The 121,896-nt window shown below is 40.2% G+C and overlaps 1 protein-coding gene across 1 annotated transcript; it reads right to left on the reverse strand.

Annotated features, from left to right (window-relative positions):
• Positions 1-45,353: 45,353 nt before the first annotated feature.
• ATXN10 (ataxin 10) lies at positions 45,354-120,427 on the reverse strand. The gene is made up of 11 exons (XM_059472395.1): positions 120,338-120,427; positions 116,086-116,277; positions 114,580-114,662; positions 98,295-98,391; positions 97,237-97,401; positions 87,080-87,160; positions 82,632-82,797; positions 78,849-78,957; positions 77,730-77,899; positions 62,501-62,564; positions 45,354-45,732 (listed from the first exon to the last, which is right to left on the reverse strand). Exons 1-11 carry the CDS (start codon positions 120,424-120,426, stop codon positions 45,545-45,547), a joined length of 1,404 nt encoding a protein of 467 aa, XP_059328378.1. The 5' UTR covers position 120,427; the 3' UTR covers positions 45,354-45,544.
• Between the last annotated feature and the right edge of the window lie 1,469 nt (positions 120,428-121,896).

Below are 121,896 nucleotides of genomic sequence, written 5' to 3' on the forward strand. Positions count from 1 at the left end.
CATTTTTAATCCAATCATCTTATTATTGTTAGACTCATGAGTCCTGAACACTAAAGGTTCCACAAAGGATTCACAAAGCTCCTTGACTGTTGAATTTCTTCCCCACCTTCCACCCACTTCATTGCTATGGAGTAACCAGAAAACTCACTTTTGTGCTGCCATGTATCACACACTACATTGTATGAGCCACAGATAGAGTCAGATTTTCCTTTTTCTTTAACTTTAGCAAATGCAACACACTTAAGAAGCACAGGGCCTTAAAAGTGCTGTACCATTAGTTTCACCAATGGATACTCTGAAGCCAACTAGCTCCCAACCATTTACTCCAAAACTTATCAAACCTTTAGATAATTTAAAATGCTGAAGATTTCTGTAAGATTCAGAAGTTCAACAACATAGGGAATATAAGCAAGAGGAATTGTCTCCATCAAAGGCAAACAGATGTTGCTATAACCTTTTAAAAAAACCCTTGCTCTTGGAAGTGCTATAGTAAATATGTAAATATACTTTGAAATTGAATATCCTTCCTGAAATGGAAGGCCTGGAGTACAAGAGCTCTTTGAGAGTATGTTTTGGTTTCATGGGGTCATATGTATGCAATAGTGAGCTGTGCCTGGCAAGGCCTGGAGTCATTGCTACCATATCCTCTGGCAAGAAGGTTGCAGGGAGGAGAGCTGTCCCAGGGAAAGAACAGGTAATAAATGTGTGTGCATTAAATAATAATATATAACAATTTATGCACTGTGATGGCATCCACATGCCTCTCATCAGGCACCCAAAATATATACATACCCCCAAAATTCTGCCTTGATATTTAGCAGTCTGAAGCATCTTCTAATCTCCTTCATGTGGAGTTCGTGTTCACCTCACGCAGCTTTTCACTTCTCTGTTTACAGATATAAAACAGAAATTTCATTGCCATAAATTACATCTGCACTATTAGAAAGTCGTTGCACTTTCTTTGTTTACTTTCTTTTAACACTGAATCACAGGCTGGGTGAGGTTGGAAGGGATCTCATCTGGTCCCACCTCCCTGCTCCAGCAGGGCCATCCCAGAGCACAGGACTGTGTCCAGAGGGGTCTGGAATATCTGCAGTGAGGAGACTCCACACCCTCTCTGGACAATCCGTTCAGTGCCTGGGCCCTGCCCAGGACAGAAGTTCTGCCTCATGTCCAGGTGGAACCTCCTGGGCTCGGTCCCTGCCCGTGGCTCTGGTGCCATTGCTGGGCCCTGGAGCAGAGCCTGGGCCCTGCTCTGAGCCTCCTGCACACAGGGACATCCAGGGCTGAGGGCCCCTCTCAGCTGGGGCTCCTCTCCAGCCTGCACAGCCCCAGCTCCCTCAGCCTTTCCCTGGCAGGGAGATGCTCCAGGTATAGTATCTGGGCCTATCCAGGTATAGTATCTAGACCCTTCTGGGCCTAGTATCTCCAGGGAGATACCAGGCCCAGAAGGACTAGCCAACCTGCAACTAATAGCAACCAAAGCTGCCACCACCCTCCACTCCGGCCTAATCAAAGCTTACTTAGGATCATTCGCTTTATCCATTCTCATCATCCTCATATCAACATACAGAAATCATCTCTCTGCAGCCTCTGCTGGCCCCACTTCAGGAGCTCCATGTCCCTCCTGTGCTGCTGATCCCAGAGTGGACACAGCTGTCCAGATGTGCCTCACAGGGCTGGGCAGAGGGGCAGGATCACTCCTGACCTGCTGGCACTGCTCTTCATGATGCACCCCAGGGTTCCACTGCCCCTCTTGTCCCCCAGGGCTGGCTCAGCTTATCCAGCAGAGGCCTCAGGTCCTTCTCAAACATTTTCCCATCTCAGACATTTTCCCTCAAAGGTCTCTGGCTCCAGCCCACCCATATGCTGAAGAAGATTGAGAAGCAGAAGCAGCCTTTGGTCTTGGTCCCCAGGAGACTGTTCCCAATTGTGGAATATGGGTTAGTGCTGCTATGCTGAGTTATGTCCCAGGTGAGGTGCAGGAAAGGACATTTCTGGGCCAGGAGAAAAACAGAGCAAACACAGATGTTTCACCATTTTGGGGTATTCAGGAAGAGCAGAAACACAGACACCACGTGGAAGAGACCACATGGTGCTGGGACCAGAGAAAGCTCTCCAAGGACATGGCACAGGATGAGGATAAATTGTTTTCTGTCAGTCCAGTGCACTGAACTTAAAAACTCTTCAAGGGCAATATCTTCCCCTTGCAAGCAGCCAATCTGAACAGTGGGTAGCTCATGATCAGCTTGAATGACTGAAACCAAATCAGGTTACAAAGCATTTCATCTTCTGCTCAGTACCTCTCATAAATTTGAGGCAGGGGATTCATAAGCTACCCATTGCTTGTGAAGTATCTTCCACAAATATTCCCTTGGATCACCTCCCAGGGAAGAGCACTCTCTTTTTCAGCTCTGTAGCTCCTTCAGAAACCTACAAACAGCATCTGGAGGAACTCAAGTGCAGCAAGATCTAAGAACCCTCTGCTTTAGGGGTGTAACCCCAACATTTCAAAGGAATTCTCAGAGGGGCTGCCAAAACTTTCCCTGTTCCCAGACAGGGATCAGGCATTAGCACAGCAGTGCCCACAGCTGTGACACCAGGGTGAGGGCTGGGCTGAGATGTCACCCTTGACCAGCGTGGGGAGGCTCCTGGCACGACTCCAGGGCTCCTTCTCTGGTCTGCACCACATCAGGGCTGGGCTGCAGCTCTGGCAGGCAGCCCTGAGGAGGAGCCAGGGGAAGGAGCTGAAGAAAAAAGCTCAAGGAAGAAAAAGTGACTGTTTGGTTTTGCTTTTGCACAAGCAAGATAGGAAACAACTGATTTACCTAATCATGTTTCTAATTATCACAATGGGAAGACAGGGCACATTGACAGTGCTGAATAATCAATCCCAGACCAAAATCACCCAAACTGCAGCTTCGTTTTTTATTTTTGCCTTTTCTGCACTTATAGAAGGGCTGGAAGTTGATAATGGGGGAGGGTCCTCATCTGCACTGTACTGACTTGCAAAGGCAGTCATCCAAAACTAATATTCTGGGTTGAGTTCCTGGAGAGGGATGTTGGGGTTTTGTGGTGGGGAAAGGTTGGCAACCTCGACTCTGATCAGTAAAATTCCTCCTTTAGCCCTTATACATTTATTAGCTTGTTTTCACACCTTGCCCTCTTTGAAGGATTATATGCAGTCTGCAGCCTCAGCTTTCAAAGGTACATTAAGCTTGAAGCAAACCCTGGCACCCCAGAAAATTCCCCCACACTGAAGGTCATGTCTGCATTGACTGGCTTCCTAAACTTTCCCTGCCTCTCTGGTTTTTTTTTAAGCACTGTGCAACTTATGTGTGTTCTAACACATCCTTTTTAACTCAAAAAAATGCCATATCTAAAGCTTGAACTGCCATATGTCCCATATAGGCATATGAAGCATATTTCTTTTTAATTCATATTTTATTGGAAGCCTTACAAAGCACACAGAAGAGATGCCAGTACATCAAATTCATCATGCCTAGCCTTGATTACACAGACCCAGAAGCCCCAGCCCTGCCATACAATCCTTCCTTTCAGGAAATAAAACCCAAAGACCAGTTTTCCCGCAGGACCACTTGTGGGTAGAAGCTGAAGCCCTTATTACTGGAGGTTCCTTGGATACAATTTAAAGTTTGAAAATTCCTCATATAGCTGTTCACTCATCACAACGTGCCTCTCAAAGCCCAGGCATGCTGCTCCAAGGAGGAACGCCTGTCCAAAACCAGGGAAGCACTCGGCCAAATCTCTACCCCAAGCTTAGCAGCAGCTTTCTTTTTTTCTCTGAGCAGGAGTGCAGCAGATAAAGAGGGATATGAGAGTGATAACCACCACCAGGAGCTGCTGCTGTGTGTGAGGAAATGCCATGTCAGTCACAACAAAACAGGGTTGTCACCTGAACCAAGTCTACTTTGCAAAGAGGAGATTTAAAAGTCCCCTGAGGGTGTGACGTGTTATGCCATGACCAAATACCAATTAAAAATAAATTAACTGAGCAGATTCTCACTGGCCTGGAATTTCCTCCAATAGTTTGTGGTGTAAAACAAAGCATGATATGCTGCAAAATTTTAGATGTATTTACCTATGTTTGGGCTGCCCATGTTTACTCACTCAGGGTTTCCACTCCACCACTTGTTAATGTATTTGGCACGGTCTCATGTAAATACATCTAGGATTTCAAAGGAAGGTCACTCTGTATTCCCCCCTCCATAGAGAGGGAACATGCCAGAACTGTGCTGAGGGTATGGAATGAGATCACTCAAGATCAGAGTCACTCTGGGTGGGTAACCATGAGCTTACTCCTATGGCACATGTCAAAGTATTGCAAACCATCATTACAGTTATGATATGTTCACAGGAACACTACAGCCCCATCTTTGAAAGTGTTCCTTGATTTCAACTCTACTTGCTGCTTTATGGAAGTCCCTCCTGCAGTAATTTTCTGTTGGTATAATGCTAAATGGCAGCAAATAGGGAAAAAAAGGCAGCAGGCGTTGTGAATGGAGGAATATTCACAACAGAGGAGTGCAGTAAAGGGAATGCAAGGAAAGGATGGTGGAGGAGAGTGGGAGAAAACCAGGACACCAGCATGCATTTGAGGGTGCAACTTCAGAACAGTTCCAAGCCCCAGTTTGTAAATTCCTACAAGGAGTCAGCTGTGTGTGTGATCCCAATACCCAGGGGAGCCTCCCTGCACTCAGATTCACTGCTCTAAGAATCAGACCCTGCCCAGTCCTGCACTTCTCTTTCATTATTTAGAGCTTTTCAGTCAAAGCAAAGCTCCTTGAAACTCAGCCAAGCAATAAAGTTGCAAAAATTTCCATGGTTTTTGGTCAAAAGGTTTCAGTGCTATATAAGAAAGATGTCACTATCAAATATAAAAAACCCCTGCAGCAATTTCTTTCCAGGCAATTGCCCTGGTCCTTGCCCAGGCAATGCCCCTGCAATGCACAAACATCAATTCTTATCCCATGTGACACAGATTTTGTTCATATTTATTCTAAGCTGTTGTGGAAATAAAGTCTATGTTGTTTTTCAGCTTTATTTTTTAGACTTTATGGTAAAGAGTTTTGAATTTATTTTTCTTAGAATAGAATTTTATTTCTTTAAAATACATCTGGCTAGTTGGCATAAAATGAAACTATAGCTGGCTCAGTCCCTAGAGTTTAAAGGAATATTTCTGCTCACAGGGGACTTAGCTCAAAATTTATTTCAGGATTATGCACTTGAGGATTAAGGCAAAATACAGCCCATGCAAACTTACTATTTTATATTTAAAATTTAGAACTGCTTTGAAAAGCCCAGCCAGAATTTTTTTTAACTTGTAAAAGATTACTGTTAATCTTTCAAATTTTAAAGCTGAAGTTATCTTTTTAGGAACTGTGCATATCTGTGAAACACCTCTTTGCATAAAATGACAGGATTTGTTGAAGTCATACTTCAAATGGGTTTCTTTGTATTTTATTTTTTTTCAATAATGCATCACATTGACACCCCTAACTCTTCTTCTGTACTTAGGATGGGATTTCTGAAAGCACTTTTTTTTGCATCTAACTTCAGTCCAGCTCAATCCCAATAGTGGCTTAAATGGGAGCAGGATTATGTAATTTCAGAAGACATTTGAAAGTCCAAAATTGATGTCCATTTTTACTTAATTTAGACCACAACAACTCATTTTTTTGCAGGGTACTGAACTAACCCTCTTAAGACTGCAGCTTTCCATTACTCAAGAGGAACCTAAGATGGAACTTTGACATCTGGATTTATGAAAGCCCAGAAACATTGGGGCTTTCACCCAGGTCTGTGTGTGAGAGACCAGCTGCAGGACAGATGCCTGGTGCTTTGGAGCTCACAAGGCAGGTTTTGAGCAGGTGTAAAAAACACAGCTCCTCTGAGACATAAATTTCAGTGAAGCTATGGCAGCTGAGCTCCTTGTGTCAGGCTTAGAAGAACCTCTATTATTTACAGATTTATCTCTATCATTTACTAAGTGGTTTATGTCACTCAGGGGCAGTTGGTACCCTTAGGTGGGACCTCACCTGCAGAGCTGCCTCCAGCCCTGGGCCCCAGCACAGGAAGGACAGGGAGCTGCTGGAACCAGTCCAGAGGAGGCACCAAGATGACCAGAGGGATGGAGCAGCTCTGCTGTGAGGAAAGGCTGAGAGAATTTGGTGTTTGCAACCTGCAGAAAAGAAGCTGAGGGGTGACCTCATTTTGGCCTTCCAGTACCTGAAGGGAACCTGGTACAAAGATGGAAAGAAACTATTGACAAGGGCCTGGAATGGCAGGACAAGGAGGGATAGCTTCAAACCGAAAGAAAATAGGCTTAGATTAGATATTAGGAGGCAATTCTTCCCTGTGAGGGTGGTGAGGCCCTGGCTCAGGTTGCCTGGAGAAGCTGTGGCTGCCCCACCCCTGAAGTGCCCAAGGCCAGGGTGGACAGGGCTGGGAGCAACCCTGGACAGGGAGTGCCCCTATCCACGGCAGAGGGTGGGATGAGAAGAGTTTAATGTCTCTTCCAAGCCAAACCATTCTGTGATTCCATGATTTTGATATCCTGATGGTTCCCAGAAGGAACTCCTAGAGAGGAGAGCATGAGGCCTGTCACTGACTCCAGTGATTCACAGAAAGCAGGATTTCCACACCATGACAAACCTCCCTGCTGCCCTGTCACATCCTCTCCATCCTTGTGTCTCCCACGTGTGTGTCCAGCTCCAGAGCCAACCCTAAAACTCCTGGCCACACAGTCCCCAACAGCAGCATCACCACCTGTGTGCATTTCAATCAGCTAACATTGCAACAGAAAGAGGGGACAGAACATCAAAACATCTCTCACCAAGCTACATACCAGCTGCTCAATATAACAGAGCAGATAAAATATTTCAGAGAACTGAAAAATTTAGGGCTGATCCTAGTATAGGAGTGTGCATTATAAATTGTCTTCAGGTGGCTTCCAGGTTTATGATTCTGTAATTACTTGTCTGATGCAACAAAATTCTCAAGTGTATTAATCATCATGTGAAAATATACTGAAAAAAATCCCTATATCTTAAAGATCACAGATAGATAGATAGATACAGGTTGATCTGATAGCAGATCAATACAGGTTTATGAGCTGACTTGTAAAAAGCAAAAGCAGAAATGTAAAAATGAACTTGTTTCCTGCCTTCCAGTGTTACACGACTTTCCCTACATCCCATTCAAATATTATCTTGCCCTTTCAGCCAGCTCCTACTCGAGCTGACCACAGCAGAACTAACAGCTCTTTTTTGCCATTTGTCAATTCAGCTGAATTAAATTTTTGTATGAAACTATGCAGCTCGGATGAGGGGCACTTTTAATAGTTCTTGGGAAGGCAAAAAGCTCTGCTAAAAAGGACACAGCACTTCCAGAAACTAGCAAAAATAGGAGAAACTCAGAGAAGCTCATCACACCAATGAGCAGTGTGAGACTTGACAAACCCATTTAAATGGAGAAACCATGGTAGCACATTCAGCTCATTGCTTGCCTTCAGAACAGACATTCTATAAATTTTTTTTTTCTTATCTTTAACTAAAGTTTGATTGAAACTCATCATAACCAAGCCCATTCACTCACCCACGGCTTCACAGCACAGTAGTTGTGTTTGAGAAGCACAAGTGGTTTTGTGCAGGGTTTGTGGATATATCCCTCATGGGAGGAGGAACTATTTTTGGACACGTCCTGATGCATCATTGTGTTTATGTAGAAAATTTAAAAACAGTTGGTTAGAGAAAATTTGACTTCTCTGTTAGCACATGAGTGAGAGCTGACTCACATTTTTATTATCTGAGTGGGTCTCATCTACTGGAACCACTGTTTCCAGTAGTTGTATCTAGCACTTCTCACATCATCAGTTCTTCCTCTGCCTGTCTCTCCCACACATATTTAAACTTCTGAGTATCAAGAATAAGGGAAGTGAAAACACCCTATTCATTTCAGGATACAAAATAAACCACTCTTTTGGGGTTAAAATCAGAACAGCAATTTCAGGATATAGTTACTGGTCAATTAGCATCTCCCAAGTGCTTTGTGCAAAGGTTTTCTGGAAGACCAAAATGAAGCCCCAGCAACCAAAGGCCGCCATGATTTTAACAGGGAAGTCTTTGCTAAGTTATGCCAAATAAAGTATATTATTAATGATCTTTAAAATATAGGGATTTTTCAGTATGATGTTTTCACATAAAGACAACAGTAACAGCAGCACATTTTATAGCTGTTAAAAGTATTTGCTGAAGGACCTAGACTCTACAGCTAATAGAATATTTTAAGATTAAATCCTATTTTATTGTTTGTGACTAGAAAGAAAAGGAGGAACTTGGTATTTATTGGGATGGTGGGTATATCCTCTTATACAGGACAATGTAGTTCTTGATGGGTTGATATTTGTTATGCATGATTTATATCAAAATGAAATCCGCATTCACAAAGATGGACTGAAACTTGGATGTTACTGGTTTTCCAGGATGCCATGATTTGAGAATTGGTGAACCTTCAAAGTATAATTATTTTATTAGGGAAATGTGAATGATTTTTTTCCATGCTGTGTTACAGTAACCATAACTAACTGGTGGTTACTTTTAATTATCTTGAAATAATGTTCCTAAAGACAAATAATTGCAGAATCACAAACCTGGAAGCCACCTGAAGACAATTTATAATGCACACTCCTGTCCTAGGAGCAGCCCTAAATTTTTCAGTTCTCCAAAACCTTTATCTAGCCCCTCATACTGAGTGATAGAAATGACACCCATTTCCTAGACAGTCTGGTCCCAGAGATTCAGATTCTTACCATTTATTTCTTTTTCTAATGTCTATTTAAATCCAGTCCTTCTTCCAGACCCCTCTGGCATAACCACCAGTTTTGCTTCTCCCATTGAGACTTCCTACTATGGTAAAACAAAATTTCAAGTAAGAGGAAACATTTCCAGACTGTTTTCCAGAAAACAAACCCAGTGTTTGAGATTGCAAAACACGAGGCCTTCTGAATGTTTATTTCTTTGTTTTAATGTTTGCATGCATGTCTTCTCACTGGTTTTAGTCAAAATTGTTATGAAAAAAAATAAAAAAAGGTGGTTTTGTTGGTGTTTCAGAGATGGAGTGCCAATCTCATTATGCAATAAGTCAGAAAAGGCAAGCTACTCTCATGGGACTGAAATGCTGCTTTCTGGACCAGAATGGTTTCAGAAAAGCTAAACATTAAGATTTTTATCTGAACCAAGCTATGTGAGGCTCTCCCATCACTTGTTGGTATCCTGGTTTTGCACCTCCAGAGACTTCAGTTTAAATCCTGGTTTAGGTCACAGTGAGAATGAGAGTTTGGTGGTTTGCATCCTAGAGGACTTCTGTCAACAGTGAAAAACCACCATACAATCCTGCACCACTGGAAAGCTCTGCTGAAGAGAAAGCCTGGACTGGAATATCAGAGGTCCTTAAAAGTCAGGATAAAAGGGTAATGCCAAAACTGCATGGAGAATTGGGAACAGTACCTGACACAAAGAAGCCCAGGGACAAGCACTATAAATTCATTGCTGGCTTACACTGAGACATATTTATCATTTTTCCAAACTCAATGAGTTTGTCAAACTCATTTTGAAACAATAACTTTACCTGTTATTCAAAAAAATCTGATGAGAACCTCATACTGAGCAATGGTGACAAGGAAAGCAATCTCAGGCACTGCACTTTAAATCAAATGGCTTGGAATGTGCTTTACCATCATCCCCACAGAAAATAGCTGCTAGAGAAATGATTTGTTGAACAAAAAAGTTTCTGTATGAAATTTAAAAGTTTTATACCGTTGATCTCAAGGGAAATACAAAAAATAAGGGAGATCATAGAAAATGGTGAGTTGTAGATCAGAGTATGGATTTTACATTTACCATACTAAAAAAAAATAAGCCTAAAGTAAAATAAAAAATTGCAAATAATATCTTCCTTACCTTTTACTCAAAGTTGCCCTTTTCTCCTTCAGTCACACACACACAGAAAGACAGAAGCCCTTCTCAGCTGCTCTGCAAACACATGGACACAAAAAGAAGTAGAAGCACTCTTGTTTATAGGCAGATGCCAAGCACAGGTTTCCCAGCTCAGGTGTTCCAAAGCTGTGAAAGAGCTCTCTGTCCTGTGACCTAAAGGACTAAGAGGATTTTCCACCAGCTTTCAAAAAAGTTCTCAAGTGCTTTTGGACTAGAGATGGTGAGTTTCTTCTCCCCATAGGAGTATCTGAGGAAAAACCAAATAGAAATGAACAGTTTTTTGCTGTGAGTGTGGATGTCACTTCAGGCACTGGCAGAAGGCTGGGAATTCAATAATTCACTCACCTGTGCTGGACCTTGCAGCTTTTAATAGAAAAAACCCAGAAAAATTGTGCTTTTTTTCTTTTTTTTTTTCTACCACAGTTGCACTAGATGCTTATATCCACCATGGCAGGGGATTGAAAGTATATAATCATTCAGATCTTTAAGGTTGAACCATTTTATGATTCTGTGATTTAGAGGACACCATAAATAAGTAAAAAAAATGTTTTCTGGAGTTTGTGGTGTGCCTAAAGTGAGACTGGAGTCATGCGAAAAGTCACATGCATCTCACCAGAATATCAGCCATAAGAGGGAAGCTAGAGTGACCCACATCATCTTTCAATCAAATTTATTTGATTGAAAACATGAAAAAAATCCCTATGAGAACTATGGCACTGATTTTAGCATTCATTTACAAAAATGAATTCAAAGTATCTATTTTTCTGGTGCTATCACAGCTTTATCTATAGGTTATTTTCTGAAGAATTCAAGTTCAAAATACATTCCACCTTGACAGCAGCTTTCTCATACAGTGAAATCTACTGCATCATACAGTAACCCTAACAAACATGTTCTTACAATAGTTTTCATCTACTTTTTAAATTCTAAATTATTGACACCCACAGCCCATAGCAGATTGTCAGCTGTGGGACTGGATCAAAATTCAATTCTGCAGTCCCTTATGAAGGGGACAACAGATATTCAACCACATATCAGCTGAGGAGAGGTAAAAGAGTTTGCATTTTCAGCAATAAGACTGATGGATCTATGCAAACAGTGAAATAAAAATTAACATAAATGTAACAAGAGTTAAAAAACATACATATTTAAAATGGAAACACAAGAAAGCAGACCTTGGTAAACAAGTGGGCTGTCTTTACAATGAAAGGCTCTTGATAGCCTCTTCACAGCAAAAGTGAAGGTTCTACACAGCCCAAGTTCCATGTTTGCTGATGTCCACCTCAGAAACATCAGGGATCAGCTGGATGCATTTGAAGCCAATGGTCACAATCCCATTAATTGCTGTATCAGCTGTGTGCACAATTTCAGAGCCTGAATCTAATCAGGCCTCAAGCTTTCCAGGAGAGGATTGACCCCAGCAGTGAGCTCCTGCTTCATAACCACATTTAAAGCATTTATTTTTGAATGAAAAGTAATAGGAGCCTCGATTCTTTGAAGCATTCAGTTCCTCATGGTGCCTTTTTCTACAAGAATACAAATTACCAGATGGGATTTCTGCACCAAATTCCATTTCAGACAATAGCAGCTTGAACACTTAGGTGTAATTTTGGGTTGAAATGTTATTGCCAATGCCTTGCTGTGCTGCCATTTTCAGCTTGGAAGTAGACATTTCAGGAGCTGCAAAATGTTCTTGAGCATTCAGGACCTGCAACGTTCTGTAGCATGCAGTAATGGAATCAGCATGGTAATCTTCTGTTTGGAGCCCATTAAAGTCAAACTTACAAGGGCAGCCTGCTTCCAAATACAGTACAAATGTAGATCTAATGCAATGATCAGATAATAAGATCAAAAACACAGAGGAAATGCTTTCTTCCAAAACACATAATTAAATTGTAGACCTCACTGATACAGGAGGCTTTGGGATTGAGATAAAAAATCCCATCAGAGAAGCACAATGACAATGTATATGTCAGTAGCTATAAAAAACAGGAGTGCAGACTGAACCTCTGGCCAGGAGAAGCACCAAGAGAAGTTTTTAAAGTAAAATGCAAAATTTCAAGGGGATTCCTGTGCAGAGACATGCTGGTTTTCCTCCTGGCCTGTTCAGGAGCAAGTCAAGAATCAGAAAGGCAGCACACTGTGGTATGGAAAGAGTTGCATAAAATTGCAGCCTCTCTCCTTTCTTAATCATTATGGAAATGCTAAACTTTTTGCCTCCAGACCATAGCTGTCACCTGAGGAAGGGTCACTGCAAGTGACAAGCTTTGTCTTCAAGCCAGGAAAGGTTATGGCAGAGATTACAATTAGCCCCATCATTACTGGCTGCACACATTAGCAGAATTGTCTTTATAAAACAAAAATATATGGGCACTAATTGGTTTTTCTTCCCCTTGCCTATCAGTCCCACCTGCAGCTGGAATCAGTAGGAACAAATGGGATTGTCACTACTTGGGGCTCCCCCAGCAGCCAGCATGGGTAAGTCACACACTGTGGTCACATTTTCCTGCCTGCAGGGCAGTTGTTTATTGCAGATTATTTACAGAATTCTGCAAAGGCAAGGGAAGTCTGGCTCTGCACATGAATTCACTCAGATAAATATACCGTGCTACTTCTTCAAAACAACTTTTCTACTACATTTACCCCCTGGGCCATTCCATGGAATCACAGATTCATTCAGGTTGGAAAAGACCTCCAAGGCCATTGAGCCCAGCCTGTGACTGATCCCACCTTGTCACCCAGAGCAGAGCACTGAGTGCCATGTCCAGCTCTTCCTTGGACACCACCAGGGACAGGGACTCCACCACCTCCCTGCATAGTCCCTGCCAATGCCTGGCCACCCTTTCAGTGAAGAAATTCCTTCTGATGCCCAACCTGCACCTCCCCTGGCACAGTTTGGGGCCATTTCCTTTTGTCTTGTCCCTTCTTCCCTGAGAGCAGAGCCTGACACCCCTGGTGCACCCTCCTGTCAGGGAGCTGTGGAGAGCCAGAAGGTTCCCTGAGACTCCTTTTCTTCACCCTGAGCCCCCCCAGCTCCCTGACTTGCTCCATATAGTACTAATTCTGCTCCTTTACTATATTCCTACTGGGATATCACAGCTCTTTCAGAATCAGTGAGAAAAATCTTTAAAATATAACTCCATGTATTTCTGCACTATTTCAGTTCAGACTGGATGCTGAAGTGTCAGATTAGACAAACAATTAAGATTCTGTAGGCTTTACTCCCAATTATAGAAATGGCTGAATGAGCCGGATGGGGAAGAACTGGAGCGTTATGAGACTTGTGTTTGTCTTTCTGCAATTACAGGGGAGAATTTAGATGAAACCATCCCGCTGTCTGTGGCTTTAATGAAGACCACTTGCCTTGCCTAATCAAAAAAAAAAAAAGACACAAAAAGTATATAGTTGAGATCCAAAAATATCGTGGTTTAATGACGCATACAGGCAGAAGTTTATAAGTGGGCAAGCTTCCTTGCTCTACAGCCTCAGTGCACCTGTGCAGCAGCTGGGTTCAATCTGTCAGGGGCTGTATTTTAGGCTGGAAACTGAATAGTGCCCCACCCAGCCATGTTCCAGTCCACAGGCTTTTAACATTTCAGTGAGGGCAGAAAAATTGTATTCTGTGGGTTAAAGAAATCCAGGGATGATCTAGGTGGTGTTGGGTGTTTAAAGAGAAGAAAATAAAGAAAAAAAATAAAAAAGAGGGCAATTCAGCTAAGAAGAAAACAATATAATCACCTGGTCTGGTGCAGCAAACAGAACACCCAGCATTACCAATAAACATGATTGATACTTGGGCTACTTTCATTACACAACACTATGGACAAACAGGATTCTGATCAATACCAGCTAAGTTTATAATTTTCAGTTTGATTAGAAATAAAATCTGCACTTTTTTCCATATCTTTCAGCAGTTACATGTATTAATAGTCTGCACCAACAAACACACAGACATAAAGATCAAATCCTCTGTCCAAGGGCCAAGCACAAATAACTATCAGCCAAAGACAGCAGGGTAAATAAACAAGGCTCTAAAGCCTACAGGCTTTCCCAGCAGTGATTTAGGAGACCTATTTTGAACACTTTTTTCTTCCTCCCCCTCCAATCGTGGGTAAGATGTTGATACCACTGACCTAAGTGGAGCCAGGTTTTTAACCATTAGCCTTGCCATGCACACCCATCTGCTGCACAGATGGTATGAGGTCAGGCTATGATCTCATACCTTCTCAGGCACAGCATCAAACCCCAAAGCACACAGAGAAAAGGATCTGCATGTGACAAGGCCATCTCAGCACCACTGCTTCACCGTGAGGATGAGCAGAGCTCTTTCCCAAACTTGCAGAAGGCAGGTTTTGCAAAAACGACCATAAAAATGTTGGTTGGCCTGCTCTGTAAGATCTGACACTGCAGGACACTATTCCACACTTCGCTATACACTGCCCCTTCTCCCTTCTATTTTTGAAGCCACTCTTTTTTGCATTGAAGATTGCTGGACTGAAAAGTGAAACACATGATAAAATTAACCAAAGTTATTACTGAAAAAATAAACTCTCCTTAACACTGTGATTAAACTGTCAATTTATGGCCATGTGGAAAAGTTATTCCACCAACAGCCAATCCAGTCTACTGCTGCTTCCTACCAATTCAGAAGCTAATACAGCATCTCAGTGCTATCTGGCAATGGTCTGTTCTATAAATCACAAAATCATTTAGGCCGGAGAAGATCTCTAAAAACATCAAGACCATTTGTTAACCAAACACTGCCAAGGCCACCACTAAACCATGATCCCAAGTGCCATATCCATGACTTTTAAATGTGTCCAGGGATAATGACTTCACCATTCTCTAGCCAGCCTTTTCCAATCCTTGAAAACCCTTTCTATGAAGAAATTTTCCTTAATGGCCAACTGAACCTCCCCTGGCACAGCCTGAGGTCATTTCCGTCTTGGGTTGTCTAGCTGCTCAGAGTGACCCCAAGATGTGTTAGAAAGTCTCTTTTCCCAGCCTGGTGGTCAAAGGAGGAGTCAGAACTCTTCATTTCATGGTCTCAAGGTGGTTTGTTGTATCTTATCTATAAAATTCTTTCTCCTGACCTGCCGAGGTCTGTTCAGCAGGACAGACAGAGACACTCTGCCTGCCCCTGGGTGGTGTTATCTTTTTGTACTAAAACCTACGTGTACATTATCTACAATAACTTCCCAATACCTATCACCTATGTTAGACAGTGAGCTTCTTCTCTAAACCAATCTAAAAGTGCCAACATGACCCAGAAGATGGAGGCCAGGAGGAAGAAGGAGAAAGGCTGGACATGCACAGATCCCTCCATCTTGCCCCCTGAACCCCCATTCTAAAAACCCCAAAAATCTATTTTTCACCCCGTGATAAATTCACTATCACTCTACTTAAACTTTCGCAGCTTGTAATTCTTCATATAAGGTTGGTAATTGTTTTTTCCAAGGGCTAAATCAAAGGCACAGGGGTCTTGGGCTCTGTGCCAAGGTCTCTCCAGGGCAGCCAGAGGAATTTCTTGGGTTTCCACATTTCCCCATGTCCTGTCTCCTGTTATTTGGGATAACAGACCAATCCCAACCTGGCTACTCCCTCCTGTCAGGGAGTTGTGCAGAGCCAGAAGGGTCCCCTGAGCCTCCTTTTCTGCAGGCTGAGCCCCTTTCCCAGCTCCCTCAGCCGCTCCTGGTGTTCCAGCCCCTTCCCCAGCTCCATTCCCTTCTCTGGACACTCCCCAGCCCCTCAGTGCCTTTCCTGCAGTGGGGAGCCCAGAGCTGCCCACGGGATTTGCAGGGTCCCAGCAGTGCCAGCACAGGGACACTTTCCCTTTCCATCGGCTACAGATCAACATCCTCTCATCTCTCCATCTCAAACAAAATGAAGCTCTTCCTCTCATGAAGGAACTCATGAAAACTTTTTCCTCAAGCCATGACATTCCATTGGTTGGACATCCACCAGGGGCTGGGACCCTGGATTTTGTTCCTTGTTTTGGGGGCCTGGTTATGTGTGACCTCAAGGTCCATTGTAACCACAGAAATTCAGGATCCTCCTGAGTCCAGTGGCCAGGACCAAGCTCTGGGAGAAGCTCTGCCCTAAAGCTCTGCTTTAGATCAAAAAGGTTGAATGAAGTGAGAGCACTTGCTTTTCATTTTAATGAGTGAGAGGGAGGGCAACTAGCTGCAGTTGACCTGAAGCAAATGTTTTTTCTATAAGTTTTGCTGAACTGGAAAATCAACTTTTCACAAAGCCCCTAATCAACACAGGGTTTCATGTTGAATACAGATGGATAAACTCCCCCACTGTATATTGCATTTTTTTCCTTAGAAATACTATTATTTTCTTCCTCAGTTTCAATTTTTCTCAGGATTAGCGTCATTTACACTAACTTGAAAGTTTGAGCTTAGAGGCTTAGAGGTGCAAGATGAGATTCCTAATCCCCTAGTGCAATCACTCCATGGAAATTAGAAAACCTCCTCCTTTTAAAGATTTATCTGTGAGTTTCAGTTAATCAAGCACAATAGAAGGATCTCAGCCTGCGTAGAGTTTAACATTAGAAGGAAATGCAATTTACCACATATGTATTAAAAAACAAAAAATAAGCAAAACCCCAACCCTTTGCCCAAATAAACCAGCAGATTTCTGAGTTGCTGAGGCTGTGGGGTGAGGAGACAATGCTGAATTCCGTGGTGTTATTTAGAAGATGAAAGTTTTACCACAACAGAATGTGAGAGGGTCTTTCTGTAAATGACAAGCCCTTTCACATGTTTTTACCCTGAAAAGAAAGGAATGCCAGCACAGTCAGTCACTTGTGTATCTTCTGTCACCATAATTTTCTTTCCCATGCTCATCTTGGGCAGCTGTGACATTGTCCCAGCTCATGTCTATTTGAACAGCTTGATGTTCAAATGGTATTCTGGATGGATTTCTGGAGCACCAAGGCAGCCCTGCCAGGCAATTCCCATCCTCATCCACAGACCACCAAGCTCTTGCTGGTCTTGGCCATATTTCACCACATAAATTCACGGGGATAGACAGAAAGCTGCCTGACAGACTTACAGACAGATGGCTGGTGGATGGTGGAGCTCTGAAAGTAAACCCAGACTCTAAACTTCATTTTTTCATGGTTTAGTTCTTCTCAAGGCCTTCAAAGCAAAAATTATCACATTTTCTCACAAGATTTCCTTAACAACAAGCTCTGCAGAAATTCCTTTTGCACAAATCTCCAAGATGCAGTTTCAACACAGCTTTATGCAAATCTCATTTTTAAATGGCAGCTCTCATTCTTCTACTCACCTTTGCTTGGAGCAACTAGAGATTTTGACAATTGACATTGGGGTGCTCACCATATGTCAGCTGTGACTCTATATTACCATGCCATTTTTTTTCTCTCAAATATTTATCTTAACAATACCCCTGAATAGTTAAGAGGCATTTTGAATTTCCCATCTGTAAAATAGGAATTAGGAAACCTTCCTCAACAAACCCACAATAAAAGGCAAAGTCTGAACATCAGCATCCAATGTCCTCAAAGTGAAATGTGGACTCTAAATTTGAGCACATCTTTCTCAAACACATTTTCTAGACAAAATGTTTTTCAGTAAAAAAACAATAAATAATATAGGTAATAATTAAGTAAGTATGAGTAATAATTATTAAGTAATAATTAAGTTTTCCCACTACACTTGCACAAGAGTGAAAACTTTCTGAAACCACAGGAAAAATAGGTTTTATTCTTGTCTCATGGAAAAACCTGTTTGGGAGCTACATACTAGGAGGAGTCTTAAGGTCTAAAATCCTTGAAGGAATCTGAGCATACCAAAAACATGCTTCCTATACTGAGTTCAATCCCAAACCAAACTTAGTTTGTTTTCAGCATCTAAAGAAAATGTATTCAAATTTGTTCAGTTTTATCTGAACAGGAGACATTGGACCTACATGGGCTGAATAATTTTGATGGGGCAAGAATTACATTGAGCTGAAGAAAAAAAAAACCTGCAAGGAATCTGAGCATACCAAAAACGTCCTTGCTATATTGAGTTCAATCCCAAAACCCACCAACTTTGTCTTCAGTATCTAAAGAAAATTTGTTCAAATAAATATACAAATATTTATTCAATGATTATTATTATTCAAAATATTGCTCAAATAATATTCAAATTTGTTCAGTTTTATCTGAACGGGAGACATTGGAATTAATGGGTTGAATAACTGTGATGGGGCAAGAACTGCATTGAGCTGAAGAAAAAAAAATCTGCAAGCCTCAGCACACAAGGCTGCATTGCCCAGGAGATACAGGCACTGTAGGGATGGAGCCATAAGTGACAGATGAAAGATTCTCTGGCCACAGACAGGTGTAATAGCACATGTTACTGACCCAAAGCTCCCTCCATCAGGATGCTCCTTCCCAACACAGGAGCCAGAACTCCTGCAGAAAATTCCCCCCAGATTATTTGCATCTACTCAGGCAATTGCATTCGGTACACAAAAATCTCGATTGGCATTAAGAAGAGCAGATCACTTTGGCCAAGACCTCCCTTGCCAGAAGTGAGAAATCTGTGTCACTCAGTTCCAAGCCTTGCTCTCAGCTCTCTCTGTGTCTCTCAGCTCTCCATCCCCGTGTCGTGCCGTGGGCTCAGCTGTGACAGAGGTGAGTTGTGCTCTCAACCACCAGCCCATATCTCTGTAATTCCTGTGCAGCTGCTCAGAGCTCCAGGCCTCTCCACAGCACCGAGCCTTCAATCAAAACAAATTGTTTGTTTCTTTCTGACCACAAGAAGAAGTCTGGTTTCATCGTTTTCTTTGGCTACGTGGCCTGGCTACAAGCATGCTATAATGCTAGGAGCTCCATGCAGCCCTCTCTGGAGCTAAAGTCACGCAGTTGCACTTTGCAGTTCTGACTGACAAAGCAAAATAACTCAGAACTCCTTTTGAGACCATGGCACTCACCAAGCAAGCCCTCTTTGCAGCCCTCACTTACACAGGGAACTCCCTCAAGAGCATGAAGATGATCAATAAAGGGTTTTAAAGGATGGCATGAGGAGGAATTTCCAGGGACCTGTAGTGCAGAATACAGGAATACCTGAGCTAGCATGGGAATGGAATACCACCCAGATGTGTCTCCTCAGGCATCTCTTCAGCCTGTCCACAGCACCAAAACCTCCTTGGCTCACCCCAGGGTGAAGTGATCTGCTTCACTACTCCAACAGCAGCTTGGGAACAGAAAGAGAAATGAAAATGTTTGGAAACTTTATTTCCCAAGTTTATGCTCTTCATGGCTGCTGGAAGAGCTACCCTGAATCCTCCTTGTTCTTCACACTTTGCTGCTGCCTTTGTCTCCACAGTCCCCAGCTCCCTGGCACATCTCCTGCAGTAAAACAGAGCCCACCAGCAGAAACTTGTGATAAGTCTCAGTGTGGGTCCAATCCTGCAGTTAAAAACAGACAAAAACTATACTGAGCTGGGACAAATCTGTAAATTTAACTCCCCATCTTTTGTGTTATCTAACAGAATGTCAGAAGACCATAACACAGCCTGAAAGAGGGTAAGACAATGTGGTTTCCTGAGACTGGGAGGGATTGGAGCCAGTGACCCAGGAGGTCTCATCCCTTCCCATGCTCTTCTTTTCTCTCCATGCTCCCTTCTTGCTGCTACACATCTAAATTTAGGCTGTAAACTAATTTTAACTGTTAGGGGCATGGGTTGACTCTTTTGAGCGTCTGACACATTTTAAGAGCAGGGTAACTAAAACACAAATGCTTATGTAAATCCATCTTTGATTTTGTAATCAATTTAGTTCAGTAATTTGTTGCAGGGATTGGCTGAAGTAACACGCCAGAATTTTCACAGCCCCTCTGCCATAAAACTGACAAGCATAGGTTTTCTGGTTTTGTTTTTACTTCCTTTCAAGTGTAATAACTTCCCTTTTCATAAAATGCCAACATATTCTTTTAAAACTGTCCCGCTGCCATCAACCTGGTCGTGATCCAGTGCCAGGCCATAGCCAGACAAGATGAGTTACAAGGCAATCTTTTCTCTGCCAAACAATACAGAGATATTGGCACCTTTTCTCAGTGCTGCAAATCAGCTCAAAGGGCCACAGAAATCAGAAACTCAAGGAGGACTTCTTCCGCTTTTTGGGGTTTGCCTTGCAAGGAAAGTGGTGTTCTGCAAGGAATCTAATGTTTCATTAATAGCATGCTGGCTTCTTCCCTTTCTCCGAGACTTTTCCTCCACAGAAGTCCTGGATATAATTTTGATGAAATTGAGGATACCCTCCCCCTCTCCAAGTTACACACTGGATTCCTCAAGGCTGGTTTCAAGGAAACGCTGCTCCCCAGATGAAATGCAAAGCAGCTGCACAGCTTTGGCAGGGGAGAATGCAAAAATGCCACCAGAAAGTGAATCACTACCTCAGCCTAACTGGAAGTGCATCAATATTCCTGCTCAGGAAGGTCATGCAGCAGTGGAGACCATCCATAACATGTAGAAAAAATAGCACAAAAGGCCACAGAACCAGAGGACAATACCCTATTTTTCTTTTTATGTAGCTGACATAGAAATTGAGGTTTTTCAAAGCTTCTCAGCCAGTAAATTAATACTTCAGCATGGTCAGAGTTTTGAGAGAGATCTATAAAGCAGTGGTATTTGCACGTGACTTCAAGACTGCACCTACATTCTTTGCTGCTATAATCCCTCCAAAATGGCTTTTAAATGATTTGAGATGTATGTGGATGGTACCAAACTTGCACCTCCTTCCTCCATGTCTCACTTGGGTATTCAAAGGAGACCAGGTCAGCCCCTTAATTTAATATCTCTGGAAGGACATCAAGAGTTGAGATGAAAACAAGTGTCTCCATACAGGACTTGCTGGGGTAAATGCAGAATCACCAGGTTTGCACAGGCAGGGACCAGGTAGGGATTGTAAGAAGATCCAGTTAGTGTTTCTGGGAGAATATTCTTCTTTTAAAAAACATTTTTAATTGTATGACCATAAAGTATACAATCTAGAGACATTAGTGCATCAATCCTTCCTCATGCCAATCTGTTGTGCAACACAGCCCTGATGTTTTGCCAAGCTGAGAAAAGCTCACCTGGACACTGACAGGAGCCAAGCTGGTTTCCATTTTGCCTACATGGCACCACTGAGAACAGAAATTCCAGGAGTCAAACCCTGCTTTCAGCTCAATGGGGACAACTCCCTGTTTCCCACAAGGCAGAACAATGCTAAGCTAAAGGCAGGATTTGCATCCACAGTAGCAAAATAGTTTAAAATGCCAAGACATATAGAAAACTGAGACATCCACACACTCTGGCAGGCAATAAAGTACAAATATTAATTTCTTTCACAACAGCAAGCATGTAGGGATATATTATCAGGTATTTGCTGATAATGGTGTGTTGTGGAGCGATAATGGTATAGAGGAAAGGTGACATTTTTTCCAAATGACTTCTCAGAGCAGAAAGCATTGAATTAACTAATCTATTAATGGAATTTATTACTATAATTACTTGGTATTAGAACAAATATCCACATATGGTACTTGCAAAAATGCCCACACAGTTACAGTATCCATCACACACACCCTTTTTGAAAACTGGGACTATAACTGGAATTTAGTCAGATTTGGGCTCTACACAAACTATTTAGCAACACCCAATAGCCATTTATCAGAGAATTCCAGCAAGGTATTATCTTTGGGAAACCTGAAAAAGAATTTCCAGCAGGAGGTTACAGGTCCCCAGAGTGGTAAGGGCACATAACTCCAGAATTGTGAATACTGGGGTTATGTGTTTGCACCTTTTAATCCAACACAAAAAATCATTGGAAAGGTGAAATTTGCAGTCATGTTGGAAATCCCAACCCCCCATGCATGCAATATTACAGAGAAGGTAGCTGAATATCAAACACACCGAATATTGAGGTATGAGGTGTGAGACAGGCACACAGAAGATGATAGGAAATCTTTCACAACACTTCAGCTCGTTCCAGAAGCATGAAAAGAATGATTAAAGAAAATTAAAAAAAAAAAAAAAAAAAAAAAAAGAAAGGTGACACAGCTCACTGAAAGCTTGGAGTGATTTAGGAGTTTGTCTAGTTCTGCTTAGGAAGCCAAACGAACCACTCACCAGAGGAAAATGATAACCAGTGAGGAAAGGAAATCAGATGAATACACAATTTACACACCATCTAGATAAGAAATATTTACCTTCAGATAACTTTAAATTCAACTACTGAAATCAAGCATTTCCGGTCTCCAAAACTCTTGTGACTTAGACCAACATCTTTATAGCTCTAATCCATGTACTTAGAGATGAAAAAAAAGGAAAAAGGAAAAAGAAAATTAAACAGAGCTTGAGGTACCCACACTTCAACTTGATCTGTTAGTGGATACACAGCAAGATAAGGTACAGTCAACAAGGAAGTCCTCAGGCAATCTTCTGCCTATAGAATACCCCAAACAAATTAGCCCTCTTTTTCTTGCTCAGTCTATTTCATTTGGAATGTTTAACTAGAAAATGGGATTAGATCAAAAACAGATTTACAAGGAGAGCTGCACTTCAGCTGCACTCCAAAGCTCAGTGCAAAATATTGGACATGCAAGCCATGGTGATGGAGAAACAAAGTTTCCACTCTTAAACTTATATAGTATAATTAGCAACAAATCTACTCAGAAAAGTATTTTAAATATATTTTGGTGGTTAAGCAGCACTTTCCTATGTGATTACATAATGTTATTCTTTACATCAAATCCAACTTCACCCAAGAGCTGCTTTTGACTTAAAGTGGAGTCTGGTAGTATAAAAGCATATTAAAACTGATGTGAAGTTGAATTTTATATGTGCTTCAAGACATTTTGAAACTACAGAAGAATCCTCTAATATATGAACAGCAGCAGTAGAAGGGCAGCTTAATATATTCAGCATGTGGCAGTGAATAATTTTTAAGTGAAAAATAATAAAATAGGTCATGAAATGTCACCAACCTACCTTGAGCACAGGGTGATGTTTTAAAATTATCTCTATTTGTTTTGATATTTCTTAATTATCTATATTTGTTTTGATGTTTCTGTATTTACTATTTACCCACTCTTTTACATTAACATTGAACCAATCTGACTTTATTTTAGCAGGCAGCACTTTATTAACGCTCTAAAGCTTCAAGTTTCCTCAAAAATGCCTTCAACATGCAACTTGGATGACAGCCAGGTGTGAAAAGCCACCTCTAACAGAAAAGCACTAAGAAATGGAATGAACTTTGGAATGGAGAGCATGTGAAGCTCAGTTATTATGAAAACGCAGCAAACATGAAGAGCAGCTGGTGTGCCACAGGGAAAAGCCTTACACAGGCTGATTGCCTAATCCACATTTCTTTCGCGGACTCCTAATGATAACATACTGGTGAGTTACACTCACGCACCAGTTCAAACTTTAACATATTTTCCTTAAAGAAGAAACAGTCCCGTGGTAATCCCATAGTCTACCTCAATCCCCCCAGCCCAGGTACCCCAGAGGTAGCAAGGATCACTTCCAGAAATAGGAGTGGGAAAAGACTAAATACACATTGAAACATTTAGCCAGGATCTTTTAAAAATGCAGCTGCTCTCTCCACTTCAGCCCCAAGGGTGGCTGCAAACCTTCAAAACCTTATTTTGCCCTGGGTTGCTTGCTTCAAAGAGTAATAAAAACATAGAAAAACCAAAACAGGGCACAGCATTAACACTGTCCCTTTCCCTTCAGGGGCTGAGCAGGACCAAGGACTAACTTCTTCGCAGAAATCCTCTAGAGGAGAAAGAATGAAATTCTGCTCTTCACAGGGGTTTAAAACATGGCCAGATTTTAGGAATTGTACCAACAGGAGAGGGAAAGCGTTCTCACAACTGTGTGCCTTCTTTGGGCTCTTCCCCAGCATTCATGGGGCAGAAAAAACCCAAAGAAAAATAACTTCCCTGCCTCATCTGGTCATTATTAATTACAGAGTTAATCAAACTAGAGAGACCACACAACCCCATTTAATTAGAAACTTGGAGAGAAACCACTCCTTTTTTTTTTTCACTGTTGCTTTTAGGCAGGGGGAGAGTAATCAGAAAGTCCCATTTTCTGACTGCATGACAGGCAAAAGCCAGAACTGATTTATTTAACATGGGAGGAATAAAGGTGAGATTTCTGGTGGATGGCAGGAAAAAAATAAGCACCTGTCATATCAACCAGAAAGAAACCTGCTAACTATTTAAATTACAGAATTTAAATAATCTTCTTACAAATGAATTGAGAAAAAAATTTAAGGCCTAGCTAATCTAAGGAAGCAATGGCAAATATAAGCCACAGCCTTAGTGTAGCCTGCTTGCTTTCCAGTGTGTTTGGGTACCATTATCAAAAGTGGATGCATACAGCTGAATGATAGAACAGCTATAATCGAGGGGAAATTTTGGCCTGGTCTCAAAGATCAAGCAAAAATTATAGTTACATTCATATTAAGTATAAAAAACCCCCCCAACCATTAGTTTCCTAGCTTAAATCTCTTGCTGAAAACACACTTTAAAATCTGATACTAAACAGCCCAGCCATAGTCCTGATACAAAATACAGTACTACAGATGACACACTAGGAAAAATAAAACAAAATTAACATAGCAATGTTTGTGGCTGGACCACTGTACCATTACTGGCATTTTGCTTATGTAGTGATTCCATTGGTGTTTTGCATTACATGGCAAAAACATAGGTTCCCCTTCTAAGAAAAGAATTGCTTAATGTGCCAAATGGTACATCTGGAGAGAAGAACTGCCAGCCTGCAAGGATAACAACACAAACAGATTCATCCAATGCTGGCTGGCTGGGTTTCTAGATGATGATATTCCTATTAAGAATCATATATTGGCGTATTACTTAAACCTTTCAGCCTGGAAAGCATCCTTAATTCATTATCTGATGGCTTTTTATTTGTTTTTTGCAAATCCAGCAGCTGCAGGGGAGGTGACTGTGGGTTTGGTGAAATACCATGTATTATTAGTGCTTTGCTTTAGCTTTTTAATTAAATTATTCTGTGACCTTTCACTGTCAGAGACACTATCAGGCACAAAAATAGTTTGATCTTCAAATGAGTAACATAAAAGGAAGCCTTCTGCCTGATAGGGTTGATAAAGTGTCATGTGGTATTTAAGGTTCAGCACATGTATAAGGGAAAAGAGGCAGAAAGGACCTACTAGATCACACATGATCCATATATAATTATAATTATATTATAATTATATTATACATTATGTTATAACTTTGTTATAATTATACATTATATTATAATTATATAATACAGTATAATATGTATTTCCAAGGCCTATTACACTCCTACCACATAAAGTCTAGCAGGCCCTTACCAACGAGCAGTGACTTTGCTACATCTTTGGGAGGTTCCTGCTTCTCTGCAATGGGATTTCTGCAGGAGAGGCCTCAGTGCTCCTTGTCTAACTTGTTGCAGGGCTCTGTGTGGCTGAAATGGCTGTGCAACTCAACATGAAAAACTGCAGTGCAGCACACCTCAGCTGCAGCCTTAAATTTAAATTATGCCTCCTTTTTAACAGTGTTTTCTTCCTGACAATTTCACTGAAAGAAAGAAAAGACATCCCCAAGGATTTTAGATTTCAAAGACTCAAGTTGACACTGAATGATACAAAGCACAGCCAGATGTGCTGATTTAACCACAATAACACAAAAAAAAAAATGTTGCTCAAAAAATTGTTCTGGAGATGTTCACAACCAATCTGAAATAGTCTGTGGATCATTTTAAATACTAAGTGGTTTAAAAGAAAAAAAAAAAAGGTGTTTTGAGATAGCAGAAGCAGGATGCTTAACAGGGCAGTAGAAATGTTTCAGGGATGGCGCATGTGGCAATGTAGATACAACACAGGTGAAACATTTGAAATTCTGTAAAAACCTCTGGGTTATTATTACACTCTGCTGAGGGCTGGAGGGGTGAGAAAAGATGTGGCTTTCAGGGTTCCATCCCTCAGGAGCTGCTGTTATGCTGTAAAACCTCTCATCAGCTACAACAAAGACACTGCAGGGTGGGACTGGGGTAGAAGAGCACATGGATGGCCCAAATTGGCCAAATCCCTCCCTGTCTGGGTGCATGGGACAGTGCTGCAGGTGTCTGCTGGGGAGTTACACTAGCCAGACTTCAGCTAGGCAATTACCACCTTGCATAGTGTCAATGAATACTGAAAAACACAACTAATCCCAAAATTAATTTCTCAAAAATTGCCCTTCGTCCTCTCCCCCACATGGACAAATTGCCAATTGTCACAGGAAGCTTCCGTGTTCCATTAAATTAAAAATGTAAATAGTTTTGACATTTACCAGTGCTTCCTAAAACTGAAAGCATCTCCTCATAAACTGACCATGCACTTTCAAAGACAGACTTGAAGGTTGTTTGGCAAAAAAACTCACCTGTCCTCCAAAGGTATTGACATTTTTCCTCTCACACACCAGTTCCTTTATTTTCCCAAAGATCAGAATTTTTCCATTCCAGCAGATATTTTTCAGGACTGCTCTTTAGTTCCTTCCTGAAGAAACATGTTTGAGAATTGATCTTATCTAAGTTATTTCCTTGTCTGACACAGAATATTAGTGGAAGTTTGAGCAACAAATTCAGAGCAGCATGCCTGTCACCAAGGGGATGAGGAGTGCCTACAGTGAGACCCAGGCTATGGAACTTTCCAAACAGCTTTGGAAGGCTGATCTCTACCAATTCCTATATTATTTGTTTACTTTCAATGCCCAGACTTGTGCTTCATTTTATTGAACAATCAGCCCTGAAGTCTTCCTAGTGGCATTTAACAAGCATCTCTTATTTTAGTGTCAGACATAAAATCTACAATCTAGCTTGCACAACGTGCATCATGAATTTCTGCCTAATTTACTTTCATGCAGTGAAAACATTTTTTTTCCTGAAAAATGTAATGTAAAGAAAATGTAATAGCAAAAGAACAAAGTTCACAGTGAAAATGGTGTGGCATGGCTTTATCCTATGATAACACAAGAGTTCTTTAATATTTAACTTTGACAATAACAGCTGAATTAGATCCATGCTTCCAGAGACACAAACTGTTCCAAGCCTGGCTGGTTCACAGAGCGTGGATGCAGAGATGAAGGGACTGCCTGAAAGTAACACTGGAGCTCTGTGGCAAAGCCAAAAACTGATCCAAGAGCTCCCAGCTCCTCTCCATTGTGTGCACCACAGGGTTATTATTGTGCCTTTTGACTAGTGCTGTTATTTTGTACCTGTAAAAGTGCTTGTCCTCACTGGCACTGTGGCTCAGGAGCCCCTTTCACATCCACTCTGGGATGCCCATGCTCACCTGGTGCCCTGCAGCTCCAGCTGTAGGAATGAGCTGCTGCTGCTCTTGGAGGGACTTTTGCAAGTATATTTTTGCAGAGCTTCATTTCCAGAGAAGATAACCCCAAAGCCTTCACCTTTTATTTGGGATAACTGAGAACATGGAAACTGAAAGGCTGTATGGGAGGGATTCAGAAAAATTGAACCAGCTGTTAACCACTCATGTTACTGCATGTCAGTGGGAAATAAATACCAGAAATGTGCCCTCCAAAACTCCTCAGGTGTGATTTGTCCAGAGCTGCAATACAACCAGAAATACAGTCTAGGAATTGCACACCATTGTGTCTTGGCACTGATCACCACAGAAGAGCCATTGCACCTCATGTTCACACAGGACTGCCTCACTTAGGGCCCTCCTAAGTGAAGATAAATCATGGTGTTCTAGAAGCCATCAAATCTAACTCCCATAAATCTGCTAAAAATGCTGAAGGAAAAATGTTTGGAAGGAGCAGTAAATGAATATGGAAGTCTACAGTACATCAAAAATCTAAAATTAATCACTATTTTAAAAGCAGTGATTATTTCCCTTTTTACACCTCCTTAGTTTTCACAACCACACATACCTGGTTTTATTGTTGCATAAACCAGCTCATTCAGCTTTGTTCCTCTTGTCCAGATTCTATAACTTACAGCAGATGAAAAACAAAAAGCTGGATTCTGTCCTGTGATTAAAAAATGTTTTCAGGGGTGAAGTTTCCCGAGTGACCACGGAAAAGCCACATATTGATCATTTGTGCTCTGAGTTCTCCCTTTCCCAAGGGAAAGGACATAAAAACATGCATCTGTTTATATCAGCTTGAGAGGAAGTGGTAGAAAGGATGACTGTAACAGTGCCCTGTCCAACATGATTTCCTGGAGCTCATCTGCTGATGCTTGAAGTGCATCTGCACAAAGTGGACCTTTGCTGAACTTCTCAAAATATACGAACCCTCAAGTATTTCAGAACAACAAAGTCAAAATTAGGTGATAATAGATATGCAAAACCAAAGCCACCTTCTCCCTCTCTCCCAGTCCACCTGCAGGAGTCAGCAAAGCATATCCAAATTTGGGGTTGAACCCATCAGCAGCAGTGCAAATATATTTTTAAGAAATCTCAGAACAACAGCATTTATTTCATTAATTTCTAGCCCCTGTCTCCAGCTGGAATAATTCCCACAGCAAGCTCTGGAAGCTTTGAAATGGCAATGACAGCAGAGAAGGGAAAGAGGATTACCATCACAGGGACTTACCCTACAGTGATCACTTGCCAATATTAGCATATGCATAATACTTTTAACATATCCATGGAAATGACAAGGAAATATGAAATATTATTTTCAAAATATTAAGTTATCCCCAGGGTGATGGCTTTGAAAAAGTGAAATACCTTATACTATTCACTAATTTAATTGCACAACATGGAAAACAGCACAGTGCTTTTCCCAACAGGCATCAAGTGGAGGGGCTCTTGTGGAGACTCACACTGTTCATTTGATTGGTAATCCCTGGAAGACACTTTGTCATTGCCATACATTCCTGTTCACTGATTATTTCTTTCTCTGAATACCTGCTTTCACATCAGGGTGTGCTGAGCAGCCTCCAGCACATAACAAGCTCCAGAAGATGCTCCTGAACTCCCAGTGCCTTGTAGGCTTTGGCAATGATCAAAATGAGAAGGGACAAGATGCTGAGCATTTTCTGTGATGGTTCTGCATCTTAGCAATTAAAAAACTGGATCTGTAATCCCACTCATTTACCTCACCAATAAGACAAGATATTTTTTTATTTTAGGTTTATTTTCATTGAATGATTGAGAATAGCAGGATGTCAGTGAGGGAAACTGAAGGCACCTGCTTGGCATTCAGTGCCTGATAGTTTCTAATGCCATGGGTTGGAAAAGTTTAATCTAGAATTTACTTTAAAAGAAAGAGGGGAAAAAACAGTTAATAAATCAAAAGAGGGCAAAACCAGTTAATAAATCAAAGAGATATGTGGCTGTGGTGCAGGGATCCTTGTGATCTGGCATTTGGAGAACCAGCAGTGGATTTGGCACCCAAGGAGAAGTAGCATTATTCTTGCCTCCTCACCAGCTCTCACCAAATCCTCCCTGCCACATCCAGCACAACCTTCACAGTAGCAAGCTGTCCTTGGTATGACCCACAGGACTTTTCCAGCTAGTGAAGTCCTCCTCTCTTCCGCCTATTCCCTCAGAAGGCATCAGTTTTCTATTTTAAAAATATCAAGTCACCCTATCTCAGCTGCATTATAAACAAAGACAAACAAAACAACCCAAAACAGTTTCGTGTGTGTGGAACAAGAAAGAAAAAACACTTCAAGCCCGAAGAAGTTTCCAATAAGTCACTCATTGAAATTCAGGAAGAAAAAACCCCAAAGGGTAAAAATACCCCCACGTATCCAAGTTCTCTGAGGCCATTTCTCTCCCTCATCTGTGTTCCATCATCGTCTTCCTTATCCAAAAAAGTTGTGGTGTCCGTGGGAGTATGAACAAACATTGGTGTGACCACGGAAAGGAACTCTGTGTCTGGCAGCAGGAAGCCGTGCGTTATCCCGTCTCCAGGAACCCGGCCTTCCTTCGATGGTCATAAATATTCTCTGATGACAAAGCAGAGGGTAGTCATTCAACCAGACTGAATAATTCTGCACAACCCTGAAAAGCACACTGGGATCTGCGCTCTGTCCCCAGCCACAACAAAGATCCACGGGAAACAACCCGACTGGCCTCGTGTGTAGGACACCCTGTGCTGGCACATCCACCTCAGGGCGATTCAGGCAGGAGAGCTGGGCTTCCCTTTTGGAAAGAGGGAATCCTGGTAGCCATAAAATTTATCTGAGGACAGTGTCATGCAGAGCAGCCCTTAGGGAAGGACTGGGGGGTGGTAATGGGTGAGAGCTGGATGTGCCCCAGCTGTGAGTGCTGGGACCCCAAACTCCCCTTGTGCTGGGCTGAGCGTGATCAGCCTCAACCACACATCACTGAATGACACACTAAAGGCTGGAGAAAGCACCAAAGCACAGGCTAGCTCCTTAATGATAGCTATTAATGAGTACAAAGGCAGCTATGACACCTTTTTAGTTACACTTTGTCCTTGTATTTTCAGTTTTACAAAATATTTAGACACAAGTTTTTTGAAGGGAAGGGAATAAAAAGACTCCTTACACCACTATCTTTACACTACACTGTGTAATCAAAGACATCCTAATTTTCAGGAGAGCGTTACTTGACATCTTGTTGCATAAATATTGCAAGCAGATCTGGGAGTTATCGGTAATGTATGCCATAGTCTTGCCAAAGTTATTGATGAGGAAATGATCTTCATGACCAACCTTCCCCTAGCCAGAAGAAAAAAAATCAGACTTAAATGCAAGTCACTTTCTTCTGCTGGCCTCCCTTTTCACTCCCCAAACCCCAAATTAATAAATTTAGAGCGAATAAACAAACAATCACTTCATGCTTACCCTTATGCCTTCTCCTTTTATGGTAGCCTTATAAATTAAATTTAATCTTGCCCTTCAAGGTAGAAACAAGTAATAAAACTAACCTGTTTATTAGCCAGTGTAGTTTGAGAATTATACTGGCATTTCTGCCTTTGAGAACGTGAGGGATTGTTGACACAATGGAGGCCAAGCATGCATTTATGGTGCATGATATCACCGTGGGGCTCACACAGGCAGTTTGCTTATTCCACAGATGACTGCCACAAGAGAATGTAATTGCTCAATAATGTGTCAATGTACCCATGGGAAGCATTTAAGTCATCTGAGACCTGTATTGGGAACTTGCCAGGGACCCCAGCACTACCTCCAGCTTGCACGAAATGGAGGAATTGAGGCCATCTTCTGCAGCAAGGATAAACAGAACAAGGGAGAAAGTCAGGACAAGTCAAAAAAGCACCCCTTTCTCAGAAAAATGAACACAACTGGAAGGGGAAAAACTGTTCCACAGATTCAGAAAATAAAAGCTGTAAGGTGAACAAACTTCCAAGCAGGGGAGTCAACATCAGTGTGGTGTACTCCAGCACAATGAGATGATCTGCACTGGGGAGAAATTACCTCACCAAGAATTAAAGCCTCAGAAATAGATGTAACCCCTGACTGAAAAGCTATTTACGGACAATGAAATCCTCATGTCCACCATGGCTTTAATTTTTTGGTCATAAATCAAGTTAAGGTGAAACGTCCAAGTCATTGGATATTAGTGTGAGATAAATAACAATTAAAACTCTCTGAATGCTGCAAATCGAGAAGCATCATGTAGGATCAGCTTAATAAATCAGTCTCTTCCATACTTCTCAAGAATTAAAGGGTCATAGGATGAGATCCAGCTTTGTGGATGTCTACTTTTAAGCATGTAACTACTTCCATTGATTTTGAGAACACTACCCCAATGCTTCAGTTCAGGTACATGAAAATATTTGGGTAGGTGAAAGCCTTGGTAAGGAAGTCATCACTGGAAGCTTTGGGAAGCTTTGCAAGCCAATGGAAATTGTAACTCCCTCCAATAAGACCCACAGCAACGTAAAGAGACTCTGCAGATATAGTGGGAATGACCAGAGTCCCCGGTGGCTCAAACAAAACAGGAATTTGCAGCTTTTCCCAGCATCCTATTGGAGAATCTTTCATGAATTTTAAAATGGTTTACCTTTTCTGTTCACCTTTCCTCAAGACACAGCTCAGAAGAACCTGTCACCTTTTAGCACAAATGGGTTCAGTCCTCAACCCACAATGAGCCAAAGGATCTGACTGAAGGACATCCACTGTGCCATGCCTTGATGCTCAGCTCAGGGCCCACATGTGACCTACTGCATGTTAAAAAAAAAAAAAAAAAAAAAAAACACCAAAATTCCTGGTTTTCTTTTTCCCCCCAGCCGTCCCTCTACTTCTCCCTCCCACCCTGATCTGACTTTTCCCATTTCAAATGAGATTTAGAAGTCTGCCTGATGGCAGGTGGGTGGAGGCTCTCCAGATACTCTGTTTGTTGGTAGCCCAGCAGTTATTTGTGGTTGGCTTTTTTGTTTGCCCACAAGAATTTCCAGGGTGGTGTAAACAGACAGATGTGGGTTCCCTTCTGCCATACAGATCACACCATAGAGAGATATCAAAGGAAAAAACCAAGCCCATGAATAATGCACTAGTGAGAGCATTTGAAGCTCTGCCCTTTAAAGACTGGCCTCTGAATTTATTGGTGTAATTGTTAGGTATGGGCACCCAGGCTGCCAGATAGCTTTTGAAATCAAAACATCATGGAAAGATTTCCCGGATATTTAGAAGTTTATTCAAAGTGTAAGTGGGCTCCAGCACTGGCAAACCCCAGGCTGGTCCCACCCTGAGCACTGCCCTAATCTTACATGCTAAAATTGTTCTTTCCTTCCTTCCCTCAGTGGCACAGTGGTTTGATTCTTGCTTCAGTGAGGCATCTCAACAACCATCCCATGGCTCACTGCTGCTGTAGCACTGGCATGCTGAAGGGGAGGGTTTCAAAGGTGTGGATTAGTAAAGCTCCACTGATTTCAGGCTAATTCATACCAGCCAGGAAATTCTGCCCCTTGTTCTTTTTTTTTTCTTTTGCTTCTACTGTTACCATATTATGCAAACTTTTGCCATGTAATTTCTATGTGCCTTGTTCTCACCTCATACATCATGGCATTTTTAGCCTTGAGACGAACAATTAGCCCATGATTAAAATCACATTAAGTCAACAATGCAACTTGCTAATCATTCTTACTCCGGAGTTTCCAACTAAAGCTTTTCTCATCATTTATTTTTCCAGGAGGATTTGTATATGTCTCTGTCAGTCTGTTTTGGAGCAAGGCAGGTTACAGAGGCACTTTGATTCATGGCTGGACATGGATTATTTTCAGTAGAAAGAAAAAGGAGACTTGGCTTTAACAGCCTTGCACTGTCATCTTGCGGTCGCAGTGCTCAGCTCCTCACCCTTATTTGGAAATGCCTTGAACAAGAATTCTGTTTGAGCAGGAAGAAATGGTGATAGCCCCACTCCTAGGGCTTTGGCTTGTTTGGAGGCCTCCTTCCTGATATTCTGAGACAAGACAGAGTAACCTTGCCAATTGTTTCCACTTCAGCTTTTTCCATGTCCTTCCTTTTGGGAAGAAAGCATCATCTCCTCCATAAAACCATCATTATTTAGAAGACTTCATCTCCTCCAGACTTACAGCACTTTCACCATGAACACGTGCTCCAAGACAAGTTTTCAGGGCAGTTTTATGCACAGTCCTCCTTCCTGCCTGAGCTTTAAAGAGGGAAAGCTCAGCCACCATCAGCTCCAGGTGAGGGAGACGTCTGTTTCTCAACTGAGGCAAATCACTCACAACAACTTCTTGGCTTTGCCCACTAATCTCAACCTGCAAAGAGCAATTATTTTTGCCTCCTTTCTGGACTGCTCAAGACACCAAGCATGGGATTATCCTCGTAGACCCTTCCTAGAGGTAATTTCCTGAGCTTGTCCAAAAGACAAGAGAAAGCCCTGAGCCAGGCTTGCCTTCATCTCCAGCAGTGCTGTTCCCAGCCAGAAAGCTGGCCTCCCACCTGCTTCCTTAAATCCTACTCTTGGATAAAAATAAGCCATATTCTGCAAAGATAGCCCAAATCCATTCCCTCCCAGTGAAGCCTGGCCAAATGATCTGTCAGTGAGTGACCAGAAATGAGGAAATCAACCTAACTGGTTACTTGGATGTGTACAGCAGGAGTTACCCCAACCTAAACTACAGATTCCAAAAGTTCCATCCCTGTCCTCCTCAACAGCCAATACTTATATCTCCTTTTATACAAAATCCTCCTTACCATTTTATCAATACCAGCTTAAATTTTTAAGCTTAATCAAAAGCTTTAAAATCTTCATTGTTTCTGTTTGTGCTATTCACTTGAGTCATCTGTCTCAATTTAGAGGTAAAAAATCCTCATAAGGTCACTCTTGTTACATTCGGTTTCAGCATCTCTATTTGGGCTGCCAATACCTTGAGGAAATGTTTATTTTTACAGAAACCACAGTTAACATAAAGAGTCAGGAGCAAAAAATAAAAAATGGGTTTCTAAGGGACTTAGTTTAGCACTTGGGGAAAACCCACTCTATTTTGATTAGAATTGTGTTACTCTCCTTCCCTTGAATGAAATGTAGAGTGTGAAAAATGAACTCCCCATTTTTGGAAAGAATCTCTCAGCATAAAACGTTGCAAACCATATTTACTTCAACTTTTCTTTAACATGTGAAAATTGTCATGATTTTGCAGACAGATTGCCACAGATAAGATTTGTTTATCAACCCAAAATCTTACTGTCAGCAGAGGGATCCTCTGTGGCCTTTGGAATCCATTAAAGCTCCATCCAGAATCTCTGTGAGGGTTATACTCTAAAACTCCCAAAATGCAAGAAATTCATGCAAGATTTTTTTCAGCTATAAGGGATTTTAAAGGGTAAGAATTATCTATTTTGTCCTCACACTTTCAAAATGACTAAATTTTAGTTTAGATTTAGAAAAAAAAGAAAACTTTAGATAAAATGTAAAACAACTCCAGTAAGAGTACTGCAAACTAATGGGGTGGTATGGAAATTTTGGGAGCTGAGAGTTACCAGAAGTGTGACTGCTGTTATTAAACAAAGGGACTGAAATCCCAGACTCATGGTTGGGAAAGGCCTCCAAGGCCATGGAGCCCAGCCTGTGACTGATCCCCACCCTGTCACCCAGAGCAGAGCACTGAATTCCATGCCCACACATTCCTTGCACACCTCCAGAGATGGGCGCTCCAGCACCTCCCTGGGCCATCCCTGCCAATGCCTGGCTGCCCTTTTGGTGAAGAAATTCCTCCTGATGCCCAACCTGCACCTCCCCTGGCACAGCTTGGGGCCATTTCTGCATGTCCTGTCCCTTGTTCCCTGGGAGCAGACCCTGACCACCCCACTCCAGTCAGGGAGCTGCGCAGAGCCACAAGGTCCCCCCTGAGCCTCCTTTTCTCCAGGCTGAGCCCCCCCAGCTCTCTCAGCTGTTCCTGGCACTCCAGGCCCTTTCCCCAGTTCCATCCCCTTCTCTGGACTCACAAATGTGAACAATCTCCTTTTTGGCACACTTAGCAGAGATGTCAAAGGGTGTGTAGGAAATCCCCACGCACGGAGATGCCCTTGAACCGAGGGACCGACAACCTGCAGGGACAAAGTAAAACCAAACCCAGCTCGGCACTCGGGAGCTGCCATCACCCCAGAGAGCAGGAACACGCGTCCCACAGGGCCAACAGCACCAAGCCCAGCTGCTGCTGCTGCTGCAGGGCTCCAGGAGCAGCAGGACCACCTCTGACAGCAGCACAGCCCTCACTAATTCCATCCCTGCCCTCGCTGCCAGCCCGGCTGATAATTGGCACCGACCGCGCCGTGGTTGCTGTGATGTGGGAGCTGCTTGCCAGGAGCTGGACTGAGACCACCAACTCACTTCAGACAGGCCACTAAACACCCATCTGAGGGTAACCACGAGGTCCCTCTCAGCCTGGGCTCGATTCAAGCTGGGCACTTGGAGGTGAAAAGGCTCCGCATTCAATTACCCATCCCCTGAGTCATCCCATCCACCCTCTATAGTTATTGCAAAGTGCTCTGGTAAGCAATATCTGAGAACATTACATGCACTCAAAATGCTAAAAATACACGTCTAAGAAGGCAGGGAAAAGCTCAGATCACCCAAGAGTACATTTTCCTTTCTCTTTAAAAAGAAAATAAAAAAATTTTTCAATTTTCCTTTTCTTTTTTTTTTTCCAAATATTTTTTTCCACACCCTGCTTTGCCATTCCAATTAATTTCTTGCAAATATCTTTAGAATACTTTAAATATCTTTAGAATACTTTAAATATCTTTAGAATCTTTAAATATCTTTAGAATACTTTAAATATCTTTAGAATTTTTAAATATCTTTAGAAAAGAGAGGCTGTTCTTGGAAAAAAACTAAATGTTCCTTTTACCTTTGTATTTTCCAAATAGCTAAATCAGTACTAGAAAGAAGGCGAAAGTACTTGGGGGGGGGAGGGGGTGTGAGAAGGGTAGCAGGGAACAAAACAAAATGTTAAAAGATGGATTAAAAAGGCCCCACACTGAAATGACAAGTCCCAGGGTTCCTCAAATGTGAGGATTTGTTTTCAGAGTGGTGCTGCCCTCTGGTCCCCCAGGATATGGTATTTTCAATGCAGCTCCAGAGGGTCACCAATCCATTTGTGTCACCTATCCTGGGATCTGACAACTCTCCCCAGGGGCTCAGTTAAACAAGGCTGCAGTTTTTAAACAAAGTGGATTTTAATTGAGAAGCACCTGTGGTGAGAGCCTACCAGCATTTATTAAAAAGCAGATTTATCACAGTGAACCACAGAGGGGGGAGGTGGGAGGGGGAGTCCACACGTACGTCATACCTGCAGCACAGAGCCAGCCCTTTCACAGAAAACCCTCAGAGAAATGTGTAGGATTTGACTGCACCCCACAAAGAGTGCTCTTCCCAACAGGCTGTTCCCAGGGTGCTGAAAAGCTATCATTCATAAAAAATTATTGAGGGGGAAGGAGGTAGCAAAAGGGAGTTCAGGAGGCCAGGGATGCCAGTGGGAGCTGCAGAATGAGACCCTGTGTGAAGCACGCACCTGTTTGTGGCCACCATAAAAGCTTCACTAGAAAGCCTAAAGCTCCAAACTGGGGGGGGAGAAAGGGGGAAAGAGGGAAAACATAATGAAAGCTTGTCTTAATATAAAAATAAACTTTAACCCATGCAGTGCAGACTCGCAACAGATGGCTGCAATTTAGAAAAAAAAAGCCCTGGCAATGAGAAATACACAGAACTGAGGAGGAAACTCTTCCAGACACATCTTGGTATCATCAAACATGGGCTTGGGGCAAAGACTGGAATTGCACCACTTTATAAAATATGTGGCTTAAAAACCTGCTTCTAAAACAAAATTTAATGTTGGCCTAGAGAGCAGTTGATTGGAGGTGCCAAGGTCTGTCTAAATGTAATAATAAACAGTTCCACTAAGGAAGAGTTTGCAAGACAAGGAGAAGAGAGTGAAGCCAACAGTTACATGACACACAAATGTTTACAGTGACAAGGGATGTGTTGTAATTTTAATTACACTATTAGTAAGATCCCTTGGTGATTTGTTGCAGTGTTATGCACTCACTTTACCCTTGGTGAGGGGCAGAAATTATGTGCTCAAGCCTGTTGGCCCATTTTAGAAGACTTAAAGTTAAGGGTGAGGCTCCTCAAAGGAGTCACTAAGGATGCTTTTTACCCTCAGAAAATAACTGGCCATTTTCATCTATTATTTCCTTATCAATGTTTTCCTATTTATTGCACACATAACACTGCCTTTTTTCCCCCTTGTGTATGTAAATCAGCCTCACTTCTAATCAAAAGTAGGCATAGCCTATGATGTTCATAAGAAAAGAAATGCATGGTGCAGAATAAAGGGGGCAAGGAACAGAAATATCAGCCACTCTACATCCCATGTCTGCGAAAATGTGGTTTTGTAAATGGTTTAATAACAATTTCAGAATTTGGTTTATTTCTCCTTTAAAATCACTGCTGAAGTAAAAACCTACTTCTCTGCCACAGTGCTTTGATCTGCAGGGGTGATTTCAACTTTTTTTGTTAAGTCACTTTCAGCTTGGACTTGCATGGAGAGAGACTATTCACAAGAACATGATGTGACAGGACAAGGGGGAATGGCTTCAAACTGAAAGAGGTTTAAATTAGATATCAGGAGGAAATTGTTCCCTGTGAGGGTGCTGAGGCCCTGGCACAGGGTGCCCAGAGCAGCTGTGGCTGCCCCAGCCCTGGCAGTGCCCAAGGCCAGGCTGGATGGGGCTGGGAGCAGCCTGGCATAGTGGAAGGTGTCCCTGCCCATGGCAAGGGGGTGGAATGAGATAAGCTCTAAGGCCCCTTCCAACACAAACCATTCTATGATTCTACAACTGCTCAGATCTCTTTTTCTAGGGATTATCTTTTTTACTCAGCCTATCTTGTATATCCTTCCACCACGCTCTTTCCTTCCTCCACTTTAATTCTTACAGTTAACATTAACAGCTCAATAGCTCTGTGGCAAATGTAGATAACCTCCTCCACAATTAACACAGAGGTAATCTGAAGCAGCAAATTGATTCTTCTCCCCCAACTCCCCCTGTCAAAAAAGCCCATGTTCCTTGAGAACAGGTCATGGAAATACACAGAACATTCAACTGCTCAGCGTTAAACTGATTCCCAGTCAAAGTTGTTTAAATACACTTAAAAGAAGCAATAGACATAGGATTTATCATGAAAGGCAAATGCTTTTATAAGCAGCCAATGAACAGCTCAGTGTGCTGGCCCTGCTGAGGCACTGTGAATTTGGGAGCCTGTTCTGGGTCCATCAGTGCAGGAAAGGCACTGAGGGGCTGGAGAGTGCCCAGAGAAGGGAATGGAGCTGGGGAAGGGGCTGGAACACCAGGAGCGGCTGAGGGAGCTGGGAAAGGGGCTCAGCCTGCAGAAAAGGAGGCTCGGGGGGACCGTTCTGGCTCTCCACAACTCCCTGACAGGAGGTGCAGCCAGGTTGGGATTGGTCTGTTCTCCTGAATAACAGGAGACAGGACATGGGGAAATGGCCTCAAGCTGTGCCTGGGAGGTTTAGGGTGGCTGTTTAGGAAAACTCCTCCTGGAAAGGGCCATCAGCCCAGGGCAGTGGGGGAATCCCCATCTGTTCTGATCTGCTTAAGGTGAGCACAGGTGAGATTTGCTCCAGTCTAAAACTGCAGACAGGAATTAGGTTCTCAGCACAGTGGAAAACAAGATTAAAACCCAAATGAGCTTAAATGTTGGAATCCAAAGCGATCGTTCAGCTCCAATTTTTTTTTTTTTTTCCCTAAAGAAGGAAAGAAAGAGATAAAACAGCAAAGTAGGAAAATGCCAAGAACAATTACAAGAAGCACAGGAAAGGGGTTACCCCCTCTATGAGCCCTGTCCTGGCTCATGGAGCACAACGTGGAAAAGCATCCCCAGTGAAGTCCCTCCAAGAGCTGCCAGCACTCAGCAGCAGGATCAGCAGGGTGGGGCACAAGGAGCCTGACAGGAGCAGCCAGGACAGCAAATAACAGCACACACAGCAAAGGCCCTGACACTCTGTAGGTTCTGCAACCCTCAGCAGGTTGGGCACTTGCTTACAGAAGTGGCAATGTTGTACCTACCTTGGAGCAACAGCATGTCTGGGGAGAACTCCATCTCTGCTCCCTTGAAGTTCATTGGCTGCCCACTGGCATCCAGGCAAAGTTCCCTTGATGCATGAAAGAGTTTATTGCTTGCTCTTCTCATTTATCAAAACTTTATTGCTTGTTTGCCTGATGTATCAACAGATGATTTTAGTGGCCTTCAAACAGGGTGCCTTATTTTCCAAAATAAAGTCATTGCTAAAATTTTTATTTTAAGGCAGTTCAAGACTAACTTTCAAAACATAATATTCAGAGAGGCATTGGACAAACACTCCTTACTTTTTGCCTGTTCACTACAGCATCACTGGACGGATTTAACAGCCATGTGGATGTGGCACTTGCAGACATGGGTTAGTGGTGGCCTCGGCAGTGATGGAATGGCTGGACCCAATGGTCTTAAGAGATCTTTTCCAATTGAAACCATTCTATGATTATAATCACTTCCAGTAAACACAATTTCAAAACCAAAACTGCCCAGCACAACAGCTGAAAATCCCCTCTCCACCCAGATTGAGGACTTGGTATGGATAATTTAATTTATCTTAATTTTTTTCCTTATTACTGTGCTATGAATACTACATAAACATGTATTTCTGAAAACAAGGTCTGCAGTAGAAGAGTGATCATCACCATTTGTTCTGCTTATGCTTTAGAGCTAATACTACCATGGCAATGTTCCTCTCAGTGACTAATGCACTACCACTTCAGAGCTTTATCAAGACTTTTTCCCTTAGGCAACACAGATTTTGTGTTTACCTTGGTCGCTTTTTCAAAACTCCAGGAGAAGAAAGTGTTTCAAGAACAACCCCACAAAAAAACCACACAACTGACTGGACTGTTTGTCTTATAACAAACACTGACTATGAATGTATGCTAAAGCATGAAGATTTTCAGAACTCTTGAACCATTACAGAAATAAAGGCATTGTGTGGACAAACGAGTTGAAATACTTCCTAAATGACAAAATGAAAAAAATCAAACACAAATCCCTTTTGTGCAATAATGTTTCTACATTAATATTTACTTGTACCCAAAAATGAAAGGAAACTTTGAAGTTTAGCATAAATGGGTTATGGAAGCCATCTTACATTTAAACAAAACCAAGTGCAACTTACAGTGTGTCTTGCTCAGGAACTTCTGTGACATCTCCATGTCATCACTGGTGTGGCATCAGCTCCACTTTTGAACTGAGATGAGAAGCCATGCAGCAAAAGCCCAGGAGGTTAATTTTAAATGCTCTGGGCTTCCCTTGGTCTTTACATCCAGCTGTGTTTTCCTTTCACATGAAAATCCATGCCAAACCGGAATTCTCTAATTTGTTTTTATATTTTTCTCTTTACCATTTAAATATTTTAATTATTTAGGCATTCTCTGAATAATATATTACTTTTAGAGTAAGCTGTAAGGCTGCAGAAAATGCTGAGCAAAACTCCAGAGAATCCTTGATAATCTTGGAGCTCTTTTCCAACCTTAATGATTTAATGACTCTATGAGACAATTTAAAACAACATAATGCCAATTCTGTCCAAGTGAGATTTGGGGTGAAAGAAGACAACTCTTTTATCTTCTTCTGGAGAAGGGGAGGCTCTTCCTAAAAAGGTATTTTTTGGACAGCAAATTTCTGCAAGTGTCCAGACAGCAGGAGGGAAGATGCAAACTAACAAGACTCTCTCATTTGACTGACAATGTGTTTTCCACCTCCCAGGAGTTCTCCCTGGGACCTGAACTCCTCCATCTCTCACCCCACAATCTACTTTTATTTGCTCCTGCCTTCTCCAGTCTGGTTCCTAATTCCATGCTAGATGGACACCACCAGGCAGGTCTGAGAGAAATGCAGGGATTCTCTCAGTTCTTGCCTTCTTTTGCCAGCACCACCCTAGGGAGGAGCAGCAGCTGTGGGAAATGTCCTTACAGACACTGGATCCACGACTGGAACATCAATTCAGTAAATTTAGTAGCTCAGCCCCCATGTCTCTACTTCCAGTGTATAAAATAAAGTTTTACCAGAGCTTACAATGTGGTGAAGTTCAGGCTGGATTATGCAAGAGGAAAAGTCACTACTCTCATTTGTCTTGGGAACAGCCAAAGCTTCCAAAAAAAGAGTTGTTTTAGGGATTCTAAAGACCTATTCAAAAATCAATGCCAGTTTCTCATCCTCATAAATTGCTGGATGTTATCAGAAATTACTGGGAAAGGAAGTTCCCTTAGAGGAACCCATTAAGCCTAAAGCAGGATGAACCCCCCCAGTGGAGTGGTTATGCCTTGGCCAAGCTGCAAGGGACTGGAACCAGCTCTGGACAAGGAGAGGTTTGTTCCAGAAGGAGCTCCAGAGAGAGGGGCAGCTCTGTCAGGACCCTGGACAGCACCGCAGGGAGCCGGCGGAGCAGCCCAAGGGGGACACGGGGATTTCAGAAGGAAATGGAAAGTCCAGGGAATCACAGAATGGTTTGTGCTGCAAGGGACCTTAAAGATCACCCAGTTCCAATTCCCCTCTGCCATGGGCAGGGACACCTTCCACTGTTATCCCAGGTGGCTCCCAGCCCCATCCAACCCAGCCTGGGACATTTCCACAGCTTCTCTGGGAAATCTGTGCGAGGGCCTCCCCAGCCCCACAGGGAACAATGTCTTACTGAAATATTTCTGCACCGCTTCATAAACTCCCCCCATCTAATACAAAGAAGTCCACACTAAGAGACAGGGATTTCCAAATCAATACAACCCAACGACACAGCTCAGGCTTGGTACAAAAACTGAGGGTTATTTTGGGCAGAGCCTCACATTTTTAGTAGTTTCTCATTTGCAATCAAGTAGACTCTTATTTTTGATTCTCACTACACAAGCACTCGCATCAACATCAAAATACAAACTGTTAAATTAAGGTTGTGACAATGGCACAAACTGCCTGTGACTTTTTCTCCTTTTTTTGGGCTGTATTTAGAAACATATTTTACAAGCACTTTAGGCAAAAATCACTTAAATTACTAGAAACATATTCAGAGCTTTGCAAACACTTTAGGTTATCTCTCACAACTTGCCAGAAAGCTCTTTCAGAATCTCTCCACTTGGGATGAAAAACCAACTCCCTATTCTCTTTTAATAACAAATGGACCTTAAAAAAAAAAAGGGGAAAAAAAATCTGATCACTATTGTTTGAAAGCACTCGAAAGCAGTAAGATGGTCACAAGACTTGATTTGCCTGTTCTGCCCCTTTACAAACTCACTAAAGCTTGCTTTTTATGACTGATTGCTGTGCTGTATTAATCCCCAAGCATATAAAACGAGTCTATTGGAGACCAGGACTCCACTGGGGGAGGACAGGGAAGCTGTTGTCTTCCGAGAATTAATCCATCCTGGAAAATCAAAAGCCAGCCACTCACAATACAGTAATCAGCATGCTCTCCACTATGAAAGCCCTACATTTCCCTTTTAGAAAACACAACTATTACTCCATTATGTACTGAAACACACAAAACTCTTTTAACCTTTTTTGTGTTTGTTATTATTTGGCTTATATTTATGGGTTCGTGTGCATTCTATTGGTGGGTATACAACCATCAAGTTAAAAAAACCCCACCCTCTCTATTCCTCACTGCTTAAAAAGAAAAGGGACTCCCACTGCTTTTTCCACAACCTAAGTTCTCTCTGGATTTGTTTTGTGAACAGGATTTTAACTCTTTATCACCCTAAATAAAAGGAAATTCTTTGCATTTTTCCCTTACACAGAAAGTCCATTTTCTGTTCAGAATAAATTTTTGCCTCACTTTGTTAAATTATCTACCATGGGTTTCCTCGGTAGTGGCACTAAAATAAAATTGTATTTTTTCTATTTACCAAATTAAGAACAACTTCACTTTATTTCAGATACTGTCATATTTGATGCTCCTTTGTTAGCAAAAGTTTAATTCCTTCATTTTAAAGTTGAATGATGCAGTCTTCCAAATAACTGCTTTTTTTCTTTCTCTGTAAGAGTAGATATTTTTTCCATTTAGGTGCTAGAAATATGAATCTTCCATTGTGTTATGGAGATAGTATGAAAACCTCCTACAAATCCAGCTGTAAATCTTATGTGACAGTAATGAAAATATTAAATTAATTCTGGCCTAAACACAATCATTAAGGCTTAAGGAAATCACTGAGACACCATGTGCTCAAGAACCACAACCACATTTCCATTCAGCCAGCAAAAGCCAAAAAACCTACCTGTATATGACAGCACTTCCAACATAATTTTAACATTCAACAAAATAGTCCTGACAAGTTATTTTTTAAAAGCAAACAAATAAATTTGCTTGTATTCACATTTAGTCCTTGCTAAAGCAAAGAAAAATTTTCTCCCCTATTTATTTTTTAAGTAAAAAGTCACGAAAAGAAATAGAGTCCTTGTTCCTATTGCCACTATCCTTTTTCAGACAACATTTATTCAACAAACAGCTGTAGACAGGAATTTTGAATCCTTGGCTTTAAAACCAACAGGTGTCCAAAATCCCACTGGGTCAATTCCAGAGTCCCACCAGGCTGGCATGGCACACACCAACATCTTTCTGTTAAACTGAAATTCCCCCAGCGGTCCAGCTCTACTCACCATCAGTTTTAAGCAGTACAAATGTGTTTCTCAAAGCACTGTGTACTTTCTTCCATTATTAAATCAAAAATTCAGCTGGAGGAGCAAAAGCTCACACACACAGATGAAGGTCTGTTTACATGTAATATGAAGTTTAGGGACATGAACTTGCCTTTGTATTTGAGAATGGGATTAAATGTCAACAAGAACATGAACATGTTAATTTTTCCGAGACCTCTGAGTTAGATATGGCTGAAGATAATCCAATGACAGTAACCAGCAATATAAAGCTGTAATTCCTGTTTTGCCTGTGCAGGGAGGATTGTGTTTTTTGGCTTCCAGGGCAAAGCTGTGGCACACACAGAGTTAACTGTGCCCTCCTCCCCCTGCCCCCCAGTTTCACCCCCCCTTCTCCCCCATCTCATTCATGCCACATTCCACAGTGGCAGGGTCCAACAACAATATAGGAGGGTACCCAAAATGAAGAGGCAGGGCCTTCTATTCTTCTGCCTCTCTTGAATTAATTAACTGGAAATGAGTTTTGTCAATGTTTTGGAAAGGCAGAGGGGTGAAAAGAAACTGCTAGAATTAATCACAGTGAGAAACTACCTCTTCAGCAGTCTGCCAAAGTTCAGAAAACCCATGAGAAGCGCAAAATAAAAGGAAAGTGGGCTGACTTACCCTCCAAAGGAACAAATAACATTCAAACAAACACCCAAGTCTCCAAAACAGAGACATGCCCCAGTGCAAAGGAATGCAGCATCTGTTGCCACAACAGCTTCAGCTTTGGTTTTAATACACTTGTCATGAAGACTGATAGGTATCAAGGTAGAAAAGACAGTTTACTAATAATTTAAATAGACAAAAGCCATGTTGTGTTTAATTTACTAAATATTTAAGTACATCCAACATTCTCTTGATGCTTATATAAATTCATTATTGAAAATTATTAACTTTGCTTGTTTAGCCCTGACTCAGCACAGATCTTTTACATGGAGAAGGCAGCCTGCAAAGGAGCTCTTTCTTTGAAGAGTTTTTAAATGACAGTTATCTCCAGGTTCAGCAAAAGGAATTATGACAAGTCGATACTGCACGTGTGACATTCTTCTAGTGATGAAAAAGGAAGTGATGAAATTCCAACCAACTGACAAGAAGGACCTGATTCACTCAGGTACATAGAAAACACACAGGTGACCTTTTATTTACAGCAAAAGGAGGCAGAAACATCATCTGGCAGCTTTTCTGAGAACAAACACAACATTTTGAACAAACTGGGACTAAAACTGAAAAAAAAACGGTTGCTGAGCAAGGGAAAATGTTTTGCAAGAGAAATACCCTCTCAGTCTATTGCTGATATTTTTGCTCAGGAGGGCTTTTTCCTGGTTGACTGCAGGATTAACTTGCCATCCCTCTGCTGTATCTCCAGGCCCATGCTCTGGAGGGCAGAGCTGTCCGCCAGCCCCTTGTGCTCCATCTGCGCGATCAGCGCCTGGTTCTGCTCGTTCTGCTCCGCCAGGTTCCGGATGGCAAACACGGCCCACTGGCTCACAACTGCGGGCCACAGTCAAGGAGCATTCATCTATTTATTCAAAGATGAAACATTGATTATTTTGATTTACTACTGCACTCACCTCCCCCAGCGCTCCCCCTTAAACTCAGTAGAAATCAAGGGTTTGAACAAGACATTTACAAAGTGCTGACACTGAATCTGCAAATACTTGCGTATGAGGCAATTTAATTCTAAAAGAGGTTTGCCCTTAAACTTCACACAAATTTACTAGAGTTTATATTAAGTAAAAAAAAAACAAACCAACAAAACCCCAAGCAAACAAAAACCCCCAACCAAATTAACTGCAGGAATTAAAAGGACATACTCTTTCAAACCAAAATTACAGTCAATTGAAATGTTCCAGTGATCTTCCTAGTGAGTTTAAATAAAAAGTAAGTCAGTTGTTTATGATCTGAACACTTCAACACTACACTTCCAGGCACAAACAAAATAAGCTGTACACCTTGCACAGAAAAGATGATTATTATTTTCACAGCAAAAGTTCAAGAGATGTAGAAAAAGACAACTTATCCAGGTTAATATCTGAAAATAGCACAAATAATATCAGAGAAACTTAAAATTCTTTGACTTCCAATATTACCTAAACTCAGTCCTTTATGCCTGGCTGCTTTCACACACTTGCCAGGAGACCAGACACTATGATCACTGGCAGGGAGCTCCTGCTGATGTTTAAATGGGCACAAGCTGCAACTCATTCACCTCCCAAGGTGGTCCCTTGAGGCCAGGACTGAGGCACATGTCAGGGATGTAGACAAAGGATTTAAATTCCCAGGATTATCAGCCAGGCATCTTGCAAGTGAACTACAGTGTTCCTTTTATGAAGTGTCAGAGATGTTGGTCCCAATTCTGCAGCTGAAAAGTTGTTATGATATAATCTTTCCCAAGTTACCCACACAGGAGCCAAGCCTTTCTGAATCCCATGAGTGGTTTGCCTGCAGGGCACCAATTATTTACTACATGTAGCTTCACATCCACTAGAAGAATATGCATAATTTACTCATCTCCTTGACGTCTTTTGGGTTGGGGAGCATCTTAAGCACAGAGATAAATGTTCTTGTGGGCATTTGCCACAGGGTGACAGGAGGGGGAAACTCAGACAGAGGAGAACTTCAGACAAAACAACAGAGGAGAGGAACTGGACTTAAACAATCTTACACAACCTCAACAGAGAGAGAAGGGTTTAGATGAAAAGCAGCTTGGACATAAACATAAGGGAACAGCCCTGCATTGGCATGTGTCAGTGAAACAGCCTTTTTGTAGCAGTTTATATTTATTTTCAAATTCAAGAAGTCCAGATTTGAAAATAAAAAATAATAAAGTGTTAACTACTATGGAGCTATTTTTCTTTTTCTGATAGACCTGAACTTTGTCAGGAAGCATGCTGCACACCTTCTTTATTCAGAAAAATTCCAGTGTGAGGTAATGACAGAGAGAAATTAAGACCAAAACAAATTATGCACCTCATCAAAGCCTTGACAGGTGAACACAACAGAGAATATCAATATATTCTCTTCTGTCAGTGCATCACTACTAGAATTAAGTAAAAAGACAAGTGCCAATCTACATTTAAGCTACATAAACTTGGTATTTGCACTGAAGATTACATTTGATTATATAAAACAACAAGATACCGAGGTAATAAAATCATATATGTGCAGACTGTCAGTCATTAGTGCCAAGGTGAGAACAGATTTCAGACCAGCAAAGCATGCAAGCTGAAAACTGCAGATAAACCAAGGCTGACACCCACCAGGTCTTTTCCAGGTCTGATTTAGGGCACGTCATGAATGCCAAAAAGTAACAACAAGTTCTCCCAGGGGACTGTGAAAATCATCTTACCACCCTCCCTGGCTCGGCTCCTGGATGAGAAGCAGACTTCCCTTGTTAGGTTCCTAAAATACAGCTTCTGCATAAAAGCATATTTTTTATAACATTAACAGCAATTTTCAGAGACTGACAGTTCTCAATCACACAAAGTGCCACACAGACAAAAAAAAAAAGTACTCCCAAAACTTTTGTGCATATTAGCCTTGAGAATGATCCTGCTACTATAGTCTTTATGTCCTTCAACACAAACCCGCTGCTAAACCCCATGGCAAATGCTCTTTTCCTATTACCAGATCCATTCATGCTTACATAATATCTAAGACATCTCCATTATCTTATGAACTCTATCACCATTGTGGCATTTATCATTACTGACTACTGTAGCTGAAGCTGCAAAATGGTTTCAATAACATTTTCACTCCTTCAGAAACCCCTTTCTGTGAGTAGGTTTTCCATTGTGACCACAGCCATGAATATTCATCATCCCCTTGTTTGCAGGCTGGGGAAGGATGAGGCCTTTGGACAGCTGGGAGCAGAGCCTGGCAGACTGGAGTGTCTGTGGAGATTAAAGCCAGCCCCCAGCTAATACTCACATTACCCTCTTGCTCCTCTCCAAAGACAGAGACACTGAGAGAAAATTAAACACATTCGAGAGTCTCTAATCCTACCTACACTTTCGGCACTTTATTGTAGGCTCAGCTTTAGAAAGGGAGCTTCTAAAGTTGCCATAGTTACTAAAAATATGAGCGTGAGCCTGTTTGTTGTGAAACTGCACCAAAGAGAAGCAACACAGCAAGCACAGCAGATCTGATTGCACAGACTTGTCTAGGTTTTTCCAACTGGGCATATTACACTCTCAAATAAATTAATACTATAGGCAAGTGAAGATTATGATATTCTGTCACAGAGAAGAGGACATACAAAAGGAAAAAAACAATTAATTTTATTTTGCAGAAGCCTCATCACCAGGCTATCTGTGCTTAGGGACTGAAAACAAACATTTCTGTGCATTTACAGCAACACTTTTCCAAAATCTTGCAGTACTGTGTGCTTTGGAATTCCTGTGCTATTGTGACTAAATCAACTTGTCCTATTTCCATACCCAAGTAACATCTTCATTCCACAATTTAAAATTTAAAATCGTCCTCTGGGTTGTAACTTTGACTGTCAGGGAGAGGGAAACACAAAGAGAAAGGAAGAAAGGTGGAGGAAACTGTTCCTTAAGGATGAAAAATATTACTATCTGGAAGCCACGAAAATCTGTGCCACTAAATTCCTGTGTAAGTTTTGTCCCTGACTGCAAAGGGAACTTTTCACAATTCTCCCAGTTCTTTTCACTTGGATTCTGCTACAAGAGGTTGCTGGAGTCAATGCAAGAGCACAGGGACTGGTTTGTAAACTTAATGGGGTGTGAAAATACAAGGATGTCCTGCCAGGAACCACTAACCAGTACTGCTGCAGAGGAGGACACACACACCATTGCTCAGGGAGAGGGTTCCACCTTCTCATTCTTAGCCCAATTAGAACTAAACATTACTGACAAGCCCACTGTAGCCACCAGGACCCAAAAGAATTGTCCATAAAGCAATTTGGATTCTATGGATGACAGAGGACAGAAAGAATTATTAATGAGGTTGGAAGCCGATGAGGTAGATAAAAAGCAATGTACAAGTAAGCTTGGAAGTATGTTGCTTGAAAAAGGCAAGTTTTAGAAGTTAATTATTATCATTAACTAATATAGGATACTGAAGGAGAATGAAATACCTACATCTGTTTTCCTAAATCCCCTTCATAGTTATTAATCCTGAAGGATCTCTAAATATAACGTTCTTAGTGGAGAGTTTGATTTATTACATAGTCTAAGGACTTTTTTTTTTTTTTAATTAGGCTGTTTCCCGCACTACAGTCAGTTTTCCATAACTAAATTATTACTTAGGAACTTTCTTCCTTACGAGTAATTAGGTCTTATGCAAAAAAAGAGGGAATCCTTTGCCCAATCCCACTAACTCATTTAAATAAAATTTTTTATTATTTCAATAGCAACTACATTCTAATCAAATACAGGAAGAGATACAAGATATTAAGAAAGCCAGCACTCACAGGTTGGAACCCTCATCAAATGGGCTGCTCATGTAATCCCTTTCTTAAAGCCACCAGTTTTTCTAAGACATTCTGGAACAAGACTGTATGACTAAAAAACAGAGGTAATGAAAATACAATATTTGTATTGTACAATAATTACATTTCTTTCTGGCCTTCAACAAGTAATCCAATCATCACTAGAACCTCTGCAAACTGGAATGAAATACTGAAGCTTCACTTAGAACCACTTCCGCTTGCAGACCTGTCTGGACCACACCGAAAAGACATAAATAATTTTTCTTTCCGGTCTTTCAGTCCTTTCAAGCACTTCTGTTCCACAGCACCTTGAAGACAACTCCTACCCCCACTAAAAAAGGTCTCTAGCCAACTACCACAGTTGTTTGTCACAGTTTGGAGCTGTGATGGACCACGCATAGATGACAGTCAGGACTTTGGCCCCTCACCATGAGCCAAACTGCTTACAAAGCTCTACAAGTTTCTTACTGTCTGGGGTTTTAGTAGTTTAATGAAGTTCTAAAAGCTGTATAAGATCAGAACAATTCCTTTTAATTCCTCTATATTTTTATGTGACTTCTACCTGTGATTAATACATTACCAAAAAACTAGTAACAGAAAATGTAATGAATTAAATGCTTTATATCTCAATTTATTTACTTATTTTCAAAAAGCTAATTTATATTTTTAGAATTAATGCTATAGACTCTATTTATACTTGACTTGAATTACCAGCACCAGAAAACATCAGGAATTTATCCTATACAAACTTATAATATTTTGCCTAGAAGGTAGGAAAGAAAAAGTCTAGACTATTTCAGTTGCCTGCATTTTCATTTATTCCACAGCTGTTCTTATCACCTGTGATTGCAGTCACCACATTCTGGGTTCAAAGGCTAGAAATGGGCAGCGCTGTCTGAGCTGGGAGTGTCCCTTCCTCCCCGCTCTCTGTGACTTTGCTCTTGCAGAGCTGATGTCCAGAAGCCTCCAAAACACAGAGGCACTGCTGGATGCTGCCAGAGGAATTTACTCCTGATCAAACACTTCAGGGATAAGATTTGCAGCACTGGGGAAGTGAAAGCAGATGTTTCTGCCACAGGCAACTCTCACCTGGCCCAAGGATCAGCCCGAGGGTTGGACCATGCAGTGCCAAACAAGGCCCCAGCTCCACCACAGCGTGGCAGCAAAGCCTCACCGGACAGCACGAGTGCCGTGAGGAGCCTGCAGCCCTTCCACTTTCACCTGCTGCCCTCCCCTGAGGAAGCTGCTCCCACAAAATATCCCAGCAAAGACAGAAAGCCCATCCCCGTCCCCATGACAGCACGAGTGCCGTGAGGAGCCTGCAGCCCTTCCACTCCTCACCTGCTGCCCTCCCCTGAGGAAGCTGCTCCCACAAAATATCCCAGCAAAGACAGAAAGCCCATCCCCGTCCCCATGACAGCACGAGTGCCGTGAGGAGCCTGCAGCCCTTCCACTCCTCACCTGCTGCCCTCCCCTGAGGAAGCTGCTCCCACAAAATATCCCAACAAAGACAGAAAGCCCATCCCCGTCCCCATGACAGCACGAGTGCCGTGAGGAGCCTGCAGCCCTTCCACTCCTCACCTGCTGCCCTCCCCTGAGGAAGCTGCTTCCACAAAATATTACAGGAAAGACAGAAAGCCCATCCCCAAAAATCTGAACTGGGGTTTGCAGCTTGAATTGCACCCTGCAGAACACGGCTTTGGCAGAGGTTTCAACCTTCACCATGTCAGAACAGACAAATGGGCAAAACCATTTGGTCTAAAGGCACTGAAACACTTCAATGCTAAGGCAATATTCTCTGTAAATCACAGCCTACAGACAACAGCACAAAATAATTGTACATGAGGTAATTTTTCCAGTTCTGTAGCCTTCACTATCCTCCCATGCCAGTAGTGGAAATTCCAGTTCCTCTTGCAAACATCTTCCTTCTGGCTACTTGCATTTATCTCACTCTCTGAGCAGTCTACCCATGGTCTGCAATGATGAATCCATTTCTTAAAGTGTGCCTGGTGGGACACAGGCTGCTTTAAAATGGGACTTACACCTTCTCTATAACCAGACACATTAAACATAACACAGACACATTAAGCCTCATGTATGACTTCCAGTGACAATTCATCCATTTAAGTATCTATGCCCAACAAATATATTTTGAAGACCAGAATGGACAACTAAACCTCTTTTGCCCAACACTTCTGCATAAACACAGAAGACCAAAGGTCATTCCTCTTGAAATCAAGCCTGTTAATTCTGTTTTGTGCAAAAGATGCTTTTGGGCCTTTTCTCGGAAATACTTTCAGTGTTGAACTGGAAGATTTCACTGTGTCCCTAAATAAACTTTCCTAGTGGGTAAATATCTCACTCACTACAGCCTGTGATTTATTTCTGGCTTAGATTTGTTTAGAATTGTTTCCAAACACAGCTTTTCAGCATAGATTAAAATAAAAATTTCCCAGATCATAACTAGTATTTGGTGATTTTGCATGAACTAAATAAAGAAAGAAACCAAGAGAACTATTCCAAGTTTTGCATAATTTTTGTGTCTCTTCCCTCAATTTACGTTTTTCAGGACAGGCATCAGATAAGTAATAAAATCTGCCAAAATTTGCTGTGTGGAAGATTACAGGAACAGAACAGTTTCCTGGCCCTTTGGTTGTGAGTAGTTCAGAACAACATCTCACAATATCCAGTTGCTGTATATCTAATAGATAATTATTAATATATATGTAGATGTAATATTTACTATGCTCCCAGAAGTAGAGTCCAAGCTCTCCAGCCTCTCACATTTTCACACCTTTCCAGCACTGTCCAGTACTGACAGCCAGGGCAGACCATGAGGCTCATTTGAGTTAAAAGGCTTCCCCATTTTTAGCTACATCCTCATGTCACTGATGTCCAGCCAAATGGCACCCTATATTCCTTAAATGAGGTTTACTACTTCACAAATTTGAAATTTACTGGGACGTTTCTTAACTAGAGCCATAAAGGAATTTTTCTCCCTAGGTCATTGGTATTTCTGGGTTAACAGTTCTGAGCAGTATTATGCACCCAGATTGATATTAGCTTTTAATGCCAGCCAACTAAACATTTAATCTATATTTTATGTGCAGCCTTTCATGTTCTGTGGGACTCAAAACCCAATGCTAGGACATCTTAGCATACTATGAACTTGAACAAAAAATTTGGGTCCAGCACATCAGAGCTACAAAAGCCATAGGACATGTTTAGCTCTGTCAGGCTATTTTTATTATAATGTCTTTTATGCCAAAACTTACAGAACTTTAAAAAAAAAATTAAGCCATAACCTCCAGCTTGTTTTCCTTTTCCCTATACTCAGACTTGTAATACTAGCTTGAAACCAAGAATATGACACATCCATTTTTTGCTGCTTAGGCTGCCAATTTTTTTTTAAATTATGACTTACATTTTTAATAGAAACCCATAATTTATGAGCAACTACAAATCATCTGGTTTTAAAACAGAAAAAATCACACTCTTGATCGATCTCAAGCTAGTACTTCACAGTTAAGAATACTCAGTTCTTTCAATCCCTTCTTTTATAATAATTCAATTTTAAGAGTTCAAAACTAAATCTATTAGCTATCTGTAAGAGGTACCACAGTTAGCAGGCTGGTATGTCAAAAAAGCTTCAACTGCTGTTACCTGACTTAAAAATGCTTTAACTTATCTTCTCTTCCCAAGTACAGAAAAAAAAATGCAACATTTCATTAAGTTGAAACTCATGCATCAAATTACTATTAAAACCTACCACAAACACTGAGATGTGGAGCAATGAAGCACAGGGGGATGGTAATTGTTCACAAACTGACCATCAGGCAGGCTGTAGTCCTGTTAAATTTCCTGGGACATGGAAAGAAAAAGGCTCCACCTTTACACAGAAATACATTCATGTGTATTTATGTGCAGAAATAAATACCTTTTCCAAAATGCTTTAAAATGGCAATTACAGGAGTCAAATAAAACTTTCAGAAAATTGGCACTGCACTTAAAAAGCCAATCTAATTCATGCCCGAGATGTGGTTAAGCTAATTATAATTCACCACTCTCAGACAGATGATGAGTTGAGCTGACACAATTTGGACTGAAGCTCTTTCTCTGTTTAGAAATGCCAGAGATTCATTCATTTATACAGAGCCAACAAGGATTTTATGCCACCTTATCTTTCAGCACAGTACATGTGTATTTTATTAATTCAAGGTCTCTGAGTAACTTATGTGGCATACCTTCCCTCCTGCTGCTCATGGCCATTTCAAATGTCACTTTATGACAAATAATCATAACACTGAAAGTAAATGAAACTCCAGTTCCATGGTCACAGACACCAAATGATGCCCAGTGTGCATCCAAAAATAACAACCATTAAATAAGTGGGTGTTTTGAAAGATGCAGCTAAATTATAACCAGCTATTTGTTTAGCAAAACAGCCATTAGCCACAATCCTGTCTACAATTTCAGGGAATGGCTGCACCTCCTTGAGGAAATCTCCACACTCCAGAAGAAAGGAACAAATCCACAAGTGGAAAGGCCTGCAAATATATCTGAGTGAGGAAGGAAAGGTTTTAAAAACCATTAGCAAATCTAAAGAACAAATTTTAACCAAAGATCTGAGGAAGTGAGAGGAAACAATTTAAGGCTCAGGAAGGAGCTACATAGGAGAACACATTCACCAGCTGAAGATAAAACTGTTCTAATTACAGTGATGAAAAATGGGGCAACAGAAAAATGCCAGAATAAAAATATTATTTGAAGCATTGGCCAGATGACATCCAAATATTCTTTGGAGGTATGCACAAGAAAAAATGCCAAGAAGACAGACTGAAATATGATAAGGTGGTTGTAGAAGGCATTCCATTCTCAACAATATTTCTGAACCACTCCTAGCTTTACTTAAAAAAACCAAAAATCTTTGGGTCTCAAATTTCTAGTGCTCCATCTCAGCCCAGAGGGGAATTTTTCAAAAGTAAGTGTACAGAAAAATCAAGGAAGCTGTTTGAGCTATAAAAGCAGTGATTTTTTTTTTTAGGTGCTCCTGATAACTAAAGACCTGGTTTTTTTCAAGAATTCAAGCCTGTCACGGATTTAAATCCACCAAGAGGATTAGAGAAGAGGACAAATATGACAATATTTGGTTTAGAGATAGACTTATTAACTTTAATTCCTTACTTTTACATGCATGAGTTGGTGCCTACAGAGATTACTCCTCACAAGGGATTAGAAATATTAGAATGTAACATTTGAAAGAGCCTTCTAACATTCTGTATAGCTCTGTCTGATTTCCTTCAGCTTTAAGAGAGACCCTGTACATCACATGTATCTTAACAGTGATAGCTGGGTAGAAAGGAGATACTGAAGAATAGATTCATATTACATCTCACATATTCACAAACACAAATTTGTGTTAGTATTTCATAAACTCTCAAGGAAATTACTAACACCACTCCCCACCCCCAAACTCCGAAGTTCAATATTTTTAAACTATTTTCAGTATTTTAATCATCCTGGAGGTGCTCTAAAAATTGTATAATTTTAGGAATTACACAATCAGCAAACTGAAATATATCTTTAGAAATTGTAACTTTGTTAAATGATAAAACACGAAGTGTGATCTGTGGTCATTTCTGGAAGACAAAAAAGGTTAAGTCCCTTAATTTCTCAGAGTATATATTTCTGTACTGCACACTGCATTCTTTCTGTGGTCTGAAGTATTTTTCATTTGAGGAGAATGTTACATTTGACAGGAGAAAAGTTTTCCTGGGCAACAGTGTGAAAGACACTGTGGAAGAATTAGTAATGTAATGCATTTCACAAGAAAATCTGGTACATTTGTTTCCATTTTAAAATAAACATTTTCTAGCAATAAATACTTGAGAATTACAGTCCTTGTGTCAGAATTTAGATCTACCAAATATGCTTAATGTGGTAGGTCTTTCCCTTGGTTCTCTACCTTTAACTGAGTTTTGCCCTGAAGAGTTTGCAGCATCCAGAAAAGATAAACCATGAGATAAGACATGGAATCTATGTTATCCCAACTCTTGGGATGTGCAGCCAATGTTTAGTGGGATTTAAAACAAGGTTTAAATCCTCCTGTGCCCCTTCCAACAGGAGCAGCACTCAGCTCCTCTCCCTGTGGAGCTTTTTAATAATCCCACTCAGGACACTTTAGGCAATATACTGAAAAATCAACTTGGAATAGAGATCTCTTTGGTCAATTAATGCTGATGTAAGAAAAGACTGGATAATCCGGTGATGTTTCTTTCAAGAGTGTAAAAAATAGCCCTGATAGAGAGTGACAGCAGCAGGCACTGGTAGGCAGGTGACCTTCCCAAGTACAACCACACATGGGGTTTGGAAATAGCTGCTTGGCTGAAGCCTCTTGGGAATCACTTCAGAAAACAGCCTGCTAAAGCCCCACCCTGAAACAACATTGAGGGATTCCCTCCTAAACCCTACAGGCCCCTGGTCTCCCTGAGCCACTGACAAAATACAGCTACAAAGAATTCACAGCAGCTTGCAGAACAGGGCAGGAGTTCATCTACTGAATAAGGTGAAAGAAATAAGCCCCTCTCAGGCTGTTCTTGCTCAATGAATAACCACACTTGTACCTGTTCCAGCTTCTGGTCTGACCAGTTCTTCCCTGTACCTTAAAATTACACTAAGACAGAGCTCAGGTTTGTGCATATGTCACCAGGCAGGAATCTTTCACTCTCTCCACTCTTTAAAAACAATTCCACTCTCTTTAAAAACAATTCTCAGCACACAGGAATGGAATTGGTCTGAACTGGGGCATGGAAATACAGCAACTTCTTGGTTTCCTAGTTCTACCTATGGTGGAATCACAGAATAGAATCACAGGGACCTTAAAGCTCATTGAGTTGCAAACCAGCTCCACTTTTAGTTCCAAACTCATCTAATTCCATGGGAAGGGACACCTTCCACTATCCCAGGCTGCTGCAAGCCTTCTACAACCTGGCCTTGGACACTTCCAGGGATGGGGCAGCCACAGCTTCTCTGGGCAACCTGTGCCAGTGAGAAGAGGTAGAGCTGGCTTCCACTCAGCTGTTATTTTATTTTGCATTTGGCTCTGTCAATGAAGGGTTCAAGCCAACCAATTTATGTTCTTAACCCATCCTGACAAGTCCCATTCTTCCACTGCTGACCTCAACACTGCTGGTTAACTCACAGTGACACATTCAGTACTGGTTGATAGAAAGTAAGATGTTTGCAGCACTCTCTCTCATCCCTGGATGACACAGAGCAACCAACAATAATGCAAAATTATTATCTCTACCAAAGAATGCACTCTCCCTTTTACTAGGTAGCCTTCAAATTGTGCAGCAAAGCAAGTGTCACTGTGAGGAGGAAAATGATAATTCCATTTCCTGGGTTGGGAGGAAGTTCTGTTCAAGTGGGCAGAACTTGAGTGGGCATGAGGAGACCATTACAGTTCTCACCAGTGGGTCCTTTACAGTGACCATATAATAACATGATTTTATGTATGCTTATAAAAATACAGAATCAAATAGGTCACATCAAACTTCTTAATAATGCACAGTCAGTGCCTGAAATGAGCTTTCCAAAGAAAGGCAACCATTGCTGAAGTGACATTGTGCTGTATTTTCTCAGCAACACACATGGGATATCACATGTGCATGAAAACACTCAGCTCTGTAATGGCTCACTCCAAAAAGTCAACTCACTCTCCTATTTTTGCTTTCTGCTGGCTCCCATTCAGTGGTGAGGCTGTTTTACAGCATGTGGTCTGTTTAAGGTTGCACTCTGCAACTTAGATAAAAATGTCTGTCAGCTCCCCCAAAAGTCCTTGCTGGCACCTTGCAAAAAACAAACTGCCATTGTTGTAGACCATAGCAACTTGATTTCCTCCAGCTTTAGCCAGCTTCATGAACCACAATTATACTTGCTGCTGCCATAAAGTCAAAAGTATTTTCAATCTCCCTCTCAGATGACTGAATATAATAGAAGCAGTTTTGGAAGGAGTATCTGGAAATTAACTTACTCTTTCTACATTTTCATCCATATCAACCTTTTCCTTCCCATATCAAGCTTTTCCTTTCAAAAATGATGAAAATTTTTACTCCTATATAACACATATATAACATACATATGTATATATATATATATATATACACACACATAGATATTAATATATATCCTCATAGCAGGATACATTTTCTTCCTGTACAACTGATTTCTTGCCTAACAGAAAACTGTGTTAATTAACAGTTTATATAAAATAGATACTTACATAAGGTCATTCTGATTAAATCCAGACATTCAAAAAATCAATTTATTGAGACACCTATAAGAACCTCAAAAGGGTAATATTGGCAAGCAGCCTGAAAAAACAAGAATATTCAATCTTCAAAACTGCAGTTCACTTCTGACTTTCAAGTTTTACCACTAACTAACAGCTATTATATTGCAGTACTCTGGATAACATTTTTCCCCCAAAATAGTAATAAATATTTCTATGGACAGACACTGAAAAGCAAAAAAAGGCACATCTGTGTGTGTTACTCATGAGCACAAATGTTAGGAAGCAGTGAAAAATGAAGCAGCTTAGTTAAGGTAAACTGCAAAGTCTTCAATAACAAACAGGTCAGTTTATTTAAAGCCTCTCATAAGCAACTTTTTTTTGAGTGATTGGGGTCAAACGTATTTTGATCAGAACAGGCTGACCCCCCTGCTCATGTTTACCTTAAGGAAATGGAACCTGTGAAAGGGCAGAAATGAAGCTGGAAGGAGCAGGAAGAGCTTAGGATGAGGTAAAAGCAAGAACAAAAGGAAGGGCTCTTGTCTGATGATAGAGCCAGTCAGAGATGAGGAAGATGATGATTCAGAGGGCAAAACAGGAGAGATTTGAATTTAGAACACCTTTTCAACACAAGTAACCTGAAAAGCAGGATTTGGAGTAAATTTTTTACTGGTATTACCCAGATAGGCATCTCCAACCCACTCTGCTATCCTTTAGCAGGTTGAATTTATTTGTTTTTAAGCACAGGTTACAAAGGTAAAGCACGATGTTCCCACTTTTCAGAAGCAGAACAAGAAACTGAATTTTCAAAAATAAAGATTAGCTCATACAGGAATCTCTCCTTAATCTAAAGGCAAATAATTCTGCTTGCATTTTGAAACACCCAGTTTTCCTTTGAAACAGAAGCAGAGTTATGACTAGGACACAGCCAACCCACGGAAGATTTACCAGGTATAGAAAAAGTGGTATTAAACCTTCTTTGAAGTTTTAACTCTTAATGAACTGCTTCTCCCTAGACTCACTCTGTTCACCCTTTGTCCTGTGCTGAAAATCTAAGAGCCACAGAAAACCTGGCATCCTTCAGCATCTCTCTGTTGCATTTACATGCACAGTTGTAGTAGCTGGAAAATTAAAACACCAATTCAAATAATTACAGAGCTACAGTAAATTTGTTTTTAACTGTCCATAATAATCTTCTTGTCTGGAACCACGAGAGTGGTGGTTTGTTTGTTTTTACTCATGAAATATCCTGAAGGAAAAACGTGTTTGCTAGTGTAAGTGTAGAAGTCACAGGTCTTGAGATATAATCAGATAATATAACAGTTCTCCCAAACTCAGACTGAAAGATGAATTTAAACAATTAATTACAGCAATGCAAACATGTCAGTTGAACTTTGTAAGCTACAAACTCCCTGGTATTTCTGTGCACATTAAAGAACTGTTCAGGATCTCAAAGAAAGCAATTTTAAGGTAATGACAGGTTTACAAAGGAATTTAATTTAGGATAAGAGAAGACCCATTTCCTCTTTCAGTATACTTCCATACGCTACAAATAAAAAGATTTATCAAAGAATTTTTCCTCTCAAATGTAATAAAGAGCTCCTTTAACATCTACCATGGCAGTCCAACATCCCCTGATAAATTGCACACTTTAGGGAAATTATTTTTTTCCATCCAGAAAAATATCTTACTGCTTTTAGCACAAGTTATATTTTTTGGTGAGAAATCTTGTATGCGTAATTTGAAGGCAGAACTTTTCTAGTAAAATGGAGAAAACATAACATCTTTACTGTAGAGCTTGGGTGACTCCAAAGCAAATTCAACAAAAATGTGCATCTACCAAGACTTAGTAAGAAACTGAAGAAATTATTATATCAAAGGATTCAGGTGAGACTCTTTCCAGTCAGCTTTATCCAAGGAGAAATCCAAGTAACACAGCCTGCAACCACAAAAACAGGCACTAGGAATAAGAATGCAAAATGAACTTTCGGGACATGACTTCCTGAAGGAGCCATGTGTGAAGAGCTATGCTGAGCTCTTTCCTGCAGCTTTCCACCCCTCCTTGGGAAACTGCAGATGAGCCACTGTGGCTCCTTCCAGCCTCACCCATTCAGCGATTCTGGGATTTGTGCCAGGCAGGACTGGAGCACACAGAGAGTGCAAAGAAACTGTCTAAATCTCTTCAGAGAAACATTATGCAATGAATTCAGGCATCAGGCGTCCAGAAGCAGCAGAACATACTGCAAAGCAGATGAAAGTAGAGACAGATCTGAACTGCAAACTTGTCCTCTGTTTCCTGTGTGTGACCTGCTGGGAAGGCAGCAGATGAGGAATGCTAGAGGCAGGGGAGAAGCAGGGGAGCATTAACTTCATGCAGGACAAGAGCACCTGGAAGAGCAAGAGGTCAAAACAATAAACAGAGCCATAGTCAGTGATGTCTAAAGAGGCTGACCTGGAACAGAAGCTAGATAGAGTTAAAGGAATAAAGCAGATATTTATTAGAAGACCTTCAAAGGCCTTCACCTTGGCTGGAACAAGAGCCTGGTTGTGGCTCTGCCCAAGATGGACCCAAGATGGATGAGCAGTCACGAGTTCTCACACTTTTCTAAGTTTTGATCCATTTACATATTGGGGTCAATTGTCCAACTGCAGCTTCAGGTAATGAAGTCCCATCCACCCAGACTGTTCTCCTCAATTTGCCATTCTTTACACTTCTTGACTCTAAAGCTGTAATTGTTTTCCTTGGTTCTCAGGCTGCAAAAGGATTGTTTTGTCTGACTACCCTGTGAAGAGAACTTGCTAACACTATATAAAGTTCAGAGTCACACACTAAGGCAGTACAAATCTAAAAAATATGAAAGCTAAAACTTACGGCATCACCAGGAGCTGCAATCCAGAAAATACAGAAGTTGATGCACAAGCTCTGTCACAGCAGGCCAGTCCTCCCTGTGCCCATGTGCTACTCACTTTTCCATATCCCCCAATGCTGTATGTTATGGATCACTGGTGAAAGCTCACATTAAGAGGTGTTATTATGTTTTTAAAAAGCAAGTAAACAAAGTTTTATCTTCTAGTAAGTTTATGGCTATACCATAAAATGTCAGCCTGTATCAAAAGGTGCAAGAAGTTCCACTTTGCTGAAAACACAGTAAAGACTCTCTTGGTATTTTATTTTCCTTTCATTAGAGACCATAAACTACAAGTCTACCCTTTGAGAGTCTCAAACTTTATCCTCTTCTAGTACAGCTAAAATGAAGGATTAATCCTAGAAGTGGTTGCACAGCTGTGCTTTCCAGCAAAGAAGAGTCACCTGGGACAAAAACTCCTTACCAGGTTTAATCAGGGCTGCTTTTCCACTTAGGGAAAGGTAAATTTCCCTGCCCATCCCACCACATCCAGCAGTGCCCATTACCAGATTTGGACCATGGAAATAAAATTCTGCCACTCAGTGCACTGTCAGGTCTCAAACTGCAGGAATGCTGAAGATATAAAACTTGTGGATATAAAGCATCAAATTGAATAACTCAGAGGATACTTACCACCCCATTGTTCCTCCACCCAGTTTGTTAACATTGTGCTATCATCAACATTGTTTCATCATTTTAGGATTTATTTATATGTACACGTTGTTCTGCAGGAGACAACTGGGAGAATATGAAACATTTTCACTACTCGTTTTGTTAAAGAGAATGTGCTTTTTCTTACATAATCATTTGAAAACCTATTTCATGTGTTCAGTATAAAAAAGCTGACATGACTATGTACAGGAAAGACATTTGATTTCCAGATGCAATTATCAGAAACTTGCAAAGAGCTAATGATTAGATAACACAAAATCACAGCTCAGTCACTGAACACACTTGAATTACTTGAAGAGATGGTTAACTCTGCTTAAGAACTACTTATCTTCAATATAAGATTACTTCCCTGTAATAGCAATCTATATTTGAAAGTTTCAGCTATTAAATTCCTGGAAAAAAATCTGTAATATGAAGCACAATGGCATTTACATTAAAATCTCCCCAACATTTCAGTAATTTGCATAATTTATTTTCTCAACTATACAGATTTTCGTAACAGCTTCCTAGCCTTGTCTTTGTGCTTAGAATAAGCTCCCCAATCTGATTTAACATGTGTAGAGAATTGATGAGGTACTTATTTCAGTTTCCTGAACAGATTTCAGTGGAAGCAAAAGCTCTAAAATCTGATACAATGACCAGAGTCTGAATTCAGATTTCTGACACAGCTCCTTGAATAGGCATCTGCAAACCAGTAATATTTATTATTTTAGGAAATGGAATGTAACCACAGTTAGCTTACTCAGAATACAGTTCATGGAAGTCTATTTGTGCCCTTGTTCACTTCTGAATCATTTAAATATAACCTAGAAGCTCAAGAGGCCAGTTCCACTTAGATACTCTGTGAAAGCAATGCTGGCACAAATCCATGAAACCCCCACACCTTTTCTTATGAGTCATATTCAATAAACAGAATTATTTTGTAAAGGATACAAGGATTGTTGTCATCAATGCTGCAATTGTCCAGAATCAAGGAAATGCCATCCAAGTCATACACCTAAAAAACCCCAAAAGTTAAATTTAATAGGCATCTCAACAATACTAACAATGTTTCATGCAAGAAATATATAAAAATTTACAAAAACTAGGGATGTTTGCTTCATCAAAAAATTTAATGTGCTAACATGAATTGCAGAGTAAACCTGGTGTTTTCAGCATGGGTATAACAAAACAGTAACAACTGGGCGCTAATTTCATATTCTGTGAAACAGAATATTTCATATTCATTTATCAAGTGTTTGACTGAGGTATTTTCTGTTTCTCACACTGAGCCAGATAAGCTATGCTCACTTAAATCTCCTGCTTGCTTCCAGAAGGAAGAACCATCAAAAACAAAAAATAGGAGCAAAAAATAGGAAAAAAAAGAAGTCAAAAAATACACCTACACACACACAAGTTTGGATGAGAGCACATCTGCTGTACCTTCAGTAGCAATGTGTTACTTGTACATACACAGCACAAATTCTTTACATCAAGTAAGAGCCATGGATGTTTTTCCTTTTAGAAAATGTTCCTTATGTTACTGGCAAATGAGCAAAGGTGAGATCTGGTGCCTTTAGTTCCTTGTGCATACACACACATGGGAGTATTTAATTTCTTAAAATTTCATTTCAAAACCAAGAACTGCTAGTTAAAGGAATTTAATATAATGGCAATTTAGGCCGTGGCTTGATGATGGTGTTCTCTCTTCCATCTTTTTTGTCCCAAACAAGATGCATTTTTATGTACCAAGGAAAACAATAAATCTCAAAATTTACACTGCAGGATCATCGGCTTTCTGAAACACAAGTTTTGTGATAAGAGAGGCAAGTTGAGCAGATTTAGATGGGAAATCCCAAACAGCCTAGGGATCAATAAAACTGAATTCAGAGACAAAGATGAGCACATACCACTTTTAAATTCCTTTCCAGATAATGTTATTGCAGAGCGTCAAGCTACATGAGAAAGCAGCAGTGACAGACAGACAGACAGGCAATGCTTACAGGCATAAGAAGCAAACAGCACTGCTAGGTCTTAAAACCCACCTTGCACATCTGTGCTAACATGCCTAACTTTACCTACATGAAACACAGTTAATAATACAAGTTTAAAAATATCCATTCTTTCCACTAAATGTTTGTGTTTTCTCCAAAGGCACCATGCACAGTATCACACTTCAAAGCTTGAACAAACAGTGACCTTTAAGCAGCACAGCACTGGCACATGCCTGGGAAATGCTGGTTCTTTGATGTGCAGGCTGCAGCCAAACTCTGATGCGCCTGCAATGCTACCTCCTACTTCCCACCAGTAGAAAATAATTGGGATCAAGTGCTGTCAACAGAAACAAACCATGCAATAATATGCTCCAGGTTGACTCAAATGAGATGTCTACTCAATAGAGTAAGCATTTTGCAAAGTACAATTCTAATGAGGATCCATCAACATTTCTAAAAGTTACTGCAAGAATATGACAAGATTCCTTCAAAGTTATGTGGGAACAGCAGCAGCAAACCACAGCCTCAGTGATACCTTCATGGAAAAACAAGTTGCTAATTACCACAGTACTGCACCTCCCCCCTTGGAGTTTCTTTAACATCATACAATTCAACTGTACACACAATTTTCAGGAGTTAGGCACAGCTTTTGTCACCACAATGCCAGCTTTGGAATGTCACCTATGACTTACTACACAGGGAAATTGAACAAGAAGAAAACCTTACAATGCACCTACCCAAGACAAACCTATATACTCCAAGCGACTCATGAGATGAAGAGGTCAAATCCTGAGCAACCACTATTAGAAAAGTTCCAGTCCATGCCAGCTGTTCCTGAACCTCCAATGGTCCACTGAAAAAAACATTTTATGGCAACCAAAAATTTGTGCTCTGTAATGAATTCAGCAAGTGCTCTGCACATAGCAAAGCCACCTGAGCAACAAGAGTGCCACAGGCAGCCAGGGAGAAGAATCACTGTCCAACCCAGTGTCTCACTTGCACTGCTGAAAGTCTCTCAAATCCTGTTGCTCTCATCTCCTTTCCTCCCAAACCAGCACATTTTGCAAACACAGAGAAATTGTGTCACACCTCAACCTTTTACACAGATCCATTGGAACTGCACTGCCCAACAGAAAGTGCTCTGGGAACTCTTCCAACTAATTACTGCTTTCAGAGTTCTTGCTTTGAAGAGAACTGTGTGAAATGCTCAATGTAAGCAAGTAGAGCTTTTGCAGTGATCCTCTGCAGGGCTTGGGGAAGGAATTAATACTGCACAAAACCCTAATCTTATTTTAAATATGGTGTGAAAGTCACACTAGAATGCTAAATTATGCCAAAGAAAAGGATTCCAATGAAATATACACTGGGGATTTGTTGCCAGTCTTTGGCCACCATTAAAGGTATTTTTAAGCTTTACTCCTGAACGTACCACAGGAGATCACATAATGACTTATGTAGTGAGAAATCTGTCCTTCAGACCCTGACACCAAACAGACTCACAAGAGTCAATTTTTCTCCAAGATCTCCTGGACAAATAGTTAATGAGTGTTTAGACATCTGATCAGAATCCAGCATCCAATATGAATAACAGAAGAGCTCAGTAAGAGTAGGAACACAGCAGCTGTAGGTTCCCAAACAGGTTTCTCTGCATCTATCATGATACTGAAAAACATTACTTCATTTATTTAATTTCTGAGTCTTGGTTTTGGGCTTTTTGTTTGTTTTTCCAAGGTCCACTTCGACCAAGGCAACATCTGCAGAACACTCTTCCACCTCTTCAGCACCTAGGGAAGCATGTATTTAACATTTTAATGTCTGAAACTCAGAAATCAGGGCAAAAAAATCTGCTGCTCCTGCTACATTGATTTCAAAATATTTGCTCTCTTTCAGCATTATTTTCCAGAGAGACATGAGGTTTATTTCAACTCTTCCAAATGTAGAGATCTTTGCTGCGTTCTTCGAGATTAAAAAAAAAAAATAAAAAAAAAATCTTAGAATCTAAATGTGGGGTACATGTGTGATGCCCTAAACCTTTTCTCACAGAGAACTAGTTTAGAAAAAGAGGGTTTTGGCCTTATGGAAGAGGAAGGGAAGATGAAGGTTCCAAGCACACCATCAGGCCTGAGCCAAAATAAGCATATGCAGAGTGCCCAGCTGAGAGGAGAGGGTAACAGGCTAACTCAGCTGCTGAATCATTTTTTCAACTAGTCTTTCCAAGAGCAAAACACAGGAGTTTCCAGCCATTGAGTTGAGAACACAAACACTGGAGAATTCAGAAAAGTTCCCACAAGAGACAGCAACACAGCTGGAACATTTGCTTTTTAAACAATGCAGCTTTCCTGTACAACTCCTAAACCAGAAGCCACAACAAATAGATGCTGCCATGAGAAGCAGGCTGTTTGCTCTGGTATGGTTTAGATCTGCGACTTGACATGGATAAAGTGAGGTCCAACACAGACTCATTTTGCTTGAAACTCACAATACTTGCTAGGGTAGGCTTTGCCTGTCCTGGCAGCAGCAGCAGAAGAGAAAAATTGTGCTAAACATCACGCAGTATTAAACACTGCCCTCCAAATCAGGTGAATTTGTACAAATTTGCATCAACACCACAGTATGCATTAATGTACTTCTATTCTCAGTCCACAAACCCCAGTAATCAGACAATCTTAGTTTGCTGATTTCCAAAAACTGCTATAAAAGTGATTCTTAATTCTCTTATCTTCTTTCTTCAGACCAAAAAGAAACTAGATGGAAACTAAGTGTTGTCTCTAGTCTCTCATGTGACTAGAGATAACTTCTACAACTTCTACTTCTACATCAAAACTTCAAAAATGTATTCAGTTCTAAAGCAAAGTGAAAACTGAAAACTTCTCACTTTGAAGTTCTGAAAAAATACAGGGATAAAGGTTGAATAACAAATCACATGACACCTTTTAGCCTTTTTAATCACTGTTGTAATAGGAAGTTCCAAGTCAGTCTGGCAAGCTGCCATTGTTTTGGTGGCTATAGTATTTTTGTCTTCCGTGTCAGGCTTCAAAAAGCATTTTATGAGTATCTCAATTAAAATGAGAGGGTTTGTTTTGTGGCTTGTGTGTATGGGCTTGTTGTTTTTTGGGGATATTTTTTGTTTGTTTGTTTAAAGGTTTGTTCTCTCCTGTTTTACATATTGTGTTACATCAGAATAACTTTTCTTGTCTGGAACAGAATTCCAGACAATCCATAAAAAATCCTGATTTTGAAAATTACTGACATTGACAGAAACAGATTACCACTAAATGCTCCTGTTTAAGATTTCCTTATTCCTGTTCTACACTAGTGATTACACACTCTTCCAGACAAATTTATTGCTCCATAATTGAACTAATGTCACAAACTACTTCAGCAGCAATTTTACTGAGACAACAGTCACACATTTTACAAATAAAACCCCCTTATGATTAAGAACTTTGCCTGAAGAAGATACTCTCTTGAAATCAGAGTATCCCAGACAGACTAAATGATCTCTCAAATGAAACAAAGAAAGCAGAAGACTTTCAGTGACGTATTTAAAAGATTTGGTAGTATTAAAACAAGGGAAGCTATGGCATGAGAGAAATACTTTTCAATAGAAAAAAAATGTTTCAATACATTGAGAAGTTTTATTCAAGTTAACATTCATTAATGAATGAATGCTCACCCTGAGAAAAAAAAAGGTCTCTTTCCACAAATGTCATTTTCCACATTTGATTTATTATTTTTAAATCAATTTTTACTCTGTTTCTCATCAGCTGTGTGTTCTATAATCTCTTTCTTTAATGAGAAGCAGAGCTGTACTAACAAAGGTGTTCTGGATTGCTGGCTGGTTACAGAGTGGCAGCACAGTATGCAAATATAAAATCTAGAAAACACCACTGTATATGAGTATGACAAAGAAGCCTTCTCTGTTTTTTAAAGAGAAAAGTATTAATCTAAGGTTTGTAAACTGGTTGAATGCAAGGGTTATTCTTTAAGAGGGCCAGATTGGAGAGGGCTTGGAGAGCCCTGGTCTAGTGGAATGTGTCCCTGCCCATAGCAGGGGGTGGGATGAAAGAAGCTTTTAAGGTCCCTTCCAACCCAAACCATTCTGGGATTCTATCACTCTGATCAGCTTAACCAAAGAAGTGGGGGAAATCCCTGTGTATGCGTATTATTGAAAAGTTTAATGTTCCTCACACTGCAGAGCAGAAAGGGGTTTCCTTTAGTTTGGGGCCTTTTTCACACCTTTTATACATTCAGGATTAATTCCTCGATGATTCCAGGATTTTGTCAGTAATGGTGTTTCATTTTCAACTGCAAAAGAAACTTGAATTATCATCTTTTTATGATGGCTCATCATTTTTGACATTTGCAACCCTTTTTGCTGATGCAACTGCTGTTAAAAGTTAACTCACAGAGAATTTTTCCACTGACAATTTCTACAAAGTGTGATTCTGGCAATATAAAGTTTTCGTATCTTTTCCATTATAGTTTTGGAAAATCCCAAACTGCCAAACCACAGAAGAATTCAGAAAACAAGCCGAATGATACTCTAGGTTACAGTAGTGTAACAGTTTAGTATTTGCCCCCTTACAGCAATTATCTACAACCATAGCAATAAATAAAAGCAGAATAAATCCTTGCACCTTACACTGCACCCCCATCACCACTGGAGACATCAGTCATCAAATGGCACAGTCCACTTGCACCATAACACAGCTCAGATCCACAGAATCACTAACACTGAAAAAGACTTCCAAGATCACCAAATCCAAGCTGAGACTGATCCCCACCTTGTCACGCACAGCAGAGCACGGAGTGCCGTGTCACTGAACACCTCCAGGGATGGGGACTCCACCACCTCCCTGGGCAGCCCCTTCCAATGACTGCCCAGCCTTTCCATGAAGAAATTCCTCCTGACGTCCAACCTGAACCTTCCCTTGAGGCCATTTCCTCTCATCCTGTCCCTTGTTTCCTGAGAGCAGAGCCTGACCCCCACCTGGCTGAATCCTCCTGTCAGGGAGTTTGGAGAGTGAGGAGAAGCGAGAAGGTCCCCCCTGAGCCTCCTTTTCTCCAGGCTGAGCCCCTCCAGCTCCCCACAGGACTTAGAGAATACCCAACTGCACTCTAAAATACCACTGCTGATCCTGAATGCCTGCGCACCCTGCACAAACAGATAAATGCACTATTTAACAAACCTCTCAGTGGGTTGGGAGCTGTTTTTATTTTGAAAACTATTTCCAAGGAAAACAAACTACTGGATAGGTTAGGAACCAGAGAATGTCATGAGGTTATTACAGGAGCAGGGCACATTGCAGATGTGGTGATTCAAGAGGTGAGCAAATGAACTAGCAATGATCTGCCAAAGGTTTACCCACATAGAACATTTTGAGGTGCAGGTCTCCATTGCCCAAGCCAACGGGACCTAAGGTCTAATCCCTCCCAGTGTGACCAAAAATTTTACAACAACCATTACAAGAGGTGTGGAACGTAGGGTGGAAAGAAGGACAAGATTAATCAACCTCATCTGAAGTGAACAATACGCAGGTGAAGTCTGAAGCCTGCAATAAACTTGGGCTGATACAGCTCACTTCAGCAGAGCTTCTGAGTGCATGAGCAGACACAGAGCTGGGATGGCAGAATTTGGCACTGCCTTGCTGTGTTTATCAGGCGGTCCCTGGGGCTGCTCCTGAGAGCCTCAACTCCTCTGGGCCACACTCAGGAACTGCTGAGCACACAGTGCAGGCCATGGGCTCTGCCCAGGGAAAGGAAAGGCACGTGTGTGATCTGATTTTGGTGGGAGATTAAGGGGAGGAAGAGGAGAATGCCGGGATGTGCATGTGAGCTATGCCAAACTCTGCAATTTGCCCTCACGGCTAGAAATGCTCCCTCAAACACTCACTTTGCTGTACCTACCATGGACTGCCCAGCCCTCATGTGACACTGACACTGTTTCTTTGCTGACAATCCAGACTCAGAGAAAGCTGAGCAATTATTCTCTGCATTTACCTGAAATTCTAAGAACACACATTTCCTTTTAATGACTCACCAAGCATAACCTTTGCACAGGATCAGACTCTCTTATTAAGATAAATTTAGCCACCTTGTTGAGATTAAGATCAACTCTACATTTAGAAAACAAGACTCCTGATGTTGTGATTTATGTCTATAAAAGCCATATATGTGGTATGCATGATACACAAAAACGCAGGAATGCATGCTCTAGCACTAAATTTCATGCTGAAAGCTTGCTCGTGCCTCAGGCTACTGAGCGAGATTATACATGAAGCTGTACACAAGGAGATTGCATAGTTGGTTCTTAATTTGCCTCTAAATTACAACTACCAGAGGGCTTTCTGACTATTTGGGCCTCTAAATGTCTTGTAGTCTGGTAATAACAACTGCAGATACTACAAAAGTAAGATTCCCTATTTCTAGCTGAACTCCTGTATCTGCGACAAACAAAATTCTAGGTTTTCAAATTTGCAAAAGTGTTGCTCAAAGTTCAAATTGTTTTAAAAACTCCATAATAAATTTATCTTTTCATAGGGTTAATTTACCTGAAAATATTATTGCACTAAACTAAAATATTAACCTGAAAATATTATTGCACTACATATATATATATATATACACATATACATATACTCAAGCACTAAGCCAACTGTTTAAACAATTTTGAAGGCTCTCTTTTGCTTTATTTATATTGTTATTTTTTCTTGCCACAGATCATTAATTTGATGACAGTCTATAAAGACAAGGCTGTATATTTTAACTGAAAAATAAAGAGTTCTTGTTTCAAGATTGCTTCATTAGTCTACATTAAGCATATATACACCATGTTATTAAAAATTATTTAAAGGAAAGCTACACAAGCACAGCCAAGTTCTCCTAGCAAGTCCATTAACAAGAAAAAAAATCTTATATGAACAGAGCTTGAGGGTACATTTCCATAGATTATATTTGTACCCTAATTAATGCAATTATAAAAACTAGAAACTTTTTCAAAAACCTTTGAATTCTGTAAGTCAATATTTTTTACTATTTTTAAAAAGAAAGAAAATCTCTATAGGAGCTTAATAATAAACATTTTCATTTGAAGTGGATTTTCAAAGGAGGAGGTCAACACTTTTATAGAAATGCCTGCAGGAACAGGTTGACAGTAATGGTGGGTCAGAAGGTGAGAGGAGAAAAAGCCTTGAATCAGAACCTCATTCAGCTGACACCAGGTTGATCTATTGTAGGGGAATTATAAGTTTGTTTGTTTTTTTTTTCTCAGCAGCTACAAATTCTAAAAGCACTTTTATAAAAGTGCATTGAATGGTAAGGTGCTCATGAATCTGTATAACTCAAGAGCTGGAACGAAGAGGCGACACTCCCAACCATCAAATACTCCATTTGGATTGCAGGTTCCTGAAGAACAGGCAGTAGTCATGACGTGTCCTCCCAAACTGTCTCTGCTTCCTGTGCCTGCAGCTGTGGGGAACAGGCAGAGCTGAGAGAACAACAGACCTGGCTGGAAAATACTGAGGGAGTGACATTCAAGTAGCAGGGAAAAAAAGTTAGATCCAGGTTAAAAGGAACCTACCAATTTATAACTAATTACACCGAGCTGTTTGCATTTTTGTTTTCAGGCAAAACACTGCTTTCTTTATTATTATTATATTTAGCTACAATGCTGAAGAATTGCCTGAAATAAAGGTCTTCAATATTTCCAAAGCCAAATGCACAATCATACATTTCCTGGACTCAAGAAAGAAGAGATTTTCAGAGAAGTTGGAAACTCTCCCATGTAAAATTTCAAGCCCTGAACAGCTCCATGGGTAGCAACCCTCATTTTCTAAAAAGACAGGAAAAAATTGATTTGAAGGTAAATGTTATAATTCCCCCTTATTAAAATTCAACATGTGTTGCCAGCTTCAATATGAATCCACTGAGCTCCATAATTGTGCTTTAGAACAGTAATTGCTAGACCAAAATCTAAATCCTTCTTATTCTGTTATAGGTAAGATTAATGTCAAACCAAAGCTGACTTTAATGCTAAAATGCAGAGAAACATAGAGGAGAGGCACTTATATTCAATATTTATTCTAGTTTATGTGCCAACCTGTTGTCTGCTTCCTTAGTGTCCCTCAGGCTGAGCCTATGGGGACTTGAACATGCAGTGACTCTCAGCAAGTGCTTCCTCTTGCCCCACTGAGTCCTAGTAAACACAGCAAGAAGGAAAAATCACACTGGTGGCACAGGTTTCTCTTTTTTTAGAGAAGAGTTTAATGTCGGCATATGTGATGGAAGGAATCAGCCTTGTGGTGTTACCCACTGGAAATGCTTTGGGGCAAGATGGAAGGAATCTTGTTGGCAGGAATCTTTAATTAACTAAATCTTAATACATACAATCAAGCCATCATCTTGGCTTTTGCACATCTACCTCATTCTGCATTTCACAAACAGCAGAGGATTAATTCAGTATCTTCTTGTGCTCTGACTTTCAGCATAGAGATGACTTGACATACTTGATCTTGCTCCCACTGCTACAATATCTAAATATAGGCCATGCTCCATTCAAGGAACTTAAACCCAATTGTTTTTCCAGTGTCTTTAGATCTTTGGTCAATGTCACTTTGAAATCCTTCCAGCAAACCACTTCTGCCATAACAATCTGAACACATCTGATTGACTTCAATTAAAAGGAAAACTTGGAGACTCACAGTTCTAAACATTTAAATACTCATGAATGAGGCAATTCTTTGTCACTTCTTGATTGAAACACTGAACTTTTTTTGGTTAAAGAATAGAAGGCTTTCAGACAGCACAGTTAATGTGAATAAGCATGCTGAAGGTATCAATAGACTGTAAAAGGAATATTAAGTCTGTTCCCTCTCAAAACACAGGCAGAAGATCCTGAATATTTATGAAGTCCTTAAACAATGCAAGAACTGAAGATATTTTTCTAAAATCTCCTTAAAGGCTGCAAGTTCTTCTCTTGTCACCTGTTCTACCACTGCTTACGTAAAAAGCTAAGTAGGTTTCTTCCAATCATTGGTTAGCAGGCAGATTAAATTAGTTGATAAAAGCATGCAGAAGTGACCACCACTTATTTTTATATTATTGCAACCTTCTTATAACATCAGGGCTTTTTGTGGAGCCCACATTTCAATCAGAAAAGATAAGTAAATGGAGTTCTTCAAATAAGAGCTGAATGGGCAGAACCTTTGCTTACATGGATTTGTGCAATCTCATCCCCAGCCTCTCTAAAAATGGGACTAGTCCTTTTATTCCTTCAGGCACAGGCATGAATAAACTTGGCTAAAGCACTGCCATGCTGAAGAGCAAGAGGCAGAATCCTGCAGGGCAACAATTTAGAACAAACAGCATCACCCAATGGCAGAAATTCAAATCTGCAGATGACTATCACTACACTTTCTGGCTCCTCTGAAAAGAGGAAAAATGGGGAAAAAAACCTAATAAAATCAAATGCTTGGTCTCTGTCTGAAGACTAGGTGCTCTGATATGGCCTCACATCATTCCACAGGAGTTTTAGGAAACAATTAATTAACAGCTGCAGGTGCATCAAAGGAGGTTTAGGCTGGATATCTGGAAAATATTTTTCCCCTAGAAGGTGGACAGGCACTGAAAAGGCTCCCCAGGACAGCAGTCACAGCCCCAAGGTTGCCAGAGCTCCAGGAGTGATTGGACAGCACTTTCAGGCACAGGGTGGGATTGTTGGGGTGTCATGGGCAGGGCCAGGAGTTGGACTGCATGGTACTTGTGGTTCCCTTTTACCTCAGGAGATTCTATTCTAAAATTCTAATTTTCAGGACTGGTAAGAGAATTCTCCTCGGTGCTCTCCTCACCCTGAATGCAGCAGTATGCCACTAAAACCAAGTTACTGCAGGAAATTCACCACAAAATGCAGTCTTTCACATGTCACGCCCCATTATTTCCTCCATGAAACTAATTTATTTCAAAGTGTGAACTAAGTTACATTACAATCAGTGATGGCCAAATCTCAACATTTTAAATATTTTTTCCTGCTAGTTCCTATAAACTTCAGGATTGTCATAAAAGTATAAGCTGAGAAACTTTAATATCTCACAGTAACCAAAACTTAGTCACTTCTCAGGAAACAGATGAAAAAATGAATGATTCCTGTGCCTCTCAGGGTAATTAAAATAGCAAGCACAACCTCTTTTAAGTGGGAAGAGAAGAAAGCTGTATATCCAAAAAGGATCACATTCACCACTCACAGCTTATAACATCAGCTCATTGTGAAGTCTGGTGCAGCTTTAAAAAAACCCCAAAATCCAGTAAATGAAACATCCTGCATGCAGGACGGCGGTTCAGAGAAGATGGAGAAATTCAGTTCATCTTGAGGTTAGGACAATGAAAAACAACACAGAAAACTGATGAAAATCTTGCTGTAATACTGGAAAAATGTCACTTGTATCTGATACCAGTGAAATTGGGAAGTATTTGGATTAACAGCTCAGATCTGAGCCAGAGAAGGAGCATTCAGAAAGGGAGATGCTCTTCCACATATGGGGCTCCTGCTTCTAGCAATCTATACCACTGGGAAACCCCAGGAACCACAGACAACCCCCCTCCTGCAATGCAGGGTACATTAGATCTTCTGAACATCTGAAAAAAATGAACTTATTTAATAAGCAGGTGTTATTTTAGTAAGTTTTTCTAACATTGTGTACTCCAAACAAATCCTGTTCTTCACCACCTAGGAAACTAGCAAGGAATGTTCTTAGTTGATATGGTGCTCTTCACTTCACTGAGTATCATACAGGTAACAACAAAAAATCTCTGAACACCTCTAAATATTTCTCAAGTGACTAGAATTTTAATAATGCATGCCTTACAGAATCATTTGAGGATGAAGAAAGGAAGGAGCAACAGCACAAAACCTTTGGTGAATACCAAGCTTAATTCATGTTTGAAGTAGTCACCACAGGTATGACAACTATTACTCAGCCCGCTGGACCAGGAAAGAAGTTCCAGAAATTTCTTGAGAACTCTTCCATATAAAGGTCAATTAATTTATTTTTAGATTTTTATCTGGGAAAATGAGTATTTTACACTTTCAACAGGCACGTTAATAAGAAATGCTACAGATGCAGTTTCAACACTTAGGTGAGTGCTGAAAGAGGTCTGGAAAGAGCTGTTTGACACTGGTGTACCAAGCTTTCCTTTAGAAAGGACTGGAGTCCTGTGCTGTACCACTATGATGATAAGGTTCAATACTAAAGAGGGCTCAGAAAAACCCACCAACACCCAGAGTCAAAAGGAAGCCAGGAAGCCTACAAGTTGGTACTGACTCTTTGAAAATGTATACAGAGCCAGCTTGTTTTCTTTTTTAACTTTCCATTCTTTGTATGATCAAGGTTTCAAGTGAAATTGGCCAAACTGGATTAAGACACCATGGATCAATTGTACCTATCAGCTGTCAACAATTGGAGGGGCAGAAGAGGGAACAGGAGCAGGGCAAGAGGGAACATTAACTTGCTGCTACTAAAGGGGCAGCACAGCAAAATAAAGTTTTGTATTATTCCCTAAGGACAAATGAGTCACCTTGTTACAAAATAATCCACTGCTTTACAAACAATATGGCACACTATGCATTCATCTCTGACCTCAAGGAAAAAACTCACACCAACCCTTTATTACTCATATTGTCCTGCCCCTTGAGAGAGAGCCTGATTCTCTTTTGTTCACCAGTCTCTATGCTTTGATGGAAATCTTAGCACCTTATTAAGGCTTCATGATTGCAACAAAGCTGAAGACTAATACAATAACATAATAACAACATGGGACCAGGACAGCTCCCTTATATGTCCCAACAGATATTCTGAAAGACATTCTTGAGCCACAGACACTTTGCTACTCGGTGTACTTCTGTATTAGCTAGGTAGGGCCCCCATCTTCACAGCAAACCCCTTTAAAAAGCTTTTAATAAGCTTTTAAAAGCACTTCTGTCAGAGGGTCCATTTTCAACTTTGCTGCAGACTTTCACAGTGCCATACCCAGACAAAACTTACCACTTACAGAGCTCAGTCCTGCAACACCCTGAGTGTTTTGTCCTTATCTAGCAAAGCATTAAAAGATACAGAGAGCTCCATGAGAACAGCCCCACCCAACCAGTGGAACCATGCAGAATTTCTGGAAGCTGTGCAGGAGCTCCACTGCAGAGCATCCAGGTCCAAAAGGATCCCTCTTTTGTTCAACTGTAAACCAAGAATCTTTCTTCCATTTTAGCTTCTGTTTAACATTGGGAAAATATAATAATCACAATGATGCAAGTTTCTACTTAAGAAACCCAAGAGGTTTAGTTCTCCCCCCACCACCTCCGAATAGCATATGCAGATAAATGTGGGATAATTTTCACTGCAAGTAATTTCAAATCCTCCTATGCCAGAATTTAACTATTTTTAAAATTACACTGATCCTGAAGAAGAACAGATAAGCTCATGGAGTTTTTCTAAAAACCTTAGATGAGAAAGAACCATTGGTTAAATAACTTAGTGTAGTGAGAGGTCAAGGGGAATGGCTTCAAACTGAAAGAGGGTAAAAGTTTATATTAGGTTTTATGAAGATATTATTCCCTGTGAGGGTGGTGAGGCCCTGGCACAGGGTGCCCAGAGCAGCTGTGGCTGCCCCAGCCCTGGCAGTGCCCAAGGCCAGGCTGGACAGGGCTTGGAGCAACCTGGGATAGTGGAAGGTGTCCCTGCCCTTGGCAGGGGGTGGAACAAGATGCTGTTTAAAATCCCTTGCAACCCAAACTATTCTGTGACTCTGCAAAAACAAAGCATGTGTCTTCAATAGGAGCTTTTCTATTTTATAATCACTACAGCAAGAAGATGAAGTTGAGGGTCTGGGTGGTCACAGTTTGATCTATGGATGTTGGAACCTTTTGCTAACTAAGTGGATTCGTTGCACAGCTTGCCCCCATGAAAAAAAGGAATTGAAAACTGAATTCCAAACAAGTCAAATCTTGTTCATATATTCAGGCAGAATAGTCGTCAAATTAGGAAGCCAGAATCATATAAAACAATTTGGCTTAGAGATCTATATATACATATAAATCCAAGCTAATTTAGATACACTAAATAGCATCCAGATGTTTTACTTGCTACTTTTATTAAGATTAATTTTAACAGCAGAAGTGTTTTTCTTTTCTCTTTCCTCCCAGAAGACTTCCTTTTCTCATCTCTGCAGTTTACAGCCACTTAATACCCAACTTCCACTGAAAATATTAAGCCTGCATGCTTAATTGCTCCAGGGGCATTTGAAAATCCCAGCAAAAAGGACAATAAGCTGCAAATTAACCTTTTCAAAATGAAAGCAACACCCTCCCCTCTGCTATCATTAGGTATTCCACAAAAATGTATTTTACTTACACAAACACATATCACATCATAATGGGTCAGAGACACAGCTAAGCAAGAGTTACTAATAGTATTAATATTTTTCAGACATATTAAAAGCTTTGATTACATACTCTTAATATGAATGACGAAGTGGAAAATCATTCCCATATTACCCATCCAGAGGATCATATTACTAGAATTTGTCAGACAAAGACACTTTTGGAAGTGTTTTTCTTGCTGAAACTAAGATAGTCTAACAAATCCTGGAGGAAAGCCACATCTTTTAGTACTCAAAAAAAAAAAAAAAATTAATATTTAAAGCTTGCTGCTGTTTCCTTTTTCCCCCACTGTGGAAACAAAACTGATTGTCTATATAGGAATTACAAGATAAAGGGTTTGATTTGATAAAGGCAGACCTTCATTTTTAAAGTGATATGAAAAAGGGAGAAAAAATACTAGACTAATTCAAAGATTTAAAATTAAGCTCATACAACAGATCACACCCATTTCCCTTCAAAGTGAAGATGAAATTTAGTTTGAGACTTTTCAAAGAAGGTGCAAAAGTGAAAACCATAAAGGAATTAGGAACTGGCTTGCATTCTACAGGGCTGAAACAAAAGGTAGGCAGGCAAACATTATATTGTTATTAAAAAGTCAGCATAATTGTGATAGTAATTCATAGGCACAAAAAAAGAGCCTCCTTTACACAATCAATTCTACAATTTACAAATCAATTTCTAGACCAACACTATATTTCAGTTACCCTATATTCAGGCATCTGTTTACACATCAGAGCTGTGCCAAAAAAATGTAGAAGCTCACCTTGTCTTGGTTTTCCTTATTCTTGTAACACAGATTTCCAATCAAACGAATGAGATGGGATTTGAAACCAACAGCTGGATGTGAAATTTCCTCCTGCCCTGTCACAGCATGGGTGGCAGTGAAAATATTTACAGCCTGCTTCCCAGCAAGGTGAGTTAATCTCAGGGTATCTAGAGAAAAGATTTTAATACATTACCATGAGAAAATCAGTCTCACTTGGCACAGAGCTTTATTATTAATTGTGGAGTTCAACAATAAGCAATGTAATTTCTGATATTCCACATCATGTCAAAGAACTTTGAAAGTTTACCTCACTGTGTGATTTGGGCTAATATAACCAACCATAAAAGACCAGCCCAATGTCAGAAGGCATTTTTGAGTATTTTTTACACCCTTACATAGTTGATACATGAAGGCTGATGGCTGCTGCTATTGATCTCCACCTAAAGAGTTAGAATAGAGCTGTTTCAACCTCTTTCTTTTTTAATTTTTACCTATTTGTCTCAAAAATACACAAACTTTTACTATTTTCTCACAAAATGGTAGCATATCTCAGTCTCAAAGTGCTAAAATTTAAAAAAGCACAGGTCATGTTATGTATCACCCCTCCTTCCTCCCTTGAGCATCTCTGGAATAACTTGGCATAATTTTATTTATGTACAGTCCTTCCCTTGCTGTTTCTTAGCTTCTTTAAAGCTGACCTTTAAAAGTCACTGGATTTGGTTAATAACATTCAAATTGCACTTAAATTTCAGAAATTTGGGAAACAGAAGGGAACAGGCATGGAGGAAAAGTCCTTTTTCTACTTCTGGAAGAAACTCTTCTACACATTCAGCCAGTAGAAGGAGGTATGAAGCAGCTGTCCTTTGCAATACTTTCAGTAAGGAAAGAACATTGCTGACACTTGAATCCAGGCTCTGTTGGGCAACACAGGCCAACAGAGAAAGCGGAGAAGCAGAAAATTTCCAGGAACAAATCAAATATTTGAATATGCAGATTAACTCCATCTTCTATTTATTTATCTCATCCAAAGGTCAGAATTAGAATGACCACCAGTGGTGAAAAACATGTTTTCATCCACTGAGCACCAACAGTTAAGCCCTGTGGCTGTTCACTCACCTACAGCTGTTTCCAGCAAACCAGGGAATGCCTGCAGATGTTCCAGCTGGCTGTTGTTTGAGGTCATTTCACAAAGCACATCGAGAAGACGAATTGTCACCAGGGCTTCCTGGAATGAAAACTGCATTTCTGAAAATGGCTTATGAAGGTTATCGTAAAAACATAAACCCAGAAATGTAAACAGGGGACAGGAACTCTCAGCTCCTCAGGTTCTGTGCAGGTCTTCCATACTGCCAAGAATAAATTTATATGAAATTAGGGCAACTTTCTAAAATAACAATAACGTATTAGATTGCAATAATTTCTTTTCTACAGTTAGTGTTATATCTGCCTGAAAAGTCATGGGGGAACCAAAACAGAGCCATAAGGGATAAAATTTTAACAAAAACACAGTAGCTTCCAAAAGCAGAAATACAGAAAATTACTAGCTGAGAAAATTATTTCTGTATAAATGTTTTCTTTGAGTTTATTCAGTCTGAGTGTTCCACTTTAAAGACACAAACACCGCCTGCAAGACACCAATTTGTTATCCGCAGGAATTCTGTAAAGTTCTGTGGTCAAACAAACTTTGGCTGTGAGAATTTACATTATTCTTGGGTAAATAGGATTGTGATCAGAGATGCAGCATTTTGGTTAGGGATGAGACACAATTTCATTTGCATATTATTTATTCAGCCACAGAACTATTTTTTCTCACAGAATATGTTGGTCCTGCTTATAAATGACAATCCAGCACTTACAGAAAATACCTTAAGAGCACATGACAGAATTTGGAACACCACAAAAGCCAGGCTGTGACTGCAAGATGATCCCACTCCAGGAGTGTTACATAAACTGCAAGTAGCCATGAAAAGGCTCAGACATTGGTCACAGTAACTATTACTGCCTTGTCTGGTCCAGGAAAAAAACAAAAGGTTTACTTACCAACAGTGTAGTATTTTGGATCCATATGATGTTATTCAAATCATCAACAATAGTGTTCAGGAATTAATTACTACAATTATATTCATTTGTTGCTCCTTGAAAACACCAAATTGCTATAGGGCCCAGGTACTAAAGCTGTATTTTTGGTTTTTGAACCCTACAGGTGTAGGAAACTGCAAGCCTTGTCCTAAATTATTCAATAAACTGCTTTCATCAGCACAAAGACAGACTCTAAATACATCAGCAAAGTAATAATACCCCAACTGCATTTAAGAGACAGTAACCAGCTTTTTACAAGTTTTAAGAAGAACAGATTATTTAAAAACCTTAAAAGAACTCCCAAATTTTCATGTATATTTGAAACTTGCTAAGTTAAAAAAAAGTGTTCCTTCCCTGCTGCTGACTTTCCAAATTGGTTTTTTTTGCCTTCTACCTGTATAAAAGAAAGGCAGTAAAGCAAAATACTTCCTTTTGAATTTCAAAACCCAAAATAGCTTGAACTCTGACAGACATCTTGCTATGGATATAATCTGAAAAGTAAATAAGGAAAAAACTGAAGACTTTTAAAAATAAACATATTTAGAGAAAGATGCAGAAAAGATGTTCCTTATAAAGAAATGAACCAAGTCCAGGGAAGGGTTTTATTTTGGAAGTATGGTTATAAGTTAGTGCAAGCAAACTGATGCTCAAGTCAGGCCTAGAATGGAAAAGCTATTTTAAACATTGGTTTAAGCACTGCAAAAGCATATGATTAGCTGCTCATGGGTTTAAGATGCAAGCTACAAGACTTGATGTTCCTTAAGAAAACAAAGCAGCGTCTACACTTTACAAATTAAACAGTGGATGGGACACCCAGACAACATTCTGGGAGTCAGGCCAGTGCAAGGACTGTTCCCAAAAGTTTTTAAATGTGGCCTCAGAGTTCTGGAGTCCAAGGCAGCTTACTACTGCAGACATGGCCTGAGCGAGGCACTTGGCTTGTGGGCCACAGAAAAGGCCAGGCAAAGCCAGGCTGAGCATCACAGATGTTGCCTAAAGCATTTTTAATGACAGACTCTACATGCACAACCACATTTTTTGCAGTTAAATACAACTGCTATGAAAAACCTAAAAATACTTATACAAATGAGGAGAAATTGGTGCAATTCTTTGTAATTTCTTGTAAGAAAAGAGTATTATGAATTTAGACTGGCATTTCTCTTTCCCCATGGCAATAATATGTTGTGAACAAATGTGTACACAGATATGCATGCATACATATTGCCCTCCATTTATTCATCTATTAGGACTTAGATTTTCTGTTCATTCAATGAGCCCCATTTTCCCACCAAACAGTGATACTCAACTTATACCTCTTGTTTATGTGAGAGAAGAATGAGAAGTCAGTGTCAAGCAGGGCAACTTATGCAGTAATATTCACAATACTGCTGTCCCAGCACCTTCTGGCTGGACAGAGACCTCCTTCTGGTGTGCAAACAAATAGTTTTTTTCCATGACTGAAACCACAGAAAATTGGAAAGTAACCACAAAGGATAAAAAAAAAAAAATCAAAAAAGAAAGGCAGGGAAAACAAGTAAAGATGGAATTGTCTCAGTGTATGTCCTCTCACAGCCAAGTTAGTACCTTTTCCAGAAGTAGTCAATTAAGTTATCTGACATAACTTAGACTAAACAGCTGGGGCAGTGGGGAAGGCTGTGTTTCTTGGACAGATAAGAAGAGATTTTGTGCTTGCTGGCTTGTGTTTTGGTTTTTTTAACACATCCAACTACCAACTCCCCATAAAGTGATTTATGGTATTTCTTCACAACACGTCTCAAACCTACTTTTAAAATCCTTGTGCCTATTTAAACAAAAAAACCCCAAGCAAGTCCAACACTTTTTAAGATTATCATATAAAAGCATTTAAGATAAATGTTTTTTTACTTTGATAGTAAATTATTTATGACGCTTCTTCTCTAGAGTTTAGAGTTCTCTAGAAACTTCTAGAGTTTCTAGAAGTGAAACTATTGCATATTAGTTTTGGATTAAAATGATCTAATGATTGACATTAACATGATTCTGACTACATGTCTATTACTGCTTCCCATCTATGAGCAGAATAAATATTTTTGGTTTGGTTAATATTTGAATCACAGGGTCACCACTGAATAACTAAATATTCTGGGCTGAAAGGCAGCCACAAGGGTCATCAAGTCCAGCTCTGAGGTGAACGGTCAAACCCACAACCTTGGTGTTATCAGCACCATGCTCTGCCCAACTGAGCTCATCTCAGCCATGGTCTGAGTTGGGAGGGACCCTAAAACCCATCCTGTTCCACCCCTGCCTTGGGCTGGGACACCTTCCACTATGCCAAGCTGCTCCAAGCCCTGTCCAGCCTGGCCTTGGGCACTGCCAGGGCTGGGGCAGCCACAGCTGCTCTGTGCCAGGGCCTCAGCACCCTCACAGGGAAGAATTTCTTCCTAACATCTAACTCTACATCAGTGTGAAGCCATTCTCCCATGTCCTGTCACTACGTGCCCTTCTAAATTAGAATAAATCACAACTGACAACACAAATAAATTACAAAAGTGATGCTCGGTACGATAATAAAATATCCAAATATGTGACAACTTGAACTATTATTATTTAGATTTTGAAATATTTAACAACAGGGTAGACTTATTTTAATGTACCATATCCTTTGCCATCCTCAAATTAAAAGCAAAATTTGGCTGCTGTCCTACAGACTCTACTAAGTGCTCTGCCAATGCCCTCCCAAGGTAAACTGGAAAAGATACTGTTATGTGTGTCCCCCTGGGCAACATGGCAATGAGGATTTACCACATCAAATTCTGGTACTTCAATCGTTACCAGTCATACCTCATCTTCTGCAGCTGCTGCAGCAGTCAGCTTGAGCACAGCTCCACATTTCTCCTGGAAGCAGTCTGCAAGGAAGTCAGCATGTCTCACAAACACATTCATTTCTTCACTGCTAACTGGGTTCTTCTCACTTACTTTCACCATCATCAGCTCTAACAGAGTAACTCTGGAGACAGAAAACAATTTGTTAGCCAGATTCATTGAGCCAGGTACCATTATCAGTAGAATAAGCAGTTAAAAATGATAAATAAGTAGTTAAAAAGATAAAAGTATGAATACTGGCAATCAGTTTCTGTCTGATGGGATTTTTTTTCTGTACAGAATTAACTGAATTCATCATTCAATAAATACAATCTGGCCAGACAGTCAATATTTTTCTCAGGTCTATTTCAATTTGTATTTTCTTATGTTGTAACAAAACATTACTGAGATTGCATATTCCCTATATCTAAATTTTCCAGCAAACCAGCTGTTGTAAGTTGTTCAGCACAGCAAAATAAGCACAGACTATTTGACAGTTTCTGTTTGAAAAATACAGGTTTTCACAGTCCTTTATCATAGTCCTTCACTAACTTTCCATCACAATCCCAAACCAGGGAAAATAAAAATTGATAAGCACATTGTTCTTTATAATAATTTTACAATTGTTACTAGATGGACTAAGCAAAATCCAAGTTAATCACTCATTACCACTCAGAGATATTCAATGTATGAAGTTGGTGAGTAATGAGACACATAAGGAAGCTGCTGTATGAAATCTGCCTGGGTTGGGATTTTAACAGCTTTAATGTCATTTTATTTCCAATGTCCTTTCATGCTGTCAGGGCAAACTAGAAGCATTTTGTGGAAACAGGACTTGGACATGGCAGAGGCTCTCCCACAGGTCCCTGCCCCAGTCCAGCACACAGAGACTGGTGAAGTCTCACTGCTTCCTCTAAGAACACTCTTTACTAAATTAATTCAAAAGCCAGCTCAGGATTTTCTTCCAGTGAAATATTTGAAATTCAGATGGAACAAATGACATTCAAACAGGTGGAATAGCTCAAATGCTATTCTTTTAAATTTACCAAGCAGGTTGTCAGAAGAGGAAGAGAAATGTCTTTTTCTGTGGAAAAAACTCGGTCACTGCTTTATTAACCTCCAAGAACCCACCTCTATTAATCACAAAACAGCTACTTAGTCCTTGCTAAACTCAATTCTCAGTGTCATTAATACAGCTGCATCAAACTATTTTCTGGAGGAGGACAGAAAGCTTTTCCAACACAGGAGCACAGAAGTGGGGCCGGCACCCTTGGCAAAGGGCAGGCTGCGGGCAGGAGGCTGGAGCAGCCTCTCAGGGGCTCTGCTCACTGTCTGTTTGTCCTGCAGGTTAATACAGCCAGGTAGCCCTGCCCACCTCCAAACAACCACAGTCCAGCTCCCCAGCACCCCCACTGAACAAAGGCTTTTTACCTTAGGCATCCCATACAAAACCCAACCCCACAGATCTGTGATTTGCCCCTGACACAGGGTTTGACACGTCCGTTTTCACCAACTTAAAAACTTTCAAGCATATGCTCAGCTAAGAACACAGGCTGGTCACAGACCTGATGAACAAAGGAATTATTCCAGTATTTCAGTGGGTTGAAATACTGGCACCTACCAAAGCCACCCTCTCACTTCCCTCCCCTCTCCTGCCCCCATTAGCTGGACAGGAGAGAGAAAACTTCACAAAGGGTTCATGGGTTTAGATAAGGGCCACGAGAGATCATTCATCAAATACTGTCAGGGGTAAAACAGGCTTAAAATCAGAGATATAATTTAAATTTATTACTAGTAAAATCACAGCAGAATAATGAAAAGTAAAATAAAACCTTAAAAACACCTCCCTCTCTTATTTCCAGCTCTATCTCCTACCCCAATGGTGAAGGGAGACAGGCAATGGGGGTGATGCTCAGTTCATCACCCACTGTTTCTCCTGCCTGGAACACCTCCTGCCCTCCTTCTTCACTGACCTTGGTGTCTGCAGAGCTGTTTGTCTCACACATCCTCATTCTGCTTTTCTCTGGCTGCAATTACAACTGTGCAAAAACACTTTTTTTTTTCCTTTCTTCTTAAATATATTATCACAGAAGCTTTACCACCACTCCTAATTGTCCCAGCCTTTGCCAGTGGCAAGTTCATCTTTAGAGCTGCCAGGGATTGGCTCTGCCAGACACGGAAGGAAGCTTCCAGAAGCTTCTCACAGGAGCCACCTCTGTAATCCCCCTGCTACCAAAACCAGGCCCTGCAAACCCAAAACAAATGCTATCTTCTGCTTGACAGGACTCTAGTCAGTGCTTCTTGCACCAATAATCCAAATAATAAATGTTTAAAACTGACAAGCAATCCTTTTGTAAACAAGTTGGAGATTTACCACATTTCCATAAAGCCAAATTAATAGATTAAATGGTGAATAGGGAAATTTTTTTGCACTACTCTTCCCCTTGCAATATGAATGGAAGCCTTTTTCAACAACTGCAGTCCTTCTTTAAAGCGCCACCTGAATGTAATTTCTTTTGAAGTTTTCTGGTCTCTTTAGGCATTCAAGTCAAACCATTTTCCTGAGTTTTCTTCCAGGCACAGTCATTCAGAACATGCCCCTCTTTCCCTGAATTTCAAGCAAGTCTTGCCATTCAGCCAGTAGTTTCCTGGGAGTGCAGTTCTTTGTTCTGGTGCAAGTTCCCTTTTTTTTTTACATTCCTTTTTTCTATTGTTTCTCTCAGTTTTCTTTCAAAATTTACCCTAATTTTTCAAAATTAATTCTCCCAGACAATGCAATTTGCCCATTTCTTTTATCAATGATCTCACAACTGTTCAGCCACTCAAATGACAGCATCTCCTCCTACTTGTTGCCTGCAGCTAAATACAACAAATATGACAACTGCCAGTACCAGCTGAATTTTTGCAAACTCAGTTCAGTATCTCAAATATAATTCTGTGTATTATATTTACTATTAGACTTCTGTTTAGAAATAATCATGCCATGTCATCTTACTCTTCTTCAGGCACTACTGAGGGAGATCTTTTGTGAATCTCTTGCAGGTTTTTTTTCCTCCCACCCAAACTTAAACCAGTTCCTCCTGAAGCTGACTAAACTAGCATAAACTTAGAACAGCCACTATAAGGTATTTGAAGTCATCAGTAAAACAAATTTCTGTTTCCTGCAGCTTGCAAATAAACAACAGAATTTAAATGCAGTTTAAATCTGGAAGCTCATTACTACACAATAAAATGCTGCCTCACTAAGCCTATAACTAGCAGTGTACAATTCTATTGATTTTCTTAGCATCACACAATGTTTGCATCAAATGTGCTTTGTTTATAACCTCTCAGCAAGGGCCAGACACTTGGGACATTCTTCCTCTGTGACTGAGGCTTCTCCTTCCTGAAACACTTCCCTGACAGCAATGGTTCCATGAGACAAATTAGGCCCTTCCTGAAAACTTTAATTTCTTTCATCTTCAAATGATACTTGCAAGCATCATATTAAATAAAAACTGGTAAATTTGTGAGCAACTGTAGATCAGTGTTCTTATAATCTCCAATCAGTACCTGAACCCTGACCTGTGGTAACACTGGAAACAACACAAAACACAGAAAAAGCCACAAAGGCACTGTTTCATTTAGTGCTTGGTCTTTCATCTGCAAAAACTAGAGAGGAACTCACAGCTTCCCTGGGTGGATGCAGAACAATGTAGGCACATTAAACACATAAATGAGACCACAAAATCTGCAAGCAGTTGGAGGAGCTGCAGAATTCTAGCAGTGTTTCCCAAATTTGATTGTCTTAATAAAGTATCTTTTTTAATCTTCCTCAATTCCCTATTAAAGCAATGAGCATTTTTCCATTATAGCAGTGGCCATTTCCCATCAATTCAGCACACATTTACTCTAACACTTGAAGGAAGCTATCAATGCTTTTCCAAGGTGAAGGTTTGTTGAAGCTTTTCAACAGTGGAAACGTTAAAGACTAAGTAATCACAGGCATCTCCTCATCTATGTTTTGGAGCTTCTGCTAAGCAGCATAAGACACACTTCCATCTTTCTTAAAGGCTTCCTCTTAATTTCTGGACACAACAACAGAAGTATGAAGAGCTCTGGACATTTCTAATCGAGCTGTAAAACTCTGCAGGGTGTGGTGCTCTTATGAAATCAAGACCCAGGCATGAAATCCTGTCCTTTTTTGTGTGTGAAGTATTTCTTTACTGAGTAATGGCGCCAACCTGGATTCTGCAACCCTACATAAATCACTGCCAGTTGTGGCTAAGCTGTAATGTTAACCAACCAATTTAAAACCATTACTGACATAGAAACATGTATTTAGAGATTTTGTGCCAACTATGAAACCACACAGTTTTTCAATCATGTGAACAGGATACTCTATATGGAATGCTAAATACTAAAAGCCACACTGGTTTTGGGGTTACCTTTCTTGATTGCTCAGTTTGGCATAGAGGGCTTTTACCAGCTCTGGACATTTCAGCAAATGTTCTGTAACAATCAGGAACCTAAGGGAAAAGAAAAGAAAGTCTTATTAGAGCTATAAAAGCAGTATCCACATTTACTCCAAATGGTGCTGGTTAGTTTTACCTGTAGATTAATGTTGTGCTTTTGGTGCTACTCACTAATAGATACAAATTGACACAAAATAATTGCATATTGTCCTGCAGTTTTTCCTTTAACATAGAACGCCCATTTCTCATCAGTTCAGCACACTTTTACTCACGTGCTTGAAGGAAAGCTGGCTGGAGTCTTAGGCCAGTTATAGACACCACAATTCAAACAATGAAACACTCATATAATGGTTTATACAAAAAGACAAAATTCAAGCTTGAAAATTATTATTCTATTCATCACAACACTATCTGTAAGCCCAAACAGTCAAAAAAGTGCCCAAATAATATATTGATTTTTCTTTAAAAAAGGGCAATCTAACAAAGCATCAAAGCAAATGGGAACTTCTTTGTCAGATGCAAGGCAGCAAAGCACTTTTCTCAACTTCAAAAACATACCCTCCTTGTGTAATAGAGACCTAAGCAGAGAATCAATTCTAAGTGCTTGCTTTACAAGGCAGGTAGATATAGAATCATAGAGTCTCATATTCTGAAAGGGACTCACAAAGATCATCAAGTTCAACTACTGGCCCTGCACAAGACACCCCTAACTTTAACACAAGGACCTTGCCAGTCAAAATCCAGTGAAGTGTATTTTGTAATAAATTATCTCCACTTTCCTTTCTCACACCACATTTGGGGTTTCTGTCTGGAATACAAAAAGACCAACAAATGACTAAAAGTTGACAAACTGGTCACTGGTTCCCTCTTTCTCTTCACCAAAATGTTGCAAGGGATCTATGATACCTACATTGCTCAAAAAAGAGTCTCTTTAAAAAACAATCTACCCAAAACTGACAATGGCTCATTCTTTCTTCTTAATACTTTCTCTGGAAAATATGCTCAGCCTTGGCCTTGTGCTAATGCCAGTATTGTCACTGTTTGCTCTCCCAAGCACCATACATAGCAGGTGACACTCATTTAATTTCAACCCAGATTCATAATCCCAGTTATGGGGAAAAAAACAAAGTAGGTAAAAGTATTTAGCTCTTCAAATCACCCCCAGGAGCACTACCAGTGATATTTGTGGTGCATAGGTACCCTCAAACTAGATGATACATTTTTAAAGTAGCTTGTCCAGGCTACAATAATTACAAGGTGAATCTCAGAGCATCCTCTAAGCTGATGAAGCTACAGAGAAAGAACAGCTAAAATAATATTAAAATGAAGTGATTTCAATACTCACTCCACCTCCTCCCTAGCCTTCCCTTTGCTGACAGCCTTTATTTTGCATAGCCATAATCTATTACATAGCTAATAAGATCACAACAAAGCCTTCCAGCTGTAACAAAGTATTTTTTGGACATGTACTCAATGCCAAGTGGGCAAGTAGGAGAATAAGAGGTCCAAAAGATTAATAGCTATTGTATTTCTAATCCTAACTGTGGACATAGCCAGCATCTGATTCAGTTACTGAAAACTTGACATTTTTAAGAGGGGAAGGAAGAAAAACTATTTTCTACTGCACTTCTTTTTACTGATATTCACACATTCATTCATAAAAAAAAAATGCAGAGGTGTAAGGAATCATCAACTTAAAAATGGCATGATGATGAGTGTAGCATTGATCCAGGAGTTTTTCAATACAGATTTCAGAAAACAGGAAGATTCAAAGTCAGCAGCATGAATGTATCCAACTGAGCTGTGCAGACTGAGCTGTAACACCCAAGTGGAGCCATCAGCAGGGCACTCAAGGGCAACTCCTCCACAGCTCCTGAACTGATATCTCACAGCCATCCACAGTTAAACCTTCAGAATTGTCACAACCAACTTCATTCTCCATGGATTTAAGCAGAGCCACAAACTTCTGTGTGGAGCTGCAGAAGAAAATAGCACAGATCAGTGCTGTGCAGAACACAGACCTTGGCCTAAAAATGTACAAATTTCAGCTGACAATGCAACAGAGTAAAAAGTGCATTTGAGGGCACAGCCTGAAACCCAATTTTCTATTTTGCAATTGGGGCTATTTAATTTAAAGCTTAACTTGCACGTTTAAGACTACATTGAGGAAACCTTCTTGCCTACTTGTCTTATAATTAAAAAGTGATCAATAATTATCACAGAAAAAGATCTGCTGCTACCAGGTTCATGCTCCTGATCAATCACTACTGCACGTGGAATTCCCATAGTTCAGGTGTTTCTTGGGTCAGTGCTGCATTTCCTCACGTGTATTTTGCACAGTCTGTGGATTAGACCTCTACTGCTTGAGGAGCTTGGAATATTTTAAGACTAAAATTTCTGATTCTTACCTTCTGGTTTCATGATGTGACGCAAAACCTGAGAAAACAAAAAGCTCTGGAAGTGCCCCATCCCTGGCAGTGCCCAAGGCCAGGCTGGACAGGGCTTGGAGCAACCTGGGATAGTGGAAGGTGTCCCTGCCCATGGCAGGAGAGATGATTTAAGGAAGGAGATGAACTTTAAGATCCATTCCAACCCAAACCAGTGTGTGATTTATGAAATATCTGCTTCTATATTAAAGTGTCCCTTTTACCTTATCCACTTTCTGCACTACTCTATCATGAAGAACAGAGCATGAGCATCAGAACCAAGAGATAACAGAAGAGCTAATAATGGAGTAAAGCACTTCCAACTCCTTCACCATGCCTTGCAATTTTGGAGGTAGCCAAGCAAGGATGCAGCAAATTCAGTGTACTATCTTTAGTCCTCTCAGCACTCCTGTTTTTCATTTGTGGCACGAGAAAAGAAGAGGAAAAGTAAGATCATCCACAATTCTGAAATATAAAAAGATATTCAGTTTTAGGTTACTGACTGAACATGGCATTTCAAATGCACACAAAAGGCTTTGGTAGGAGATTTAAACTCTCTTTGGGGGCCAACAGCAGAACCACTGGAATAAACTGAAGACTACTGTAATTTAGTGAAGGAAATCATGAAAATTAAAGCTGTTATGCAAGCGTAACACAGTAAGAAATGAATAGTGTTAAATATGCCAATCTTCTTGACTCTTTAAAAACTCTTTGGCTAAAATCCTAAAAAAATCAAGTGCTTCCATAGTAGATAAATACAGGAGGAGATGTTCAAAGACTTTATAACAGCACAAGGGCTGTATTGTACCAAACTGCAGTTCCAAAGCAGCCAAGACAAAGTGGTATGAGCTACATTTGCACTCAGTGTATTCCAGATGGCCACTAAGCTTGCTCCAATCAAAGCTGGGTGTAAGCAATCAACTTTATCATCAAATGTCATGCTCCATATTAAGTTGATTTTATCCCATTAGCAAATTCAGGGAACAATTTCCTCAGACTCAGGAAAAGAGGAAGACAACTCCACATGTTTTCCAAGTACAAAGAACAAGACATGGCAATTCTCTATTTGATCAGCAAACTTCTTTTTCAATCTCAAAGCCAAAAGCATTTTTCATCACCCTACAATAATGCCACTCTATCCAAAATATTTAGTAAGAACTAAATAGCTATCTTTTTACTGTAATTTAACAAACAAATGTAATAAATCATCCACATTTTGAAGAAAAGTAAAGAAAAAAGTTCAGCTATTTTCAGCCAACCTTCAAACTCTCATCACCAGCCTTTTTAGATGCTAAAAAGGCAATATGCCTCATGAGGAATTATCTGGAATCAGAGCACATTTTAGAAGAAGCACATTTCATCCTTGCACAAGAATAGAATAACACTACCAAAACCATTTAAATAAACAATTATGAATATGAAGCTACTCAATAACAAATGGAACGTGTGCTGTCATAAAATCCCTAGAAAAGAAGTAATTCACCCCATTCCCACACCAGCAGCTCTCACTCAGAAGGAGAACAAAGAAACACATTTTCATATGGAAGGCTTGGTCCTATCAAACATCAAACATCACAATTCCCCTCTCCTGTGCTGAACCAAGCACGACAGTGAGCATCCTTCCATCTTCCAAAGGCATTCCCTGGTGAAAGCATCCTCCCTACTGGCCATGACAGCCCCCACCAAGTAAACTCTGAGGTCTACAGGACTAAATTCAAATTATGTGCAGTATTTCTCTGATTCAGAGGATATTCCCACTGAAAGGCACTAAACAGAGATTAAATCTAATTTATATGTAAAATTGAAATAAGTTTTTTCTGAAGAGCTACCAAGAAATAAATGGAAGATGATTAGCAATGGCTAATAGCACTTCCTGCTCCCCTCTCCACAATATGCACAAGAAGAAAGAGGTGACAAGATAATTAAATGTACGAGGCTGAGCTTTGAAAGACTGAGGAAATCTGTGCCAATTCACTGCTATTGCAAACAGAAAGTAGAAGTTACTCAGATCTCTAAAATTAAGGAAACTTTTCCAAGTGTCAGTACTATTTAAAACCACAGCTGAACTTGGAACCTGCAACGTAACTTCAACTTTCCTGGAATTAAAAAATAATTATTTTCTGGAGAACAGAAGAAGTGGGTAGAGGACATCCTAAATTGTTTGACAGAAGAAACTGAGTTGCCAGCCCAATGAAAAAATAAATTACTTCACCCCCCACACATACACACCCCCACACCCCAATTAAGCAAAAAGAGCAGAACTGAAGAGTTCTATCCTTGCCTTTAAATCTTGCCCATAGTTGAGACTCCTTGCCACAGGAGTACCAGTTTCTGTCCACACATATTTCCACAAGCCAGGACAAAAAACCCAAAGGCAAAAAAATTGGGGAGGGGTAGCCCCACATCCTAATCTTTACAGTAATCATTGAGCTGTGGTTTCAAAAAGAGAAAGTGGATGTTCAGCAAAACTTACTGCAATGCCAAACAGATGACCACACTCCTAATATCATTTTTCTGAAAGCCAAAAAGCACATTATGTCTCTTCTTTTAAAATGGAGGATTTTTGTACTTTGCTCTTCAGGAATAAAAAATACAACCTGTTTTTCCTATCCATACTGGCTGAACTGCCCCATGCACACACTTGGAAAAACTGATGACACAAGCTATACTCTCATCTCTAATGGAGCCACCAAGGTATTTCTAAAATAAACAGCTTTTAGAACACACATTGATTTTGGTTAGGATAAATTACAATGCATTTTTTTTACTACTTTTTCCTAATTATTTTTAAAAGACACATACTTTTTCAGGTTCACATTCTACAATAGATCTCATGTGGCATTCTCTGTTGGTTTCTTTTCTGAATACTTTCTACACTGTGTGACATACTTTGCTATTGATTAACACAAACCCAAGAGGGAGTGAATGTGGATGTATGTGGAAAACAGAGAAACAACTTTTGTAAGGATCCACAATATTCCAGAGCCAAAGGCTCACTGTTTAGGAAAAGCTATTACTGAAAAAAAAATAAGACAGAGCATTTCTTTGAAACTGCATGGGAGTTTGCAACAGAGGGCTCTTCAGGTCTTGGTAATATTCACACAGACACAGATTAGAAAATACCTATCAGTTATTTTGAATATAGTCAGTTATTATTCCAGCTTCCTTTCCAAAAGGATGGATATGTCCAGTTTCCTGACAGCATCCTTTGGTAGGAAGTGGCTGTTGAAAGCAAGCAGCACCAGAACAAGAACCAGCTTATGGAGGAGGTTTGCTTATGTGTTTAAGATACTTAAACATTAACACATTTAAACTGTTGGAGCAAGTCCAAAGAAGGCCATAAAGTGGAAGGTGTCCTTGCCCATGGCATTGATACCAAAATTGGCCTGATAGAAACTTTCTAACACAGTTTGAGTATCAGAAAGCAGGAATTCTTTATGGCAGCACTGGGGACCCAGGGGGATCCTTCTTTCAACTGAGTGCTTCAGGCATCAGAGGAACAACTTGTATCACACATTCTGATTACATATCCATGAGCTATTTCCACTTCCTTGACTTTATCTGACACAGTCACAGTCCTTATTGGAAATCCTTATCTGGTTCTTTGGGGTCTGTCTTCAACACCCAGTGTCCTTTTTAGGTGGTGGCTCCTTGACGCCCACTTTTGAGTAAGTGCAATATCATTGTTTTGTATTAACTTCCACTTTGTCAGCCTTGCAGAGCTGAGCTGGCATCCTGCTTGCATTTTCCATGAATTCTGTTTTGTCTGCTTCTCCAAGGCTACATTGGCTCTTATTTGATAAGAGTAAAATGTTCTGCTCTGCTATCCTTATCAAGTGAGTAAAATGCTGTTCAGTTCTATTTGCTCTTATCAGCAGGGAGTTGGAACTGGATGAGCTTTAAGGCCCCTTCCAACCCAAACCATCCTACAATTCTTTATATTCAACTCATTATATCAACAGTTCAGAATTAAATTTGTGTATCATCAGAGATACTCCGGAAAGATGGAAGATAGAGAGAAAATAAATTACTGACACACAAGGGCTTGAAAACCATGCTCATCTCTTTGGATAGAAATATATTATTGAAAAGAGGGATGGAAGAAGCAGACCCAAAATATGTAGAAAAATTGCAAAGATTTTAGGAGACAGCAGCTCACTTTGTCAAGAACAGCATGTTTTCTAGAAGACAACTGCACAGCAAAGAACGATGGAGGAGATAGGATCAGTTAATAAGGCTATGCCAGAAATCAGATCCAAGAAAGGAAGCAAACTTGTTTCTGCTGAGTTAGTGTCTCTGCAAAGACTTACTCTTTGAAATGCATTCTGTAACATCATACACCTTGCAACCCTCCAAAGCAGCAAGCTCTGGGCACTCTCCACAAGCCCAGCTACAAAGGGGTACGGGCCAGTCAGACAAATATTTTTAAGAGCCTCAGAACTTCTACATCATCTCAGAATTTAAATACCATCTGCTTCCTCAGACCATTGCTCTTCAGAGTCAGACCAGCAGCAGGAATCTCAGATGAGCTCCCAGCAGCACTCAAGATTACAGGACTGCAAGCCTGACACAAGCTCAGGAGCTCTACTGAAGAGAAGTTTAGTGACAATGTAAAAATACACTGTCTAATAGATGTTAATTAACATTATTTTAATATGCCATTCAGCATCTAACATTAAAAATGGCAAAGACAAGACAACAATATGTAAATAATCCTGTAGCTGTTGAGAAAATCCAGCTTCTAAAAGAGAAAGGGAAGGATGCATCAGTTCTTTAATCATTAGAATATTTATTAAATGTGTGTATTACATTCTCCAGCTTCACAGATTTCAGAGGTAGAAGCAATTCTGAGGCTGACAAGTAACCACAAGCTTAATGAAATGAGCCTTCAGACCATCTGATCCAGAGAAACATGATCACAGAAGAAATGAACACAAAATTTGACCAGGGCATTCCTTAGAAAACTGACTTTCTCCTTTATTAACTACTTCTTAGCTCACAGCACGCCACAAAAATACTTAACAGAATGTGTATCACTCAAGAAACACACTCAGATGTGCATCACAGCACTGTTACCTCTCATTCTTTCAAGTTCTAAGGCAACTTTTTGTTATGTTGTCAATGTACAAAGATTTTAAAACTGCGTCAATGCTTAGTCTAGAAACTCCATTATGCTGATCTGCAAAACAGCTCTTCTCTGTTTCAGAAACTGCTTAGGAAGTGAATGACTTGGCTTTCCATCACTGATTAGAATCAGAAGTTGCTGAACTGAGATCTTATTTCCCCTGACCCACCCCTCCCAGGAAGCAGAGCCAACACCTCAGATATTCCCTCTTTGCTGACCCAAAATCTTAGCCTTCTACCAAACGTCTTGTGACTCAAGAAGTAGGCAAAAGTGACAGGAAAATTCCAGAAAGCTACATTCAACCTTTATAGACCCCTCCTCTGGTCTCTCTGACTGGAGAGGAGCTTATGGCAGACAGAGGAAGAAGAGCAAAAGCTCTGCTGTCAACTGCTGCCTCTAAAAAAGAAGCTCTGAGGAACTGCTCAGAACAATCTCAGATTTCCTTGGATATAAAGTTGCTGTGGAAGACGAAAAAGGATTCACACTTGGAAGGAGGTTTCTCCTGAATTTTTCCTAAGGATTTTTCCAACTTGAAGATGGGAAACAAATACAGGATTATTAACAGAGAAAGAACTGTCAGCTCATCAAAATAAAGACCTGAAAGGTGTGCTTGCATTCCTGGGATGGGTGAGGAATATAGAACCCAAGTGTGCTGGCTGAATGGAGTAGTGAGCACTCCATGGAAGAGACTACATTTCAGCCAATGGCCTTAAATCCAAATATTTATCCTGGATATCCTCTCTCTGTCTTAAGAATTCATGGCAGCAACTGCAAAAATAGTTTGAGCATCATCATTGTTTACTTGTGGAATGCACTGGGTACTGTCTTAGAGGAACATTAATTTTATAAATTTCAGTGTACAATAAAAGGTAATAAAATAATGAATAGAGGTTCTGCCTATGACCAAAACTTACCTAGTTATTCAAATAAAGAGTTCCAATACCTAACAGCAGCAATTGACAGCAAGAAAGCTCAACGGGAAGAATAAACACACATGTGGCAGTCACTTCTCCAGCTCAGAGAGGTAGGCAGGAATTATGTTGTATTTTTAGCTTTAGGTAAGAACATCTTCATTTCAGTCACTGGTGAATAAGCATTGAGCATAACCACCAAGAATAATCTGTATTCCAGTCCAGTCATATATTACCATAGAATGGTAACTTGTAACTGTGCACTTTTGCCAGCTGTGGCACCAGAGACCCAAACCTTTCCAACAGGACATTCAGACTCTGCAAATGCCACAGCCATGTAAACTCCTTTCAGCAATCCTACTGGGATGTAGATGCACTTCAGTGAGAGCTGAAATACAGCTGCAGATTTTCAGTGTTAGAGTTTGCCCACAGCAGTGTAAGATATTTTCATCATAACATCAACTGAATTTATTTCACACTAGAGAGATCAGGGAAATGCATTCCTCAGCATTTATTTTGATGCTGCATTTATTATGCACTTACCTGCAAAACAAATTTGCCACTATGACTTTGGTATCTTAGTCAAAACAAAATTCAAAAATTAAGGACGATCTGGATAATTATCTGAAAAGCAACACTCTATGCATGTGTTATTGAGAGATGACAAAACTAAGGAGTTGGTTTGTCACTTTTGAAACAGAAGCCTCATTGTGTGACCCTAAACTTACATTTTGCTTTTTGAAAACTACTTAAGCCATAAAGAAACTGCCCTTGCTATTAAAAAAGCCCAGCCACAAACAAATTTTGGGTCATTTTTTTCAGTACTAAAGTAAACTATAAAACGATATTTACTTTTCATTCAATCATCTTAAGTCTGTGTTGAGACTTTCCAGATTGCTTCTAAAACACCAACAATTCTTGCTAATTAACTTTTGAATTTATACATGACCTTAAAGAGAATTCTACAAAAACATACAATTATTTTCCCCTTTGTTATACATGGTGTAACAATTAGCTGAATGTGTGTGCGTCCTTGCTATGTAGGGCAGCACATTTATCAAAGGCACAACTGACAACAATATTTAGAAGAATGGCCATTAGTAAAAAATACAAAAGTTCAGAGGGATAAAACCACTGATGAGGTGCTCTTAAAGTATGAAATGAAGATTCACAAAAAAATTCTTCCCTGTTTTGGTATAAAAATGACTGCATGTTGCAGTAGAAAATGGCTATGTTCAAAAAGGAAAAAAGGAAAAACCCCAGGTTTTATGTAGCACTCCCAAGCAAGACATATAAGTCTTCCTAGCATGACCTGTCTGTGAGACTATTCTGTGCTAACTTTAAAAAATCTCCACAAGTATAAATTAATTTGCAATCTAGAACCCCATTTCATTAATGAAAGAAAACCAGACCATGATTTGAAAATTCCTATGTCCTCAACAAAAAATTTAGTCTTAATTTAGCAACAATCAAAAGAGTCATGAAACTACCATGGAAATTATCTCTGTTAGAAACTACTAATTTCTAATTAGATCTTCATTTACTACTTAGCAGTGTCACAAGTTTAGACAATTTTAACACAGCGATTTACACCAGAAAAACACCTAATTAAGAAGCGAGGAAAAAGAAAATTGAAGAAAATTAAAAAGAAAATTTAAGGATACATACGACCACTCAGAATCCAACTGCTCTTTGTAGACTCTCAGGACATGAAGAGCCACAGGCAAGTTTCCAGGATCCAGCAGTTCCCTCACTCGCTCTGAATTCAGGCAGGTGAACAGAACCATGCAGCAATAGGAGACAATTTTCTCGTCACTGTATGTCAGACATGTCCTTCAAGAGAAAATAAGGAGTTAAAGGCAAGATGAAATGGACCCTGGAAAAAACAGGAAAGGAGCACTGAGCTTGCAGAGTTTTCCTTTGCTGTCTTTTAGAGAACCACAAGTTTGCCATTCCCTAAGAAGGATAAAGAAGGATTTTCCTTCACCTGCAAGGAGAAATATCCAACTCATTGCTGAAGGTCAAATTTTACAGGAAGTTTACAAAAGTAATGCTCAATTGGAACTGCTTTTCTTACCATAAAGTCTTCCTACACTTTTTACAACTGGGCTCCAAAAACTCAGAGAATGATTATCAAATTGAATCAAAGTGCCTTTGTTACCAGCTTACTACAAAAAAATCTGGCTGAACACATCAACAATCCAGTCATGTGTTTGCACAAAATAGTTTATGTAATATTTCCTTACACGTATGTCATCAAATGCCCAGGAAGATATTCTGGTGAGGTTAGGAGGGGATGGAAGGATTGAAAGAGATGAAGATTAAGGAACTTTTATACATTTCATCTGATCCACCAATACTGACAGATCTGCACAGCAGCAACATGAGTAAAGAAAATGCTGTGTTGCTGGAAATGAGTGTAACTACTTGAAAACATGTCTGAAATAAAGCTTATGTTTGAAGCTCATCATTCAAAATAGTTTTCTTCCAGTTTCTGTTAAATTACATCTATTTACTGATAGTTTAGAACAAGCAGGTTTTTAAAGGTTCTGACTCCTGTGGTTGACTAACAAAAACCATCTACAGGATATGGTCTCAAGCAGCCCATTCTCACCAAAGTTATTTTTCAGAGTTTCATGGTGCTAGCAAAGGCACAACTATCATGTACAAAAGATTTGAATACAACCACAGAAATGACACTAGAAAAAAAACCCATCCATGCTTACAAGAAGAGATCTGGGAAAGCACACTTCCAAATGCTATTCTGGGAATCTCCATTTCCTGCTGCAATGTTTCCAAGAAACTGAAGACTGCAACGAAGAGCTGAAAGAAATCCAGAAAATATATTAACAAGAATTCAAAGAAACACTAATAAATTTCATAAAAACTACATACTTCAATATTCCAGATAGACACTGCAGAATCCATCTCCAGGAAACTTTAGGTGCAGTATTTCACAAATACTTGCACTTTCTCTTCTAATACAAATAATTTCACAAAGTATTTTAGAATTACACCCAAGACTTGTCTGATTATTACACATTAGCTACTGGTGATTACAAGATCGACTGGACTTGATGATCTTATAGGTCTCTTCCAGTCTTGAACTTCTGTGATTCTGTGATTCTGTGAACTAACTGACAGGTTCTTGCTTCTCACATTATACTCTGGTTAGCTGGAAAAATCATTATAGACAATTATGATGTGCTCAATACCTTCTATCCCAGAATTTCTATCCTAGAAAAACGAAAGCCAGCTCTCCAAATAGCTCTGCCTCCATTTTTGACACTGAATTTAATATGGCTGATTTCCGCTCTTACTCCAAAGGATTTATTTTAGCCTTCTCTCAATATAGATTTAAAATACAAGAAGATGAAATTTCATTACACAAGTTAATATCCTAGAGCAGCCACCAAAAGGTGTAAAGTCATAAAACACAATAGCATGAACCCAAAGACTTCATGAAATTAAAATATTTATTTTGTCCCTATCAACAGCGTGGCCCTTATTAATAAGTTGGCAAAGAAACTTTAAATTACATTTTCAAATTCAGTTTAACAGATAATACAAACAACAGCCTAATACATATGGAGGTGGCTATTATTGCCAGGTTATGCACATCTAAAATTAGATCTCTTGGAAAGGTGCTGTGCCTCTGTGCCAGCTGGCAGCCAGATTTCCAGGTCTGGGCATATGTCCTCTTGAGAACAGGAAGAAAGCAAGTCTGAGAAGTGGTCACTTGGGCTTAGAAAAATGTTACCCTTTTTTTGGCCATATATATATATATATATATATATATATATATATATATATATATATATATACACACACATATATATACATATATATATTTATTTATTTTTAAGCCCAAAAGATGTATGTATTCCCCATGATGCATCTTGAACTATATTCTCCTGAAGTTATTAAGATCTCTGTTCTCTCCCCCTGCACATCTGCACTGGTTTATTATTTTCTGCTCATCACTGTGCTTCCGTTTCTCCCACCCATCTGGTTCCCATCCTGCTGACTAAGGAGTTTCTGAAGGACAGCAAGCATGGGCATGCCAGCAGACATTTTATGGAAATATTTCCTTACTAGAAAAAAACAAAACTAGGCAGTAAATCCTAGGAACAGGGTATTATTTCCCTTGGTGAATTCCTTACCTATACAGCAATAAGAAAGGTCTCCCAAAGGAACATAAGGTTGGTTGACTATATTCCAATCTTTCCCTGAAATTTGCTTGATCTTTTTCAGCTACTACACCTTGGTTGTTAGAGATTAGTCTGTCCAAAAAGTTATACAGATGAAGGGAAAATGCTCAAGATCTTGTAAAGTTACCATTCTTACTGTACCAAAGAGGAAATGCCATGAACACATTTACAGTACAGTAATAAATAGCTATGAATTTCAATATTTGTGAAACCAACCAATACTGCCTTTGTCCAACAAGGATGTCACGAACAAGGAAAGAAGAGACAGGAAAACGTAAAAATTCTGTGGATGCACCCATGGAAAAAAAACAGTTTCATCACTAAGTTCTTGTTAACCAGTAAGAGTTAAGATTTTTCTTCTAATTAGAGGACACAAACCAATATATGGGCAAGTGGACATTCTGTAAGACAAAACCTATCACATCTACTCCCAACTAAGAAGAGAAAGAGGATGCTTTGATAAGGCAACGTTTTGCCATACAAACACTCTCACATGAAGAATCTCAGCAATTTGGAAGATGTGATTCTACAAACAGAAATAAGCACCCAAGGCAGCTGAGGGTCCACACACACCATGTCCAGCAGCCACAGAGAGAAAGGCACAGATGAAGAGGCACAAACAGCATGAAAAGCCATCATACCACACCTAGAGCAGCTCATCACAGCAATATCTGTATGGTTGTGTTTAAAGAACCAACACCTCTCCCCCAGAACTCCACAGGTGGTGGTCTTGGAATACATAAATGTCTCATGCAGTGCTTCTCTCTAAATGGAACTCCATGGAAAATGTACTAGCCTAGCACCAAGCTACCAAGACAGTCAATTTTGACAGAAGCATTGAAAATCTATACTATGGTATTTATGCTTTAAATAACAAACTCCCCAAAAATCCAACTAGAGAAGTTACCTCACAGCAAGGTGTGTGTGTGTGTTAAAAAATGCAAACACTGCCATAAAAGGAAAGTAATGCATTTTGAAATATGGAACTCTTTTCTTAGCATTCGATTTCCATGTTTTTCTTTTCTGTTTTACCACTATTGGACTTGACTGCTGCAACATAAGATTGAAGTATGCTTGGATATCTGCACAATAAAAATACTGCTTTTCTCCTCTTTAGGAATTTCTTCATCATAAAAACCACAGAACTAGAATTATTAAGCTTGGGAAAGACCTGTAAGATCACAAAGTCCAACCGTCCACCCAGCACCATCATGTTTGCCACTAAAGCATGTTCTCAGGTACCACATCCACACCTTTTGTGAATACTTGCAGGATGGAACTCCACTGCCTTCCTGGAAGCCCATTCCAATGCCTGCCCACCCATTTCATGAAGGAATTTTCCCTGATATCTAATGGGAACTTCCCCTTGCACAATTTTAAGCAAATTCCTTTCATGGCCCTTCCATGTCCTTACAGCAAAAGAAAGGAAATGTAGAAGCTCATGAAGACAGATTTCCATTCTGCCATCCAATCAATAAGCCATGAGCTTTCTGAAAGAGGGAAGGGGAAAAGAAAAACAAAAAAGAGGGAAAAAAGAGAAGAAAATTTCACTTATCCCCAAAAATGTACAGACCTTTACAAAGCTAAAAACAATATTCTTAAACAATTCTGTAGCTATCAGCATAGCTGAATTTTACTTTAAAAAAAGGTTACTCTGTGTGTGGTCAAGAAGAGTATTTTTAACCTGATGGTCAACCACCGTGAAATTGCATGTACTAAGATGTAACTTGTGATACACAAATCAACCATGGAGCTGAAGAGATTTCCCCTCACCAAGATTTCAACAGCTCCTGTAAAAGCAGGTGTTCTTTAGCAAATACACAAATTACATGTTGCTTTCACAACCAGTCTGCAATGGCTTAAGGAGACTTTTCTAAGTTCTACAAAAATAACCTCTTTACACAGCAGGGCAAAGGGTACAAGCAGAAACACTGACTGGTTCCTCAATGTTTGTCTGCATGTAAACTGAACATTTAGTCACTCAAGGCCACCCATGACAAAGGTGAGACAGCTGGTACTTGATGGCCCTGTATGAAGATGGTTTAAATGTATTCCACCAGTTTAAGATCACAGTTCCTTTTCTTCCTTCCAGTCCTTTATTATCACAGAACAACTGAGCCACACTCCAGTGCATGCTTTTCATTTAATTATTATATTGACATGATCTCATTTAACAACTACCTGACATGGTCTAAAGGAGCACAGTGGTGTCATCTGGTCCCACCTCCCTGCTCCAGCAGGGCCATCCCAGAGCACAGGACTGTGTCCAGAGGGTCAGGAATATCTGCAGTGAGGAGACTCCACACCCTCTCTGGACAATCCGTTCAGTGCCTGGGCCCTGCCCAGGACAGAAGTTCTGCCTCATGTCCAGGTGGAACCTCCTGGGCTCGGTCCCTGCCCGTGGCTCTGGTGCCATTGCTGGGCCCTGGAGCAGAGCCTGGGCCCTGCTCTGAGCCTCCTGCACACAGGGACACCCAGGGCTGAGGGCCCCTCTCAGCTGGGGCTCCTCTCCAGCCTGCACAGCCCCAGCTCCCTCAGCCTTTCCCTGGCAGGGAGATGCTCCAGTGCACACAAAGACATCATTTCCCACAGTGCCATCTGCAGAATCAGACTGTGTATTAGATGAAAATTAAGATCCCTCAAGTTCTGAGGAAAAAGACTTTAAGCATCAGGATTTTAAAATTCAATACTTGTTTCCTTCTGTTCCACATGGTTAGAACAGGAGCCCACAAACGTGCTCAGCAATCATTTCTAAAAACCTTGATAGCAACTACAGCGGTTTAAAACAGTCCTAAGATATTTCCATTCTCTTTTTTTGGGTCAGATGACACAGTGATAGCTGTGAGTACCAGCTTCTGCCTTTACTGGAGCTATAAAACAAATAGAGATATAAACCAAATCCAACCAAAGCACATACAAAACTGTACAACATTGCTTGTCAGACTGCAAACATAAGACTTACAAACTTGCATCTCTCTTAATGCTCTAACAAGTAACAACACACGAAAAATAGAGCTGGAGTGCCCCCTGTGCACTGGGGCAGGCACAAACCCTAGCAAGTGCTGGGAGCACATCCCAGGCTCCCAAGAGCCTGAACACTTTCAGAGTCTCCTGTGAGCTTTGCAAATCTGAACTGTGGGCTGTGAGCTGCCCTGGCTGTTTGTACATAATGGCAGAATGCTCTGTGATAGACTGCCTGCCCCAGAAAAATAAAACTTCCAACTCAGCATAAGGTGCAGACCTCTATTACTATAAAATGTCAGTTTCCACCACCATCATCCGGTCGTTGACTTGTTTCCTTGTGGCTGCAAGTTAAAGCAACTTCCAGTCATAAAGAGTTATTTGCCTCTTCACCACCATGAATCATACCACAAATACTGATGAAAATGTATTTTCCTTGGAAAACAGTCTGTCTAGACTACTGAAATTGAATGTACAATACATATATGGGCTCTGTCATTGAATGTTATTAAAGTAGTACTTAGTATTTTATTGCTGTAAATAAAACTATTGTCTAGCTACCTTTTATACTTCCATTGGTGTTACTGCACTTGCTGCAGTGAAGACTAGTAACCCATTTTTACCATCTGTGGAACACCAAGAACGTTGTGTTTAATAAGTTTCTGCTCACCCTCCCCTCCATCTCCTCTACCTTGGAAACAAAGTCACACTCTCATTTTTTTTTCTTTCCCTTTAAAAGTGCAAACTATAATTTGAACAGAACATTATGTGCATTGATTGGACAACCCTTGTATTCTTGGAAGATAAATGTCTAGGGAAAAGATCAACACTTTGTTCTGACTTAAAATAAGAATTTGATTTAAAGGAAGTAAAATTCTTACCACACTATTAAAACCATGGAGTTACAAATAAATTAAAAGGAGCTGGAAGAAACCATCAGATCACACATCAAATTAGCCTCTGATGCAATTAACTTCCAATTAGGTCTCATAATGGGAGATTAATAAAAACTTGTGCATTTACTAAGAGTCAGTTTGACAGACCTCTTGAGAACAGGTTCAAACGTACTCTGACTGTAAGCACTAACAAGGCTTAATAAATACAGCACTAGAACAATTTTATCTATCTCCTGTTATTTTAATTGCATCATTTCAGCTTTAGAAAGTAAACATAAATGTGTTCATTTCTTTAACAAATTATCCATTAAAATCTAAAGGCATATGAAACAGGACTCCTGTTGCATCCCCACAAGTAGCAAAAGCACATGCCTGAGATTACTCTCCTATGTGAAGTGAAATATTTCTAAGTGCTTGCTGACCTGGGAACTACCTTTATGAGCTTTCTGCAGGCATTAGGATGTAAAATCTTGTTCTTGAATCAGCCCAAAAGCTGAGCCTAAAGCTAATGCAATGTCTCTTTAAAGGTCCTGCAGCAGGGAAATCAGCAAGTCTGAAGTACTGGGGAGTCTCAAGCCAGGCTTAAACCATACCAGGAAACCAAGAAAAATAAGGAGGACTGGCCACCCACTATGCACTATTAGTGGTGTCTGACTGTGAGACACACTCCTCCTACATGATACTTTGCACAGGTCTGAAAAAAAAAAAAAAAAGAAGAAAAAATTATTAACATGTAAAGTACTAACCAAGATTATGAACAAATTTCTCCAATTACTTTTGATAGCATACTGTGTATGTTGTTCCATTTAACCCAAAATTTCCACTGAAGTGCTTATATTTGCCCTCAAAGAGCTGAATGATCTTTTTCTGTAAATCTGTGCAAAGAGTATCAGACTTCTCCCCACTTACTTGTACCATTTATACTCTGTACCTGGCTAATAAATGGACCAGAGTCCTTTTGGAATACAGAATTACTACCAAACTTACACTTAGTATTTTACTTGCATATCTACATTAATTTACAGAAACAGTTTTAGCATCAACCTTTTTGGGGCACTATGATTAATTTTAATACCTGTAAAGGCAGCTTACCTGTTCTCATTGCCATGTTATGGTCACTTTTGTACCACACATGGTATATGCCCAGAGGATGGAAGAAAAGGCAAGAACTTGATGTGTCTCACAAAATTTCCTGATGTCTCTGCACATCATGTAACTTGGAAATATTCCCTAAACTTCTCAACTAAAAGGGAGAGACACATTTCTCTCCAAGCCCAAAGCTGCTAGCAAAAAAGGGTGCTGCAGCATGGGAAATGAAAGTTGTAGCTTTGCGTCTGGAAAGCCATTGTTAGACAACTCCCTCTTTTCCACCAGAACAATGCTCCTGTAACTGGACAGTATGGAAGTTGTGCCATGCCAATGATAATCAAACAGCTGAGAGAATGACATGTGTAACTCCTACACAATTACAACCACTCAGATTTTTATCCCTACAGGCAACAGATGTCTCCCATTGCTCCCTCTGCCCAGATCTTCCTCTAGCTTCTTTCCATCCCCCTTCCATCTCCACTTTCCCTGGAGGAAAAAATATAACCCCCGTGGGGCCTCTGTGGGAGACTCTTTAGAAGGGATATTTCCTCTCAGCACATGTGAAAAAAAACTAAGCTTCTTCTCCCCGCATTAAATTTATGATGCTCTGTCTTTAGGAAGCTCTCTGCAATTAGAAGGTTTGTTTGCCCCATTCTTCCCACCTTTATCTTGAGATCCTAATGGCCCTGCTGCAAAAAAACATTGTGACCATTTTAAATCTAGGGATGTTTCTGCAAGGTTTGATTCACATATATTTGTGTAGAACAGAAACCTGCCTCAATATGAATCTTGCTGACATTATTTGCTGGGGTTGGGTAGGGGACACTAAAGAGCAAGGAAGGAAGGAAAGGACTTACAGAACACTGTATTTAGAGATCCACAGAAATATAGGCATTACCATTCATTTCAAGCCTCAACCAAAGTAACCAGAAACCATTCTAATTAAATAGACATCAGCAAACTCCTATTTCCTTTGTGCTCCAAGTGGATATCAGTCCACATTATAAAACCACTATGCATGTGGCATAAATCAGCAACATCTTGGCAGGCTGTACTAGAAAGCCTCCAAATTGCAGGAGCAGGAAAAAAACAAACTAGCTCTACACACTGTCTAAAAGCTGTACCAGCAATGAGACCAGGGAAGCCCACAGGGCAGCCCACTGACCTGCTAATTGTTCTGACTTAGAGATGTTTCCTCAGGTTACTCTCTGTCCTAGAAGCAGCAAAATTATTCACACTGACACTCATTATTTACACTGCCTCTGCCTCCCAGTATAGCAATCAAAACATCTTTCCATGAGTACCACCAGAAGGACAGTTTTGACCATCAGTACAAGTATCAAACTGCTAGGAAGCACCAGTTTTTTAATCACTATTTCAAAGTCTGTTTCCAATGCCAGCCATGACAGGAGAACCTCATTAGGCAGGATCTGGTCTGTAGTTCAAATTTTGCCTTCAAAAGTTGCTGTAATAAAAATTTTTTATACTCACATATACACAGTAAATAAAATAATTTAGTTCAGCACAGCTTAAACAGAGAAAAACAATTTACATGGACCTGGACTGACAGGACAAGAGGGAATGGCTTCCCACTACCAGAAGAAGGGTTAGGTGAGATATTATACAGAAATTCTCCCCTGTGAAGGTGTTGAGGCCCTGGCACAGACTGCCCAGAAAAGCTGTGGCTGCCCCATCCCTGAAGTGTCCAAGGCCAGGTTGGATGGGGCTTGGAGCAACCTGGGACAGTGGAACCATGGGAGGAGGTGTGGATGATCAAGATGATCTTCAGGATGATCTTTAAAGTCCCTTCCAACCCAGGCCATTCTCTGATTCTAAATCAGACCTCTACTGCAGAAGCAGCAAGACTCAAGGAGGGAATCAATCTCCACAGTAGGGAGAAGAAAACCCCTACCATGAACCACTGCATTCAAACAGTAGGAACATTTAGACCAGAGTTAGGAAAAGGTTTAAAAATGAGATGAGAGCCTTCCATGGTACTAATAAGGGATAAACACAGCAAACTGGAGCTTACTATACTTGGACACAAGAGCCTACAACTACAGTTGCCTGTAGTAATGAAGATCCCAACCCTGCTGGAAGCTGGAAGCCCCATTCCCTCTTCCTTTTGTTTTGCCATTAAGATAAGAAAGTCCTGCACTTAAGTAAAGTCCCTGGTCCTACAGTGGATCCTACAACGTCCTTCTTCAGTGGATCTAAACTCTCTCAAACCCCACTCTACTCCAAATGTTAAAAAATGAAAAAAGAAATTAAGCCATGCATCAAGTTCCCATATTAATACCAGAAGTCACAGCTAGCATCACACAGACATGTCAGATTGAAAACACTGGTAATACTGGCATTTACTCAAAACCTCAGCTCCTGCTGTATGACACCAATGTACACAAATACCCCAAACCTGCAGGGCACAGGGAGCTGTGCCCATCTGCACTGTGCAAGATCCACTGGGAACTCCCAGTGAATGGGGCAAGAGTTAACCTCTGCAGGCAGGGCCAGGACTCCATGAACCAGAGCTAAAGAGAATTCTGTATTTGCTAACTCAGGGTAACTCATCAGTTTGAGCGCTCTTGGTCCAGGTTTGGCTCCTTTTCTTTCACAGACAGCTGGAAGTGGTGTAAAGGTTGGTTCCCTGTTTTGGAGCTTCTGCAAAAAGGCCAAAGCACAAAGCCTTGGAATAATGACCTGAACCAAGACCCACCCAAATCAGAGTCCTTCCATAGCCTTCAAGAATTTTGGACCAAACTACAAGAACCAAGTTCCTGTTCACGGGAGGTTGCAGGAGGTTGACATGATTTGGGACCATGAAGTCACACATCCTTGCTGTAGGTGTTCTGAACACAATTAATTAAAAATCTGTGGCAATATTCACCAAAACACAGCAGAGACAGAACATTGTACAGGGCAGGACTGGAGCATCTGTGCATCTGGTAACTTGCCAGTGCCTAGCAGCAATGTATGTTTCTGGGAGATGTTAATATTCCCTTTTAAGAGGAACTCAGACTCATTAAAAAAAAATAGAGGTAAACACAAGGAAAAACAAGAACAACGACAAAAAACCCCAAATGGTACAAAAGAACAAACCAATTACTTAAAACTTTCCTGTTTAGTAAAGCAGCAAAATGCTCTGAGCTATAGTAATTAGGGGATAGCAAAACTCAAAATACAGAGGATTTTCTTAAGCTATGGAAACATGAAACCAAAATCCCAATACAAGTGCAACTAGCAGTTTACTTCCACCAGATAGCATATCAACTGATTGTTAGGGCACACATTCTGCAAATGCTAGAGACCATGAAAATCCCAATATTATTTTTACAGATTGGAAAAACACAAAGGCCAAAAACAACACAACTCAAATAAAAAACTCATGGTTATGTTTACATAAAAGTTTGATGAGTATAATATAATCATCACACTCCCACAATTATTCCCCGAAAATACTATAAATATTATTTTGACAATGTAATTATAGTTTTTACTTTAACAGTGGCAGCAAAGTATTGGCACCAGTCCCCCATACAAAAACCCTAACAGACAAAGCAAAGATCACACATTGAAACTGGCAACTCTTAAGGTCAGGGCTGTCCTTTTTTTCTATGTCTAAAAAAAGTCTGTTTAATTTAGCAGCTGGTTTATTTAAGCTGTAGTACATATGTAGTTTTAATTATGCTAGCTGTAAGCAAAAGAAAACCCCAAATACAAAACTAAATGGTAGTGCAAATTTTTTAACTCTCTTTTCTTCCATGCAGCTGAGGTATGTTCTTTCATGCTGCTTTTTGGGATTTAATCCACTCAGGACCTGCTTTCTCCCTCTTCCTCTTCCTCAAAAGTAAAGCTAATGTGAACCTAAATTGAGAAATGTCACCTGTCAACCATTCATGGTGACTATGACAGCTAAAATAATTCAAGCTTTATACCCACTCACTCATTCCATGTAAATCAGCAAGTAACATGACTAGTAGAAAAGAATCTGCAGCACAATAATTTACTGGTTTTGGTCACAAACACCCCCAAGATCTCCACCCAAACAGTATGACTCCTTCATAGATAAATATTTGGGGCACTGATGTGGGAAGAGAGGAAAGATTAACTTTCCTTCCTTAATCCTGTTGGTTTAAATTTAGTAGCCATTGTCTGTGAGAGTGTCCAGGACACAATTTAGAAATTACATCTTCTCCAAATCCCCATAAACAAGTCTGTGTGAAGACACTTGCTCAGTTCTCAGTTACAGACCTCTTTTTATAGACAACAAAAATTTGGTTTCCCAAATGCACTGGATGAGCTCTGCTGTTTGTCCAGCAAAAAGTTACTACCTGTGTTCCGCCACACTTTCTAAGCAAGTTTTAAAGTATTTTTTATATAGAAAACATCAGCAGTAATTTGGAAATATAACCACTCAATGCAACATGATAAAAGAACTACAAAAAGAAGTGAAAGCAAAATGCAGTTTTTAAAAGAATAAAACAGAAGAATGAAAAATACCAGACAAGAGATAAAAGGGAAGCACAAAAGATGAGAGCTGACTCTTTCACTCAATATTGGCATTCATTTAAGAACATTTAGGTTCCATAACTGACCACTCTGTTTCCTGTTGATTTAAAATACTTTCCTGATTGACCAGGCATTTAAAATAATTTCAAGAATAGGTGAAGGCTAGTTAGACTGTTATGCCAATACATAAGCCTCTAATGCTCAGATTTTCAAACTAACTAAGCCTTAAATACCCAGATTTTTCTACTCACTGGTTCTGCAAAGGTACCACTCCAATGTATTTCCAAAAGTCCAAGTATTTACTTCTAGCTCATTCTCCTACTGCCAAAATAATCTTTTTAAGGGGACCATAGCCTTAGGGGAAGGCTTCTCCCCCTATCTATCTTCTAGAGGAAGAAAATAAATAAAGAGATAAATAAATATAGACAAGAAACAGTAAACAGTTAAGGACACATGGCTGCCCATTTAAGAAGGAATACAGGAAAACCAACTCAGTGTGCTTTGGCAGGTCTGAAAGCATTTCCTTCCCTTGCTCTTCTGTACCTTCAAAATTAGCCAGTCTTGATTTTCCACTGTAATTCCCAACTGCCAGTCCTTGAGTGCAGAAATGGAAAAGGTCAGAGCAAAGAAACATCTCCTGTTTTTTTTTCAATGAGTGAGTACAGAACTGAAAATTTTGTTTCCCCTACACCCTCCTGGAAACGTAGAAATCACGTCACTGGTATTTACCCATTTTTGTTTTCAGGAATATTTTTGCAACCATAACAATTTAACCCTGTTTTACTCATGTTCTTCTTCAGAAAAACAATATTTGATTAACTATATCCTTTTCTGTAAACCATTGAAAATTACTTTGGATTAAAAACTTTTTAGAACTGAGAAGGTACCCAATTTAGCAGCTGGAAATTTATTTCCTCTTGCCATTTATTCTCAGCCATCTCTCCCAAAGAAATATCAATGTGATTTTCTAGTACGACATGAGCACCTACAGCTTATATTTAGTGGCTTTTGAAACCCAGCATGTCCTCACTTTCAAAAACTTACAAAAAAATCAAATATCCTTCTCCGCTCAGCCATGTGATGTTCCCCTGTAGACCTCAGGGGAGCTTTTGTCTTCTTCATCAAAGAAAAAATGCTTCCATCCCATTTGGCTTTTACAAGAAACAATCTCTGGAAAACCACAGATAGGCCTAGGTCCCTTACATGTCATTTTTGAAGCACATGGACACCCCTATGCTTTTTAAAATTTATTTTTAGTGTTTATGAAGGAGTGATATTTTTATTTATACAAAGTTATGGATCCAAAGGTTACTCAATGATATCTCATCTGCAGAATGCTTCTCCTCCACACTGATTAATTATAAAACACTTCCAAAGGCACTTTCTTCTCAGACCATGAGCAACCCATAAAGCACCAATGGGTCAAGAACAACTGAGTTTTCATTAACTGAAAGAAAAATATGCATGAGAACCAATCAGGTCCAGAACAGCTGGAGCAGTTCAACAACACTGACTGAGGATGAATCCATGGTACTATTAATGGTCCTGGTGGACAGAGGAAAAAAAGGCAGCTGAAGAGAGAAAAAGGAAGGATAAAGGAGAAAAAGAAGGATAAAAATAGGAGAGAGAAAAAAAGGAGGACAAAGGAAAAAAGGAGAGAAAAAAAGAGAAGAGAAAAAATAGAGAAAAAGGGAGAGATGGAAAATGGTATAGAGGAAAAATTGAGAGAGGGGAAAAAAAAAGAAAAACAAGAGGGGGAATAAAAAAAGCTCAAAGAAAGGAACATTTTTTTTATAGCTCCCTTATAAGAACAGAGCATTTGCAGTACTTGAAAAATGTTTAAAATATCACATATTTTCCCACACATCCTCCCTCACCAAAGGAAGCATGAACAGGTGTTAGACATATGATATTCATGCTGCTGAACTTCCTACCAGAAAATGCTCAGGTTGCTATAATAAGTACAGTATTAAAAAATTTACACAGAGTCATCTTTCATCACTGCTTTTAAAGGCATGCTGCAAGTTCTGTTCTGAAGAGAGTATCTGTAGCTGCTCAACTACCCCTGAACACACTGCAGAAAACTGGAAGCAAGGTGAAATTGCTGTTCACAGATTCAAGCTACAATCCAATACATTTTAACCAAATTTCTGGATTTTGTAGAATTATGAGCAGAAACACTCCAAGCCTTGCTCTAACAGGCAGCACACCTGGACACAGGTTTTGGCTGAGATCCCCAACAGGCTCCAAACATTCAGTACCAAAAAAAAATCTGTGCCAGCAATGGTGTGGCAAGGAGAAAGAGTGGGGGCAAACAGGCAACTCTAGCAATACCATAAAACAAAGGACTAAAAATGTTTGTGGTTTTTTAATGCAAGTATTAAAAAGAAAGGAGACTCTTATTACGGGGACAGCTGGCTTGTACATGGGATTGAACAATCTCTGAATCCTGTATGTATGAATTAATTATTTTTCAACCTACCTGAAGTTTCAAAGAGCTGTTTCAAGACAGACATTCTAACTCACCTTCAAGGATTTTGGCCCACTGCCTTAGTGGTATATTATGTAATCAAAACTGTCACCTTTTCCACAGCTAGCTGGGACAAGTATTACAAACATACAGTAATTTATCTCATTTTTAAAAGCATTGAAAAAAAGAAAAAGTAAGATCTATGGTGAAAACATGCAGTAGAGTTGTTTCAGTAAATATACTGGATTGACAAGACAAAATAACAATGTATATAACCCCTGGGCAACTATTTTTGAAGTATTACTCATAGCAGAGAGGATGCAAAGAAGTCTGGATTTATTTGAATAAATATTAGCAACAGTTTTTATCATACCACTTTGCACAACACCACCTTTTTTGTTTCTTTGATGATGTCCTCTCCCTTAACCATCACACTGGTCACAACAGTGGTCAAACAATTCATACTTTTATTTCATTTCTGGTTTTATCCATTTGAAATTGTACCACACTGAACTTTCTTGCAAAAATAAGCACACCACTCACTTACTAGCCTTACCAGCTACCAATGGATTAGAGTGAAAACCTGCCATAGATCAGGTTAAATGAATTTTTCAGTCTGCAGAGAGGATTTTCAATTTCATCTTTGTAAATACAATAATGTTGGAACTTCAAGCTGATTTAGCCTATAATAATTTGTTCTGAGAATTTTTCACATTAACATGTAACATTTATGAACATAAACATTATTTAGTGCTGCTCACCCTGCAGTACAGCTTTACCTCCTCCTCCTTGTACTTTGTTGCTATGGAAGCAATATGAAAGTATTTTAAAAACCTTAATAATATACACAGGCACCATGAGGGATCATCCAATCCAAGCAGCCATTTGAGGGAGGAAATGATACCCACCCAAATGAACAACTTGAAATACTCCACCTAATTATCCGCAAGAACAAAATACACTTCCTACTCTAGCCCTGTGACTTGATTTCCTATATGAAACATGAGAAGAATCATGAAACAGAATCACAGTTAATAAATACAGAACCATTTACTAATTTCATGGGTCTCTTTTGTTTCAGCAGTGCTATCCAAGTCCAATTTAGCAATTTGCTTCAGTAGAACTAACAGCCAAATTTAACTGTTAACTTCTGAGGCAAACCCTGCAGAAGGAACCTGAGCTCTAGGCACTACATTAATTTACACTTACAACAAAGTTCACCAGATCACTCAGCAAGGAATTAGCAACATTTGCTTGTCTGGAATTTTTTTGTTGTTGTGCTAACATATGTGGAATACATACACCTCATGCAGAGGTTTCCCAAGAGATCAATGCTGCTTGCAGCATCAAATGAAGCACCTACCCTGGGCCAACACAGCAAATCTTACTTATAACTCAGATGTATTTACTGAATGGTTATGTAGAGTAGCAGTCATAAAACAACTTCTACCAAAATCCTGTTAAAAACTGTCTTGTTGATGCCACCCTTATATTCAATGTTGATAAACAGATTTTTACACCACCCTCTGGCTTGGAAAAAGTGCCTGAAGCAGATAATCAAATTACTGGGTTTTACCCCCTTTGCTTTTTGCTCAATAGCATTCCCCCTCCTCCTTCAAACTCATGAGCAGAGAACAGCACACACAGGTGAGAGCCCAGAATGGATGCTTTCAAGGGGCTGAAGGTGGCAAGTATTTATGAAGGTGGCACCACTTTACCTGTACAGCTTTTTGACCCCAGTGCTGTCCAAGGCCCCGGCACAGGCAATGACAGGCTGGACAGTGTCACCATGATATTTTCTGAAAAATTCCCTTTGCTCACAATTTCCTCCTGGGAAGCTGAGAAGCCTCAGAGAGAAATGTAAACAATAATTATCTGACTTGCTTCTCCCTGTTTTGCTGCTTTGGAATGTGGTTTGGACATTGTTTATCAACAGGTGAATGTTTGATTGGTTCCATGTGAATTGTTTTTACTTAATGGCCAGTCACAGCCAGCTGTGTTGGACTCTCTGAGTCAGTCATGGGTTTTTATTATTCATTCTTGTTCAGCCTTCTGATGTATCCTCTTTCTTTAGTATAGGTTTAGGATAGCATAACTGTAACTGTATGACAGCTATTTCACCTGCTTTCACAAAACAGCAGAAAAGCAGCAGCAGAAATCCAGTAAAAAACATCATCTGAGGAACAGAGTGAAAAGAAATAACAGACACACAAGAAAATGAACATGCCATGCTGTCTGCAACCACAGACAGTCACAACTGGAGTCCAATGTATAAAGCTCCACATGCACACACTGCTGTGAGAATTACTGAAAACCCTTAATATCCAGTGAAATGAGCAGCAACAACTACCACTAGTACTACACAGTCACATTTTCACTGCATTGAAAGAAAAAACTCATCTGTTAAGGTAATGTGAACACTACTCAAATCAGAGACCACCCTGACTGGCCAGCAACCATGGTACCCAAATGAAAACTAAAAATAATTTTTAAGAAGTCACAGCCAAAATTTGCTTCCTGGAATCAGATAAATTATCTTAAGTATCAGCAAATAAAAAGACAGTAAAACAGCAGAATGTATTCTGAATGGAGGTACTACAGGAACTTTTCCTTTTATGAAACTCAATTTTTCTGCTTCATATTAAAAAGTTTCCAAATAACTTTCCTTTAGCAATCTATAAAGAACAGTTCAGTAAAAATACAGCTAACTAGACTTGAGGCTGAGACCTTTTTCAAGAGAGGGCCGATTCTTAACTGCAATTCAAGAAAGAATTCAGTATATTTATAAAACAAATCCATCAGTAAAGTGACATCATACCACGTGTGTAAAAAAATAGAATGCAGGCTATACATTTAACAAAATCCCCAGCCTTACCAGTCAGCAACAATTCTTCTTTGATTTGTATTCCATGAAGCAACTTTATCAAATGGACAGATGTGGAGATGAGACCCAAGTTCCTATTATTAAATTGGGAATAAAACATAATAATTCACTTTATATGCAATACACTAAAAAAAAATAAAATTTAAAGGCTTTTCATTTAAGTTAACAGGAAATCTTTAGCATCTTCAGGACCTTTGAAACAAAAATAATTTCTCCTACATTACTGCCTCCCTATCAGCAGCCACATTGCTACCATCAGAAGCAAATCAAAGGAGTTCATTGCATCATTCTGCATTTTACCAATTTTGGGCACAGAACCTTCAGAGCTAAGTGTCCTTCCCTCCCTTTTTGCTACTCTTCCCATCAGACATTAAACATTAGCAAGTTATTCCTGTAATTTAAACAGCTTTATTTCGGTAAAAACTTTGCTTTGTCTGGAGGTCAAGCATCCGGAACAAGAGTTCTCTTACTTCATAATAAACTTGGAGGATTTTCAATGCCAACAAAGCAATTAGTGACAGCTACTAAAAAACAACAGGGCCAGCTCAAAGGGAAACATACAAAACTCTCAGAGAGAAGTAGAGAAGGCCAAGTTATCATTTATCCTTTTTCCAGTGAGAAAGAATCATAAGTAGACTCTCAGAATGATTTGCATTGCAATTTTTGTGGTTAACAATTAGCAGAATTCTGCCCCAGCACAGAAATTAAGACTTGGTCCCATGCCAAAATTACATTTAGTTCAATAAATCAAATTTGACAGGTCTCAAGAAACCAATTTTTAAGACTGTAGTCCCCAGTAATTCTTTGATATAACCAACTTGTGACAAGTTAGGGCATTTTTTTGTTGGTTGGTTGGTTTGGAATTCCCATGGGGCAAGAAGGGTGCTTGTTGCTATTTTCCTGGGTTTTTTTACAAATATCAACCAGACTGTCAGGTTTGCACTAACTACAGCTGGTTGTATCACAATCATCCCTTCAATGTTGCAACAGACAAAGAATAGAGAGGCTAAATAACTTAAGGAACCAGACTGATTTAATATCCTTTAAGCTCAACTCGCCTGTATATATGTATCAGGATTAATATGCCTAGTTCTACATGCTGTGTTTTGCCAGGAAAGCCAGACAGATTTAAATTAACCTTAAAAGACATACTAATTCTGTTACTGATTATTAAGACCATTTAATTATTCATTATGTTATAAAAATTAAGAAAGGGGGGAAAAAATATAGTTCTACAGTCAGGCTGCCAACAGGCTTATATCATTTCTGTAATCAACTTGGATTGTGGACCCCAACACTTTGTTCTATTACTGACCTACAAATAGGTCAGCTATTTTTGTTTCTTGCATATTTGAATTCAAGTGATTCCATCAGGCAGGAAATGCCAGTTAATAAATCAACTAGCACAGGGGTGTAAAATAAGAATCTCTTTTGCAAAACCACACCAACATCAGAAGGTGGTACCTTGGTATGGGCTAAAAGGGTTGATAGCTGTACCTCAGGACATGCTGATTCTTGGCACACTCCACACAGGCATTCCTCAGACACCTGAAGCACTCTGCTATCAGCAGCAGGCAGGTGTCCAAATCTGCCAGACCACAGGAGTCCTCACAGCTCTGCTCAATGGCACTGGAGGTGCTTGTCAGGATTTCCAGCACATCCTGAAACACGCTTTCTTCCGCCGTTTCTCTGAAACACAGAAATTGTTGTGAAGAAAAAATAGAAATGCACTCCTACCAAACAGCCTATGACACTGGCACTTCTTATTGTAAAGCCAAAGATGTTTCTGCAGCAATCTTTAACTATTCTGAGTATTTAACTACTCATAGTAGAAGGAACAACAACATCACACCATCCTCCCATCAGCCTTTTCATAAAAGGGGCTGTAGGAGAGTGGTGCTGCCTTAGTATTCCTCATGACTTTTCAACAGCTCTGTGGAATTTTAATGAAACTTTTAAAATTTAACTTCTTAATTTTAAAATTTTAATTTAATGAAAATGAAACAAAAAATTCTCCCTAATATGTATAGCTGGTAGGTTTATACATGACACTGCATGAGATGAGAGGAAATGTCAAGTAGCATTAAATAAAATGTTCACGCAGAAAACTCTTCCTAAAGGAGAATGAAAAATCCTCTTGATCAAACACTACTGGGTGATATGGTATTACCTGCATCCTGATGCTCACTCAAATGCCTACACATTTGCACAATTAGAAATTCTACCTCCTCTTTCCAAAGTGATCATGTCCATAAATCAAACCATAGAATCAGCAAGGTTGGAGAAGATCCTTAAGATCATCAAGTTCAACATTAACCAAACACTGCCAATCCACCTTGTCCCTAAGCACACCCTTAGACATGTCTGGAGCCTAGGAAGGTACAGGTTGGATATTAGGAAAAAAAAATTCACCTAAAGAATAATAAAGTACTGGAATGCTCTTCCCAGGGAGGTGGGAGAATCACCATCTCTGGATGTGTTTAAAAAAAGAGTGGACATGGCACTTGGTGCTACAGTCTAGTTGAGGTGTTAGGGCATAGGTTGGACTCCATGACCTTAGAGGTCTCTTTCAACCTCATTATTCTGTGATTCTGTGATTATTTCCCACCTCTGCTCCTGCCATGTTTCCTTTCCTAGACTAAACAACACTCTTAAGTCTTTACTCACAGTTCACATTTTCTAAGTTCCTTATAAGATTTGTGGCTCCAATAGTGACACTTTTATGCTAAGCTACATCTTACTGACAGTGCAGGGTCTCCAATGCTGAGGTCTGCTAGGGCATGGAGGAAACTTACAAAGAAGGGAGAGTGCAGAAAGAAATACAACAACATACACTAATGTCACTAAATTACCACAACATTAGGTTCCAGATCTTCAGGAAGCATGTTTTTTATCCTGCAACCTCACAGTTGATCAAGACCAATATATTTACACATTCTCCACGTATACTGAAACATTAAAAAGCCCACCACTGCATCACTTGAGCATTATGGGGAAGCAGCTACATTTTACAGTGGTGCAATACTGAAGGGAAAATACCAAAGTGGCACAAAAAACAATGACCAAAAGCAGACTTTAAAATGGGACCGCTCAGCCCACTGCAGTTTCCTTCTATCAGCCTGTGCCTTTTGTTGGATTATCCCATGAAACCAATAATGAAAAATACAGAACCCAGTGGTCAGTGCAAGATGTACTACTGTACAACATTCACTTATTTAAATTGGTAAAAAGAGAAATTAAAGAAGCCAGAAGAACTTTTGTGCACATTTTTGTGACTAAATGGGTAAAGGGATAACAGTTACTTTAGTGCTGGAAAAGCTCCACTCTCCTAGCAGAGCTGTGCAGCAGAACAGAACTTTCAGTCAGACACTGGATCAGAAGCATGCTGAGCTGCTGTGACAATTTTTCTTTTAAAACTGGATTGAAAGTAAAAGAAGACCTAAGAATACAGTTATTTCCAGTAAAATAAAAGATGAAAACCTTGCAGGGGGTACACAAGGAAGTGTCTGTCCTCGGTGTAAATGTGGGAGGAAATGTTGACTTTTTTACATCACTGAGAAGAGACAGAACTCCCAATCTGTCTCTTAAACACTATGAAAGAAAATCCAGACTGCTCAAGCCAGATCATTCCAGGCAGAAACCAAACCTCAAAGCCTAAGCAAGCAAGCAAAAGGTATTCCAAATGAACACAGACTGACTTAAATGTTGTTTGATAGAGGAAGATTCTGTTCTGAGAAAATTTACATGTGACTCTGACACCTAAGTATTCAAATACTGCAATTTGAGTGTGTACTACAAAGGAATTTAAATAAAACTGTCCTTCTGAATAAAAAATCCTCAAATTAGCAAGAAGACTAGAAAATATTTAGCTGATATTAAAAAACCAGCTAAGGTTGACTTCAGAAAACTGTACCACAGCAATGCTTACTAACAGTTTTTTAAAAAATAATTTTTTTCTAGCAGTACAACAAAGATTCACATACAAAGCAGCTATAAATATTTAAAATATATTTTTGAAATGGAAAACATCTCTTCCCTTATTTTTAATTTATAAAACTGCCAAAGAGCCTAAGTGGATTTTAGATTAAAAAAATACCTTGCATTGTAAACAGCCCTTGAAATCCATCCAGAACAGCTTTGTGGATATTCCACTAATTTCAGTTTCCTGTATCTGGGTGCCTAACACAGCAGCTCCACATTTTGCTATTGCTACCTGTCCTTCATTTCCACATCAAGTTCTGCAGGAATACAAAAGGTAGCAGAAGCAAAGGGCACAGCAGCCCAGCTCTTGGACAAGGAAGACATGCATAATTTCTTGTTAAGTCAAAACAAAGAGTCAGAATTCCTGCACCCATGCCAAAAGGAAGATTCCTGTCACTCCCTGTAAGACCTGTGTGATTGTTAAAAAGCTGAAACTCTGCAAGATACTACTCTAGTGAACATGGAGTTAGAAACAGCAATGAAACTGTGTTCAAAAGACCGGCTCCAAAAAAATCACAAAATTACTCAGGATGGATGCAAACAAATCCACAAATTTACAATTCTGTATTTCCACTCTATGTTTTAGGTACTTACACAACTCCATTCCTGTAAGCAGTCCCTAAAAAGCCTTTAAAGTATACTTATCCTCACAACATTCCCAGGAACAAAATAAAGCCATTTTCCTTTTTTTCTTTTTGTAGCTTAGTAAAGGAAGCATAAAGAAATTAACTAAAAGCACTGGAAGCCTCAAGTAAATTACACAGCCAAGTGTCAACAACTTGGACAACAAGACCAAGAGCTGGTGCTGCACCTGAGTAAGGACAACGTCTGGGGATGAGCAGTGGGGGAAGAATTTGGGGGTGCTGGTGGTGGATTTGGGAGAGCTGGACATGCCCTGGCCGTGTGTGCTGGGAGCCAGAGCCCCCCTGTGCTGGGCCGAGCCCCCAGTGGGCAGCAGGGCAAGGGATTCTGCTTCTCTGCCCTGCTCAGGTGAGACATCACCTGCAGAGCTGCCTTGAGCCATAGGATCCCAGCAGAGAAAGGACATGGAGAGAATCCAGAGAAGGCACGAAGCTGTTTAGACAGATGGAGCAGCTCTTTCTTTCCTGAGAGGCTTGGGAGTGCTCAGCTGGAGAGGAGCAGCTTTGGGCTGATCTAAATGATGCCTTTCAGCAACTGACAAGGAGCCTACAAGAAAGATGGAGGTTATTTACACGGGCCTGAAGTGACAGAATAAGGGGCAATGGCGTCAGCCTGACAGAGTAGGTTTAGACTGGATGTAAGGAAGAAATCCTTCCCAGTGAAGGCAGTGAGTTCCTGGCACAGGGTGTCCAGAGAAGCTGTGGCTGCCCCATCCCTGGAAGTGCCCAAGTTCAGGCTGGACAGGGCTTGGGAGCAACCTGGGTTAGTGGAAGGCATCCTTGCCCGCAGCAAGGGTGGGATAGAATGAACTTTAACGCTCCTGCAACCCAAGCTATTCTGTATCTCCAGGATATTTTATGCCACCCACGATTAGAGACAAACACCTTTCCTCCCTGCTACAGGCACAAGGACTGACTACACTGCAGCTCCTCATGGGCCCCCTGGAGCAGGACAGGAGAAGGGACCGCTCACCCCCCGGAGAAGGGACTTGATTCACCCCCTACGGGGATACAGAGAGTCCCTCTTCCAGCCCGCAGCCGACTCCACGAGGGGCAGGACCTCGCTGGGAGCCGAGGCGAGCCCTGCCCGACATCCACCGGCACCGCCGCTCCCTGCTCCCCTCTACCTGGGCTGCGCCTCCCGGAACAGACCCGACAGCGCCCGCACGCTCTCCAGGCGGGCCGCGGGCAAAGCTTCCGCCGCCGCCGCCGCCATCGCCCGCCCCGGCCCCGCTCCGCCCCCGCCGCGCGGAAATGGCGGCGGTGCCGCCCCGCCGGGCGGGCCGGCCGGTGCGCGGAGCCAGCGGGAAAATGGCCGCTCTGGCCGGGAGATGTGTTGGCGTTCCGTGTCTGTTTCCTTACCAGCTCCTGTATCTTTCCTTTTCCCATGTTTTTTTTCTTTTCCTACCTGAGTTTCCGCGGTAGGAAGCTCACCGCGGCCCGCTCTCTTCACGCAGCTGCTGCTGCCCCAAACGCGCGCCCCGTGTGCTCTTGGGGATGCCCGTCTCTAAACAAAACAAATATTAAATTAATATAACAACACATAAAATGCGGGAATAATTATTTCGTGCTTAACACCCTAATCATATACAGATTTCTCAGCCTATGACAGCGATGTGAAACTGACGATTTCTAAGGTCCCTCCCAGTCCAAGGCTTTCTGTGAAGTAAATACTACTTTGCTTCAGGTTTTAAAATATTTTTAAATTAAACGCTACATTTTTAATGTTTATTTTCTAAAAATATCGTTCAGCATTTTCTAAACATGTATGAAAACTTAACCTGCGTGTGTGGGGGTGGGAAATTAGCTTCTGACGGTAAAAAAGACTAATTGTGGCCAAACACTATAGAAAGCTTTATTAGACAATCACTCTCACAGGGAAGACACTCTTAGAGTTCAACCGTCCGGCCAATTTTTATATAGATTATAAAATTTAATTATTTTTTCAGATAACTCACGGATGTTGTATGTTAAGCTCATATGTTGTATGTTGAGCTGATCTACCTAATTCTGTGAAAAACAGGCAGATCCCTTAAAGATGCAGCTTTTCCCGCAGAGAGTTTACAGTCTAAATAACATTTATTTTTCTTAGCACAGCTTTAGGGAACTACAAGAAGGGAAACACTCCACCTAGAGCCAGCAACACCTGAAAATAAAGTTATGCAGAACTTATTTTAAATTCTCCATCAAATTAAGAGACTATACTCTTGAGGCAACAGTGTTTGAAGCTGGAAAAGGGAAGGACCTCTCTTAGCTAAGACTCTGGAAGAAAATTGCCCCACTCCAGCAATGCTGGCTCTGCAGGAGGCAAAGCAGGTCAAAGACACTGAATCCCTCCTATCTCAAATGTTGTGAGAGGGCCACTTGCTCTAATCTCAATATGTATACTGACTGTGCCCCATTTTTATTGGGGGCAACTTTCATCAGAAGATAAAATTTGGGCTCTGGAAAAAATTACAGTAAAGAGGCAAATCCTGCAGTATAAATATTTTATACGTTTCCGGCATAAATACTCATTTTCTGACTCTTATTTTGGGCCTGTGTTATATTAAGTATGATTTAGCCCACACAGCTTTGAAGCTGTAGACCAAAAGCTTTTATTTTTGTTCTGTTATTTAATGGGATCTAGTGAAATTGATCGATGCACTTGGAAAAATGCTTTTCATTAGCCTCTGTTGCTAAATCT

The sequence above is a fragment of the Ammospiza nelsoni genome, chromosome 5 (genome assembly GCF_027579445.1).
Source record: "Ammospiza nelsoni isolate bAmmNel1 chromosome 5, bAmmNel1.pri, whole genome shotgun sequence".
Lineage (NCBI taxonomy): Eukaryota > Metazoa > Chordata > Aves > Passeriformes > Passerellidae > Ammospiza > Ammospiza nelsoni.

Coding starts and splice junctions, on each gene's coding strand:
- ATXN10 (XM_059472395.1), bottom strand. CDS start 120,426: ATGGCGGCGGCGGCGGCGGAAGCTTTGCCCGCGGCCCGCCTGGAGAGC. Junction 98,392..114,579: donor AGAAGAATTGTTGCTGACTG/GTAAGGCTGGGG, acceptor GATTTCTTTCAG/CTCTTCGTTGCAGTCTTCAG. Junction 87,161..97,236: donor CAGTTGGATTCTGAGTGGTC/GTATGTATCCTT, acceptor CTTTTCCCTTAG/GTTCCTGATTGTTACAGAAC.